This window comes from Lissotriton vulgaris, chromosome 1_1, assembly GCF_964263255.1.
Source record: "Lissotriton vulgaris chromosome 1_1, aLisVul1.2, whole genome shotgun sequence".
Classification (NCBI taxonomy): Eukaryota; Metazoa; Chordata; class Amphibia; order Caudata; family Salamandridae; genus Lissotriton; species Lissotriton vulgaris.
In genome coordinates this window covers 2,051,784,049-2,051,928,227 of record NC_141685.1, presented here as the reverse complement: position 1 = coordinate 2,051,928,227, position 144,179 = coordinate 2,051,784,049, and positions in this window count along the sequence as shown.

The window sequence follows — 144,179 nt, the reverse complement described above, 5'->3', positions numbered from 1 at the left end:
AAAATTGCTTGAATGTGATCTGGTGTCAATGCACGTCCCTCCTTAGATAGAAGATGACCTAAATAGGTCACCTTCGGTCTACAATATTGCAATTTCTTCCATGATACTTTATGGTTGTGTGTAGCAAGGAAAGAAAGTAAAGACAAAGCAAATTTTTCACACTGCTCAGGCGTATCGGCTGCCAACAATATGTCATCGACATGTTGTATGAGAGCTACTCCTACAGACAAAGTAAAGGAATCAAGTTATCGTTTTAATGATTGACTATAAATACTAGGACTCTCAATATAGCTTCGAGGAACTCTACAAAATCTGTACGATCGATTATTCAAAGTGAAACCAAACAAATATCGGCTATCAGGATGAATAGGGATCGAAAAGAAAGCATTCTTCAAGTCTATAACGGAGAATGTAGTTGCTGTTGGAGAAACCAAAGTAAGTAGTGTTGTTATGTCAGAAACCATAGGGTACTGCAGTACTACAATCTCGTTTACTTCTCTCAAATCTATGATAACTCTATAGATCCTAGTGTCAGTATCTTTTTTCAAAATGGGAAGAATCAGACTATTGCAAACATTGTAAGGAACTTCTTCCACAACCCCCACATTAATCAAATCATGAACAATGCATGTAAGTGCTTCTTCTCCTTCTCGAGAAATGTTAAACGGAGGCAGTCTTGGCAATGAAGCACCCTCCTTGACACTGATATGTACTGGCGGAATAACCATTTGTCCTACATCGGTGTCTGAAGTAGCCCACAAAGTACTAGGGAGTGAGGCTAGTGCAATGCCCTCTTTAACAATACAAGATCTCTCAATCACAGGGTAGATGTCATTCAAAATAACTCATACTCCTTCCGGAGAACATCGTATCGTAGCCCTGAAATATTTGAGCATATCAAGGCCCACAATAATGTCTGGTGTGTTTGGAGAAAGCAAAAATGGACATGGAGCAGTAAACGTATCAACATGCAATGCAAGTGGTTGTGACAATGGGCTAAGGGAAGATGTTCCATCGAAACCTATCGAAGTAATGGTTGAGCCAGACAGGGGAGCCCGAGGAATCAAGATTTTAGACAAGACGCTACGAGTAGCTCCTATATCAACCAGAAACTGATCAGTAGAACTCAAAACATGTGATGTAACATAGGGACCCTTCTGATCTACTGGAAATCCAACTGATTCCTTACCCCATCCTAGCCAATCCTATGCATAAGCAGATTCATGCAAATCAGACTGCTCATAGTCGGACATTTGATATTGGTTCCGTTTGTCAAAAGTATTAGGCCCCTCCTGTCCACGTGTATTAGCATTAAACCTAGCCCGATCATTTATGTTTCCTCTAGGCCCTGAATATCCAGAACAATTCCTCATTTATACCCGACCACGTGAACCCTGCTGAGCACGCAAAACTGGACAGTCAGAAATCCAATGTCCAAACTGCCTTCAGTACGCACACTGGTCAATAGACAAATTTGAACGATCAAAAGACGAAGCATAAGAGCCACGTCTACCTCTGTCATTACCTCTGTTATTTTCTCTAAAAGGCGGACCATAGGCCGGAGCCAACATAACCTTTGTTTTTAAATCTTTCGCCTTTTTATCTTCATTACCCTGTGCTTCTAGCTCCTGGCGTTCGTAGCATTGAGCCATAGTCAAAAGAGAAACCGAAGAAGTTGTCCATGAGCTCTCATTGGCATTTAGGCAACTAGCTATTCCTGGCAACAAGTTAGCAACATATTTATCTACGAACAGATGTCTGCCCATGTCATCCGTTAATAACTGGCCACTAGAATCGTGGAATGTTTCCTCAAAGCGCATAAAGAAATCTGACACAGATTTGTCTGCCTTTTGCTTGCACGCAGCTAACATGGTCCAATCTATCTTTTTAGGGGGAATAATCGTCTTTAATTTAACTAATATAGCATCAGGGAGATCTAATATTAATTTACACGGTTTCTGTGCAGGCTCCCGTTCTACATCCATTTGTTCTAACTCTGTCCATAACGCCCCAAAAGTTGCACAATCTTCAACTTTGCGTACAGTTCTCCACAAAGCAGGGGGTAATATCAATCCGAAAAACAAATCAATATCTGGCAAAGTCATAGTACAAGAGCTAAAGGCGCCTTCAACTTCCTCATAAAAAGCTACTGGATTTTTTCGCGGATCAGGCAATGCATTTTTAAGGGCCATGACAGTTGCTCTATTCCAAAAAGTGTAAACCCAATTATAAATAAAGTATCCTTTCGCGTCGATAGAAGTCTTATCATCACTTGTACCTGCTCCTTTAGGAGGAACATATAAAGGCGCAGCTTCCCGCATGGGTTTCACATTAATTACAACATTCTTATCTGTTTCAGGAGTAGAAGTTTGTGCCAAGCTGGCGTGGGATGTTTGTGCAGCTGTGTCTGCTGCCTTTTCTCCTCCCGCAAACAGACTGCTTCATCACGTAGTTTAACCAAGCATCTGATCGTATCAATCACCTGGGAGAAGACAAAAGAACCTTCATATAATTGCTTACAATCAGCTGCTATATCATCTGGCTCTACTTCCACCGAATATTTCCTAAATCGATCAATAACCTCTGCAGCCAATATCTCGGTAAAATGTTTTTGTTCCCTTTCCGACCAATTCTTAATAGTATCTAGAAGTTCAGAAGCAGTGATAGTACCACGTTCGGGTTTCCGCGCCGCAGATCTAATCTCAGAGGAACGTTCGGTTGTTAACATCGAGCGAGTGTCTCGGGCTTTATCCTGATCTGTAGGAGAGTCCTCATCTGACTCAGAAGGAGCAGAAGGGAAAATATACGGAAGTGGAGAACGATCTAATAAGAAGAAATCATCTTGAGGTTTATTAAGGATAGGATAAAGGGGTTGCCTAAAAGCGTATTGGGCAATTACCTGTAAGTGACATTCTTTCTTTGTTCTTTTTCAATCAAGGCCTGCTCACGCTTCATTCGCTCACGCACTTCTTTCTTCCACATTCGCACACAGTCAAACATGCCTTGCCTAGCCTTTCGCTTAAACATTCGTTGCTCTACATACTGAATCTTTCGCAAATCAAATGACCCATGCACAGGCCAACGCAACTCAGGATCTTTACAAATATATTTATTCCATAGCGTGCTGTACATTATGAAAGAAATACCATACTTAATATACATGTCCCTGTTAGGCGTCCCCTCCGGGGGGGCCGGTTGTGTTTCATTGAGTTTAAAACTGGTACCACTACAAAAGCAACACATCCTGCGAAGTGTGGTGTGCTTCCCGGACCTCACTTCCCAGAATGCACAGTCTCATTTGAGCCTCCCATTGGTGGGTGTGTTATATATAAAATGGGGAAGTGGGTCGGCGGTTGCGCACACAGCTTCCGTTAAAGCCCCTGAAGAGAAGCAAATGGAGCTTCGAAACGCGTCGGGCTGATCCCGTACGCAGCGGCGTCTACGAGTGGATCCCCGTCCTCACCTATACATAAACTAAGCTGCTGTTCGTGTGCTACTCAAAGGTGGACACCTTCGAGCATTGATATAAATATATATATATATATATTACCTACTGGCGGTCGCCAGTAGGTAGTTATAGTTAGGATTGTTTCCCATAGGGAATCCGCAACATTCTATTGGGAATAACTTTGGCGCCGGAGAGGAATCTGCCTGAAAATCTCCTGCGCTCTGCTCCTTCCCTGAAAGTGTGGGGGGGATTCGTCAAGCGGGGGCCGAGATAAAAGGGGGGTCCCAAAACGTGTTTTCCCCATGTTAATTTCCATAGGGCGGTTGGACTCACTTTTAGACCGAACGGTTGAATGTATTTCCACCAAACTTGGCAAAATTGTAGGGACTGGTAGCCCGATGTGCCTTTGCTATGACTCAAGATATGTGCTCCAGTGGATTTTGAGTAATTTAGGTTCAAAAAAATATATATATCTATAAGTGCGCCCCGGGTACGCGCACCGGGACGCGCTCAAGCGCGCTACGCGAGTTTGCGAGCGGACAACTGATTGGCTCTCGGGTGTCTGTCAACATTCCAAACAGTCCGGAGCGGCCGCCATCTTGTGTCTCGGTAGGATCGAGACACAAGAGGTGGCAAAAACAAAGGGGGAAATGACCAAAAGTGGCAGGGTAGACCCCCCTGATCCCCTAGGTTTGATATGGGGGCCATAAAAGGGCCCCATGGGACAAAAACATTTTTCGATTTGCGCGGGGGGAGCGCCCGGTACGCACACCGGGGAGCGTACCGGGGAGCGTACCATGGGGAAAAATGAATAACAGATTTTTTTAAAAATGTAACATTTTTTTATAAATTAGAGGTAGTTCTAAAAAGAACTGTTTTTTTTATTCTTTTTGTTGTTTTATTTTTTTTTTTATTTTTTTTTAACATTTTGTACTTTTTTGGCTTTTATGAACAATTTTTTTTTTTTTTGAAATTTTTATGGGGACAAACAAAAAACAGGGAATTGTAAACGGCTCAACTGGAGCAAAAAAAATCAGGAAAAAATTAAGGTTTCTTTGGGCACTTGTGGTTGTCACCAGCACAGTTGATGAGTTTAACACTTTGCTCACCATAGCAAATTGTACGCCCACAAAATACGCAAACTATTTTGAAATTTCCAAACTGGGTTTGGATGTTTGGGACCATCTCCCTTGTCTCTCGTCCCAATGGAGTGGGTTGGGTACTTTGGGAGGTGCTGGGAGAAGATTGGGGAGGGTTTCTGGTCAGTTCTCTGACCTCTGCCGCACTATAGTTGTTAGGGTGCCGGCGTTGCATGTGGCGAATCATGGTGTTGTTGCCAAAAGAATATTTTTTGGCACGGTGCCCACTGGAAAGTAATGTGCCACAGATCAGACAAGTCACCTTTGGCGCATTTACTTTCTTGAGGCCCCTTGGGATTTTTAAAAATTACCACACAATGTGCTCCTTTGGCTTGTAGGGGGTAGTATCCTTTGGCAGGTTGCGCCTCTCCTCCTCCTCCTCCTCCTCTTCTTCATCTTCACCACTGTGGTGTTGTGGTGGTCCTTGTGGTGGTGGTGGTGGTGGCTGAGATGCTCCTGCCGCTGCTGCTACTGTAGCCATTTCTCAGTACAAATGGGTACAAATAGGTCTGGAAACAGGTCTTCAACACTCAAAGTACAAAGTGAGAATTAAGAAAAAAAGTGGGGGCTTTCATCATTAGGAAAACAAAACTGTCCTGAACCAATGAAAATTGTTATTTTCAGGTCACATGACCAGGGCTTTCATCATTTGGAAACCAAAACTGTTCTGAACCAATAAAAAGTGTTATTTTTAGGTCACATGACCCAACGCGCTTACACTACAAGCCCCGGGGCGCTTACGTAGCGCAACCGTATGCGCTCGGTGATGATGTTTTCGTTTGCGGCAATAGCGCTAACGGGACGCTCACCGGTACGCGCATCAGGACGCGCCGCAAGACTGCGCTTACCGGTGCGCTCACCGGTACACGCACCGGGAGCGCTCAAAGGCAAACAAAGTATATATATATATATACATATAAGAAATAGTATTACATAAATATACAATATAGGATTCATTATAAAAAATATTATATTTGATAGCAATAAAAATTTGCTATTAAAAAAACTTTGAAATTCACTGAAAAAACATAGGTTTGAGGCCCTATATATAGTTAGGAATTAGCATTTACAAATCCTATGAAATTCACTGAAAAAACCATAGGTTTCACACCAGTTATACTTAGGAATTAGCATTTAAAAAACCTATTAAATTCACTGCAAAAAACCATAGGTTTGACACCAGTTATAGTTAGCTGGAAATTTTACTGACATAAAAACATTAAAATTCCCACGTTATAGTTAGTTGGACTCACTATAACTTGCGCGCCAGCAATGCACTGCTGATGATGTCACATATTACATCACTCATGACATGGTCAGTGACATCACTCATGACATCACTGATGACACCATCCTTGTGACAGACCTCCTTTCAGTGTAATGTAACCCTTGAAACACATATTCAAAAATAGAAACTAACATTTTCAAAAAAATGGAGATACCCATACCAGTTACAACAACCAATTCAGTAATTCCACCATCTATATACACATCCACTCATTCAGCAACAGTTCTATATAGTCACTCATACATATACTCACTCATCATATGTAGTGATACACATATACATCCTGTTACACACTGACAGTCATCCAAAAGTTACTCACACACATACTCACACATGCAAATAAACTATTGAACATCCATTTATTTGCATATACAGCTATACACACACTAGCACATTACTTCTAAGGAAACTTACACATACTTACTCTCTTAAACAATCACTTATAGAAACACATACTTATTTAAACAGGAACTCTTTCAATCTCTCACTCTCACATATACTCACTTATATACATCAATACTCACATATACTAGATTAAAACATATGTTGTTACTCATAAAGACACTAGTGAGACAGTCATTCACTCACTAACACACACATATAGACACTCATACACCCATACAGTCCTGCACATATGCTGTCTTCAAAACACATACAAACAGTGAGTCAGTCATTGATGCATCTATGTGCTAAGTAATACCCCCACCAAACCATACAGACACATATACTGATACTAAAAAAACATCTAATAACCCATACACACACACATGTAGCTACTCATCAACCCATGCAGCCACTTTTACACAAAGTGAAACACTGATACAAACATTTAAATATTTAAACAATACTCGCTAATATATGTATTCACTAAGATACACTTAATAAGCCCGTTAACCAATCAATTTTTTTTTAAAACATCCATTAAGACACTTATTTAAACATTTATTCTTCCATCGACCTTTACATATACATATATAAAACATATTTATTATTCAGAAAGACACACATTCACTGGATGGTGTCATCAGTGATGTCATGAGTGATGTCACTGACCATGTCATGAGTGATGTAATATGTGACGTCATCAGCAGTGCACTGCAGGCGCAAGTTATAATGAGTCTAACTAACTATAACGTGGGAATTTCAATGGTTTTATGTCAGTAAAATTTCCAGCTAACTATAACTGGTGTCAAACCTATGGTTTTTTCAGTGTATTTAATAGGTTTTTTAAATGCTAATTCCTAACTATAACTGGTGTGAAACCTATGGTTTTTTTCAGTGAATATATATATAATTAGCATTAAAAAACCTTGCAAATTCACTGAAAAAACCTTAGGTTGTACACACATTATAGTTAGGAAGTAGCATTTACAAAACCTTTGAAATTCACTGAAAAAAACGTAGGTTTCACACATGTTATAGTTAGCTGGATATTTCACTCATATAAAACCATTGAAATTCCCCCGTTATAGTTAGTTCAGCTAACTATAACTCGTGCGCCCGCAATGCACTGCTGATGACGTCACATATTACATCACTCAAGACATGGTCAGTGACATCACTCATGACATCACTGATGACATCTCAAATGACATCAGTGATGCTGATTTCGCGCCTGGGCTGACGTTCTGAAGAACGGGCGGGGCAAAGACGGAACCAGATGCGTCAAGTTGTAAATAGCCCGCACCATGGCTCATCTTTTGCACCGCTGCTGCGTCACAAAAGTGATGCAGCGGCGGCGCAAAACAGGTGTAAGGGAAATTACAAATTATGGGAAGTGCAGTATGGAAAAGAAAGTAAAGGAGGAGGAGTGACAGAAGGGGAGTGAGGATGAACATATGGAAGGAGAGTAAGGGACAAAGAGAGATACATAGAGTAGGGTAAGGGGAGTGAAGGTAAAAGAAATGGAAAGATGGTGAGGGAAGGGGATTTTTTTTTATTTTTTGGAAAATCGCGGGGTGAGCGCACCCCGCAATTTCCCCTCCCCCCCTCCCCCCTCCCTTTTTTTTTTTGCCTTGGGGGTCTCTGTGGGACCCCCTGAGCAGGCCTAGGGGGTCAGGGTGCTTCTACCCTGTCCCCTTTTTGAGTTATACACGTTTGTTTTTCTGCTTTCCTGTGCCTCAGTCTACCGAGGCACAAGATGGCTGCCAACAATTTCTGTTTTAGAGTGTTGACAGACAGTGGCAGCCAATCAGCATGAAGCTCGTGCACGGCAAGACATATGATTGATTTCAACTTTAATTTTCTCAGCAACTACTGGAGGGATTTACACCGTTTAAACAAAAGCGTGATCTGCCTACCAGACCCTACAATTTTCCCAAATTTGGTGTAATTCTGTTCAGTGGTTCGGGCTGTAGCTGTGTCTAAACGTTCTATGGAAATTAACATGGGGAAAACACGTTTTGGGACCCCCCTATTCATCAACCGGCGCCAAAGTTATTCCCAATAAAATGTTGCGTATTTCCTATGGTAACTAGGTCCTAACTATAACTACCTACTGGCGAACGCCAGTAGGTAATATATTTATATATATATATATTCACTGAAAAAACCATAGGTTATAGACCATATATAGTTAGGGATTAGCATTTACAAAACCTTATTTTACTCACACAAAACCATTGAAATTCGCATATATAGTTAGTTGCACTAACTATATATCGCGCACCCGCAATCCACTGCTGATGATGTCACATATTACATCATTCATGACATGGTCAGTGACATCACTGATGACATCTCAAATGACATCACTGATGACATCACTGATGACAACATCCAGTGACGGTATGTTTCTGTAAAGTTAAAATATGTCTTACATATTGAAGAATGAGTGGATGTATAAGTGTCTGGATGAAGGATTTAGTAGGTGCATGACTGACTGTATGAGTGAGTGATTAAATGTGTCTCACTGAGTGTATGGGTTAGTGACTAAACTGTCTTAATTTGTGCATCATTATGTCTGTTGTTCTGTAAACTGCTGCATGTGTTGATCAGTAGCTATATGATTAACTGTATGGGTTATTGATTGGTTGCGCAAATATTTGTATGGGAGACTGAGTGTGTGTGTGGGTGGCTTGGAGGTGTATGACTCTGTGCATAGATGTGTGAGCAGTTGATACACTAGATGCATGGGTTCAAAAGTGCATGTGGAAACAGCTGTATGGGCAGTTGACTGTGTGCATGAGTGTATTGGTGAGTGAATGGATATCTCAGTGCTACATGTCAAAGTAGGTACATATGTAAAACACAGTACATGTGAGAGTTGACATATATAAATAACTGTGCATAAGAGCCAGTGAATGTGTGAGTGGCTGTATGGATCACTGTGAACTTGTATCAGGGATTGTATAAGAGAGTAAATATGAGTAAGTATATGTTTGAATAGTAAGGTGTGTATAACTGAATAGTTGAGGAAATGGAGGTGTGATTGATTCTTTGCATGACTGACTAGGTGTGTGAGTAATTCCATGGATGAGTGACAGTCTGTGAGTGTCTGTTTACACTGATTGTATCTAAGGTTATATTAGAGTCTGAAGAGGTTCATTGTATTATCACATAAATGATATCATCAGTGATGTGATCAGTAATGTCAAATGAGATGTCATCAGTGATGTCATCAGTGATGTCATTTCAGATGTCATCAGTGATGTCATCAGTGATGTCATTTGAGATGTCATCAGTGATGTCATCAGTGATGTCACTGACCATGTCATGAATGATGTAATATGTGACATCATCAGCAGTGGATTGCGGGTGCGCGATATATAGTTAGTGCAACTAACTATATATGCAAATTTTGTGTGAGTAAAATAAGGTTTTGTAAATGCTAATCCCTAACTATATATGGTCTATAACCTATGGTTTTTTCAGTGAATTTTCAAGGTTTTGTAAATGCTAATTCCTAACTATATATGGTCTATAACCTATGGTTTTTTCAGTGAATTTCAATGGTTTTTTAATAGCAAATATCAAAAGCTGTAAAATGTATTGTTCTTTTAAAGGAAAAATATATTTTATAGGTTTTTAATATATTTTTTTTATCCATCTGCCAAACCCTGACCTCTTAATAGTACACTGTGGTGGAAATGATTTGGGCACTATGACTGGGGTTGGTCTGGAAATGCTTTTAAAGGACACCTTTCATCAATTGATGACACTTTTTCCCCAAACTGCCTTGATATATTCCAATATATGCCAAAGACAGAAATGGAACTGGTCCAACCAATTTTGTCCACAATTTGAGAAAGCACAGAAACATGTGAATAAATCTGTTTCTGCTTACATGAGAGACTTTAGAATGGGTTCAATATACAACAATAACTTGTGTTACAACATGCAAGACATCTACAGAGGAGATGGTGTGCACTTTTCCGATGAGGGGAATAGAATATTCCTCCTGATTTTAAAACTGTGCATTGGAACCTACTTGTAGGTACCTAAATTAGCCACAAAACCCAATAGCTCTTTTCAGAGCTACCCTACCTCTGATCATTCAAAACGTTTATCTTTTCTTAACTTTTTTTTTTTTCACCAAAGTACGCTCCCCGGTTCGCTTACCAGTGCGCGTACCGGCCGCCCCCTGCATATATCAGCGTCCTAAGCCCCCCTCAGAAAACCTAGAGGGTCACAAAGTGTCTACGGTGCCCCCTTCTGCCCATTCCGAACATTGTTTGTCCTCCATCTTGTGTCTCAATTCTACAGATACACAAAATGGAGGACTCCCGTAATGCTGCCGGTTCGCGTACCCGGGGAGCGCACCGGTGAGCGCTCGAAAAAAAAAGGTGGGAAAGTAATTTACAGAAAAACCACTAGAGACACTTTCATCAAATATAGAATTGGCCCTACTACATAGCAGTCCCTTCCATTTACCCAAATTTGATGGGATTCCATTGAGAAAATTATGCTGTAAGCCTGACTAAATATCCTGAGGTAAATTACCTAACAAAAACACTTATGAAGTGTTAGAATTGACAACCAATTAAAATGCTACTTTCATTATCTTCTATTATTTCATGACATTTGATTGGTTATGTACCTGAATATATATAAAGAAAAAGAGAGAAACACAGCCATTTTGACTACTACTTACTGAAGTACATTTCAAGTGCATTTCAACTGAGAACTTAAACTTCTTTTTCAAAGGTAAGATGTTATTTTAAAAACTGAAGTATGTTGTGCACTTTAAGTTAATTAGGAAAACATTTTCTGATAGTTATATACTATCCCTCTGTAATAGTTATAGAATAAGATAGACTCCTCTGTTTTGGTTATGGGTGGAGTTAGGCTTGTCTTGTATAATTATGAATTTACTTAGGCTTTATCACATACATTTGTTTATATTTCTACTTCCAGTCTGATACCATACACTGCCCAAAGATAAAATCACTGTTAAAAAAACCAAACTACCTGTCTGAACTTAAACCCAACAGTGCCCTATCTCTACTGATATATATTTTTTTAATTCAAATTACAGCACAAAAATGGAAGGAGAACAAAGAAATACCATCGAAATTGTTCTGGAAAGCAACAAAGATACAGATATTGTACCCAATGACTCTGAATTCTTTGATGAATCACGGGACTATGAACTTCTTCAATGTGTAGAATCAGTAGATTTCCTGATTGAAAATTAGGACATTTCTGACAATCAAATATTAGAAGTTCTTTTAAATTTTGAAAATGAATCAGAGAAATAAATTTATATTTAATAATTCAAAAATTGTTTGAGACATTATTAATTTTTATATGTATTTTTTAAACTAGTACCAAATTGATTATAATGTAAAATCAGACTTTAAATATACTGTGCAACCTTTTTGTGTAACATAGTAAGTTTGCTCATAGTTACTTCCTTTCAACCACTATATTATCTCCAATGTGTATTTAACATCGCTTTATCATCTCCTGCTTCCATGGTGTTTCTGCTTTCCTGACAGACTATGCTATGAATTCCATATACCACAATAACTTCTGAAACAACATGCAAGATATCTACAAAGGAAACGGTGTATTTTTATTTTTAGACTCTGCATTGGTACCTACATGTTGGTACTTAATTAAATTTTTTTAAAAAAAATACAACAAAAAGAACAATCAATATACATACATTATTTGAACATTCTTTCATTCTATTTTCCCTATATTACGCTCCCCGGACCGCTTCCCGGTGCGCGTACTGAGCGCTCCCCCGCAAAAAAAAAAGATAATAAAAATAATTTTTTTTTTCCCCGCGGGGCCCTTTTAAAGCCCCCTCATCAAACTTAGGGGGTCAGGGAGTATGTACTCTGCCCCCTTATGCTCATTTCCCCCTTTGTTTTTGCCACATCTTGTGTCTCGATCCTACCGAGACACAAGATGGCGGCCGCTCCGGACTGTTTAGAATGTTCACAGTCACCGGGGAGCCAATCCGCTTCTCCTCGCGAAGTTCCGTTACGCGTCAGGTACGCGAACCGGGGCGCTAACAGGGACGCTGTCACAGATATATCTGTTTTTAAAAACGTTAATTTCTCAAAATCTACTGGAGCACATATTTTAAGACATAGCAAAGGCACGTCGGGCAAACCATATCTACAATTTTGCCAAGTTTCGTGTAAATCCATTCAGCCGTTCGAGCTAAAAGTGATTCCAACCGCCCTATGGAAAAATGAATGGGAAAAACGCGTTTTGGGCCCTCCCTTTTTTCTCGGGCCCCCCCTTCATGAAACCCCCCCAAAGGGGCTGCTCTGAAACACAATGTGCCGTTTTCCTGAAAATTTCAGCCAATTCCGTCCACAAACGCCAAAGTTATTCGACATAGAATTTTCAGAAATCCCATAGGAAAGAAATCCTAACTATATATACCTACTGGCGACCGCCATGTATATATATACATATTTACAAATATATTTTTGTTTTCATTGAAAAAAACATTGGTTTCAGGGACGTTATAGTTAGAAATTAGTACTGACAAAACCTTAGAATTTCACTGAAAAATACACAGATTTCAGGGACATGATAGTTAGTTGGACATTTCACTTGTACAAAACCAGAGAATTTTGGCCATTATAGTTAGTAGAGGTAACTGTAACTCGCACCCCCACAATGCACTGCTGATGACATCACATATTACATCACTCATAACATAGTCAGTGACATCACTGATGACGTCACTGAAGACGTCTCAAATGATATCACTGATCATATCATTGATGACATCATCCAGTGACGGAGTGTTTCTGAAAAGTTTAAGAATGTGTTCTATATATATGCCAAGGTGTATTGAAGAATGATCAGGTGTATGAGAGTCTGTACAGCTGACTTTGTGGGTATGTGACTGAATGTATGAGTGATTAAACGTGTCTTAGTGAAGGCATGGGTAAGTGACTAATCTGTGTGAATATCTGTATCAGTCTGTCAAATGGTGTGTATGTGGCTGCATAGGTTGGTGAGTAGCTACATGAGTGTCTATATAGGTTAATGCTTGGTTGTCTGAGTACCTGGATGGGTGCCTGAGTGTTTGTGTGGATGGGTGGGGGGTGTGTGACTAACTGCATGGATGTGTCAGTGGGTTATTCACAGGGTGTATGGGTTTATGAGGGCATCTGTGAGGGGCTGTATGGGTGGCTGAATGAATGTATGGCTGTGTTGGTGAGTGAATGGATGTCTCAATGGTACATGTATGAGTAACTACATATGTGAATGGCAGAATATGTGAGTGTTGGAGTATATATGTGACTACATGTGAGAGTGGCTGTATGGATTTATGTGTGATTGTGTCTGTGATTGTATAAGAGAGTGTATAAGTGGATAAGTATGTGTTAGTATCTGTATGAATAGGTGAGGTGGTGTGTGTATGACTGTATAATATGTAAATGGCAGTGTAGTTTAATATTTGGCTAACTGACTAGGTGTGTCAGTAACTATGAGTGAGTGGCAGTGTGTGAGTATCTGTATAGGTGTATTAGTACATATATTGGTGGCTGTATTGATCAGGGACTGCGTGTATGAGTGACTGTAGGGGTGAGTGGATGTGTGTGTAGACCTATGAATCAGTAAGTGGGTACGTACTAACTGGTATTAGTGTGTCTATGGTTTCGAGTATGTTAGTGTGTAGTTTTTGAGTAGCTGTATGAAACGTTATATTAGAGTGTGAGAAGGTGCATCAAATAAAAAGTGGATGATATGATCAGTGATGTCATTTTAGATGTCATCAGTGATGTCATGAATGATGATACTGACCATGTCATGAGTGATGTAATATGTGACATCATCAGCAGTGCATAGCAGGGGCTTGAGTTATAGTTAGCTCTACTAACTAGAACAGCCAAATTTCTCTGTCTTTGTATGAGTAAAATGTCTAACTAACTTTACCGTCCATGAAACCTGTGGTTTTTTCAGTGAATTTCTAAGGTTTCTGAAAAAGCTAATTTCTAATTATAACATCCCTGAAACCTATGGTTCTTTCAGTAAACTTCAAAGTTTTTTTTAAATGCTAATTCCTAACTATAATGTCCCTGAAACCTATGGTTTTTTTCGATGAATATACATAATGGTGGGAGCTGATCTTATGGGCATGTTGCAGTTCAAGTGGGGGTTCAAATGATAGATTATTAGATTGGTAAATTCTGGAATGAAGCGGATGAGGAATTGCTCCAGAATTGCAAAAAAACTGAGGTTGTCTCTGCGATTTCTTCTTCTTCTAGCAATACAGTTTTCATTTGTAAGTGCCAGCGAACTAGCTTCCATTAAACAAAGAGCACTGGCTTTGGTTCAACTTGAGTGACCAGGTCTTCTGCCCCTTGTAAGCAGGTGTTAAAGGAAGTTATGTTGGCCTTCATTAAGAGGATCTCTGTGCGATAGTCACTAAAGTATGTGCCTGTTTCAAGGAGATCTGGAGTTATTGCCTGAGAAATTCCAGTGGATGCCGTATGATGAGTTTAGTTACGGGAAGGCTGATTGAGCTAGTATTAATGAGATTTGGCACTGTTCTCTTTATTATTCTAAATAGCAAGCAGAGTTTGGGTTGCCATACATTCCAGCTGCTGGGTGGGTGCTTCCCCTGAGGTAGTCAACCCTCCCTGTGTCCTTGCATTCACGGGGTCATAGGATTTGTACTAGACCTTGCCTTGCATGCCTTTAGTAAATCCCCGCTCCTAGGATTGCCGTGCATTAGGGATTAGGAAGCTTGCTATGGACTGGTAAAAAAGCACCTTACTTGTGGATGCTAACGTGTCAGAATATATTTATGTCTCATAGTGGACAGACTTGTGAACCTGTTGCTGTTGCTATTTGGCTTGAAAGAACAGATTGCATCTTTTTTTAGTCCCCACATTAGCCTTCCATTCCAAGATGAGTAAGTGAGTCCTCTTTCTATGGCGATTCATATTTCCATCTGTGGTATGCCTTGAGGTGCCTTTTGAATGAGATTTTCCTTAAAGTTTAGGCAAAAGTATCTCATTCACTTATGCCACTACATGTATCACTCTCACTGGCCCTTACCTGGGACTGGGCTCTCTTCCACAGTGTAAGTCCAGTTCTCCATGGGCCCTGCATTGTCACGGGACTCCGCTCAGTTCACCGCTGGCATCCATGGTAGGCCTACCACAAATAAGGCTCCCAGCACTGGCAGCCAGCTTTTTCTCCTTTGGTGCGGGTAACTTTCCGGGATCTCTGCGGTGTCCATGCCGTTTTCTGCAGGTTAGGGTCTCACATTAGCATGTGATTCATCGCCCCTCCTGAGATAAACATTCACAGAGCTCCAAAGAAGTGCCACACCCGCCCCCCACCATGGAGTCTTATCTTGCTCTACAGAAGAACCACCATGTACAGTCAAGTACTAGAACAGCCAACAAATACTTTGAAAGGGAAGGAAGGTAAGAGTTAAAGATTACAAGCTAGAGGAGATGATCAGAGCAGATTTTTCAGATCAGAATCAAGTACCTGGGGAAACAGACAATCAAGTGTAGGACTAGGGTGTCAAAGAATTCACTCACGTGCAGTATACATACAATAGTCACTAAGCCCTTCCTGAAAGAATTATGTACTGACTACACTTGAAGAGAAAGATGATTTTCATGAAGTCTCATCTTCCTCAGTCATATTGTACATCGAACAACACCAGCTTGTCCCAGATCACCCAAGGGATAGTGGCCTTTGAAGAAGCATGTGTCCAAGCTGTTTAATGTGTTTCATCCTATTTAACCACCAGAATTCCCTGTTAAGAAGCAACAGCTAGCTTTTTTATTTTAAAAAAAATATATTTTTCAGTTTTTCATAACAAGCAGCAGCTGTAATTGTAGGACTCTATACAATACATGATGAAGCTTGATTAAGTATACAAACAGGTAGCCAATCAGCTCTTGATTGCAACATTTCCAGCACACCCCTTTACCTAATGGCACACCAAGCTCGCACTATTGCGCAGACCACATATAACAAGGAACAGTCCCCTGCCACAGGCCAGTAATACAGCAATGTGTGCATGAACCGGTGGTGCAGTGGGAAATGTGGGCCATGTCCAGTTGGCCATCTCAGTCAATCCTGCATGATGTAAGAAATGGCCTGGTGCCAATGCAAAAGCCTCAAACGCTTGTTCAAATGTTATAAAAAAACTTTCCCCGGCAAGTCTCTCAACAGTGCACAGCCACTGTCCCTCCATTCCCGAAAACACATATTGTCCATCAGCTGCTTCACAGTCAGCAGTATCTAAACCAAAAGTTCTCAGTGAAAGGGGACACACTTTAGGACCACTTCAAGAAAGAGTTGCCATATGTAAGCTGTGTGTTGAGTAATATAGGGAAGAGCCTTAGCACTCCTGCACCCTCCATCAGCACCACTGATAATTGATCTGCTAACACAGTAGGCGCTTTTCTCAGTTATCTCCCTCATCCAACCATCTGGCCACATGTTGCAGGTGTGCAGCATAATAGTACATCTCAAGATTAGGCACTTCCAAACCCCCCTCTTCGTATCGTCGAGTTAAGGTGTTCAGGGCCACTCTGCTGCACAATCTGCCCACAGTAAGAAAATAAGCACAGAATTCAGCTGTTTAAATACCATCCTAGGGATGGGAAATGGCAGGTTTTGCAGTGCATATAGGTATCTTGGTAAAAAAAAACATCTTCGACACGGCCAATCTGCCCATCAGTGACAGGAGCAGTGTGTTCCAAAAAGCCACTGACTTCTGCAGGGCATCCAATACCCTACCCATATTAAGACGACATGGCTGTGCCTCGGAATGGGCCACCCAAATTCCGAAGTACCAGAAACGTTCCCAACACAATCCCAGGGTGAGAAGGCCATCTAACTGAGTATCACCCAAAGAGGCCAGTGAAATAGGCAAGATGTTCAATGATTCAGATGAAGCCCAGACAGACCTCCAAACTCATCCAAGAGTTGCAACAGGATGGGTAGTGCCACCTGTGGGGAAGTAATATAAAACAATTTGTCCACATATAGCGGGATCAGGTGGCAGGATTCCTATAGGCTAATGCCCAATTCAACAGTCTGTGATGTGCCCAAGTTGCCAGGGACTCAATTTCTAATGCGAACAGAATCTGTGAAGGGGGCAACTCTGTTGCATCACCCACTGTGACCCACAAGCACTCTGTCGCTGGGTGAGGTGTATAATAGTTAGACCCAACCCCGAAACTGAGGACCAAACCCCATAACTTGCAGCACTTCAAGTAAATAGCCTTAGTACGCCATGTCGAAAGTCTTTTCTAGGTCAATAGAGACTAATTCCAGGTCCTCCTTCCGGTGTTCCACTTCATGGAGTATTTGGACCAGAAGTCACAGATTCATGCCTGTGTTTCAGCCAGACACGGCTGCCAGATAGCCAGCAAAACTTTTACACAGGATATTCACATCAACATTTATCATGATGAATGGTCGATCAGCAGCTGGGACAGACTCTATACCACGTGGCTTGAGGAACAAACAGATCTCTCCCTCATGGACAGGGGCAGCACACCTCTCTCATGCACCACCAGCAGGGCTTCCAGGAGACCCTACGTGATTGTCGCCGTGAACACCTGATAAAACTCAGGGGGAAGTCATCTCTGCCAGGTGATTTTTCTCATGAAATCAGACTCAGTTCTGAGCAAAGTTCCTCCAGCCCATTGGGGGCTTCCAGGGACTCGACAACCACTTGCACTGGCTTCTGGAAATCTAGTCCTTCTAGGAATGGAACATATTGGCCCGGTGTTATGCTGGGATTCACAGTATATACGCGCCTCATGTGCTGTTGGAAAACACCTAATATTCCTGCCCTGGTGTTAACATGCATGCCATCCGGTGATAACAAATGTGTGGTAATCGAAGGGTTGGTGCTTTCTGCGGAGTATCCATGCCAGCAGCCGACCTGACTTATCCCCTTCCCTATGTAGTCTCTCTAAGCCTATCTTGCTTAAGTGTGTACTTATCTAATCTTTCCCATATAGCCGCAAAGCGCCTATGTACCTCCTGTTGCCGGCCGCAAATCCCCGACTGCGAGCACTCCCTAGCTTGCAAGCTTGCAAAGAGGCCAATACGACCTCTTCTCTACCGAGCTCCTGTTGTAGCTGCCTATACACCCTGCACGTTCATCTCATGCATGTGCTCTTCAATACTACTTTTAGTGCCTTCCATTTCATTGATCTGCTGGCTGTGGTACCCCATTTAATTGTCATATATTATGACAATGCTTTTAAGAGTACCTCCTTACTTACCAGGTCCTCCAGGAAGTCAACCGACATCCTTCAGGTGTGACCCACTAACTTGGAAGACCCCCACCGCAAGACGCACAGGACCAGAAAGTCATCTACCAGGAAGCTCCAAATGTGTCAAATGTGAAGTAGTGTGGCTCACTGGTTAGAGGCGGCAGACCCAAGAGCAGAGGACGGCCCGGGACCAGGGTTTGATTCCCAGCGCGGCAGGTTTCCGGACCAGGGTCAGCGGACTTGATAATTCTCTCGCCTCGGTGCCCACTCTGATCAGCGATCACACTCGGCAACTCTGGGCATTAGCTTGCCTCATCTTCACTAACGGCCCCACCAGACCGCCGGGGATGCTTGGTCTCACCCTGGAGATACCCATTAAGGGACCATCTCTCAGGGAAGCCAGTAAGGGTTTTGCAGCGGTCGAAGCGCCTTGGGACCCTCCGGGTAAGTAGTGTGCTATATAAATGCCTATACATTTACATTTACATAATCCAGATGTGAGAAGCCCGCCTACAGTATTCTATCCAATCTACTATCATGAAATGAAATGAATGAATCTTATATAGCACACAACTTACCCTGGTGCATCTCAGCGCTTGCTTAGGGAACCCGTCCTGGTATTCCCCTGTGAGATAACCCTGGCAGGGCATCCACAAGGTGAAAGCCAGGCATCCCACCGTGAGGGGCCGTTGTGGAGATTAAGCAAGCTATTGCCCAGAGTCGCAGAGTGTGAACCCGTGAGTCGAGAAGGCACTGGAGCGAGAATTAATGAGTCCGTGGAATTTTTGAGCCCAAGACCCGCCGAGGCGGGGAATTGAACCCTGGTCCCGGGTCGAACTCAAGCTCCAGGTCTGCCGCCTCTAACCCCTGAGCCACACTTCTCCATAAGTATCATGCATGGCTGAGTAACAGGTGTGCACCTGCTGAATCAGATGAGTCAATCGCCAAACATCAGTAAAGCCCAGATTCTGCATCACCCCTCACAGCACCTTTATCATTAAAGGTTTTTACCCACCCTGGGGGGTGCCCTGTCTCAGTCTGTGTCCAGTGTACTGTTGAATTCACACAGCCACAGGAGTGGTATTTCAATGTCATGTATTAACAGATCTTGGATATCATAAAAGAATGTGGAGCTGTCATTGTTCGGGGCATATGTGTTCGAGATGGTCAGATCTCTTCCGTCCAGTGTCCCCCTCAACAGAACAAATCGACCGCCCATGTCAGCATCAATATAGGTAAGGGAGAATGAGGTTCCAGCTGTAATCCAGATAAGTGTGCCCCAGTGTTTGTCAAAAATTAGGAGTGGAAACACCCACCCCACCACTTCCTAGAGAGACCAGTGGCAACTAACATGTCCTGCAGACAAGCGGTGGAGAGCTTATGTCACTTTAAAAGGTGAGCACTATACACTTTTTAGCGTAGGTCCACAATCCTCTGATTTTCCACGTTGGAATGTGAATGTAAGCCACTATCATAGTGCGTGGCAGTTAGTAATTGCTCCCTACCTCCCCACCATGTATTTGACCCCTTAGACTGCTGCAAACTCAAGAACATAAACATGCAATACAAAATAAAACCCCTCCCCCACCCACAGACAAACACAGTGCAACCATGCAGCTATGTATGTCCATCCCACCCATGCATGTGCCAGGATGTGTACTGCAGCCAGGCCAAAAGGGACCGGCAAAATTACTACTTCGATCAACAACCTGACCAGCCATATTTAGTCAGGAAATACAATCCTGCATCCAGACAACTCTAAACAGGCTGCACTCGTTAGTGCCTCACCCGGTCTACACCATGCTGCAGGCCATCATGTTCTCCCGATGAGACAATTGCCACCTGCACTGCGGCAGGGCACATGACTGGCACCCTCCTCATCAACAACTCTCTGTCATCCACCCCACCTCCCCTGCTGCACACCAGTCATACCCGTATCCAAGCAAGCAAGGCCACCTTCTAACATCCCATTCAGACTTCACCACTCCACTCCTCCGGGGCAACCAAGGTGGCAGGCACACAGTCCAACACAGGGCTCTCAGTCCCTATTGCAGTCCCATCAGTAGGTGACAGCACACTGCCTCCCTGCACTGTGTCCTGTGTCTCCGCTGTGCTGGGCTGCATGGTGCCATCCTCCAGCACCGTGACCCTCCTGTCCCCCAGTGGGACGGTGTTGGAATCATCGCCGACCAAACTGCAGGAAAAAGGATCCTCCTACTGTTCGTGTGCCCCAATTATGTTTTTGGCTTCATCTAGCATGTGGTGGTATAAACTCACCTCAAATTTCTTGCCGTTCTCTTCTGGGTTTTCATAAAAATGCACCTTCCCTTGTCGTATGACATTCAGGTTTTTCAGATAAAGTAATAGGTACTGAAGCTGTAATGACCTCAATTTCTGCTTAACACCAATGGGCACATGCATCATTCGAAATTGCATTCGCAAACGATTGCGAATCGCTAAATTCAGCCGTTTGCGAATGCAATTTCATCTTGTGGGATGCATCAATCTGAAAGTGAAATTCGCTTTTTTAGGAATGGCAAAAGTTTTTGCAATTTCTTACTTAAAGAAATCGCAAACAGTAAGGAATCGCAATTTCTTGTCAGAAAAGTGCATGCATGAAAAATCGCAATTTGCGATTTTCTTAGAAATCGCAAATTGGAATTCTTATTTTTAGAAGCACTCTGACGAGGTGGTATTTTTTTTTCTCACAGACAATCAGCTGAAAGTTATTTTGAGGGCATATAATGGGTACCACAATGCATCTCACATTCTTTCACAATGGCTGCAGTCATTGTATTGGCACCTAGGTGGAGGTTGAGAGCAGCTGCAAGGAGGAGAAGGATGATCAGTGACAGAATATTCAGAGTGCGCATTACTTTGTTAGGGCAGACAGAGGCAGAAATTTATGACAAGTATAGGCTTAATGGTGACTCTCTTTTAGAGTTGATAGCAGATTTGGACCCAATTTTGCAGAGACAAACACGTAGGACCCAAGCCATTCCCACTCATGTACAAGTACTGTATTCCCTACACCTTCTTGCCTAGGGGTCTTTCCAGGGTGTCATAGCCATTGCTGGTGGGGTGTTGCAGAGTTCCCTTTCTAGATTTTTCAACATTTTTCTAAATGCCATGTTGCAAAGGATTAGGCATTACATTACTTTTCCAAGTACACAGCAGGAATTGCTGCAAACATAGTTAGACTTCTACAACATTTCCCAAAACCATAGGTGATAGTGCATATGCTGTGAGATCATTTATACTCACACCCTATCTCAATCCTACTACCCGCAAAGAACAACAGTACAACCATGCCCATATAGCAACCCGCAATGTCATAGAGAGGACGTTTGGTGTCATGAAATCAAGATTTCGCATACTCCATAAAACTGGAGGAGCATTACAATATCGACCAGATGTTTGCTGTAAGAATGTTGCAACATGTGCCATGCTGCACAACGTAGCCACTAAGAGAGGGCTTGAACTGGATTTTGAGGATGTACTACCTAACATTGACAACCAGCCTTAACAACCCCAAACGAGAATACATGGACCAGCAGCAGAGGGTAGGAGAAGGAGGGCAGAGATCACACAACATTATTTTTAGCAGAGGTTTGACGCTTACAATGTTTGTAGTGTGCTTACATGTAATGTTGAATAACTTCACATTCAAATGTAAGTCATGGAACTCTTGACACTATAATGATTATTCTACAAAGGAAATTGATATGCATTTACTTCTTTCAGTCTGTGAAAATCAGTAATTCTAATGATGTTATTGAAAATACAGGCCATAGCAAACATGTCATGTTTTCCTTCTCGCACCCCTAAAGTCTTACATGTTAGATTAGCAGTGCCCATGGGTATGCAGCTTGCTTTGTCTACTATTCTATTGCTACGGCGTTCACCAATTTGACTTGTATTCCCTTGACCACTCATTTTTGAAGCAACATCACTAACCGCCCCTTCCACTAACATTCCTGTTGCTTTCACAAGTTGCATGTCATTTGCAAAACTTTGGAGTGCAGTCATTCCTCTGGAGAGGTCCCCACAGCACTGTGTCATGTCCTTCTGCATGCCAAGTGTATGTTTGATAAGCTGAGCAGTGCTGCTGCACATCCGATTCATTGTCCTACTACATGCCTGCATACTTAACATTGACCTGTTAAATCTACTGGAATTTGCAAATTGCTGTGCCTGCATTGCTGCACACATTGATTCCATGGCTACTGCCATGCGGTCTAGTTTTTGAGATTACACTATATGTGAAATGAAGAAATGACAGGACCAGGTTGTGTCCAGTATAAGTGTTCAGATCAAACCATTGATCTTGAGCACATGACACTATTATGTCATAGAGGTGAGGATAGGAAGATACAGGGTTAAGAAAGTAAGAACATAGTACCCATCCGCCCACTCATCAGTGGAATTTCGTCATCTGGGTTGGTGAAAAGAAAGGTGTCCTATGGGCTTCTCCTCAGGGAGAGTCTGAGGTAGCCAGATGTTGGACCCTTAAGAACCACATCCAACCAGCAGAGGATAGTGTGTGAGTGGAAGGGGCAAATAAATTTGCAGTGCTCAGAAAAGAAAAAGGAAACTAATCCTAGTGATTAAAAATACCTACTTTGATGACATAAGAAGACTTTTATTCGGTGTGACCATCAAAGTGGTATCGTTAAAAACAGTAAGCTGATAGCATGTAAGGAATTGCTATCTATCACGTGTATTAATCGGTCGACATGTTTCAGCCTATACCGGCTTTCTTCAGGACCTATGATAAGCTACTGCAACATATACTTATCGTGAGTTGGAGCTTGAACATGAACAATCTCCAACAATTGAAGGTGTATCTCCTCCTGTGCATAGAAATGTGGGAAACAAAAAGACACAGTGTTAAATGTATACAAACTATGTAGTGTTTACCTCAACCTCTTGAAATGCAAAGAAAACATAGTCTTCACTCACCCCAATTGTAGGGAGAAAAAAAACCTCCCCTCGCCTGGCAACAGCTCAGGTTGGAAGGAGGCCACGCACTAAAAAGATAAGTGCGAGAAAGGGAATTAGTAATGCAGTAACTAGATAAGTCCTGCATTTTGTTATAGACTTTTACAAACAGTGACACCAGAAGGCATAAGGAGGCGGCTGGATTGAGAAGCTGATGTGAAATTCATCTCTAAAAATTATATCAAACCCCTTAATGTTTCAAGGTTGTACTATCAGTAGAGTTATTCAAGGGTGGCCAAAACCGCCATATCATGTTGTTAGCGTTAAGTTAAATCAAAGGGAGATGGAGTCTTCCTATTCAGAGCCCTCTCAGAAAGAAGCGCAGCATAGAGCGCTAAAGAACTCACCTCTCCGTCGTTACCTCGGGTAGAATCCTGAGCCGAGGGGGAGGTGACTGGCTCACTGAGAATGGCTGTTAATAACAGCCGGTGGCGGACCTGAGAGAGAACTCTCAGTATATGCGTTGTGATAGGTTGTGAGAAATCGACCAATGGTGGCGATGCAAGTCAAGCCTGCAAAGGCGCACACCTCTTGGCGCGTTCTCATTGGTTGAGACTTAAACCAATGACAGCGGATGTAGGCTATTTTGCGGAGCTGTGTAAAGTGCGTACCGCTAGTCTTTTATCAGTCATTTATGGTGATCATAAGTCTGTTTAGGCGAACGACCTCGTCTGAGGACTGCATGTGGAGCATTTAGCATGGAAAACGTATATCGCCCAATGACTCTGAGAATATCAGGGAAATGTCTAAATGGGCTTTGGCACAAGGTGCGTGATTGGTGAGCTTGCAACCAATCACGCACTGTTTAGTAAAAAAGGGGGTTTGTTTTGTTTACTTTACGTAATGCCAGTGTAATATGTTACAGACCAAGTCCGCTTTCAATGAGAGCTCCGCGGTTGCAGAGAAGTGATAGAAAGCAAGGTGATGTTGATCTGCACTCCGTGGTTACATCAGGTGGTATGTAACAAAAGAAGGTATCATATCTAACCGGTCGTATCCGAGTGTGAACAAATGAATAGACAGATCAACCGGTAAATTGCAACCAAGTCGTGTATACCAAAGGGAAGGCAGTATGTCGGAGGCTTGTCCAATATTATGTACAATCCCTAGGTTACGGCTGCGTGTGACAGTAAAGTCGGGCAAGAATAAATTAACATGGTGTCAATACCAAATGGGAAGTCAATTCTATGGACCAAAGAGAGCGGGCCTAGACGCTGACAACCTCCCGTGTGGGACCAATGAGGTGGAGGTGGTGTGCACCCATGTTTGAGATGTTAGCCCCAGGTGCCCAAAAGCCAAGGTGAACTGTAAATCTGATGATGTTTAAGATGGATGCTCACAGTTGCATCCAGGGTATATCATCGTTGAGCCCTTGTGTGTCGCTTCGCAGTTTGTAGACCCACCTTTGCTCTTTTCTTAGAAGGAACAATGAAATGTCTGTGATGTGACTGGGTATGTGTGGTTGTTCCAGGATAAGCCACCTCAGTTCATCAGGATGATGTTTTTTCTCCAGAAAATGTGAGGTAAGGCGGGTAGCCTGTTTTGTGCGTCTGATTGTACTTTTGTGCTCTTGGATGCGCAGTTTGATTTTTCTTGCTGTCATCCCTATGTACCTTAAGCCACAAGGACAGGTGATCTGATAGATGACTTTGTCACTATTACAGTTTGTGTGACGTTTTAGTTTCCAGGGTGTAGTGGTGCCAATATCAACTTCCAGGATTTTGCTGGTTTGGGCACACACTGAGCAGTTGCCACAGGGATAATGGCCCTGCACTGGAGGAAGATTCCATAGGTTAGGAGTGGATTCTGCAATGTCATCACGAGGTCTTGTGTGTACAAGAGCATCTCTAAGATTAGCCCCTCTCTTAAAAGAGAACAGTGGTAGAGAGATGTGTTCACCAGAGCTATTTAAAATGCGCCATTTCTGTCTAATTATTTTCTGTATTTTAGACGAAGAGGTGTTGTATGTGGTGACACACACTATTCTGTCGAGGGGTGGTTTAGCAACTGGTGGTTCAAGTAGGGCCTCACGATGATTGTTGGCAGCACGTTTGAAAGACTTGTGAACCAGAGATTTAGGATATCGTCGCATTGTCAGTTTGCTAGTAAGATCCTTAGCTTTTGCACGGAAGTCTGCAGTGTCAGAGCAGTTCCTCCGGACCCTGAGGAACTGGCCAAAAGGAAGGTTTTCCCTCAGGGAGCGGGGATGATGGCTGTCGAATCTGAGCAATGAGTTCCGTGCCATAGGTTTTCGATATAGAGAACTGGCCAAGTGCCCTTCTTGTGGAAAGATTGTCAAATCAAGAAAGGGTAGTTCGGTTTTACTATGCTCTAAAGTGAACCGAAGGTAAGGATTTTGTCCATTCAACCAGTCTTGAAAAAGCAAAAGGGATTGTGTATCTCCTTGCCAGACCACTATGATGTCATCAATGTACCGTTTCCACATCTTCAAATGATGAAGATGTGGATTGATGTTGTTCAGTACCTGTTGGGTCTCAAAATGATGGACATAAAGATTCGCTAAGCTGGGTGCGAATTTGCTGCCCATAGATGTCCCCGAGATCTGTAAATACAGAGAGTCCTCGAAGGCGAAAAAGTTTTCAGTCATGGCAATCCTTGCCAGTTCCATTATAAAATGGATGGGAGTTCCAATATCTGCCGAATACCTTTTGCTTTTTCAAGACTGGTTGAATGGACAAAATCCTTACCTTCGGTTCACTTTAGAGCATAGTAAAACCGAACTACCCTTTCTTGATTTGACAATCTTTCCACAAGAAGGGCACTTGGCCAGTTCTCTATATCGAAAACCTATGGCACGGAACTCATTGCTCAGATTCGACAGCCATCATCCCCGCTCCCTGAGGGAAAACCTTCCTTTTGGCCAGTTCCTCAGGGTCCGGAGGAACTGCTCTGACACTGCAGACTTCCGTGCAAAAGCTAAGGATCTTACTAGCAAACTGAGAATGCGACGATATCCTAAATCTCTGGTTCACAAGTCTTTCAAACGTGCTGCCAACAATCATCGTGAGGCCCTACTTGAACCACCAGTTGCTAAACCACCCCTCGACAGAATAGTGTGTGTCACCACATACAACACCTCTTCGTCTAAAATACAGAAAATAATTAGACAGAAATGGCGCATTTTAAATAGCTCTGGTGAACACATCTCTCTACCACTGTTCTCTTTTAAGAGAGGGGCTAATCTTAGAGATGCTCTTGTACACACAAGACCTCGTGATGACATTGCAGAATCCACTCCTAACCTATGGAATCTTCCTCCAGTGCAGGGCCATTATCCCTGTGGCAACTGCTCAGTGTGTGCCCAAACCAGCAAAATCCTGGAAGTTGATAATGGCACCACTACACCCTGGAAACTAAAACGTCACACAAACTGTAATAGTGACAAAGTCATCTATCAGATCACCTGTCCTTGTGGCTTAAGGTACATAGGGATGACAGCAAGAAAAATCAAACTGCGCATCCAAGAGCACAAAAGTACAATCAGACGCACAAAACAGGCTACCCGCCTTACCTCACATTTTCTGGAGAAAAAACATCATCCTGATGAACTGAGGTGGCTTATCCTGGAACAACCACACATACCCAGTCACATCACAGACATTTCATTGTTCCTTCTAAGAAAAGAGCAAAGGTGGGTCTACAAACTGCGAAGCGACACACAAGGGCTCAACGATGATATACCCTGGATGCAACTGTGAGCATCCATCTTAAACATCATCAGATTTACAGTTCACCTTGGCTTTTGGGCACCTGGGGCTAACATCTCAAACATGGGTGCACACCACCTCCACCTCATTGGTCCCACACGGGAGGTTGTCAGCGTCTAGGTCCGCTCTCTTTGGTCCATAGAATTGACTTCCCATTTGGTATTGACACCATGTTAATTTATTCTTGCCCGACTTTACTGTCACACGCAGCCGTAACCTAGGGATTGTACATAATATTGGACAAGCCTCCGACATACTGCCTTCCCTTTGGTATACACGACTTGGTTGCAATTTACCGGTTGATCTGTCTATTCATTTGTTCACACTCGGATACGACCGGTTAGATATGATACCTTCTTTTGTTACATACCACCTGATGTAACCACGGAGTGCAGATCAACATCACCTTGCTTTCTATCACTTCTCTGCAACCGCGGAGCTCTCATTGAAAGCGGACTTGGTCTGTAACATATTACACTGGCATTACGTAAAGTAAACAAAACAAACCCCCTTTTTTACTAAACAGTGCGTGATTGGTTGCAAGCTCACCAATCACGCACCTTGTGCCAAAGCCCATTTAGACATTTCCCTGATATTCTCAGAGTCATTGGGCGATATACGTTTTCCATGCTAAATGCTCCACATGCAGTCCTCAGACGAGGTCGTTCGCCTAAACAGACTTATGATCACCATAAATGACTGATAAAAGACTAGCGGTACGCACTTTACACAGCTCCGCAAAATAGCCTACATCCGCTGTCATTGGTTTAAGTCTCAACCAATGAGAACGCGCCAAGAGGTCTGCGCCTTTGCAGGCTTGACTTGCATCGCCACCATTGGTCGATTTCTCACAACCTATCACAACGCATATACTGAGAGTTCTCTCTCAGGTCCGCCACCGGCTGTTATTAACAGCCATTCTCAGTGAGCCAGTCACCTCCCCCTCGGCTCAGGATTCTACCCGAGGTAACGACGGAGAGGTGAGTTCTTTAGCGCTCTATGCTGCGCTTCTTTCTGAGAGGGCTCTGAATAGGAAGACTCCATCTCCCTTTGATTTAACTTAACGCTAATAACATGATATGGCGGTTTTGGCCACCCTTGAATAACTCTACTGATAGTACAACCTTGAAACATTAAGGGGTTTGATATAATTTTTAGAGATGAATTTCACATCAGCTTCTCAATCCAGCCGCCTCCTTATGCCTTCTGGTGTCACTGTTTGTAAAAGTCTATAACAAAATGCAGGACTTATCTAGTTACTGCATTACTAATTCCCTTTCTCGCACTTATCTTTTTAGTGCGTGGCCTCCTTCCAACCTGAGCTGTTGCCAGGCGAGGGGAGGTTTTTTTTTTCTCCCTACAATTGGGGTGAGTGAAGACTATGTTTTCTTTGCATTTCAAGAGGTTGAGGTAAACACTACATAGTTTGTATACATTTAACACTGTGTCTTTTTGTTTCCCACATTTCTATGCACAGGAGGAGATACACCTTCAATTGTTGGAGATTGTTCATGTTCAAGCTCCAACTCACGATAAGTATATGTTGCAGTAGCTTATCATAGGTCCTGAAGAAAGCCGGTATAGGCTGAAACATGTCGACCGATTAATACACGTGATAGATAGCAATTCCTTACATGCTATCAGCTTACTGTTTTTAACGATACCACTTTGATGGTCACACCGAATAAAAGTCTTCTTATGTCATCAAAGTAGGTATTTTTAATCACTAGGATTAGTTTCCTTTTTCTTTTCTGAGCACTGCAAATTTATTTGCCCCTTCCACTCACACACTATCCTCTGCTGGTTGGATGTGGTTCTTAAGGGTCCAACATCTGGCTACCTCAGACTCTCCCTGAGGAGAAGCCCATAGGACACCTTTCTTTTCACCAACCCAGATGACGAAATTCCACTGATGAGTGGGCGGATGGGTACTATGTTCTTACTTTCTTAACCCTGTATCTTCCTATCCTCACCTCTATGACATAATAGTGTCATGTGCTCAAGATCAATGGTTTGATCTGAACACTTATACTGGACACAACCTGGTCCTGTCATTTCTTCATTTCACAGACTCTTAGTACCTCTCTTGTTTTTTGTAGTAGTAGTTGGGGGACAAGGTACTCACATTGTCTATAAACTAACTCCCCTAGGACCCCCCAATACTCTGTTGTATTTCTGTCCATTACACTATATGTGCCTTTTCTATGACCTTTGCCATTTGAGTAAGACTATTGCTAATGGCACTGATGTCAAGACTGATGTGATTTAATTTCCCCTTCATCACCCTTATGTCTTTTTCTTGCAGACGTTGCACTTTCAGCACCTTCAACTCAACAACACTGGCACTGGTGTCATCATCTAAGGTTGATCTGCGCTGTGAAAGACGTGCCCTCCGCCTATAAAATTGCTGGATTCTATGTCGCCTGCCAAGTTGTCTTTGTACAGGTGCTGGTGTTTGAGCAGAGTTTTGGACATCAACATGGACATTTGCATTGTCATCCCTGTCAGACTCTTGAATTTGGCGCACTCTGTGTCGTGGATTTCTTGCCTGTACTGTGGGTGATGATGTCTCAGAATTAATTCCTGCAGAGTTCAGCATTTCCTGAGTGAATGACTCAGCAAACTCAATGAAATGAGTGTCCAGGTCTGCATCTAATGTTTAAAAGAGTGCAAATAGTATGTTACTATTAAAGAAGTGCACTTCATGTGTCATTAAAATAAATACTTTCAATGTGAAAAACCCATGTTTCAGGCCTAGTCACTTACTCTAACTACCTTATTGTATTTTATTTACTTTTGAAAAAAAATTCATGTGTCAGACAATTTACAAATCCAAGAACTACAAGTACCATGATGCATTGCTTCTATCATTACGAAAAGCATTGAGAGTACACCCATCCTGTGATATGTACAACACAAGCAGGGGAATTTAAAAATGACGTATGACACTGCTAGGAGTGTCAAGCAGACACCAACATTGCATGAAATAGTGAAATATGTAGCATTACCTTGAGAGGTTCCACCTTGGTCAGAAGTATCAATATCTATGACTCCAATCACCGCTTCTGTAGCAAGGGTTCCTTCTACCAGGTCCTCGAGGGGGGTATTAGGTCTGTTCATGGGAGTTACACCACCAGTTCTTTTGGCAGACTTGATGGGGTAGCAATCCTTTCTTTGGCACGACTGCGCAGGTCACATCAGCGTTTCTGAAGCTTATTGATGTCTCTGTGTGCAACACCCACTGCATTTACTTTAGCTTGTATTGCCAGCCAAAGTTTTCTTTTCACCCCTTCAGGAACGTTCAGGGACTGCTTTCCAAAAAGCTGTTCCTGCCTCGCAGTGACCTCTTCAATTAATATCTCTAGCTCCTGGTCACTGAATTTCACTTACCTTTTTCTGGCATATTGCTCTTCTGAAATATTTTCTGAAACCATATCTAAAAACACAGCACACAGAAAGCCTCTTCCAGTTGCTCCAAGCTAAGCTCAAACTGCCAAAAGCCACTCCTGCAGTTCAAACAGGGCTTCAGGTGGGTGTAATTGCTCTCTAGCTTCCTGGCTGTAATCAAAATGAGATGCATCATGTGTGTTTTTTCGCACTTTGCGAATTCGCAAAATGCGAATTCGCAATTAAGAATTCACATTTTTTCTGCGATTCGGTAAAATTTACGATTTTTACCGACTCGCAAAAATAAATGCAAAAAAAATTATGCATAACTTTTTGCGATTCCTTATTTGCGATTCCCTATTTCTCGCAAATAACGAATCGCAAAAAGAAACAATGATGCATGTGGCCACAAGAAACGACTTGCGTTGGTCCTGCACCTGCTCAGTGTAATCTAGATAGATGGTGATCTTAATGTTGCCAAAGACGGGGGCCGGCCTTTCATATGCTACTCAAAGTATGCAGCCCCGGTCCCTGTAGTTAAGGATTTTGGTGATTATGAACCTTGGGGGCCCCTGGCTGTGATGGCGGCACCAGCGCCCTGTGCAATCTCTCCACCAAAACTTTATCAACAACTTTTCGCAGCAGGGCTCATATTAGATAAACATCAATTGATACAGTTTCAGTTTTGTGTTCCAGTGCAGTTCTGGAGCCTTGAATCGCAGCCAGTATTTCAGCTTGGAATAGTACCATCCCCTCCTCCTGTGCCCCCCCCCCCCTCATCAGTCAGCCCTTTTTACCACATTAGTATCTGAGTGATGGGCTGTGCAAGGTTTTATTGAGTGATGGTGTTCGCCAGGTTTGACAGGCTGGCTTATTCTTGCCTGTGTTGAGCCGCGGGTTCCGTCCCCGCGTTTCCTGTCCTTCAACAAGTCAGGCACCACCGATCACTAGGTCTGTTGCAAGCACGCGACCAATCTCTCCCCCTGCATTAGCAACAACCCCAGGCAGCTAACAAGCCACTTCCACTCAGGGTATCAGTGCAGGTCTGGCCCACTCCCCTTTGAAGTCCAACAGAAAACCCATCACTCCCGGTTGAATCGGCACCCCCAAACCTTCTAGGCTCCAACAGTAATTGCATCTTCTTGGACCTTCAGGATCCCCCAGGGACAGGACAAGCAGATGCAGTTGCAAAACACAGTGCGCACTGTCAAATTATCAAGGGCGGGATGAAACCCCTGGATTCCCAAACACACTCAGCCATTCATGTTGCAACAGTGTCCAACCATGCTAGTCGTTCCTGGGCTGCGCTGGTTACAAGTGCTGGAGCCAAAGTCCACAACAACACCCGCCTGGTACGCAGTTAGGCAGAACAATCCGTATATGGCACCGGAATGTTGTCACCAGGTCACCAGTGTGTCGACGATGGCCCCTCCTGTAGCAGTTTCCCTCTCTGTAGGCAATAAAGGGGTAGTAAGCCGCGTTAAGTCTGTCACCCCCAAGGGCAATCTAGCACCAAGGCTGGAGCCCTACTCAGCAGCCCATATACTGGTAGGTTCCCCAACACTATCTAGCACCAGGCAGTCAAGTTGCTATGATAACGCAGCCGGTGGTACACAGCCCCCCAACTCCACAATGCAGTCCATTGACACATGAGTTCAATTCAACAATAAATGTTCCAGGTGCCAGATTAAGTAAGCTTCCACAGGACAGTACACATGACAGCTGCCACTCACTGTTTCACATGGATCTGCTATGGCGGGTGCTGCCTGCAGTTAAGCGCCCCCACACTTCAGCGGAGCCCAAGTGTTGATACACTGCACTACCTTCAACCGCTCCCAAGAGCTGCATGCCAGCTCCTACACTTGAGGGACTGCCTCCAGTCCCACAGGGCCTCTCCACTGCCTCTGCTTACTGCATAGTGGGTAACAGGTAAGACAACTTCCCACAGGCCCTCGGGGCAGCCCCAATGTCAGTGGGCTAAAGGAGCTTTCAACTCAACATAAAGCATCACCTGTATTACCGTATGCCTCTGGTCCATGGCTCTAGCACCGCCGGACACTCGCACCTCACGCCAAGCACTGGCTTAGCCTTGGGGAAGTTCCTGCACAGGTAGCTTGTCTCTCAGGCCACTGCCGACATGCTGCGTGGCACAGCACTGGAGACCCCAGTCCACTCTCCACCCCACAGCGCAGACCGCTCACACTTCTCTGGCACAGCCCACCTGAGTGACAGAGGCCAGGCTCTTAAATGACTGGCAATCATCATGCAGGTACAGGATTCAGGTGCCCCACCTTGGTTGACATCTATTTGTTCATTAAGGTCATTATTGTGCAGGATTTATGAGGAATTTTGTGATCAATAGCCCAGAGCTGTAGGACTCACTTCCTGCCAGCCATGCTGCTTAGGTAACTTCAGCCTAATATGTAATTGGAATTAACAGAATTTGCTGTTCAAAATCCTCAGGTTTTCAAATATGTGATTCCTCTGATCGTAGGAGTTCTGAGTCCCATGGGTCCTTGGGACAGTAGGGCAGCTACATCCTCCTACCAGGCAGTTCTGATGAGTGGTGTGGGCTGACAAAGTGCTAGTCTGCTAATTGGCTCTGGCCTTGTGGGTGTGCAGGGCAGTGCTTCCTCTTTCTTGAGTTGATATTTGCATTCATTGGATCAGGAAGATTTAGAACTGATTGGGCGAGAGAGGAGGAGTTTTTATAAGTGGTCGGTGTTTAACTAAGTACTCAGTACAGTGGATTTTAAGTGCAACCTTCAAGCAAAAGAGATGGAGGGAGAACATTAGCAGCTAGAAGTGACACTGAAGGTTTCGGAGGTGGTAAGTCTTGTTGGTGCTGGGACCATTTTGATCAGGGAAGATGTTTAGGATAGGCCTTCGAGGTAGTATGTGAGGCTGCACACTTATGAGAGAGCTTTGGCTGGTGTAGGAAAATGTCCTTTTTTACATGGACACCCCCACTTTTTGCTACATTTTATTACTGGTCTGTGGACTCTGCACACAGTGACACTGCTGTCTGGTACCCAGTTAATGTTCTCTGACCCTTACAATCATGTCAAATTGATATCCTCATAATTGGCATAGTTAACTTACCTCCCACTCCCTAGAATATGATACATCTACACAGGACCTGTAATATAAATGTCACTAGTGGACCGCAGCACATTTTGAGTCACAGCTAAACTGACAATCAAAACATGTCTGCAGCCCTGCCACTATTAACTAGGCTGTATAAGTTTAAACTGGAATTTGAACTACTAAAAAATGGCTTATTTTTACAGGCACAAACCCTTATTTTAAATAATAATGAGTCACCCATAAGTAAGACTTAAGTGCTCATAAGGCATGATGCATGATATTTAAAGGTAGAAGATCTAGAAGTGACAATGCTCTAAAAGCTATTTACACCATAGCAGGGTCAGATGTTCCATATGAAAGCATGGGTATACTTTATTAAAGTTAATAATGTTATATTCCCATAGGAACCAGACAAAAAGTTTATTCTTGGACTTTTTAAAATATTTGTTGGACATCTAGTTAGTTTATTGGCAAAGTCAAATCTGTAACAAATATTTTATAAAGGGTACTATTAAAAAGTTACTTTAAGTTGGCTAAAGCCTCATGAGGCCCATTTTCCTCAGTTTCCAACTGTCACCCAAGTGGTGAATAGCTCCTTGATATGATGTTCATTGTCTTCCTGAGCTGAGAAAGGCTCTGGCTGTGGGAGAGCGGTTGTCCTTCCTCTAGGAGGATGGCCATCTAGGATGTGCCTAGGAATATAATTAACTGCAAAGGATGCCTCCCCTGCATGGGTAGATGTAGCTCACACCTTGCCCTGTCTCCATTTTGTCTTCTTGGCCAGCTAGGCCCCGTTTCCAGTGGGAGAGTAGCTGCCCCAGAACTGGTTTTGAGTGATCACAGAGGAGAGTTTGTACATTTCCTTGGCCATGCCGATAGGGTGAGCACAAAAGATCTGCACAAGCAAAGAAAGGTTCTGTCATCATAATTTTAGGTAAACAGGGTTACTGTGGGATTATTTGCAATAGAGCACACAGGCACTAATACAAAAGTGGGTAGAGTGTGCCTATTGGTCAGGAAGAGGCCAGGAGTCACTCCCACCTGCAGGCTTGTTCCAGGCTTAAATGTGGCATCCCTGGGTACCTTATTCAGAAATCTACCGGACCTATGGAAGACAGATGAAGTACTGCACCTGTTGTTGAGACCTGTGGCGAGAACCCATAGAGACTGGACATGCTCCCACTTGTACCCAGGACAAAGAAGTGTACTACAAGACTCAGTTGGCTGACCGCCTGGTAAGCGCCTGTGGCATAAAAGCTGCAAGAAGCCCACTTTCCTGCTAGCGCTTAGCTGACCAGTTCAAACTGGACTAGCACTGGACACTGCTAGTGGCTTCTGTGGAGTGTGTCCTGACCACCAAGTGCTGTTCCTAAGATCCTGGAACCCATGGCTGGTGTTAGAGAATACACTTCCTGCCTAACCCTGCAACCTGGGACTTTTCAAGGATTTTTGTTTGGAGAACTAACAGAAGACAGGGACAAACCTGCCAAGTCAATCTGACAAAGGTGTGTTGCTGCTGAGCTGAAGATTCAGGTTGCTCCTTCTTGGAGTTATTCCACTGCAGCAAATATGTTTCAATGGGATGCTATGTAAAGTGTCCAGCCTTGGGGAATCCTGTTCAACTACAACTTTTAGCTTTGGCCCGACAGAAATATTCGAACTCCAAAAAAGTGGCTAAATTCAAAGGTTAAAATATTCACTGGGCTAAGGCGCTACAAATATGTGGCTGGCAAGAGACCTTGCCTGGCAACAGACCTTCCTTGGGCCAAATGTTTAATTTCTCTTGCTGAGATCATTCCAACTAAATGTCAACAGCTTCACCGGGACTTCATTCAACAGCTATCCAGCTTTGTGGAAACCGCCTCGGCTATCGCATGCAGCCTTGCCCTGCTGAGGATTTTAGACTTCCATATATGAGACAAAGTCAGAAGGTAAAACTTTTAACTCGGATGAGCCTGGTCTCTGTATCCGACCCGCCTTTTTCACAGTTAGCCTAAACTCATGCCTAGGTACTGATCAAGCGCAAGCACATGAATGTGGTTGGCGCTTATCGCTTTTAGGTGCCATTTATATATTAACATTTTAAATTTCATATCTCTGGTTCTTGTGGTGTCTATATGTTCATTAAAATATTCACCATTTTTATATTTTTTATAAATTAGAGTTGGATTTTTAATGTTTTGTGTTTTTTACTTTTAAACTGTTTTGTTACTTCTAAACGCATCATGCATTTTCTTAAGTTAAGCGTATCTGCTCTGAGCCATAACTACAAGAGGATGATCTTAGGCTTTCATTACTGAACCCTTTACTAGACCTGACAAGAATAGTGATTTTGTTACTTTTGGTATCGCCTGTGTCCATTAAGTCACACCGATTGGTGCCCACACAGGCAGGCAGCACCCATGTGAATGATGATGCAAGTGGAGCTCTGTGGGCTAAAAAAGTAGCAAGAAAGGGAGTTTGGGCTGCTTCGAAAGCACAGTGGTTGACTTTTGGATGTGGAGCATGGAAGACTTTGATGTTCAGTGAGTGACAGCTGATGGAGGGTTAGCCTTTCTTGGAACTAATGGGACTGTGGGATGGAAGAGAGCCATGCATAAGCTAATATCTTCAGGAAGACAGCATTAAGCACATGGGGAGGGAGGACAAATAAACGTCTGTAGAGGAGTGTGCAGTTACAGCTGAGTACCATCAGAGGGCACTGCAGACCCTTTGTGAGACACCTCATAGAGTGGATAGTTGTAGTAAGGAATATGGAGAGGGGTAAGGAGTAAATGGGAAAGGGGATACAGGTAGTGGGTGGCTGTGAGTAGTGAGGAAACGATATGGAAAGTAGGGCAAGTAATAATGCAGGTGCTTAAAAGGCAGAGGCGGATTGGAAAATGGGCTGGAAGGGAAATTGAAATGAAGAAGAAAAGAAAAGTGTGGAAGTTAAAGAGAGGGCTACTTGTGATACAATAAATAGTTGGAAGGAAAGAGAAAAATTGACCAGAGGAAATAAAAGTAGTGATAGTAAATGTAAATGTATAGGCATTTATATAGCGCACTACTTACCCGTAGGGTCCCAAGGCGCTTCGACCGCTGCGAAACCCTTCCTGGCTTCCCTGAGAGATGGTCCCTTAATGGGTATCTCCAGGGTGAGACCAGGCATCCCCGGCAGTCTGGTGGAGCCGTTAGTGAAGATGAGGCAAGCTAATGCCCAGAGTTGCCGAGTGTGATCGCTGATCAGAGTGGGCACCGAGGCGAGAGAATTATCGAGTCTGCTGACCCTGGTCCAGAAACCTGCTGCGCCGGGAATCAAACCCTGGTCCCGGGCCATCCTCTGCTCTCGGGTCTGCCGCCTCTAACCAGTGAGCCACACTACTTCACTACATAGTGATGAAGAAAAGTAATAAAGGCTACAAAAAATGTATGTAGGGTTAACCGTGCACCTGGGCAGAGCAGCTGGTGTCCACAAAGGCAAGATTTTGAAAGAAGAGTTTGGAAGGGTAAAGTGTGCAGGGATGTTCATAAGGAGGGGAGCATGCAATGGTCGGGTAGTCCAAAGCCCCTCACAACTGATAATTGGGCTGTGACAATTAATCTTGGGCGAGCATCTGTTGCAGATATACCCAGGCCCAGAGATGTGCATCACACTTGTTAAACTATGTAGACGTCCTACAAAGGTAGGGAATAATTGTTTGTTTTTCTAGGTTTGTAAATATGAGTATTTCAAATCAAGGATGGGGATAATATTGAGGTGGGTTTTGGCTATTAAGAACTGTGTGAGAAGTGTATGCCAATAAGAACTTTTAGGGGCCCAATCTTTAACAGGGTATGTGGTATGAGTCTTTTCTTTGTTTTTGTTTTTCGGCTCATTTATTCAGAAGATGTTGGAAAGAGACACAATAAAATTGAATAGGGTTTGCTAAACAAGGAGTGCAGAGTCAGTAGAGTTGGGATAAAAGGGGCTCGTGGTTTATCGAAAATGGCAGGGTACTGGGAGCTGTGGTATGGTTTTGAGAACATTTGTCGAGCAGTTTTAGTGGGAGGCCTCGGGGTTTCAGACAGAAGCAATGGGCTCACGATTAAAGTTGCTAGCGGCATGGATGGGCTTGTTATGGCAGATGTGGGGGAAGGAAATGGAAGAGATTAGAGGAGTGGGTCTGTGATGACCTCACTGTGTGACCAATGGGGGTGTTTCCCAAGAAGGCCATTGCGGGAGAGGAGTTTAGAATTATGTGACTGTTTTTGGGTACAGAAGTTCAATGTGGAAAGGACTTCGTAGGAGAAAGGGATGGTTTAGTGTCATATGCTATTGTGAAAGGCGTAGTGTGAGTTGTCAGGAGCTGCAAACTGCGGGGCTGGGGGGACCGAGATGGCAAACTACACCATCAGGTTGGCTATGTGCTTGCATACAGTTTACCCAGAATGCTTTCAATTAATTGGCATGCAGATAAGGGAACGTGATCCAGCGCTCCTGATGAAAAACTGTCTCACAAACGCTACTAATCTCCACAATACTCACCATTAATCATGAATCACTACCAAGGTCCATAAACTAACGAGACAATTTATGAGCAACTGAATCATGTGACCTAATTAATCAAAACTATTCACTAACTATTTACACATTTATTTACAACTGCAGTTTATCATTTCTTACCATTGTTTTAAAAACATATGTCATTTAATTAAGTCACTAAGGCCAATGGATTGAACTAATGGTAACTAGGCCATGAATAAACAAGACCAGCTTGTTGTTTCAAAAATCTAATTTTATTAGCTTTATTTTTCATCATTTTAAAGAAAAGACTTTAGACTAACATTTTAAAGACAAATCAGTTAGCATGAATTAAAACAAAATATAAGTTTCCATTCCCTAAATTCTATCTCCCTGTCTAAGGCTCTCTTCACCTAAAAGAATAATCATTAAAGACTGCTGTCCTTAGGTGCGCCAAAGAGTCCGACAGCACGTCACGCTCTTCAGAAATCGGAAAGCGAGGAGAGAGATTCCCTCCTCCCCGTGAGCCAGGTTTTATACCTTTCTAACTAGCTAAAGTAACTACATGTTGTATTCTTCTCCATAAATCCAAATTTGTCAGTGGCTGAGCCGTGTCAGTCCATCATTATGTCACTACCGTTTCCAAACCGAGAACGGGCTTTTCTTTAGCCCTATTGTCCTTTGCTTTCGTGTCATTTTGCTTCCTTGTAAAAGTATCTTTTACTCGAGCTACAATTCATGACTTCCTTGCCTGGGCAACCTTGCCACTTCCTGTCCTTGGACATTCTTCATGAGCACATTAAGCACAACTTATTCAACAGTATTTTATGACAAAATTGTCGACTTGGTAAAACTTTCCACTGTGCAAGGCTCCTTTCTGGACAGGATTCGAAAACGCCATCTTTTGTAGGCCTAAGGCCTCTCAAGGAAACTAGTATTTAAACAAACACAAAACAGTAATTAGATAGAGAATTGAGACAAATTCAGATACCCACCCCCTTTGCTAATTATTACCCTGCTAATTTATGTTATCTAGCTATGCACACAAAGCCGCATTTTATATTAACCTTCCTCTTTTAGGCCATAAGGATTCTCCACGAGCTTTTTGCCACAGAAAAGACATAACATAACATAAGCACACGAATAGGCACATGCCATTAATTAAACAGCAGTGTTTATTACTGACAAAGACAATAGACAAGGTTAGTTTATTATTTTCCACACACTTGCAATTGCAACATAGAGCATAAAAATTAGTCCCACATGTTGTTCTGAATGAATGAATTTTTAAAAATAAGTTGATTAATTATTTCAACACATGCTTATTAATACAATTACGTTTGTTATGGAAGTTTAACTTTGCAAGTTTGAACAAAATCTCATTCACCAGCTCGCTCCATCAACTCCCTCATCTGGTGATTTCATAATCACCAAACTACAACCAAAAATTTCAGCAAAATTTTAATCTTATGAACATGTTTTGAACATACACTGTATTAGTTTTTCTAAACCTTTGATTCAGCAGTTTGTCTACAACTCTCATATTGGGCTCTACGAAACTCTTCTAGTTCTATTTCCTTTTCTCGTTCTTTTCTGAGCTTATAAAGTCTTTTCTTTTCCTTTACATATTTCTTTCTCTTGTGTATCATGCAACTGGTTTTTAGCAAAAGTGTCACTATGACTATAACTATTGCAGGATAAAGTATTTTACCAATGATTGAACTACCTATCTCTTGAAACCAGTTTTTGATTGCTGCAAATCTTTTACTCAAACGTTCTGAAAAATTATCATCTTCTAAAGGTTCTATCTCAGTATGTAATCCAGTAATATTTTTGATAAACATCTCTATGTTCTGGCTCTTATCTGTAATGTTTGTACAGCAATGCTGGACATGTAATATTCTACAAACTCCTCTTTCCTTTGCAAGCAGAATGTCTAGAGCAAGACGGTTCTGCATAACCATTGACCTCATAGCAATGAGTTCTGTATCAACTAATTGAAATCCACTTGCAGTATCTGTTGACAATCTGTCCACAATTGTAGACACTCTTCTGATTTTATTTGCATTCATGGTTATTCCCACCATAGGTATAATTGCACCAAATAAATCTCCCAATATTTCTGAAAAACTTTCCCTCCTGAACCTATTCAGGTGTTTGCCAATTTCAAATGAGCCTTCTGAATTTCTATCTATATGAAAAATCTTTGGAAAAACTAAACCAATATAACAAGTCCCCTACCAGTGGTCTGGGAGATTGAAGTAAGCTTTGTTCCCACAAACAAAGTAAATTCCAGGAAAAATTGGATCTTTGCCTCCTTTAAATCCCCACCCTCCTAAGATACGATCGGTATCTTCACTTTGACTAGCACTCACGAAATAATTATCAAATTGAGTGTTATCTCTACTTATGCACAGTTTTCCACTAACAGGTTTATCTATGTGTACAGCAACATTTTCATTTCTACCATTAAGCTTTTCATCCTCACTCTGCCAAAACTTAGATTTGGTTTGTTTCAGCATCTCGTTTCTTTTATAAATTGTTCTTCTCTCTTCAACCATGTTTAAGAGAGACTTTTCTTCCGTTCTCAATTTGCATGTTAAATTGTTTCTAAAAGCGTACTCGTATGTGAGTTCATTAGTCACTATAAAAAATTCCCTCATCTGTTTAGCATGTTTCAATTTATTTAGACTATTATCAATCTTTAAATTTGCAAAAATCTCATCATAATTAGAGTAATAATACTCCAAACGTCCAGTTTTATAAAACAAACTAGCTATTACACTACAAGTAATGCCATAAGTAAGAGGAAGCATATTATAGGTAACCCCTTCCGAAACAGAAGCAGGTAGTTTCACACAAATGTAACAATCTTTCACATTCATCACCTTAACATATTCAGATAAATGTCTAGAAAAGGTATTACTAGAAAAATCACCAACAGATCTGTCTTGGTGGATCTCTGGTTTGTGCTCAATGACTCTATTAGTCTTACCTACTACATCATGAATAACTTGTTTAGCCTCAACTTTACTAGTCATATTAGCTTTGTACATTTCTTTGTCAATTCCAAAAGGGAAAATGACAGCTAAAATTAGCCAAACCAAAATTATTAAAATCACTCAAATAGAAGACATTTTGCAACATCTTCTTAAAATAGAGCATCTCGAATTATTGTTAGAATTAGGCATCTTTCACTTGAGACAAGAGCCTTTCAAAAAAAAAAAAAATAACATTTAAAAATCACTAAATATACACCAAATCACTAAATATACACCCCCTTTTTTACTTTTTTTTAAATTAAAGAATCCTCTAACAGCTTTTCTTCAACCTTATGTCTTACTTCCACGTGTTTTTATAAACTAACACAATTTCTTCGACCTTGTGTCACCTAAAACAATTTCTTCGACCTTATGTCACCTACAACTTTAAACCTAAACAAATGTAATCATTGTCACTTGTGTCATCTATATCTTCTTGGCTACTACTGCTCACTTCCACTACTGGTGGAATGATAATGTAGGTCCATTCAGGTGACTTATATTTTTGATTAGGATTTAACACTCTCTTTGCTCTACTGCTAATCACTTCTATTTTCTTTCCTGCTTGATTTTTCTTATCTGAATCACTTTTCTGACTTGAAATTTCATTAATCTGTTCTTTTGATTTGTTCACTAATTTGAATTTCAGGCCCTCATTCTCATTTGGCCAATGATCTCCTTTTCTTGAGAGTTTCTTCTTTGACTCAGTTTGATTGCACTCAACTCTCCAAGCTCTTTTTCTTGATCTTCTTACATTGGATTCATCATCACTTTCATCTGTTTCGCTCTCTGTGATATCAGCTTTAGATTCAGGCACTTCTTTACTCGGCAGCATCACTCTGTTAGGAACATCATCCTTATAGCTGGTACTTGGTAATTCATCTTCTTCTTCTTCTTCAATTATTTCCAATCCACCAGTTTCAGAATTTTCGTTCCTTCTTCCAGAGCTTCCAGTCCGCTTTTCAATACTCTCCTGATCTTGATTCACTTCTTGATCAGACTCTTTTTCTGCTTCTTTGTCTAGCAGATCTTCATTTTCAGAGTCTACTATCACAATTTCTAGATCTTTTTCATGTAATGCCTCATTTGCATTTGAATCTTCCAGATGTAGACTTCCTTGTCAATCTTCAGGATCTGGATTTCTTTCAGGTTCTTCTTCAGAATCTGAATCAGTTGTTGTATCACCTTCTTCGTCAGGATTCTCAGGTGGTGGTACTCGAATGGTATGACTGGCATGTATCCACTTTTTCAGACCTCTACACTTTACTGCATTTGTTGTGACAAGAATAACCTGTCTTGCCTTCTGCCACCTGGGTACCAGACAATTTCTTCTTCGATGAACCTTTGTCCTCACCCAATCTCCTGGCAATAGATCATGAGCCTGTTCTTTTTCCTTTGTAAGTACTTCAGTTCTCACCTGATGGAACACAGAAGTCACCACGTCAGAAAGGTTTTTGCAATAGTCCATAATTGCACTATAATTTATACTTAGTACTTTATCAACTGGAACAAATGCTTGTCTCATTACTCTGCCCATCAATATTTTGTGTGGGCTTAAACCAGTTTTTCTATCTGGAGTACTTCTCAAAGACATCAAAACAAGTGGAAGTGCATCAGTCCACTTCATTCCTGTAGCCAAACACATTTTTGCAAGCCTATTCTTGATTGTACCATTGACTTGCTCAACAACACCTGATGCTTCTGGTCTGTAAGCACAGTGTAGCTTTTGTTTTATACCGAGTGCTTCACAAATCGTTTGTAACAGTCTGTTTTCAAAATGTGTGCCACGATCATTTTCGACCGTCACTGGAAATCCATACCTAGGTATGATTTCTTTCAAAAGCAATTTTGCCACAGTAACTGAATCATTGTGACGAGTTTGGAACGCTTCCACCCATCTTGAAAAAAGACAAATTATCACTAAGACATATCTTAATCTGTTATAGGGAGGCATATCAATGAAATCCATCTGTAACCTGGTAAAAGGATCACCCTCCCGTCCTATGGTTCCCAAGCTTACAACTGTTTTTCTGTTCGGATTGATCTGTTGACAGATCAAGCATCTCTGGCAAAAAGATTCTGCATGTATTCTAAATTTTGGATTGTACAATGCATGCCTAAACAACCTAATCATTGAATCTCTTCCTAAATGTCCTGGACCATGATACATTCGGGCCATGTCAGCAATCATGCAGTTTGGCATTACTGGTCTGTCATCTTTGTAAACCCAAATTTCATCTTCTTCTCGCTGTCTGCAACCTGCTTTTAACCATGTGTCTTTTTCCTCATCATCTGCCTAATCTTGTAAATCTTTTACTCCTTGCCATGTCTCAACTACAGATGTTAGCATAAGTGTTAGAACCGGCTGTCTCTAGTTGGCAGAGGTATACACTTCTGACAAATAGGGACACTCCTTTTCTAGTCAGGGCAAGGGGATCACACCCTTCGATAACCCCTGCTCACCCCCTTGGTAGCTTGGCAGAGCAGAACAGGCTTATCTCAGAGGCTGTGTGTTAAGCAATTATGACCACATACAGTAATAAAGTGAATACACTACAAATGGACACGACACAGTAGTATTGTAAAAATAAGTATTTTTATATAAGGCTTAGCACAAGACCAAAATAACGGCAAACTGTACACAATCGGAATAAATACGTTCGGGAAGGAAAAAGGATAGTTCAAAGGTAGTTTCTTCTTTAGCACAAAGAGTCTTTTAGTATCAAGCAAATCTTCTTCTTGGAAACACAGTTCTTAGCAACAGGGTAACTCACACGGGAGCTACTCAACGCCGGGGCAAAGATAATCCACAGGTTCGGCGTCGACCGCGAGGAGCGCTACGTCGGGCCTGGAGTCACACGGACCCCCAACAACACAGTACCTTAGGAAAATTAAGCACACGATGATCAGCGGCGTCGAGCAATCCGGCGTCGCGTCTTCGGTGTCGATCAGGCCTCAGCAGGCGTTGTCGATGATGCAGTTGCACAGAGTGAGCAGCGCTCACGGCGTCGAAGGGCGCACGGTTGATGCGATCAGCAGCGGGGCAGACACGGGGTCCTCTGGAGTTAGAGCCGTACTCCCACTCACTGGCGTTGCTGCTGGCGTCGGTCGGGCCCAGCGTCCGATCGTCGTGATTGCTGGTTCTTTCCGAGGTGCTGGATTCACACTTCCAGCAAATAGCACTCTTAGCAGATGAAGTCCTTTAGCCCTGTGACTTCAGCAGGAGACTGGCACTCTTCCAGTCCTTGGAGATTTTCTTAGCAAGCGTGAGAGTACACACAAAGTTCCTCTCTCCTGGTTCCTTGGCAAAAATAAAGAAGCACTGCAGGATTCCCCCAACAACAGCACACTGGCAGAAGGGGTAGGCAGTCCTTTAGATCAGCAGGCCTCTTGTCCTTGGTTACAGGGTTCCTTGTCAGAAGTGATCTGATTTCCTAGTTCAGGGGTCCTTCTCTTATACCCCTTTTCGTCTTTGATCCCTTTGTCTATGCCGGGGGTTTCCCAACATCCTGGGTCTGTGGTGGGTGGAGCTAGGCAGTAGCACCTGGCCTATTCATTGAGCTGGGCTGAGTCCTCAGACGCCCCGCAGGAGGTGGAGCCAGCATTGATACTGGCAGGAGCAGAGCTATCGCCCTCCTGGCAGGAGGTGGGGCTAGGATCGTCCAGGGCAGGCACAGAGCCATCAGTCGCTTAGCAGGAGGTGGAGCCAGCATTGTATCAGGCAAGGCAGGCTATCAACAACTACTCTCCCCCTACTCTCAACGTAAATGTCCCACTCATCCCACACTGACTCATCCAGACCTGTGGAGCCACCCAGCTCCTGTCCCACACACGCAAGACCAGCAGAAACCAGATATGGTTAGGCAAGAAAATAGACACTTTCTAAAAGTGCTATTTTCGAACCCAGAGTCCAAAAACCATCCACACCAACGGATGCGTAATTAAACCCTGAGTTCAGGGATACCAAACTCGACATTGCACCATGCTCCCCGAGCCAGCTAGGATTATAGCGTTAATAATCCCGGCGGCCCATTCTATCCAACGGAGAGCAGGCTACCTCGCAATAGTGAAGCACGAAGATGGCGGCACTTCACTATCAGGACATGCCAACTTGGTCAGGCGTGTCCTACCTTACACTTACAATGCACCCTGCCCATGGGCCTACCATAGGGGTGACTAACATGAAGTTAAGGGAAGGTTGGAGGGGCTGGCAAGTAGGGATACCTGCGCAACCGGCGTGACAGTACAGGACTGCACGTGGGTCTCGCAATGACCGACCCGTAGACATTCTTTTCCCAGGCCGCTCCTGTGGGTGGCACAACGCGTGCTGCAAGCCCACGAGCAGCATTTGTATTTACAAGCCCCGGCACTCCTGGTGCACTAGACTGGGGACTGACAGTAAACCAAATAAGCCAAACATGGATACAGCAGATACATCATTTTAACATAGGGAGCACTTGCGCTATGGCACTGATCAGCAGTGACACGGCGCCCAAAGCATATACCAGCAAAACATCGTAAAACAGTAGAGGCAAACAGAGAAAATGGAGGAGAGACTCAAGCCAATGATGTCAGGTCTAACACGTGTCCCCTCCAGCTGAAATGTGGGGAGAACTACCCTTAACCTAGGGAGTCCTCATCACTAAGGCGGAAAAATCTGGACAGACCATCAGCATTGGCGTGATCTGTACCAGGGCGGTGTTCCACCGTAAAGTCCATCCCCTGTAGAGCAATGGACCACCTCAACAGTTTTGGATTCTCACCCCTCATTTGCATCAACCATCTGAGGGGCCTGTGGTCTGTCTGAACCCGGAAGTGAGTCCCAAACAGGTAGGGTCTTAGCTTCTTCAGCGTCCAGACCACAGCAAATGCTTCTCTCTCTATCGCACTCCACCTGGTTTCTCTGGGAAGTAACCTCCTACTGATGAAGGCTACCGGCAAGTCTCGGCCCTCTTCATCCACCTGAGCTAGAACAGCCCCCACGCCATGCTCTGAAGCGTCCGTCTGAACAATGAATTCTTTCGAAAAGTCGAGTGCCTGGAGAATGGGTGCTGTACACATTGCAGTTTTCAGGGTGTCAAAGGCCGTTTGACAGGCATCAGTCCAGATCACGTTTCGTGGCTGCTTCCTGGAAGTCAGCGAAGTCAAGGGGTGCACAATGTTGCCGTAATCCTTGACAAACCTCCTGTAATAACCCGTGAGTCCTAAGAAGGCTCTCACCTGCGTTTGGGTTTTGGGCGGTGCCCAAGCCAGGATGGTATCAATCTTGGGTTGCAGGGGGGCCACCTTACCGCTCCCTACTTGGTGCCCCAAGTACACCACAGAACCCTGCCCAATCTGGCACTTACTGGCTTTGATTGTGAGGCCTGCTCCGCGCAGGGCCAACAACACTTCCTGGAGGTGGCGCAAGTGTTCCTCCCAGCTGGCGCTGAACACTGCGATGTCGTCCAGGTAGGCGGCACTGAATTCCTCCAGTCCAGCCAAGACCTGGTTGACCAACCTCTGGAAGGTGGCAGGGGCATTCTTCATCCCAAAGGGCATCACCCGGAACTGGTATAGCCCATCTGGTGTGGAGAATGCTGACCTCTCTTTTGCCCCATCAGTCAAGGCGATCTGCCAGTACCCAGACGTTAAATCGAACGTACTAAGGTACCGGGCAGCCCCCAACCGATCGATGAGCTCATCAGCTCTGGGGATGGGATGCGCGTCGGTCTTCGTGACCGAATTGAGTCCTCGGTAATCCACGCAGAACCGGAGTTCTGGTGAAGCACCAGGCGCTGCAGCCTTCGGGACCAAGACCACTGGGCTGGCCCAAGGACTGCTAGAGGACTCAATCACCCCTAACGCGAACATTTTGGAGACCTCCTCCTTAATGTACGCTCGGACCTTGTCAGTCACCCTGTAAGCCTTGTGCTTCACAGGAGGGCTGTCTCCGGTGTCAACGTCATGGACACACCAATGCGTGACACCCGGAACCAAGGAAAACAGATCCGGGAATTGTCCCAACAGGTGGCGACAATCCTGTTTCTGCTCAAGGGTCAGTGTGTCAGAGAGGACCACACCATCCACTGACCCGTCTTGCTCTTTAGCATACAGGAGGTCAGGAAGAGGCTCACTCTCCTCCTCCATTCCATCATCTGTAGCTAGGAGCATGCCCACTTCGGACCTTTCTAAGTGGGGCTTCAAACGGTTGACATGCAGGACCCGCAAGGGGTTCCTGGGAGATTTCAAGTCCACCAAGTAGGTGACATCGCTCTTCTTCTCCACAACTTTAAACGGTCCAGTCCACCTGTCCTTGAGCGCACAAGGTTCCACAGGGGACATGACCCACACTTCCTGACCAGGCTGAAGCTCTACCAGAGTGGCATTCCGGTCGTACCATCGCTTCATCTCCTCCTGGCTGGCCTCCAGATTTGCCTGAGCAAGTTCTCTGAAGCGCCGAGTCTGGTTCCGAAAGGCCAGCATGTAGCTGTATACATCCTGGGGAGGTTTCCTGGGAGATTGCTCCCAGCCTTCCTTGACCAGACTCAAAGGTCCTCTTACCGGGTGACCGTATAAGAGCTCAAAGGGGCTGAACCCTAGAACCTTCTGCGGCACCTCACGGTAAGCAAACAACAGGCATGGCAAGAGGACGTCCCATTTCCGCCTCATTGGTTCTTCAAGACCCATAATCATGCCTTTCAGGGTCCGGTTGAATCTCTCAACCAGCCCATTTCCTTGAGGGTGGTAAGGAGTGGTGAACTTGTAGGTTACCCCACACTCCTTCCACAGAGACTTCATGTAGTTTGAAATGAAGTTGGTGCCTCGGTCGGACACCACCTCTCTGGGGAACCCCATCCGGGAGAAAACACCCATCAGTGCTCGTCCCACCACGGGGGCCGTCACTGTTCGGAGAGGGATGGCCTCCGGGTACCTCGTGGCATGGTCCACCAAGACCAGGATGAACCTGTTGCCCAGGGCTGTCTTGGGGTCCAGGGGCCCAACAATGTCAATACCCACCCGGTCAAAGGGGGTGCTGACCACCGGAAAAGGTTGGAGGGGAGCCTTCTGCTTCCTTCCGCTTTTCCCACTTGCCTGGCAAGTGTGACAAGTCTTACAATGGATGTCTACATCCCTACGCATCTGAGGCCAATAAAAATGGGTGACAAGAATGTCATAGGTCTTGTCCTGCCCCAGATGTCCAGCTAACGGTACGTCATGAGCCAAACCCAGTAGGAAGGCTCTGAAGCACTGGGGTACCACCAGCACACGGGCTGACCCAGGCTCAGCAGCCTTAGGCTCACTATACAGGAGGTCGTTCTCCCAGTACACAAAATGTGACCCTGACTGATCACCTGAGGATTGGGCTGAGGCCTGCTGCCTCATGCCCACAAGAGAAGGGCACACCTTCTGTTCCGCACAGAATTCCTCCCTGGAGGGACCACCATCCTGCTGCCAGTGGGTCAGCTCGGGCAGATCTCCCAGTTCGGCAATTTGTTCCCCTGTGGGCTCCAGGGCATCCCCCTCAGGGTCTACCTCCTCCTGGACCACGGGAACAACGGGGGCCGGTTTCCCGCGCCTCCTGCCTCTTCTCTTCACAGCTGGGTCCTGGGCCTTACTTTCAGGCTCCGGGACCCCATCAACACCCTTACTCGCGGTCATGGATCGAGTGGTTGCACACACCCACTCTGGCACACCCAACATTTTCAAGTGCGCCGCTCGCTCCACCTTAGCCCAAGGGGAGTCTTCCAAATCATTGCCCAGGAGACAGTCGACAGGCATGGCGGGCCTCACAGCAACCTGAAGAGTACCTGAAACTCCCCCCCATTCAAAGGAAACCTGAGCCACCTCACACTCTTTCTGGGAGTTATCGGCAGCTATTACGGGGTAGAATGCGTGGGGAACCACCTGCTCTCTGGACACCAAGTGACACTTGACAGCTGTCACACTCGCTCCGGTGTCTCTGAGAGCTTCCACTCTATGGCCTTTAATGGTCACCCACTGCCTATATTTACTAGTGTTACTAGGCAGAGGGGGTGGAGGGACCATTTGCATGTCTCCTAGCGAGACCAGGGACATTTCTGCGGGACCCCTCCCACCATGGACAACCATCTCCTCCCCTCCCAAGGCTACACTTGCCAACTGACGAGGGGGTGCACGCGGCGGTGCATTCGAATCCTTTTTGGGACACTGAGGGTCATAAAACCGGTGTCCCACCTGCCCACAACCGTAGCAGGTTAGGGGGCCCCTATGAACAGGTTTACCCGTCGGGGCCCCTGGCTTCTTCTCAGGGGGAGGCTGGGAACCTTTCCCTTGGTTCCCTTGGGGATTACTTTGGGGCCCTTTCTGAGACTCCTTCTGTTTACCCTTGTCCCCCCCACTCTTCTGCTGGGGACCCTGCCCACCTTTGGCTGAGTCTCCCACTGGACCCTTGTGGACCCTGGTACTGACCCAGCGGTCCGCCTCCTCAGCAAGTTTTCTAGGGTTAGATATCTTGCTATCAATCAGGTGCTGGCGCAGCTCTGGAAAACAGTTATTAGACAAGTGCTCCCACGCAAACAAATCATAAAGAGCTTCATAACTTTCCACTTTGCTGCCCTTTACCCAACCATCCATGGCTCTGCAAAAATAAGACACATATTCAGCCCACGTCGTACCAGGCAACTTCTTACATTCTCTAAAAGCTTGTCTGTACTGCTCGGGGGTTAAACCATATCGCAACATTAAAGCATCTTTCATATGAGCATACGACATCCTATCCGCAACAGGCATGTCTAACAGGGTATCTCTTCCCTCATTCACAAAGCGACCCCACAACCCCGCTCCCCAATTCTTCTCAGGGACCTGGTGGGCCAACAATGCTAACTCATATGCTTTAAACCATTGACCAATATCTTCATTCTTATTGTAATCTTTGATCACATCTTTCGGCAAGTAAAACTTACTTTCTGCAGGCTCGGATGGAGTGCTGCCACCAGAGGGATTCAACTCTAACTTTTAGCTTGGATATCCAGTTCCCTCAACCTGGCTTCACGCTCCAAAGCTAACTTCTCTCGTTCAAACTCCAACTTTTTGATCTCTAAATCAGCTTCCCTTCTACCTCTTGCATTTTCTAACTCCAACTGCCCATTTATTTTTAGCCTTGCCATCTCCATGTTGTAAGCTCGCTCTTTCGCCCTTTCTTCTCTTTCTTCAGGGGAAAGACCTTTGGAGGAAACACTGCTTCCGGGAGAGGGCACAGGTCCATTCACTGGCACCTCCTCATCCCCTTCCTCTGTGGGTACCACCACCACATCAGAGGGATTTCTGGACTCCCACCAGGCCTGCAATGCTTTATAAAAATCATCTTTTCTCGAGAGGCCGGTGGTAGGAACTTCAAACTGGTTGCAAAAGTGTTTCAGCTCATCTTTCTTGTATCTCTTTAGCTTACTCCTCTCGAACTCTTCCACAACAACGATAGCAGGGGCAGTGACTCCGTTGTCACTCATGGTTAAAACTGGCAGTGTTCAGAAAATCAAGTTTCAGAAAAGCGGAGTACAAAAATAGGATCCTTCCGAATTAGATTGTGACTGCGTTATGGTCTGCTTTCACTACGTAGCGCACACTAATCACTGTACATGGGTCATAAATGCAAGGTCCAAATCCTCACCGCTGCATCCAATGTTAGAACCGGCTGTCTCTAGTTGGCAGAGGTATACACTTCTGACAAATAGGGACACTCCTTTTCTAGTCAGGGCAAGGGGATCACACCCTTCGATAACCCCTGCTCACCCCCTTCCCTTGGTAGCTTGGCAGAGCAGAACAGGCTTATCTCAGAGGCTGTGTGTTAAGCAATTATGACCACATACAGTAATAAAGTGAATACACTACAAATGGACACGACACAGTAGTATTATAAAAATAAGTATTTTTATATAAGGCTTAGCACAAGACCAAAATAACGGCAAACTGTACAAAATCGGAATAAATACGTTCGGGAAGGAAAAAGGATAGTTCAAAGGTAGTTTCTTCTTTAGCACAAAGAGTCTTTTAGTATCAAGCAAATCTTCTTCTTGGAAACACAGTTCTTAGCAACAGGGTAACTCACACGGGAGCTACTCAACGCCGGGGCAAAGATAATCCACAGGTTCGGCGTCGACCGCGAGGAGCGCTACGTCGGGCCTGGAGTCACACGGACCCCCAACAACACAGTACCTTAGGAAAATTAAGCACACGATGATCAGCGGCGTCGAGCAATCCGGCGTCGCGTCTTCGGTGTCGATCAGGCCTCAGCAGGCGTTGTCGATGATGCAGTTGCACAGAGTGAGCAGCGCTCACAGCGTCGAAGGGCGCACGGTTGATGCGATCAGCAGCGGGGCAGACACGGGGTCCTCTGGAGTTAGAGCCGTACTCCCACTCACTGGCGTTGCTGCTGGCGTCGGTCGGGCCCAGCGTCCGATCGTCGTGATTGCTGGTTCTTTCCGAGGTGCTGGATTCACACTTCCAGCAAATAGCACTCTTAGCAGATGAAGTCCTTTAGCCCTGTGACTTCAGCAGGAGACTGGCACTCTTCCAGTCCTTGGAGATTTTCTTAGCAAGCGTGAGAGTACACACAAAGTTCCTCTCTCCTGGTTCCTTGGCAAAAATAAAGAAGCACTGCAGGATTCCCCCAACAACAGCACACTGGCAGAAGGGGTAGGCAGTCCTTTAGATCAGCAGGCCTCTTGTCCTTGGTTACAGGGTTCCTTGTCAGAAGTGATCTGATTTCCTAGTTCAGGGGTCCTTCTCTTATATCCCTTTTCGTCTTTGATCCCTTTGTCTATGCTGGGGGTTTCCCAACATCCTGGGTCTGTGGTGGGTGGAGCTAGGCAGTAGCACCTGGCCTATTCATTGAGCCGGGCTGAGTCCTCAGACGCCCCGCAGGAGGTGGAGCCAGCATTGATACTGGCAGGAGCAGAGCTATCGCCCTCCTGGCAGGAGGTGGGGCTAGGATCGTCCAGGGCAGGCACAGAGCCATCAGTCGCTTAGCAGGAGGTGGAGCCAGCATTGTATCAGGCAAGGCAGGCTATCAACAACTACTCTCCCCCTACTCTCAACGTAAATGTCCCACTCATCCCACACTGACTCATCCAGACCTGTGGAGCCACCCAGCTCCTGTCACACACATGCAAGACCAGCAGAAACCAGATATGGTTAGGCAAGAAAATAGACACTTTCTAAAAGTGCTATTTTCGAACCCAGAGTCCAAAAACCATCCACACCAACGGATGCGTAATTAAACCCTGAGTTCAGGGATACCAAACTCGACATTGCACCATGCTCCCCGAGCCAGCTAGGATTATAGCGTTAATAATCCCGGCGGCCCATTCTATCCAACGGAGAGCAGGCTACCTCGCAATAGTGAAGCACGAAGATGGCGGCACTTCACTATCAGGACATGCCAACTTGGTCAGGCGTGTCCTACCTTACACTTACAATGCATCCTGCCCATGGGCCTACCATAGGGGTGACTAACATGAAGTTAAGGGAAGGTTGGAGGGGCTGGCAAGTAGGGATACCTGCGCAACCGGCGTGACAGTACAGGACTGCACGTGGGTCTCGCAATGACCGACCCGTAGACATTCTTTTCCCAGGCCGCTCCTGTGGGTGGCACAACGCGTGCTGCAAGCCCACGAGCAGCATTTGTATTTACAAGCCCCGGCACTCCTGGTGCACTAGACTGGGGACTGACAGTAAACCAAATAAGCCAAACATGGATACAGCAGATACATCATTTTAACATAGGGAGCACTTGCGCTATGGCACTGATCAGCAGTGACACGGCGCCCAAAGCATATACCAGCAAAACATCGTAAAACAGTAGAGGCAAACAGAGAAAATGGAGGAGAGACTCAAGCCAATGATGTCAGGTCTAACAATAAGTGAGTTCAAAACATGTTCATTGTCTTTTTCTCGATTAATGGACATAATATTCTTTGCGCAAAATTTTGCGATTTCATCAGCATATGCATTTCCTTTTGTCATATAATCGTCTCCCTTCCTGTGTGCTGTACATTTTACCACAGCAATTTTCTCTGGTAGCTGAATGCCATCAATCAGCCTTTTAATCAATTTTGCATTTCTGATAGGTGTTCCCGCAGAAGTTAAATAACCTCTTTGAGACCAGAGCCGGCCATAGTCATAGACTACGCCATATCCATACTGACTATCGGTCACTATGGTAATTTTCAACCCTTTTGCTCTTTCACATGCATGAATCAAAGCAATCAATTCGTTGAGCTGAACGAATTCCTTTGAGACAAGAAGCTTCAACCACATCTGCAACTGTACAGACAGAGTATGCTGCACTCAGAATGCCTTCATCTGTTCTCAAGCATGAACCATCAACAAAATAAACAAAATCTGATTCAGTCAACGGAACATCTTTAATGTCCTGCCTAGGTTTGGTGCAATATTCTAAAACATCCAAACATTCATGATCATTGTCATTTTCGTTTCTGATTTCTGTCACAGTACCATCAGGCAACAATGTGGAAGGGTTTAAATTCACACATCTAGCAATAGAAACATTATCTGATCCCAGAATAACTTTTTCGTATTTTGTCAATCTGTTACTTGTCAAATGTTGAGTTTTGCTTCTGGTAAGGAGAATCTCAATGGAATGGATCACATATACTTTTACAGGAAACCCCATTATTATCCCTTCACTTTGTTCCAGACTCACCCTCACCATTGTTGCAGCTACTGCTTTTAAGCAACCTGGTAATGCTTTTGCAACTGGATCAAGAACAGCTGAGAAATAGGCTATAGGCTTTCTCAGTTTCCCATGTCTTTGAATCAAAACTGATAATGCACATCCTTCCCTTTCACTGCAATACAGCTCAAATTCCTTCTCATAGTCTGGCATTCCTAATGCTGGAACTTCACACAAACTTCTTTTTTAACTGGCCAAAAGCCTCTAACTCAGTTTCTGTTAGGGTAATCAGGTCTTTTATGTCTGCTTTTTTCAGTCTCTGTAATGGCTTTGCAATCACTGAAAATCCACTAATTCATTGATGACAATAACCTACCATTCCTAGAAACGTTCTTACCTGTCTCTGTGTTTTTGGAGGTTGCATTGCTGGGATAATTTTTATTCTTTCAACTGTCACTTGTCTAATTCCTTTTTCAATCCTGTGACCAAGAGATTTTACTTCTTGTTTACAAAACTGTAATTTTGCAGGAGACACTTTATGACCCTCATCTGACAAATGATTCAAAAGAGTAATGGTATCTGTAACACAGTTGTCTCATGTTTTTACAGTCACAAGGAGATCATCAATGTATTGCACTAATGTCGATTTTCCAGGCAAATCTAGATCTTCCAAGGATTTCTTTAGCAACTGATTAAAATAGATGGGCTTTCTGTATACCCTTTAGGGATACGACACCATGCTAGAATACGCTCTTGAAATCTGAACACAAACATTTGTTGGCTTTCTGGATGCAATGGAACAGTTAAGAATGCATTACAAAGGTCTATAACTGTATACCATTCTGCATCATGCGGAATCTGATATAAAATTACCGCTGGGTTTGGTACGACTGGGCAACATGGAACAACTATTTGATTAACCTTTCTCAGGTCTTGAACGATCCTGAAAGTTCTGTTTGGCTTTTTGATTCCCATAATTGGTGAATTACATGGACTGCTCTCAATTTCCTTTAAAACACCTTGTTTTATACATTTTTCAATTACAGGTATGACACCTTCAATAACTTCTGCTTTCATTTTATACTGAGGAATGTTTGGATAATTTGCTCCTTGCCTTACTGTTATTTTTAATGGGTCTACATGTTTCATCAAACCAATTTTGTCTCCAGATAAATCCCAAATTTTTATATTGACTGTCTCTTTTAATTCTTGAGGTAAATAATTTTTATCAAAAGCAAGAAATAATTTACTTTCTTTTGCTTCAACCATTAACATTGTTAATTTATGCAGGCCATCTTCTTCTGGAGTTTGCAGCTCGATACATCCGGTGAGCAATATATTTTACAATTCATTTTACAAAGGATGTCCCTTCCTAACAAGTTTACAGGACTGCTATCACAGACTACAAATCTATGTTTTTCTTTAAATTTACCAATTTCAACTTTAACTGGTTCTGTTAAATCTGTTTTAATCTGTTGATTAGCTACGCCAACTACTTGGATGGTGTCCCCAGAGAAAGGTAGGTTTTCTATTTCCACTGATCTAACAGTAGAATGGGTAGCACCTGTGTCCACTAGAAAAGTGATTTCTACATCATTCACTTTACCATTAACAAACAGACCAGATTGATCTAACTCATGAGTGGCTCCAAGCACACACTCTTCCTCCTCTCTCAGGCACCGTCATAGGTAATCTTCAGATTTGCTTCCATCATTTTCTTTCAGCCAATATTGTTGATAAACATTCGACACATTCACTGTTGGCGATCTGTTTACCTGTTCACCTCTGCAGAATCCTGTTTCTGTATTGTATCTCTGCACATTTACACAATTTGGAAGTGGCGGTTGTGGAATCTGACTCTGCTGATTCACTACCTGTGGCTGTAGCTGTTGCTGCTGATTTATCTAATTTAACTGTTGCTGTAGCTGTTGCTGCTGATTTATCTCATTCTGCATCTGTGGAATTAATGATGTATTTTAAAAAATTTCTGGGTGAATTCTTACATTCGCGCTTCCAGTGTCCAATTTTGCCGCTATTAAAACATGGGAGTTTCTGCTTTAATTCTTCAATGTCACCCATCAATTTTGGCTTATTAAAATTACCCTTAAATTTCCCTTGATTCTGGTGAACATTTTTGTTTTCTAAAGTTGCAATTTGTTGTTCAGCCACTTTTACCTGTGCCCACATTGCTTTCTCTTTTAGCTTCTTTTGTTTAGCATCCATCTCATCACTTTTGTATTTTGCTTTTCTCAGAATGTCACCAACTGTGAGTGATTGCCAACCAACTATTCCTGATCTAATCATCTCACCAATTTCAGGTCTCAAGCCATAAACAAATCTGTATATAAAATGGCTCATATCCTTTTCACTCAATTTCTCATAACCACTGTATTGTTTAAATACCAGCAGTAGTCTTTCATAGAATGAATGTACTGATTCTTTTGGTTCCTGATTTGTTCTGTCTATTTTAACCCAATCTACTTCTTTTGGGGGAATCTTGTTTTTCAACTACACAATCACCTTATCATACAGATTTATAACATCAGGGGAAGGTGCACCTGTTACTTTATCTCGAGCAGGTTCTTCTTTGGGCCAATCTATAGAAATGTTACATTCTGTCCAAAGATCTGAAGGAACAACAATGTCAAAGAATCCATCAAGATCAATCCACAGAACTTTTGAAACCTTAATAAATCTCTCTACCTGTCATTACCATTCCACAGGTTTTTCTCTCAGTCGGGGAAAATCATTTGTAAACAGCAAAATGTCCTGTCTTGTCCATGGAACATGAACATACCCTCCGCCAGCTATTTCTCTCATAGGAAACTCAGTTGCTATTTCCCCTCTTTCTCTTTTGTCTTCCTCTCTTTTCTTTGTCCATTTCACTCTCCATTTGCTTAATTCACCTAATCTTTTTAGAAACACTATTAATTCTTTTATATGAATTATCCTACCTGTGGTGTTCATGTTTTCAATATATTTTTCGGAGACATCCACTTTAATGTTTCTGCAAATTTTTCTGTCAACTCAAATCTATTTCTAATTCAGAAGCCATTTCCTCTAAATGATCATACTTGGTTTTCGTTTTCCATTGAACACTTTTGCAAATAATCAATAATTCATCATCCTGATATAGCTTTAAACTGTCAGGTCCAATTGTGCCAATAATAAATTCCTCTAAATCCGCTTGCAATTTTGCAACATCAAGGAATTTAAATTCAGGGGGCTGTGGAGTCTATGTTAAATCTATTTTATTTATGCTCTTTTCTGAAGTTCCAGAATCGGATCCTGCAGCAGATGGAGTTTGACCACTTGAAAAACTTTGATTAAAAGTCTGGCATCTTTTTCTCTCAGCGAATTTCTGGTAAATCTGAATAAAATTTTTCAGCCACTTTCTGAATTTCTGCGTTTAATGGAACAGTCAGAGCTGAATGTCTAATTTCCTTTTGATCAAAAACTGGAAGAACAGGTCCAATTGTTACTGGTACCGTTACCGCTTCCATGCCTTTAGTTAACTGCTGTATTATTCTTCTTTTGATTGAATGTATTCTGCATTTGGTATATCCCCACATCCTTCTGTTCTCATTACATTTCTTGGGATTCTATTTCCCTGAACTGGAGTTTCAGCATAATTTCTACTTTCTCCAGATTTACTAGAATTAGTTCTTGTTTCTACTCTCTCAGGAAATTTTGCATTATTCTGCTTTATTCTAAGTGGAGACTCATCATTAATTTCTCTAGGAGGAGCACTTGGAAAAGTTCCTGGTGGAATTCTCGAGGTAGACCATGAACAAACTGGTTGATAAGGTGGCGGTTTCGATTTTGTGATGTAAATCTCTTCTAAAACCGAATCTTCTAATTCACTATCTTCACCAATATTATTTTTCTTTGCAGAACTCTTTTGACCTGTTTCCTCACTAAATCTTGCTGGGTACAAACCATTACACATTTCTGCTCGTCTCCAACAACGCATTCTATCTTCATGAGTTTCTATATTAATGTCTAACCTAGTGCCTCTTGTTACACCTCTGTTTTCAAGTTCTAATTCAAACATCTCATCCTCCTATTCAGCTAAAGCCTCAAATTGTGTAGGTCTAGGTTTTGCACAAGAGTCATCATTTTTTCTCTCAAGTTTTTCAAAACCTTAATGTTAAATGACCCATCTTCCGGCCATGCCAGTACACCATCATTTGCGGTATATTCCATCCAGTTCTCCATCCAAAGGCAAGTATGATAACCATATTCACCTGACATGTAAGCTGCGGGCGTTTTGTACTTATGAAGTAATCTTCCACCTCGCGTTTCAATTTTCTTGTCATTTTTGAAAATATTTTTCAATTTCTGAAACCATGAAGGCTTCTTTTCCTCTTTCATGTAATAATAATCCATGTTTTTAAACAAATCCGTTTTCTACGGAAAAAGGTTGTAAATATTTTCTTGTGTTCCGCTACTCTAACCAATCCGTGCGCGAAACTCACCAACAAGCCAATCAGGTTAAGTCACGTCACTACTCTGTTCAGCCAATAAAATTACTATATTTCAGAATGAACCAATCAGGTACAAGCCTGCCTTGTCACATGAGCCAATCAGTGCACGAATACTGTGACGTATGCTAGCCGATCACAGCGCGAACCCTGTGATGTATGCTGCCGCTGCAGCTTTGCTGTCCTCGCTCTGCTCTGACACTGACACCTCTTTTGCAAAATATTTTCACAGCGCCATTTTTTACAGAACTGTAGCGATCGCTACCGTCGACACAGCCAAATGCAAAAGATTCCGTATTGACTGTCCCTTACGGAAATACTACAAGACCCAGAAGGCCATCCGGCGCTGGGGGTTGAATCAATGGGAGGACCTTATATAAACTCCACCTCCGGAACACAACGGGGCTTGTCAATCTTGTTCCGTATTCTCTCGTAGCAGTCTTGGGTGTTCTCTCTCTCTCGGATTTGATTTTCCGTGAACTACGCTGATGAAAAGCCTGCGTGGTCATAATTCTGATCTGCACGACGCCGACGAAGAGCCAGCGTGGTCAGTTCTCGTTGGAGCAATCAACGCCGACGAAGAGCCAGCGTGGTCAGTCCTCGTTGGAGCAATCAACGCCGACGAAGAGCCAGCGTGGTCAGGACTCCAGTGGAATCCTTGTTGCAAGCCGTATTCTGTCGTGCAAGTAAACCTGAGGAGTGCGGGCTCGCCTCCTGTTCTTTCGTTTATTGCTATTGTTTAGTTTGGTACAAGCGCATCTGCCTTTATTGTTTATATACTGGGGATTCCCGTTTTTCTCTGCCCGGGTTTTACTGACACTACCTGCTACTTGGGCTACCCCGTTCCACAAGGTGTATTGTGGTTCTTACAAAGCGTGGCTTTTAACGCTTAGTACAATTAGCCCTCCTGATATACTTTTGTTACCTATACAGTGTTGTAGGTCAAGAAGTGAAGCTAACTTCTCCGTACTTCTGGCAATCTTTTTGCTAGTGCGCAGTGCGTATTCTTGGATTCCTTCTCGGATACATGGGGTTGAGAAACTGGTGAGTGTTAAATCAAAAGGGGGGAACCAAAGTTCATACAGTTACCGTTGTGGCATTAATCTCTTGCTCTCTGTCCCCTCCTCTACCTGCAGTGTCCCTGTACCAGTACCAGTAACCTCGTGGTGTAACGACCAGACGATACCAGAAGTACCATTCCCCCGATGCCAATCCACCTCCCGGCCCCTTTCAGTACAGGCTCGAATAATGGGTATATTCCATTGTTGGGGCTTGTGCGGTGCGGAGTTGGAAATACTATCGTCTATCGTCTCTGCTGGCCATCAGTGTGAGGTTAGTGGCGCTTTCGTAATCTTGCGCGCTGCTTTCAATCCCGACAGATTGACAAGCCCACGGGTACAGCCCAGCCTAGACGATGGATACTAATACTATTCTCACTTCCTTGTTGGAGAGCTTTACAGAACTTCAACAAGAGGTTCAAACCTCCCGTGCAGAGAACCAGGCTTTATATAAAGAGGTCTCTGATTTACGCTAAGACATGTCCGACCTAGCACATAAAGAGCCGGTGGTGAAACCATTGATTAGGCCGGCTACCTTGCAGCCGCCTTCTTCCTTCCAAACAGGGGGTTCATTTGCAGCCCCATCCACTTCTACCGAGACCACTCCCACGGTCCATATAATCCAAAATCATGGAATACCTCTAGCTCCCCCCGAAAGGTTTTATGGAGACCCGCGAAAATTTGAGACGTTCCTGAATCAATGCCGTCTACATTTCCTATGTAAGCCTATGGTTTTTCAGGATGAGGCTTCCAAAACAGCCTTCATGATGTCCTACATGGGAGGGAATGCGTCCAGTTGGACCATTCCTTTACTGGAAAGGAATGACCCTGTTTTGCATCATTTTTCTGATTTCTGGCTAGAACTCCGTAAATTATTTGACAGAAAGTCCCATATGTTGTCCCTAGATCACGAATTAATGACCTTAAGACAAGGATCCCAGGATCTGTTGTCCTACATCACCACATTTATTCGCCTAATTGTAGAAACGGATTGGCCGGCTCAGAAGCAGATTTCCTTGTTCTATCAAGGGCTCCGGGGAGAATTGAAGGACGTGTTAGCACAGGTGGTGCAATTGCCTTCTACCTGTGAGGAATTAATAGATTTGACCGTCCAACTAGATCACTGGTTGCTGGAACGAAAAGGGGATAGAAACAGGTTAGACAATAGATACTCATACCCTATGGTTAAACCCCGGCAGGGGGGTGAAGAAAAAGTAAAAACAACAGAGGGACCGGAACCCATGCAAATTGGGGGAATACGTGGTCCTCTCACCAGGGAAGAAAAGGACAGGAGACGGAGGCTCAAACTTTGCCTATATTGTGGCAAAGGTGGGCACTTCATCAATGGATGTAGGGCCAGGAATTACGTTCCAGGGAAAAATCCCCTACCTCGAGTGCAGGCCGCTCTTAGCTCAAGTGAGCCGGCGGAAAACTGAAGGTCTCGGATCAGATAGAGACCTCTGATTTGAGACGACCACCTGATAAGGTCTCCCCTTATGTCGCAAATACCCTACACCCTGCAGTCGCCCATATGAACGTGAGTGTATCTTTATGGGTAGCTCATCAGGATCCTTTAAGACTCGATGCCTTGTTAGACTCGGGGGCTACAGGGAACTATATCGACCAAGACTATGCATTCCGCATGGGTATCTCCTGTGAAAAGAAACATATACCTGAAACCGTTAAAACAGTGGATGGTACTGTACTGACTTCTGGACCTGTCACGTACCATACGCTTGCCTTGTTAATGAGATTCGGAGAAGATCATTGTGAGTACATCCAGTTCGACCTTGTTGATGCCCCACAGTTCCGTCTCATTCTAGGTATTCCCTGGTTGACGCTGCATAATCCTTTGGTAAGCTGGGCGTCTCGTACAGTCTGTATGACTTCCGAGTATTGTAAGGAACATTGTAAGGACGGAATAAACCATGACTTTCCACCTGATCCATCACCCGCTACTTTCTTAGCAAGTGCATGTTCAGTTGATTCCTTTTGCTGTGCCACAGCATTACCCAATGAGTATAGTGATTTTCACGCCTTGTTCGACAAGCAAAAAGCCACCCAATTGCCTCCCCATCGCACCTACGATTGTAGGATCGACCTCATTCCGGGTGCGGATATCCCTTGCAGCAGGGTGTACGCCCTGACAGAAAAGGAGACGCTATATCTAAAAACCTATATAGAGGACAATCTGGCATCTGGGTTCATAAGACACTCCACCTCTCCTGCCTCGTCGGCCATGTTCTTTATACCCAAGAAGGACTGCGAGGAGTTGAGACCTTGTATTGACTATCGAGCCATCAACAAAGTAACAATCAAGAACCGTTATCCTCTGCCCCTAATTCCTGTGTTGATGGATCAGTTGAAGGGAGCTCGCTACTTCACCAAACTCGATCTCCGCGGGGCTTACCATCTCGTACGCGTAATGAAGGGGGACAAGTGGAAGACTGTGTTTAGAACTAAGTTTGGTCTCTATGAATATCGGGTGATGCCTTTTGGCCTATGCAACGCCGCAGCCGCCTTCCAGTTCTTTATGGACGAGGTGTTAGGGGGTGTTTGGAGTCATTTTGTGTGGTTTACATTGATGATATTTTAATCTATTCTGCATCTCTGTTAGACCACATCACTCATGTAAGAACTGTGTTGGAACGGCTACAACAAAACTCACTGTATGCCAAGCTGGAAAAATGCTTTTTTCATGTTCAACAAGTTGCCTTCTTAGGTTATGTTATCGATGCTCAAGGGTTTCGAATGGACATGAGTAAGGTTAAGGCCATCCTAACGTGGAAAATGCCACAAAACGTCAAGTCAGTGCAGAGCTTTCTTGGTTTTGCCAACTATTATCAGCGTTTCATTCAAGATTTTTCTAAGGTCATCCATCCCATCACTGCCCTCTTGAGGAAAAACGTCCCTTTTAGATGGGGAGAGGAAGCCGAGAACTCATTTCAACTTCTGAAAGAGAAGTTTACGCAAGCACCCATTCTTCGACATCCAGACCCCAAGATGCCATTTGTGTTGGAAACTGACGCATCACAGTATGCTCTTGGGGGAGTCCTGTCCCAACGCCACCCTACCACAGGTCAGCTTCTCCCTGTGGCATATTACTCGAAGAAGCTAACCCCGTGTGAAGTGAATTATACCATCACTGACAAAGAGCTCTTAGCCATCAAAAGAGCGTGTGAAGAATGGAGACACTACCTCCTAGGGGCATTACATACTGTCGAAATCATTACAGATCATCGTAACCTGTTGTTCTTGAAAACAGCAAAGGCTTTGACTCCTCGTCAACTGAGGTGGACCCTCTTCTTCTCAGACTTTGATTTTGTGATCAAATATAGACCTGGGACCCGTAACGGAAAAGCAGATGCACTCTCCAGGTTGGAAGATGAAGAAGCAGTAGTTCCTACGGAACCCCCTTTCATTCTTAATGGGATCGAGTGTTCAGAACTGTCCATTGCCTTAATCACTTCCGAAGATTTTCTAGAAGACGTTAGAGTCGCTCTAACTGACCCGGACATAGCAGCTTGGGTGCAAGAAGAGCCTGGCAATCGATGCGAAAAGGATCAGTTGGCCTATCATTTCCATGCCTTATATATACCTTTAACTGCGTTGCATCGCAAAGTCTTGGAATGGGCACATGATTCTGCTTTAGGGGGACACATGGGCATTCACAAAACCACCGCTATTGTGGAGCGATCCTTTTGGTGGCCTGGTGTCAGAGCTGATTCTAAGGAATATGTAAAGAACTGTGCGATCTGTGCACAGGGAAAAGCCAGTCATATCAAACCACCAGGACTGTTGCAGCCATTACCGATTCCACCCAAGCCATGGCATACCCTGTCCATGGACTTTATTGTGGAAATGCCCCCTTGTGAGAAACAAACGGTCGTTCTGGTGGTAGTTGACCATCTTACAAAAATGGGACATTTTATCTCTTTACCTGGTCTGCCTTCCTCCAGTGAATTAGCCAAAGTCTTCCTGCAACACATCGTCCGACCACACGGATTGCCGAGTGTGTTAATTACTGATCGGGGAACACAATTCACCTCTCGTTTTTGGAAGGCTCTATGTACCATTCTGCAGATAGATGCTCGTCTCTCTTCCAGCTGCCACCCGCAAACGGATGGTAAAACGGAACGTCTGAATCAGACGCTTGAACAATACCTGCGATGTTTTACGTCACAGAATACCACTGATTGGACCATCCTTTTGTGGTTGGCGGAATTCGCCTATAATAACGCTGTACATACCACCGTGGGCTGTTCTCCGTTCTTTTGCCTTTATGGATTCCATCCGAACATGCTTCCATTTGAATGGCCGGCTGAATCCTTGGTTCCTGCCATCCATGAACATCATGCTCATCTTCGGGCGATTCTGATCGAGGCTCGGAACAATTTGGAAAAAGCCCAAACAGCCCAGAAGCATTTTGCTGATAAGAGACGAACCCCTGAACCTGAGTATAAGATTGGTGACAAAGTTTGGCTTTCTACGCGCAACCTGCATATAAAGGGACTTACGAAGTTGAAGCCTAAATATGTTGGTCCCTATGGCATTTGTGAGGTAATAAATGCGGTAGCCATGAAACTCTCTTTGCCAGTATCGTGTACGATTCATCCTGTGTTTCATGTGTCGCTCCTATGTCCCTGTCTTCCAAGCGTGCGGCTGCCTGTACGTCCTCGTCCTGTGGAAGTTGAAGGACATGAGGAATATGAGGTGCTGTCCATTCTGGACTCTCGTATGGTTCGTGGCAGGATTCAGTACCTGGTCGATTAGAAGGGATTTGGCCCCGAAGACAGAACCTGGGAGCCTGTGGACCATCTACATTGTCCCGATTTGGTTGACCAATTCCATGAGCAGTATCCCGGGAAGCCAGGACGTCCGCCGGGATGGCGGTCCATGAGAGGGGGTTCTGTAGCGATCGCTACCGTCGACACAGCCAAATGCAAAAGATTCCGTATTGACTGTCCCTTACTGAAATACTACAAGACCCAGAAGGCCATCTGGCGCTGGGGGTTGAATCAATGGAAGGACCTTATATAAACTCCACCTCCGGAACACAACGGGGCTTGTCAATCTTGTTCCGTATTCTCTCGTAGCAGTCTTGGGTGTTCTCTCTCTCTCGGAGTTGATTTTCCGTGAACTACGCTGATGAAAAGCCTGCGTGGTCATAATTCTGATCTGCACGACGCCGACGAAGAACCAGCGTGGTCAGTTCTCGTTGGAGCAATCAACGCCGACGAAGAGCCAGCGTGGTCAGTCCTCGTTGGAGCAATCAACGCCGACGAAGAGCCAGCGTGGTCAGGACTCTAGTGGAATCCTTGTTGCAAGCCGTATTCTGTCATGCAAGTATACCTGAGGAGTGCGGGCTCGCTTCCTGTTCTTTCGTTTATTGCTATTGTTTAGTTTGGTACAAGCGCATCTGCCTTTATTGTTTATATACTGGGGATTCCCATTTTTCTCTGCCCGGGTTTTACTGACACTACCTGCTACTTGGGCTACCCCGTTCCACAAGGTGTATTGTGGTTCTTACAAAGCGTGGCTTTTAACCCTTAGTACAATTAGCCCTCCTGATATACGTTTGTTACCTATACAGTGTTGTAGGTCGAGAAGTGAAGCTAACTTCTCCGTACTTCTGGCAATCTTTTTGCTAGTGCGCAGTGCGTATTCTTGGATTCCTTCTCGGATACATGGGGTTGAGAAACTGGTGAGTGTTAAATCAAAAGGGGGGAACCAAAGTTCATACAGTTACCGTTGTGGCATTAATCTCTTGCTCTCTGTCCCCTCCTCTACCTGCATTGTCCCTGTACCAGTACCAGTAACCTTGTGGTGTAACGACCAGACGATACCAGAAGTACCATTCCCCCGATGCCAATCCACCTCCCGGCCCCTTTCAGTAGAGGCTCGAATAGTGGGTATATTCCATTGTTGGGGCTTGTGCGGTGCGGAGTTGGGAGGACTATCGTCTATCGTCTCTGCTGGCCATCAGTGTGAGGTTAGTGGCGCTTTCGTATTCTTGCGCGCTGCTTTCAATCCGACGAGAACTCTCAATGAAATTCAGTTAGTAACTTCACAAAAACAAACCATTTGTCTGTTTCGCTAAAATAAAGCGATAGCTTTTTCAATCATTCAAGTTTTCTTTTGCATGAAATAGACGACGCTATTTTCACAGAATATTTAAATTTGTTGATAAAACAAGTAGCCTTGTTCTACCCTTCTAACACATGCAATCATACAGAAAGAATCCCTAACCATTTATACATGAAATTTTTAATAGGACTTTAACCCGCCAATAAAAAATCCTCACTTGCCAGTAAGAATAGACAACGCTTCCTTACCCCTCACTCAAGCTTGGATAAATTCTATCACTCTTTTCACAGCGAGTTTAAAAACAGGACAGGTGTCCCTATACTCAAAAGCTACAATTTCATAGACAATCTTCACTATACATTCTACCTAACACACCTAAGATCCCTAAGCTTGTGCTGTATGTCCACAACACTAGTGATATATGACAATACCACTATTTTGAAACAGAACAAATGCTCTGTGTAACTTCACTTGTCACACTACTCATGCCGGCACAGCTAGGAATTTTCACACTGCTGGAAAAAACCTTTCGACTACATGTAACAACTGAACAAACTTAACAAGTTTTAGACATGTATCCTATGTAATTATCATGTAATATGTCAGTTACCATAGTAACCGTAACTCTGCTACCAAGTAATTGATCCAGCTCTCCTAATGAAAAACTGTCTCACAAACGCTACTCATCTCCAAAATACTCACCATTAATCATGAATCACTACCAAGGCCCATAAACTAACGAGACAATTTTTGAGCAACTGAATCATGTGACCTAATTAATCATAACTATTCACTAACTATTTACACATTTATTTACAACTGCAGTTTATCATTTCTTACCATGGTTTTAAAAACATAGGTCATTTAATTAAGTCACTAAGACAAATAAATTGAACTAATGGTAAGTAGACCATGAATAAACGAGACCAGCTTGTTGTTTCAAAAATCTAATTTTATTAGCTTTATTTTTCAAAGAAAGAGCATTTTTAATCAAGAATCTTTATTTTATTAGCAAAGTGAAAGCATCATTTTAAAGAAAAGACTTTAGACTGACATTTTAAAGACAAATCAGTTAGCATGAATTAAAACAAAATATAACTTTCAATTCCCTAAATTATATCTCCCTGTCTAAGACTTTCTTCACCTAAAAGAATAATCATTAAAGACTGCTGTCCTTACGTGCACCAAAAAGTCCAACAGCACGTCACGCTCTTCAGAAATCGGAAAGCGAGGAGAGAGATTCCCTCCTCCCCGTGAGCCAGGTTTTATACCTTTCTAACTAGCTAAAGTAACTAAATTTTGCATTCTTTTCCATAAATCCAAACTTGTCATTGGCTGAGCCGTGTCAGTCCATCATTATGTCCCTACCATTTCCAAACCGAGAACGGGCTTTTTCTTTAGCCCTATTGTCCTTTGCTTTCGTGTCATTTCGCTTCCTTGTAAAAGTATCTTTTACTCAAGCTACAGTTCATGACTTCTTTGCCTTGGCAATCTTGCCGCTTCCTGTCCATGGACATTCTCCATGAGCACATTAAGCACAACTTATTCAACAGTATTTTCTGATAAAATTGTCGACGTGGTAAAACTTTCCACTGTGCAAGGCTCCTTTCTGGACAGGATTCGAAAACGCCATCTTGTGTAGGCGTAAGGCCTCTCACGGAAACTAGTATTTAAACAAACACAAAACAGTAATTAATTAGAGAATTGAGTTCCATTCTGTTACCCACCCCCTTTGCTAATTATTACCCCATTAATTTATGTTACCTAGCTGTGCACACAAAGCAGCATTTATATTAACCTTCTTCTTTTAGGCCATAAGGATTCTCAACGAGCTTTTTGCCACAGAAAAGACATAACATAACATAAGCACACGAATAGGCACATGCCATTAATTAAACAGCTGCGTTTAATACTGACAAAGACTATAGACAAGGTTAGTTTATTATTTTCCACACACTTGCAATTGCAACATAGAGCATAAAAATTTGTCCCACATGTTTTTCTGAATGAATGCATTTTTAAAACTAACGGCCATATTCATCAACATGAATTGCGCTCCCAAATGGCCAGATTCTGAGAATCTGGCCGTTTGCGAGTGCGATTTTTGCATTTGGGATTCATCATCCCAAATGCAAAAATCGCTATTATCAAAATCGCATATTTGCGAGGAATTGGATTTAAGGAATCTCTAATAGAGATTCCTTAAATCCAATTCATCAACCAATTGTAAATTGCGAATTCGCAATATTTGGTCGCAATTTACCACCAAGTCTGACTTGGTGGTAAATTGCGAAAAAAGAGTAAAAAGCACTTTAGTGCATTTTTTTCTTTTGCATGTTACACACACACATGTCCTCCGGACATGTGTGTGCGCAACACCTGTTCAATGTGCATTTGAGGGGTGCTACAGGGTGTCCTTTGGACACCCCTGTCACCCTTGAAATCGCAATCTTATTTGCGATTAGCAAATTGCTAAACGCAAATAAGGAATACTCCCCATTCATTCCTATGGGCCTTTTGGCCCATAGGAATGAATGGGGAGTTTTTCCTTATTTGCGATTAGCAATTTGCTAATCGCAAATAAGGAATCAGTAGGAATCGCAATAAATTTTGCTAATCCTACATGAATCCCGTTTTGCGAGTCCTTAATAGCGATTCGCTATAATTCGCTATTAGGGCCTCGCAAAACGGGAGATTGATGAATCAGGCTGTATGTTGTTACTTATTTCAACACATGCTTATTAATACAATTACGTTTGTTATGGAAGTTTAACTTTGCGAGTTTGAACAAAATCTCATTCAACAGCTCGCTCCCTCAAACGCATTCATGTGGGTGCACTATGACCCATGGAATGTTCAGATCATGTGCCCAGTTTGAGTCCTTCAGCACTTTTTTTCAATGAGCATTTTCTTTCGGACTAAGTGACATTACCATTAGGTGTTCAGGATGTCGATCAAGTAATATTTTGTAGTGTCAGTGAGGACAAAATTAAAATCTGGGGATGCTGTATTCCCATATGAAATGGTAATTTGGTGCAGGTATGATTCACTACTACCCCCTTTTACACATCTAAGGTAGCACATGCCACGTTTGGCAGTTTCACCAAGCGCTGTTCTCAAGGTAATTTTGGATTTGTTATGGGCGAAAGCTAGAAACAACTTCAGGGTAAAAAAAAAGACAAGGCATTAGCGTCACCCAAGCTGGGAACACATGGCGGGCATTAGGGAGTTGCTGCCAGTACAGCCGCACCTGGCCTGATCTCAGGGGTATGTGTTTAGAACTACCTTATAGGTTTAAAAACACTTGCTGAAGAGTTTCTTGTGTGTCCAGCACTTTTCAGGCAACAGTACAAATGTCAAGATAGCTAGTGATTAATGTTCCTGCTGGAAAGAGACTGGAGTTTGTCTTGTGGCAGCCTGACGACTCCTGCTCCTGCTGCAAAGAACACATATGTGCATAGCTCAGACGGTTACTGCTTTGTCACAGAGATCCTTTTGTTACTTTTAGTTAATAGGTTACAACCCTACTGTATCAGAGTAATTAATGAACTGTAATCAAAGGGCTGCATGCAAACTCTTTCATTATTGTAATGTTGCTAAAAAGGTTTTTTTTGGGGGTAGGAATACATTCTCATTGGTAAAGCCCATCCAACCACTGCAGGAAGTTGGTACATTTTAAATCATGACTGTGTGCGTGACTACACCAAACGCTCTTAAAATACTCAACAAATTAGAATGGATGACATGATTCCTTACTTTATAATCTCATTGTTTTATACAAAATTTCATGTAGCCTGATTTATGCAGGTATGCTTCATTGACTCTACTAAATGTGTGTGTGTGATGTAAATTGGCCTGACACCCTATACTGGGGTGAGTAGCGCTATAAAACAAATATAACGCATGTGAGAGAGGGGCTATGGAGAGATGAGTATCATTTTTGGAGGATGGTAACGAGGAAATCCATGGAGGAGGTGGTTACTGGGGGCATGGAAAAAAGATTGTCGCTCAGGCCACCACCGGCGCTACAGCCGGCTACGCGGGAACTTCTCTAACTCGAGGGTCAAAATGAAAGAGTACTCAACTCATTCACTTTCCAAGTTTATGCAAGAACCATAAGGAACAACACTATTCCATAGTGGAATTTTGAATTTTGACATTTTAGTTTGTAAAAATTCAGGCACAAACTGAGGCAAGTGTTCGGCCATTTTGTTTCCATTACCTTAAATCATGATGCAAAAGTATTTACCTTTATTGAACTAACAACGAAGATCGTAATTCAGTCTACGTGTTGTTTCTTGCAGCAAGTGGCAGGTGTAGGTGTTATGTGTTTTTAAACCAGATCATTAAATAAAGGTGGCGTGTTACTAAGACTCGCATTAACAATTTTAAGATTCAGGAGAATAATGAGCGGATGACTAAATGAAAAAAAGTCCATTTCCATAGAAAGATCGCATTTTGTAAAACGTCAATTATTTTTAGCAGCACTATCGTAAATTGATACCTGTCAAGTCAGACGTTCACTTTCTGCAAGAGAAGGCAAATAACAAAAGCGACCTAAGGCAAACCCTCCTATGTTACGAAGATTAAGTTAGACAACAAGATTACTTACCCCTATTAACGTCAACCAAATGATGCTGACTGTAAATGTCAAGCCATTTTAGATGGATCAACAGATGAATTTCAATCCAACAATACACGCTTGTTTGAAGAATACAACTACACAAAAGTAATTTACTGTTTTTTCTAGCTGTTTCTTCAGATGCAAATATGTGTACTCTGTAGCATCTATTACATAATGTTTTGTTTGCAACTTTGAATTTAAACGACATGATCAAAAAACATTTTTGACATTAATTATTTCATGTCCTTTGTTGTAAGTTTTATGCAGCGGTTGGTGCAAACATATTGTGTTCATTATTATAAAAGCTGTGTTAATCAAGCAGATTTTTGGAGGGGCCAAGAATATTAGTGCATATTTGTTGAGCGCCATTTTGCTGTGGTGGTGTTTTCAGTTGTTTTTTTCCGTTTGTACTTTCGTGCTGCTTTATTGCAATGTTGCGTTCTGTTTTGAGTCTTTTGTTGCGTTGTGCTCGGTTTGTGTTACTATTTTTCTTTGTGTATGTTACTGTGTTAAGTGCTATTTACTTTAGATATCTCAATAAATGCTGCTACATTTCAAGGAGAAGCTTTAAAGTTCCTGTGACAATCGACCATATGCCACAGTCTTAGGTAGCAAAATACCACTGCTCCAGCTTTTTCAGTTTTTAAAATGGCAGTAAGTCTAAAATCAGTGGTGGCTTGCACAGGTAACAGTGGTAGGCTGGTAGAGGGGGCAGGGCAGGGTAGGCGGTGGTAGAAGCCAACAGACAAAGGGCTAAGTAATATAAAATACATAAATACATGAATAAATAAAACCATTTACCTTGCGCTCGCTGACGGGGCGATGCAGCGAGAGCAACATAAGTGGTTTTATTTATTTATTTATTTTATATTACTTATCCCCTCGTCTGACGAATTCCACCACCTCCCACCCCACCCCTCCCTCGACCCACCCACCGCTCTTACCTGTGCAAACTGCTACTGCCTAAAACTGCGGTGGAGACCGTGTCTTAAATTAGCACAGGCAGTGCTCACTATTTGAGAAACGGTCTAAATATTGTCTAATAGCTCTGTTTCTTTTTTTTGCACCATTTCGTGGTGGTTGCTCGCAAGCATATTGAGGCTCGAAATTAATAATTATAAAAATATTTCATGTAATGCTTCATTTCGGACATCTTCCATTTCTAACTTCTTTGATTAACTGGTATTGTTATTACTCATTGTATGATAGTTCAAAGTCAAAACAATGAAAGGCGGACTGGGTCTGTTTTACAGGTATTTCAGCTCAGGGGTGCAGCTCATGAAAAATCTTTGGCTGGCACTATTATGAGTCCTTGATGGTCAGTTAAGGCAGTGTTAGGGTAAACACCTTCTATCACTGTATTATCAAAACATATTTCTGGAGGTGGTAATGTGTCACAAGATTGTTGTGCCTATTTGTTGTGTTGCATTTTGATGATCTTGTGATGGGTTCTATTGTTTGTGCCATTGTGTTTTTGTGCTGCATTATGGCATTGTGTTGTTGGGATTTCGTGTGGTAGTTCTATTGCATTCTGATTGGACTGTCTTTTGTGCTGTGTCCTTTATGTGTTTGTTGTGCTATATTGTTCCTTTGTTCGCTGGTATTATGTTATGTTCTGTTGTTTACTTTAGAAATGTCACAAATTCAGCATATTTCTTAATGTTTCCAATGACAAGCAACCTCTTACGACTCTCTAAGGTGGTCAAATAACAATCCATGACATTTTCAACAAGTTAAGACTTCTGCAAGCCAAAAACGATGGAAGAGGCCTGTTTTAAATTAGTACGTGGACAATTTTAGTTACTGAGAACTGCTCTCAAAACTGCATCACTTTTCTGTGTAGTCAGGAGATAGGAAAAAAACAAGTTGTATAGCAAGCAAGACAACATACACTAATGAAAAAGGTAACATTTTGAAATAAAGACGTTTAAATAACATATCTCCACATAGTGGAGTGCAACATTGCTGGGGATCATTTCTTAGTCAAGGATGACGCCAAGACTCCTGGACCTGGTGTTCGGTTGATTTGATTGCCCAGTACTGAACATGACAGCAAAGGATTGATAGAACACAGGTGCATTAAAAGATAATGCAGAACAGTGGAGCTGGGCAGACTCTGACTGGTAAAGCTAGGTAGACCAGTCTAAATTGTTGCACGAATGATTTAAAGATAGCTGGAGCGACAATTTGGCTGGAGGGTGCCCTGAGAGATTATAGTCAGATTTGCGGTGTGCTGGGGAAGTGCAACGTATGTATCCCATGCAGTTAGTGATAGACTAACCCTATACCTATGGGGCAGGTTGTCAAATCCACCATTAATGTCCACCGTGCCTGATGTGCTTCCTTGGTGTCCCCACTGCACATGCAGAATGTATATCTAAGGAAGCTGCTCAGGTAAATTGGCTCGGACTGCCTATTAAGGTGATTTCCCGTTTGCAAAAAACAAGGCCCGTTATGGTGGGAAAGAATAAAAATAAAGAAAGCTTTTCGCCCCCTACGCTGCTTTATAGACAGGTGCCCGAAAGAAGTCAGTATTGGAACCAGGAAAGAATTAGCATTTAACCAGGGGTGAATAGCCATACTGCACTCCATAAATACTGCACTCCATAAATGCCCTCCACAGTGATAACATTTCTACGGTGGCCGCAGAATCAAAAGAGTGGAGGGGAAATTGGAAAATCTAGCAAGTAGAGTCCTTTCTCCAAAGCATTCTCTGGAGACAACAGAAGGAAAACATGTTGGAGGGGCAATCAGAAGAGTCTGAGCAGGATTTAAATGAGCTTTAGTCCATCAGAGCAAATACAGTGAATTTATGATGAAGCTTGATGCAAATATGGAGATGTTTGACAATATGTGGCGAGGGAAGTTTCAACAAATTATTGAAGCCCCTGCTGAAGTTTCATCAGAGTCCTTTCAATCTTCACTCTCTGCAGTTGTGGTTGAGGTAGTGTCCCATCACTTAGCAGTAATCTTCATTACTCCGGGTCCCGTTGTCCTTGCCCCCTTCATACTGAACAAGTGAGATAATCTATCTCACGACAGAAAATGAAAAGAAGGAATGCTGGTACATCCATCCCCCCTTATGGGAGTACATAGTCGTACTCTACCCAGTATTCCTCCTGAACCACCAAGCCCCAGAAGAGGGCCGGAAAGCCCAAGAGGGAGGGAGGGATGCTATGAAGGGGACAAGGACAACGGGATCCGCAGTATTAAATATTACCGGTAAGTAATAGGACATTACCCCCTGGTCCCTCCTGCCCTCCTCCCCTTCATACTGTATAAGTTAGAATACCCAAGCAGCAACTGACCATCATGACACAACAAACCAGCAGGACACCCAGCCATAGCAAACCCAGCAATTTATTGAAAACAGTACAAGAGAAAAGAAAAAGGGGAATCAGGAGCACACAGCCCGAAGCACCCCCCAAACCAAAGTTAGCTTCATCCCCAGAACATTCTGAATCCGCTAATGCCTCAGAAAGGTATTAGCAGAAGTCCAAGTAGCTGCCCTACAAATCTCAGAAAGGGACACACCACGAACCTCCGCCGTACACACCTGAACCCCAGCTGTAGGAGAGGAGCCTAAAAGGGAATAGGCCAACATGATGACGTGCTTCAGCCAATGACCAATGGAGGAAATGGAAGCCCTGCAAACCCTGTAGGCCACCCCAAAGGAAACAAACAGGGAGTCAGACCACTGAATGGAACGAGTACGGTCCACATAGACCCGTAACACACTGCAAATATCAAAGACCAGAGAAGGTCCCTCCTCATCAACCTGAACCGAACACAGAGCAGGCTAGACTTGCTCCTGGGAGCGATGGAATTGGGATGAAACGTTTGGAACAAAGGAGGAATGCAAACGAAGATCAACACCATCAACAGAAATTGAAAGTAAAGGCTTCCGAGCCATCAAAACTCCCAAATCCCCAAGGCGTCTAGCTGAAGTATTAGCCACCAAAAATAACAACCTTGAAAGTGACAAACTTCAAATTAACTTCCTCCAAAGGCTCAAAAGTGGCAGCCACCAAAGCCCTCCAAACAAAGTGAGGTCCCAAAGAGGAAAGGAAGGCCAAACCACAGGACACGAAATGGAAAAACTGCACAACAAACAAGAAACCAGGTCATCCATATTTGGCAGATTTCCCCAAGGGGAACGGAAAGCTTGAATAGCCGCCCACTGGGCCTGCAAAGTGGAGACAGACAAACCTTTCTCAAACCCACCCATCCCAGAGAAACTGAAGAACAGCAGGCAAAGGACAAACATAAGGAAACAACTCCAGACCAAGACACCAATGCTCGAAGTTCCCCCAGTGACGACCGTAGGACCGGAGAGTAGACGGGTTCCAGGCCTGCTGAATCGCCAAAGCTAAATGCTTGGGGATACCCCAATTCCTCCACCCCTGCCTTTCAACCTCCAAACCGACAGACGAAGCAGTCAGACGGATAACATTGGAGTGGATCGCAAGGGAGACAGAGGGAAGGGGAAGAACAAAGGACCCTGAACAGCCAACAATTTTAGAGTGGAAACTACGACCGGCGGGGCCAGAAGGGCACCACCACCTCCCGATCCTCGATCACCAGCCGAGACAGAAACCAGAGAATTCAGAGTAAGGGGAGGAAAGGCATACAGCAGGCGAGAAGGCCAAGGAAGGCTGAGAGCCTCCAAGACCCCTTCTGAGAGACCGGGGAGTAAAAGCGGGAAGCAGAGCATTGAGCCGGGAAGCACAGAGATCGAGATAAGGGCGACCAAACCTCACGCACACCAGATGAAAAGCCACTGGAGTCAATGCCAACTCCAGGGAGGCAGGAAAGAAGCAACTAAGGACATCCGCCACCCCATTGTCCACCCACCGGATATGAACAGCCGCCAGAGACAAGAAATGGCCCTCCGCCCAGCAAAACAACGAGGACACCATTGCGTTCAGGGACTGGTACTGGATACCCCCCTGGTGATTTAAGTAGGCCACTGTCACAGTGTTGTCTGACCAAACCAGCACATGGTGGTGCAGCAGCAGATTCCGAAACCCCAAGACTGCTCGGGACACAGCAGACAACTCCCACCAATTCGAAGACCGCCAACTCTCCAGCAGCGACCAACAACTCTGAAGGAAGTCCGACTCCAAAGTTGCCCCTCACCCCAACATACTGGCGTCTGTCGTGACGACAACCAGAGGAGCGGACTGCAGAGGCAAACCCCTGGCAAGGTTGTCTGACAACGTTCACCAGCGCAGAGCAGAAAGGATCGATAGAAACACCGCTAACAAGAGAGATAAATCCCGAAACAAAGGATCCTACCGAGCCAACAGGAAGGACCAAAGAGGCCAAAGATGGAAATGCGCCCAAGGCACAGTGAACACTGTAGCCGCCATCAGACCCAGAAGGCGTAACCAAAGACGGACCGAAAAGGAATGACCCTCCAGAAAATGCCGAGCCAGGGAGCACAAGGTCACTGCACGAGTCACCGGCAGGAAGACCCGACTCAGATCGGTGCGGAAACTAGCCCCTATGAACATCAAGTCCTGGGAAGGCACCGGCTGACACTTGGGGAGATTCAACAGGAACCCATGGGCCCCCAAGGCTGAACACACCAACTCCTGATCCCTCAACAACTGAACCCTAGAGGGAGCATGAAGGAGCCAATCGTCCAGATAAGGGTAAACTTCACAGGATCCTGCACCACCACATCCTCAGTCAAAGACGTGCGTCCCAAGAAACTGGCCACAAAAGAATCAATGGGAACGGAGTCCGGCAAGTCCTTGGCCAAATCCTGAAGAGGATACATTTTCACTGTGAAACGAGTAAGCATAATGCGATCCGGATCCTTCCATTCCCGGTCAAGCACCTCCCTGATACTCGGATAAACCAGCATATCCACATCAGCACAGCACTGGAACTGGTGAAGCAAGGAACTCCCAGAAGTGCTTGGGGCATCATCGGCAGGAAACTCCATATTCACCTTCACATGCTTCAACAAGTCTGGCAGCATGTCCTTGTCGACATATTTGCCTTTCAGTACATCACTCCCCATCCACTCATCCTCAGAAGCAGAAGAAGAAGAAGATGGCGGGGCCCGACCAGAGGATTTAGACCAAGGACCACCACCCATCTCCAACAAGGCCTCCTTAATGAGGTGCTTAATCTGGGCATTGCCACCCCGCTTACACCACCTATCACAAACAGGAGAATGTGAAGAAGATGTCGAGGAAGAGGAGGAGGAGGAGGAAACATCAACATGCCTACTCTTCTTGGCATGTTTACCCATGGCGAACAGGGGCTGGACCGCAGCAGGAAGCACAGAAAGTCAGCAAGAAGACTGGCGTAATATGGCCACAGCTGAACCATCCCACCAGAAGGACACCGTGCTGGAACTCCCAGGACACCAACAGCAGGCAACCCAACAGCAACAGGAGGACGGACAGATGTGAACCTGTAGTGTAGTTCCTATATTCCCAATAGGCTCTGCACATTCGAATAATGTATCCTATAGATATGACGTAGGACTTAGGTTAGTAGGTCTCTATCAAATATACTAAATTGTGAGTGCCAGCTAGGTCAGAGGTCACTAGAAACTTTCTTGAATTCACAAGAAGGGATTAGTTTCTGTCAACAGCATAAACATGACAACTTTGTTTCCCTAGGACTGTTACAACTATCTTCAGAGTTGTGGAAACAATAGATAAGTATTTCACTCAGTCAATCATGCATGCTTTGTTTCTACAGAGTTTGCAGAGAAATAGTGAGCCGGGCGTTTTCAATAAAAGGTTTATTGAACAGTCTTCTTTCTCATGCAAGAGAAGTGAACTGCTATAAACATTAGACAGAATGCAAAAAATAATGCGTACAGCGAGAATAGTATTATAAAATAATACTGTAATTGCATGGTATGGTTTCTAAGCCATATAAAAATACATACATAAATAACATAGGCTAAAAAATTCAACTGGTGCTTCTAAAATACGCCTACCCCAATGTACCTAACCTAGGTCTAGTACGAGGGAAGAAGTAAGTATGGTCTTTATCATATGTTTAGTTTTTGCCAAGAATCTACCAAAAGTTTCTCTAGGTTCTAATCAGCTCCATACCTTAGAATAAAGGAGGTCTGGTATCTCTGTCTCGGGACTCGATTTCCCAACACCCCGCAAGGGGAGTCAGAAACACTGGAGCTGGATTCTCGGCACAGGAGGACATCTCCTTGTCAGTGCATCAGCTGGAGAGTCGGCTTCCTTCGGAACTTGCTGTAGCGAGCTGCGTCGGGAAAGTAGGTCTTCGAACTGCTCCGAACCCCAGGCTTTGCTATAGCAAGTGAAAGTATAGTTATACCTTGAAGGTGTTGAGGAATGCCATGTTTGACGTAAAGTTGGGCATATGAACTTTATGAATGAACCCCTAAGGAATAGATGTTCATCGTAAAACTAACTGAGTTCTTGGAGAAATCAATTTTCAAGCAAGGGGAAGTCCCTAACGGCTTAAGCTGGTTTTCCAAGAAATCATCGTGATGTTTGGTGGACGGATGGAAGTAGCCATGCCTGTATTTGGGTTGCATGAGCTATGCCTATATAAGGGCTTGATCTCTATGCCTATATAAGGACAACATGAATTGTACCTATATAAAGGCATTAATCGGGAAAATCCATTCAGAATTTCAAATGCCATACAACAAACCAACCCAAAGCAGGCACCACTAAACAGCCCACCACATTGCCAAAATGTCTCAACAGCGGACTTAGCTGCAGAAAACAGCACACACCCCACAGGAAGAAGCGTGCTAAATTAAATAGACAAAAAAACACTATGCGGTACTTACATGAGGGCCGGCAAACATCAGAGCACTGCCGCCAGCCGCCATAGTAAAAACGCAGGCTTCCTGCTCCAAACCAAGGAAGTCAGGCAAGTCCCGAAGGAAGGGCCCCAGCAACACGGGGGCTGCCGCACTCCACTGAGACCAACTCAAGAATCAATGCGCCCGATGTGCCCAGCAACCCTGGAGACGAAGCCAAACTGAAGCCAAACAGCGGGAAGATCATCTGACATTCACGGGAACCGCCAGAGGCGTCAGCAGTTCTCCCCCCAAGCCTGGCAGAGAGGGACACCAGGAATCCAGCGGCAACCCAAAGCCCGGCAACAGGTAAACCCCAGGAGCCTCCCGGCACTGGGTCCACTTCATACTGTCGGAAGACAGAAAAAAGAACAGGAGGAATGCTGGGTAGAGTATTGTTATGTACTCCCAGTAGCGGAGGGAGGGGTGTACCAGCATTCCTTCTTTTCTTTTTTCTGTCGTGAGATAGATTATCTCGCTTGTTCAGTATGAAGGGGATGAGGACAAGAGTAGGCAATGTAGTAAGTAGAGCCTTTCATCTTGCCTCCATAGGAGTCAACTCCGTCACCCCCTCATGCTTCCATACCATGAAGATGATGAGGAAGTATTTCAATTGCCACCTGGAAAACTGTTATGCATGCCCCAATCGCAAACAAGCTGGATTAAGGCAACACTCTCTAGGTCAGGATCAACACAAAACTCATCAGGATCAACCCAAAACTCATCAGAAGGCTACAGACCATTCAGAACTCAATCGCCAGAATCACTCTCTATCTACCCAGCTTCATTCACATCACACCACACCTGAAGGCGCTCCACTGGCTCCCCATACACAAACGAACATAATTGAAACTCCTTACCCACACTTTCAAAACACTACATTATACTGGCCCAGCATCTGCTTTCACAAACCTTTCAGACACCTCCACTTATCTGGATTTCTCCTACCACATATCCCATGCATTTGAAAAACAAGATCCAATGGTTGACCCTCCTATAATGCTCCTAAGATTCTCCTCCTCAGTTCTTGAATTCCACAAGAAGCTGAAGACCTGGCCTTTTGAGTAGCCCCACTAGGCAATAGGTTTGACCAAACTCACACCTGCTCAGCACCAAAATACCCCAGGTGATAGTCCAGCTGTCAAATCAGCATAATTTTTAGACCTGCCATATTTGGCATGTTTTTTCCTAGTCTTTTTGCTTCTGACCTCCTGTTTTTGGGTGTGTACTGCATTTCATTTTTGGATGGTTTTCGAACTTTGGGAAGTTTACCACTGCTGATCAGTGCTGAAGTGCAAGTGCTCTTTGTCTAAATTATATTCATGATTTGGTTATCTATGGTTGGGATATTTGATTTACTGATAAGACCCTAGTAAAGTGCACTGTTTGTGCCCAGGGCCTGTAAATCAAATGCTACTAGTAGACCTGACGCACTGATTGTGCCACCCACATAAATAGCATGCCTGAGAATTTTTAGAAAGTGGGCATTTTCTTGCTTTACCATTATGTGCCTCTGCCTGCCTGTGGAATCTACGTCTGAGGGAAGGTGACAGTTTTGCTGTTTATTCATTCACTCTAGACAGCCATACAAAGGGAGCTGAGGTGTGCCCTGCAAATCCTGATGGCCCATCACCACGGTGAAGGTTCTTCCTGAGCCAGAATGGTGGGAGGAGTTGTTACAGGCACGTAAATAGGTCTGTGCCTGCCCTCACACAAAGCTGTCTCCACTGCCCTGTAGTGTGTCTGGAGCCAGGTCAGAGAAAGGCTGGGTCTTGTGCACTACAAAGACTTTCCTATGTTGTTGGCCTACTTCAAGGCAGAAACTGGTATAAGCACTGGAGCTGTAATCCCAGATGTTAAAACACTTCTGGACTAAGAGGACATTCTGCCAAGGAGAAGCTGTAAAGAGGAACTACCATTTTGCTGTGTGCTTTGTGGCGTTGGCCTGCTGCTTCTGTCTTGGGCAGTGTAAGGACTGAACTTTGCTTTCTACATTCTGCTTGCCATGGTTCTCCAAGAGATTGTGTGTCCTTACCGACTGTTAAGAAGTCTCATGACCATCAAAGACTTTATCTGCAGCCCCTGAACTTCTCTGATGGGAGTTCTGACCTGCAAAAAGTTGTCAATTTCAGTGCTGGGCCCTTGGAGGTGGTTTTCCTGCAACAGATACCAATCAAATCCACTAATCGACTCCCAGCGCCTGTTTTTCCCGACGCAGCATCGCCATGCGGTTGATAAACTAATGCAGTGCTGCTGTGCGACCAAAGAATTGACTCAGTGCCTGCCATGTTACTGAAATCCCAAACACAGTGTCACTGACGTTTGTGGCACCCACTCCAACTCAGACGCAGGTCTTGCTGTGCAGCTCAAGAAATCAACCTATCGCTTGCTTCACGGCTGGGAAATCTATGCAGCGCCTGTTCCACTGTGCTGCATCAACTCAGTGCATCTGAATTGTTGATGCATGTTCCCTGTGCGTCAAATTCTTTTCCTCGACGTTGCCCAGCAGTAAGGAACTGAGGCTGGGTGTTCGGAGATCGACGCATCACCTGCCCTTCCAATCACATCCCAGGAGCTTTGTGATAAAAGTGACACATCCATAGTTTCCTATGGACTTAACTATTCTGAACCTTTTAAAGGTAATATCTTGTATGTTGGATTTTTGTCGTTTTGGTCTGGTTTGATTCAGATAAATATTGGTTATTTTTCTAACTTGATGTGGTGTCCTTTTTAGTGTTTTCACTGTGCTAATCTGCATATTGGTATAAATTCTTCCCACATTGCCTCTGAGATAAGCCTGACTGCCCGTGCCAAGCTACCAACAGGGTAATCAAGGGTTGTTTTAGCTCTGCAATCCCCTAACCTTGACTAGAATAAGAGTCCATACTTGGACAAGGGGCATGCCACTCTCAACTAGAGACCCGCATTTCTAACAATAACATCCATAAGATGATAAAATACATGACAAAGGCATTCATGGTAGAGGCATCTGCGTTGTGACACCATATATTATACCTGTATATCATGCGTCTGCTGTCTGCTAGTATGTTTACATTGCATGCCTGTGCCAATGACCATACTCCCACTTTCCCTAATAAGGCGTTCACCGGCCTCACTCCACCTGGTGAACGCCTTATTACTGTAAATTGTTATTTTATATTTTTATTTGTGCAGCAATCTGCCATCTTGCTGTATGGAAGCGCTTTATTAAGACATATGTAAATACATAGCAATGGGTTTAAAGTTAAATACCCTTCACAGAGTAAAATCCTCTAATTGACCCGTCACTGTTAATGAACTATCGCTTTTAATTCTCAACGCTAACAATGTGCATTAAACTTAAGGCACGCAAAAGAAAACTAGAACTCTAACCATTTTCGAGAAATGTACACAAAATATATTCACATTCCACAGCTTCATTTTATGTGTTTGGGTCATAACTCGAAATAGTTATCAGTAAAGATATTAGGGGGATTGTCTTGCACAGTAAATAGGTTTATTGCCATAAATAAGGTGCATTAAATACAAGCCACGCATTAAAAAAACCTGGAGATCCTCATCTTTAACTTTCTGTAATACATTAATTAACATCCACTGGCAAAGCCAATATGTCTGTCCTGGACACGTTGGTGAGGTGGGTAAATTAAAAATATGTATATATTGCAGGCATATGCCATAAAAAATGTAGAAAAAAAGAGAAAACGTGCAGCCACCTAAATGTTAGAGCCATATCCTTACAATTAAAATCTGAATTTAAAAAAATGAACCATTTCATATAATTTTAATAGAACAGTATGAGTACTTCCTGGCAGGCAGGTATATGGAAAGGTACTGGTAACTTTGTATTGCTGAAGGCTGAAGACATTGTTTAAATAAACAATGATGACTAAAAAAAAGATTTGAAAGAAAAAAGCATTGGCGAATAAATGTTGACCCATCAGCATTTCTCTATAACGCACTTTTTGTTAGATGGATGTACATACGTGATCAAGAAATAAATTACATCACTCACAGTGCAAGCAGCCAATGGCTAGAGTGGCTGATCCAATTCCCCATGGTACATGCTTTGGTGGGTGGAAGCAAAATGCAATGACAAGTGAACACACCAATAGATGATGAAAGCGGACTTATTACCCCTTTCTGTATGTATCTGTATATGTAAGTATTTTTTATTTATTAATTGTTTTGATTACTTGAGGCTGGCACTATAGCCAAAGCTTACTCTATGCCAGACACACAAAATACTTGTCTTTTTCAACTTAAATTACTTTGGTGAGTTTTTTTTTAGTTTCACTGATATATTTTCTCTAGCCAAGCTATTTTCGAAATTACCTGGCATGTTTTTTACCATCAAGTACATATTCAATGTGTACTACATTACTAAAATTAATTACGATTGAATAATATTTTCACTAAGTATACCTCCATTAAAAAACACACAAGTAGACAATTTAACGTGTAGGATTAGACCTCAATTTAAACAAAATTAAAATTCTAAACTATCGGTACAAAAGCTGCCCATCTCGCACCTGTATCCTAAACTGACATTGTGGTGAATGCATCTTGACATTCTAAGTAGGACAACTATCTCCCTTCTACAACAACAAAAAATGCAAATGTACGCCCACAAAATAAAAAAAAAACAACTGCGTGTGAAGCCATCCTAATTGACATGTTGAGGAATCTCAAACAAGGCTCATGTTCCTGGCGTAGGGCCTTCTCAAATACATAAGACATTTTCACTTTTTGAAACTCAGAAGCAGTAACAAGAACAGTTCTCATTTTTAGGTCTCCCTACATACAGCTATAGCTGTTTGAACGACTCCATGTTTGCCTATAAGTAGTAGTACAGAGAGAGTGGTCGATGGGTTAAACCCTTTGAGCCATTGGCTCGCATATGTTTTTCATGATTTGGCATTGCTTGGGTGAGTTGTCCATCTGGTTTCTAGCATTTCATAGGAGGTTAATATGCGGAAGTAGTTCTCAAGGCACTCCTCATTCCATCATGAGTATTCTCTTCCTCCATTTCCTCTCCCTCTGTTCTGCTCCTCTTTGACTCCCTGTCCTTCATCACTCACAGTCCTCCCTCTTTTGTTTCTGCTCGATTCCAATGCTTTCCCATTGTCTATGCCCACCTCCCTCGAGCCTGCCATTTCCTTGTCTTGTACCCTTTCTCCCTCACTGTTTACATAGCTGTTGCACTTCTTCTCCATACAACGATTTAAATGGAAATGTGAAGTGTGGGTACTAAGCATGGGCGAATTTTGCGGATCTCGCGTTCGCGAATTTTGCGGATTTGCGGATTCGCAATCCGCAAAATCCGCGAATTCCCGCGAATTTGCGTTTTTTTTTTTTTTTGTGTTCGCCCGTGTTTCTGCCAGTTCGCGAGGGTTTTTACAATTTCGCAATTTGCGAACTTACCTGTCGGGTCGCAAGTTTTGCGAACTTGTTGTTTCTACATGTCCAGCCTGTTTGGGACACTCTTCTTCATCACTGCCACTCTCTGTCACCACTGCCACTCTCTGACTACTCATGCCACCCTCTGGCCCACCCATGCCACCCTCTGTTTCATCACCACACCCTCTGGTTGTCCAGTGTACATTATTTTCGGCAAAGCAAAGCACACCTTCCCTGCCTCAAGTGACCTGAATTAATTTGGGGCTGATTAATGTGTCACAGAATATTTTTTTAGCTGGCACCTGCTTCCTTAGTGCGCCCTGATTAGTGATCTTTTGCACCTGCTAAGTGCTTTCATTGTTGCAAAATTAGTTACAACACCTGCCCTGCCCCAACTGACAATAATGAATTAGGGGCTAATTAATGTGTCACTGAAAGAATTTAAAGTTCCAGCCTGGCACCTGCTTGTCTGCTCCTTTAGCTGTAAATCAGGACCTTTGTGGCATACAGTTAAGGTCAGAGCAGGGTCACACAAAATAGTTGCAAGCAGGCAACCGAATTCTGGAGGGCCCCCTCAGGAAGCACTACAAAGAATCGTTACAAATCATGAGGTTGACCTTTTGCACCTGCTCATTGCTTTTGCTTTTGCTGAAATCGTTTTTCGGTTTTTTTCGCGCTATTCGCGGGGCGCGGCGTCGTGCGAAACCGACCGCGGAAGCCGCCAATTCGTGCGAATGAGCATTTTATTTTTTTTGCGGCTTGTTGTTTCGCGAGTTTTTTTGCAGTATTCGCGAGCCGCTTGCAGCGCAACACGCGAATTTACCCCAAGGTCGAGTACGGGCGCGGCCATTTTGTTTCCGTGACGTATTTCCGTTTCCGCCCGCTATGTATAATCTCGCGCAGTAAGCGCATTGCGAGTAGAGGTTCGCACGAGATCGCGCGGGAAATCTACAGGTTCGCACGAGATCGCGCGGAAAATCTCGCGCGAACTTTCTTTCGCGCTCGTGAACGGGCGCCGGCCATCTTGTTTTTCATTCATTTCCTGTGTCTGGGCATGGTGTTTAATCCTCTTGGTATCTTTGCCATCCTTTGCTTGTTTTCAGTTTTTTTTTTACGATTTTGCTTCTTATCTATCCCTCTCTTTTCCTAGCTGTATATTTTTGTCTTTTCTGCTATTTTTCTTTACTTTTAAACTACTTTTTTAAACTCTTTTCTTTTCTTCTTCCCTATCCTATTCTTTCTTAATTTTCTACTTCTTCCTACCTTACCTGCCCAGACCATGGTCAAGCCAGGCGCCGTGAAGCTGCCCAGGCACTTGAGGGCCGCAGCGGCGGCGGGGAGTAGTGCTGGACCCAGTGGCAGGACAGCATGCGGGAGATTGAGGGGGGAGCAGGTGACGCGACGGGAGATATTCAGCCCGGAGGAAGTGGGCGCGCTGGTCTACTTCGTCCAGCGCCGCCTGCCCAGGACCATCGCGGGAGGCGGCAGGATCGCGGCCGGCGGCTACAACATGCGGGAGCGCCGGAAGCGGTGGGAGAAGGTGTGCTGGGCCATATCCCACCTCTACGGGGTCCAGCGCACCTACAGCCAGGTCACCCATCGCTGGACGGACCTCCTGGACCGCGAGCGCGACCTGCTGGACCAGCTCGGCTTGGAGATCCCCGGGCTTGGTGAGTAGTAGTAGCCATTTAATCACTCACTACTATGATGTTTTCTCCTGCTCTGTGTTGTTGTATTGCAAATATTTGTTTTTTACATGGAGCAAGCCAATAATGCCGCTGATGACGATTACATTGTTGTTAAATTATATTTCAAAATCTTCTGTGCATTTCAGGTGCACTGCTCTCCTTCTCAGTGGCGTTGCTACTATGCTTATTTGTTTTCTATTTCGTGGTCTCATTGGCCTGAGTAACTATTATGTATGAGTGTACTTTACAGAACTGCGTAATGCTAGACACTAGGGGGCAGATTACATTTACAAGCCCCTTGCGCCACGTTTACGTTGCCTTGCGTGACGCAACAGCGGCGTAAACGTGCCGCATCCCTGAGAGTCATTTACAGCATGACGCATCTAGGGAGATGCGTCACGTTATAAAGCCATGGGCCTGCACCACAATGGGTGCGTTCCTAGTACGCAGGGTGGGCGGTCCAGCGGCTGTGCGCCTCGCAAAATTGCCTGCGTGAAATGTACAAGATTTAACGCAGGCACTTCTGCGACGCTGCTACGTCAATTCAATTCCTTATGTCTGCTTGAAGCAGGCGAAAGGACTGACACAGCATGTTAAGTATTGGGTGGCCCTGAGCATTACTGGAGTTGCATTGCGTTGGCGACGTGACTCCAGCGATGCGCCGCTCTTACGTGACGAGATGCGTCACGCAAGTGCCTACCCTTGCGCCAGGGCGCGCCGCATTGTAAATGAGGCACATCTGCCGTGTCGCAAGGGTAGTTTTGCGTGACGCATTTGATCTGGCGCATCTCTGGAGATGCGCCAGAACGCGTAAGTAAGTATGCCCCTAAGGGGCAGAATTGCAATTACCGTCGCATCCCTGCAAAGTAGCAGGGATGCGCCATTAATTGTGCGGCCCGCTACCACCACCAAACATGGTGCGCCGTATTTGCAATGCGGCGCACCATGGGCCCAAAACGTCACCGAAGCTTTACTGCTGGAGTTGCGTCGCAACGATGGCGCAGCTCCATCAATGCTCTGGGGTACCCTATCTCCCCAATGCTGGGTCAAGCCGTACGTCTGCTTCAAGCAGGTGCAGGGTTTGTGTGACGCATCATTGTCCTAAAGGTGACTGATTGATATTTTGTAGATTTCCCTCAGCCACTATTAGGATGTGTTCCAGCGCAGGAATGCCCTCCCTTGCGCCGGAACGCCCCCTGATGGCGCAGGGCTTTATAACGGGATGCATCTCCCAAATGCGTCACGTTGTTATAATATTATACGCCGCACCATGGCGCCCTTTTTTGTTTAGCTGCTGCGTCACAAAAGTCACGCAAGAACGGCGCAAAAGAGCCGCAAGGGTTTAAATCTGCCCCTTCCTTTGTAACCCTGACAATAAGAAAAATAGTGGCGGTGGATTGATAGTTTGACTATTTAAATGACTGGTAATGTAGCAGGCAACTGTTAGTGTTGTCACTGATCTGACTGAAATCACAATGGAGTTTGTCTGTCACTTTGCGTCTTGCCTGCGGACTGCTGCCTGCCAGTCCTAGGTGAACGTTTCAGTACTTTGTTTAGTGAGTTACGTGACTTTCGAAGTCACAGGTCCGCAAATAAATGAAAAGTAACCATAATCAATATAATTTCGCGGAAATATTTTGTTATTGTTCTTTTGAAATGTTTGATTTGGTTGACATTGACAAGCAACAATCATCCATGTTTTCTGTTCTTTCTTTCATGTTGTACGTCAGCTCCCCCCAGGGGCGAGAGGAGGACACAGGAGCAGCAGGCGGCGGATGCTGTTCAACAGGGCCAGGATCGGGCAGGCGAGGGCTCCTCTGCTGGCCCCAGTAAGTTTTCATTTTAGACTAGTACCTATTTTTCCTAGCGTTCCTCATTTGACTTTTTTCAAAATTGTCTTTGCTCTTCTTGTAGACTGTATCTAAATTCTTATCCTGCCTCTACTATGACTCCCTGTGGTATTACTAGATTATTCTTATTAGTCTGTCTGTGTAGCTAACTAAGATTGCACGGTTGGCGAAACTCCCATGATTCTAGTCAGCAATAGCTCTATCAACTTAGTGCAGTCCTCTGGGATTGTCCATAATGTCTTTTGAAGTGTTCTATCTGGACTCATGCTTGCAAAAATTGCAAAACCTTTCGCTCAGTCACTCTAGTCTGGACCAAAAAACACAGATTGTATTTAAGTTTAAAAGCTTTATTAAAAGTAAACACATTTATTAAAATCAAGTCATAATAAAACTAAACGTTTAACTGATAATGGAAAAGTGGTTAGTGCTGACGATTAATTGAAGACATTTCTTGTGGTCGAGCCGAGCTCTCACCTGGTTTCAACTTGATCTTGTTGTTAGAAGTCCATCTTCTGTCTGTGTGGAGAAAAATGGTGCGTGTTAAAAAAACAGCCTTCATCAGTTGTGCCAAAAAGTGCAGCAAGACAACCTTCCCTGGAAAAAGGGACATTTTTTTTTTTAACTTTAACGTAGACAGTCACAAATTACATTGTTTTCACATGTCTTCATTCCTAGACCAAATACTAGTGACTAGTGAGTGCTTTATTCTAACATTCTTAAATGTACTTTGTAGGTGGAACATCTGGTGGCGGGGCCAGTGTGGAGGTGGTGGTGCTCGACACGGAGGCGGAGGGCGATTCTTCAGGGGAGGAGGCGGCGGCTGTGAGAGTTGAGACGGTGGTGGTGGCGGCCAGAGGTAAGCTCTTATATATTCCTTACTTATTGAGATTGAAGACTAGCTGGGAAGGCAAGAATATGAGATGCATGGCTGGGTGAATGATGAAGCAATGATGGGTGGAAGGACAACAGCCTGGGTGGGTGACACAGAAACTGTATGTGTCCATATACCTGGATCATGCTACTATCTGACTCTTAGATAGCATATGTGTATCTAGAGCAGGGGTACTCCTAGTACGGCCCGCGGGCCGGTGGTGGCCCGGCAAGCCTTCCTTGGCGGTGCGCAGACCTTGCAGACAATCACTGCTCCCCCGGCCCCCACAGAGCAGAGGCTTTTTTGTATTTCACCTGTTAGCGCCCCTGCATCTCCACTCTGACAATCACTGCTCCCCCGGCCCCCACAGAGCAGAGTGGAGATGCAAGGCCACAAAGAGGTGAAATAGAACAAAGCCTCTGCTCTGTGGGGCCGGGCAAGCAGTCATTGTCAGGGTGGAGAAGCAGGGGCGCTAAAACAAACAAAGCCTCAATAATATGTTAATGGTCTTTTAAAGACCTGTTAAGTACTTTGGTGTTGTTGTCTGTGTGTGCGCGTTGAGGAAGCGGTCTCAACCCGGGCTGAAGGCTGACACAGATAGACACACACACAGTGAGATGACAGAGGGGGAGGGAGAGGGAGGGCAGGAGGGAGAGAGAGATGGAGGGAGGGCAGGAGGGAGAGCAGGAGGGAGAGAGATGTATGTAAATGCTGGGTCTGGTGGCTCAGTGGATGAGGGCATCTGCTGCAGGGACCTGTGTGCAACCTCATGGTCACAAGTTATCGTTTTGCTTTAGCCCCGCCCCCTCTGACTCCGCCCCCACCAGTGCGGCCCTCGGCCCCAAACTACACTGTAAATGTAGCCCCTGAGAGAAAGTTTGTGAGTACCCATGATCTAGAGAGAGTAGACGGTCAGTGTATGAACTAAGTGTAACTTTGAAGAGCATGTAACACTGCACCCGCACGTCCGTTCCAGTGTAGGAAAGGCAAGGAAAAGAACTTTTAATTTTGTCCAAATACTACCATAAATAGTAGCAGTAGTTTGTATTGCAAGCACTGCATAGATCCGGTTATTATGGTGGCCACTCCCTACCTCTCTTAATAAGTTTAGTAGTACTCAGTCATTCATGTGTGGATGTATCACTGGTCACTCAATAAAAAGCAAAGCACCTAAAGTCATCCCATATATAAGCAAAAACATCCCATGTGAAGTGATAGATAATCAGATTATTTATCTTCTTCAATTTTCCATTTCTAGTACTCATTTCCACTGTAGGGTGAAAGTTAAATTAATTAAGCAGTAGCCCTTGAGTTGTAACAGAGTATTCTCAGTGCCACCCGTAATAGAAAAGTAAGAGCTTCACCACCTGCATGTACTGGACGGGTACAGTAACGCAACGGCAACGCAAGTCTAGGTCACTCCTCATGGCGTGCGTCTCTTTTTCTCGGGTGCAAGTTTACTGCGCTGGCATTATGCCGGCTTGCAGAAAATAACGTACCAATTTTCCAAAACAAGAGATAAGAAGAAGAATAAGACTGGTGTACTTTCATAGTCGACTCCAATGGAAGTCCACAGTGCTCGTAGAATTTGTTCCTTAAACTCCCACTAATGTTAGAGCAAGGATGAAGAAGTGTGAGGTTAGATAGATACTGGCCTCAATAGTTATGTAATGCGCTTGCAAGTTGCTAGTTGTACTGCAACACAAATTTCTGCTGAATGATTGAGTTAATCTTAAAGAGCATTGGTTACAGACTATGTCTTTCTTTCTTCATATAGGTTCTCCTTCCAAACGAACAAGGAGGAAGGAGCTGGCTAGAGCGGCCCGGCAACGGAGGATCGAGGCCACTGTTGCGGAATATCGGCGGCTGGTGGCCCTGGAGGACGTGGAAAGTGTGCAGTCGACAACTACAACAACGTCGTCTGCATCGGCCTCCGTGGCCCCACGGGCTGCCACCCAGCACAGTGGTCCACCCAGACTGAGCCGGGCTGCCAAAGGCAAACGCCACCGCCGAGCAGCAAGGCCAACAGCTGCCTCTCACAGGCATTGCACCTGCAAGGCAGTGAAGGCACGCCTGCGCCGCACTACCCTGATGGTGTCCCGCCTTCAGCAGGAGCTCGCCTTGCTCCGCGAGGAGCATGATGCCCTGGCCCAAAAAGTTAACAGCATCCACCCATAGTGTCCCTTGCCCCTTTTTTAGAGACTTTTGGGGGGTGGGAATTGGGAGTTGGGTTTTTGGGGACTTTTGAAGGACAATCGTTGGGGTTAGGGAGGGTCTTGCGGGAGATTATTTTGTTAGGGATATAAATATACTTTTTCAAACTTTATCTGAGCATACCTGTTTTTTACTGCTTGCCTGGTGGGTGGGGGTTTAACGTTGACTGTTTTCCTGAAAGTTTAGTTCCATTTTCTTCCTTTAAGTGTAAATGCCCAAATGTTTTCAACACTAAGTGCCTCTCACAGACTAAGTGAAGTGAATCCAAGAGTCCTAGGACTTTAGTAGTACTACCTTCAGTCTCTCGTCTCTCGTACTAATACTCCATTATACCCCCAAACCACCAAACGCTTATCTTACCTGTAATTTGTGTTTGAAAGTAGGGCTAGACCCAGGGCTGGCTCCACGGGAAACACCGAATAACGTTGGCAATCTTGGTCGGATCAAATTTCCTCATAGCGGTGGTACTAGTGGTGTGACACAGTGGCAGTTGCATGCCTATGAAAAAAAAGAAAATGAAATCTGGTTTGTCCTCCTGAGCAATTCAACGGTACAACTGAGAATATAGCAGGTGACAGAAGTACAGTAGAGCAGTGCCACATTGTAGCCTAACAAATGGTAAAGTATAACTACTAATTCGGTTGAAGTTCTTTCACATTAGCAATGGTTCTTTGTCAAGCAGAGTAAGAATATATCCTCGGATTTCTTCACCAGCCTGTTGCTATCACCTTATCCTCCCCACCCAGCAAGTGTGTGGATTTATTGCTGTAATAATAATTTAGTCACACATCAATCAAAACCACACAGCCCGGGGGAAGAGGGTTAGGGTTTGAAAAATGGATGGGTACGGGGGTTTTTGGGAAAGGTTTTGGGAGACAAGAAAAAATAGCACAGCATAGACAAACTATTGTGAACATAAACAAATCTTTGGGTACAAACCTATCCATCAATCTTTGAAAGTGCATGCACTACTGCATGCATGTCAGTGAAAAGTAAGTAGTACATTCGACAACTGTGGAAAGAAAGAATGCGACAGTACAGGGCCTGTGTGGAATTATTGATAACGATATTCAACATAAGGTCTCTGTAGCCAGATACCCGAGAGCCTTGCTGGTCACTATAAATCCATTCACAACAACACTCAATGGGGTTGGTCTGGAAGGTGTCAGGTTTACTCCCCGTGATCCAGTCGATGCAAATATGGTTCCACCTCCAAATGTCACCAACACCCAGAAGTGTAAACACAGGGTGTTCGAGCCATTAGGCGGGGGAGAAAAATAACAAACTAAAATAAAAAATGTGGGATGGGTAAAGGTAGGGTCAGCAGGGAAAGGATACCTGTAACAGAAGACAAGACAGGCATCAGTGAAGTGCTGTCCTAACATACAAGGGTACTCTCATATAGTCTCACTAAATAACCAAGGAAGTAGACAAGTACCTGAGCACCAAGAAAACATGACCTTGGATAGGAAATACTATAGCCCTTCTGCCACAATCTGTGAGGAAGGCCTAAGAAACACATAAACATATAGTTAACGAACACACTCCTGTCGCACCAAACACACTCGCGTTATACTAAGACATCAAACCCACTACTCACAACATACCACAAACATGGTAGAGGACTCAATGTACAAAGGGGGTTCCAAATAGTCAAAGCAAAGATGTATGGTCCAACAAAAAGGAAGAGGGAAACGGTAGTGTGTAGGAAGCAAGAACTACAACACTGCGCTCTCTAAGTAATGACCCAGTAGAGAATCTTTGGTGAAGGTCAAACAGAAAAACGTAGTTGCTGTTGCGACCACCACTGAATTCTGCCAACAACACACCCCACGGTGCACTACACAAAGAGAACTGGGGTAGCCTGTAGTTACCTCACTACATGCCCAGTTATGGAGGTCCTTTGAAATACACAGTTATACAACGGAGACGCGTAGTTGTCCTTACTACCGCGCTCCGTTTTAATAGTACAAAAACGATCCCCGATGTGAACGCTAACACGTGGTATAGACCGCCACTGTGCTCCGCCACACACAATTCAACCAAACAGGAATTCATCAAAGCTAGAATTCTGTTAGAAAACAGTCACAGAACCTCCCTTAACAATCCGTTCAGGCAGTAATCAGCTGACCGCACGGGCGGCCGAAGAGTTTAGAGCGGCTTTACCTGAAGACGCGTGAAGTCCGTCTACCGCCAAGGACAGAACACGGAAGCGCTCCCCACTGAGCCTCAGGGGGGGGGGGGGAAGGTGATAGTCCACAGGAGACACGATAGAAAAGCATGCAGAGCGTCCGCTCTCATGCCGGTGCAGAACAGAAACCAGAATAACGCGCAACAGGAAGCGCGTCTGTTCCCCAGATAAACTTCCTGCAAGTCTCCCGCCTACTCATGGGAAATGTAGTTTCATAGTACGGTAGGCGCTTAGGGGCTGCGTAACCTGACAGAAGGTATAGTAGATAGAAAAGGAGAAATTGCTTTATTTCTAGGTGTCCCCTCACTCACCAGGGTTGCCCCTTGGTGACATGCTTCATCATTGGGGCCATCCCAGTCCTCTACGGCCTGGGGCGTGCTGCGACTTGCGAATTACGTAGGAGCACTTACAAATGACTATGTGTGGTGCAGATGTGATAGTGGAGTGGACTAAGTGATGTGTTAAGGGATCAATTTAGAAGCCTAGAGAGAGCCAAGAAATGCAGTCACAGTCAGAGAAAAAGGCAAGGGATACTGTATGTATGTGGTTGTAGTGGTCCTGTTGGAAGTGGTAAGTAAGTTGCCTGCAGAAAAAAAATCCTCCTATTAGCGGCACTCCTCCATTGCAGCCGACGCTTTGTCCATCGATGTTGGTCACCAGAAGACACCCTGTAAAAAAAAGCACAGCATAGACAAACAATTGAACATAAACAATTCTTTGGGTACAAACCTATCCATCAATCTTTGAAAGTGCATGCACTACTGCATGCATGTCAGTGAAAAGTAAGTAGTACATTCGACAACTGTGGAAGAAAGAATGCAACAGTAAAGGGCCTATGTGTAAATTATTGATAACGATATTCAACATAAGGTCTCTGTAGCCAGATACCCGAGAGCCTTGCTGGTCACTATAAATCCATTCACAACAACACTCAGTGGGGTTGGTCTGGAAGGTATAGTAGATAGAAAAGGAGAAATTGCTTTTTTTCTAGGTGTCCCCTCACTCACCAGGGTTGCCCCTTGGTGACATGCTTCATCATTGGGGCCATCCCAGTCCTCTACGGCCTGGGGCGTGCTGCGACTTGCGAATTACGTAGGAGCACTAACAAATGACTATGTGTGGTGCAGATGTGATAGTGGAGTGGACTAAGTGATGTGTTAAGGGATCAATGTAGAAGCCGAGAGAGAGCCAAGAAATGCAGTCACAGTCAGAGAAAAAGGCAAGGGATACTGTATCTATGTGGTTGTAGTGGTCCTGTTGGAAGTGGTAAGTAAGTTGCCTGCAGAAAAAAAATCCTCCTATTAGCGGCACTCCTCCATTGCAGCCGACGCCTCGTCCATCGATGTTGGTCACCAGAAGACACCCTGTCCACTGCCTGCCTGATGCTGAATTGTGGCTCGCTACTGTGAAGCCTGACTCCATCCTTTTTTCCCCATTGCAGAGACTGAAACCCGGCCTGTAATTATTCAACGAAAAACAGGAAGTGATATAATATTACAACACCACTGATAAATAAATATAAGGTATGTAGGCTGTGGAGTGCAAAAAGTCACAATTTGATTTTCCTAGTAGACAGTACAATATTTTTGAAAGTGCGTACTCTGAGTCACCTTTTGAAGGATAAATAAGTATGGGCAAATTAATGTAGCGGATCTTGCCCCTCAAGCTAGGTGTACTGTAAACTGTGTTTTAGAACAAAATTAGATCTTCCTAGCAGTGCTCCCACCCAGACCCTTACTAAAGCCAGTCGCAAAAATGTAGAAGACCCCCAATCAAATCTCAAAAAACAAGGCCTAGCAGAAAACTGGTGACAAAACTTACTTTGAAAGTAAAAGTAGGCCGAAGTACCCCCTTCCTAATTACCCATTACCCACCGTGGATTGCATTCAAACCACTTGCAAGCAACCAAGCAAAAGTAGCCATAGCCAGCATCGCTCCAAGACTCGAAATCCCCCCCACTCAAACACATGCAATAGAAATACTGCTAACCCTAACGAACCCTAAGTTAAGAATAGTGGCAAAGGCTTTCTTTAACTATGCCAAATCCCCCCTTTCCCACCATGGATTTTCTTCAAATGACTTGCAACCAAAATTACACATTCTCACGAGTGCTCTAAGACCCCAGAACTCAGTTGGAAAAATCTAGAACACCCCGAAACACATGCAATCCTGCTGCTAGGGCTAACCCTAACGAACCCTAAGTTACAAAAAGTGCCAAAACTAAAGGCTTTTCCGCGCGGATTTTGTCCCAACCACTTCTATCCGGTATTAGACCTTCCCAGGAATGCCCCAAGACCCGGCAACCCACCCGCCAAGAAGCATAACACCCCCAAACAGGCCAAAAGCAAAATCTCATACTTGCAATATTTCTGGGCCTTCGGTCCAAACGCGCTGCGTAGCTAGGCCATAAGTCGGGGTTGGCACGACGGATTTCCTGAAAAGCAAATGCAATCAAGATTAGAGTGTCCCAGCAGTGCTCCCAGACCACGAAACTCACCCACAAACACCAGGAAGCCCCCCAAACAGGCCCCCGAAAACGCTACATAGAGCAAAATGTCAGAAATAGCCAAAAAAAAAATCGGCCTGGATTTTGTCCCAACCACTTCTACCCGGTATTAGACCTTCCCAGGAATGCCCCAAGACCCGGCAACCCACCCGCCAAGAAGCATAACACCCCCAAACAGGCCAAAAGCAAAATCTCATACTTGCAATATTTCTGGGCCTTCGGTCCAAACGCGCTGCGTAGCTAGGCCATAAGTCGGGGTTGGCACGACGGATTTCCTGAAAAGCAAATGCAATCAAGATTAGAGTGTCCCAGCAATGCTCCCAGACCACGAAACTCACCCACAAACAGACGGAACCCCCCCTAAGAGCACCTCAAAGGCAAGCAAGTCATCAAAAACACAAAAAAAATTCCGCCTGGGATTTGGTCCAAAACACTTTTATCCGGTATTAGAGCTTCCCAGCAATGGCCCCAGAGCCGTCAACCCAGGAGAAAACGAGTAGAAGACCCCCAAACAGCCAAAGAGCAAAAGTACAAAAATGGGGACTTAGTCAATTTTTCACAAATTTCCCAAATCACTCCGCGCGCGCTCTGCAGCTAGGCCCTAAGTCCCCTCTGCCACCATGGATTTGCTTCAAACCTCTTGCAAAGTAAAGTATATATAGCCAGCAGTGCTCCCAGACCACGAAACTCACCCACAAACACCAGGAAGCCCCCCAAACAGGCCCCCGAAAACGCTACATAGAGCAAAATGTCAGAAATAGCCCAAAAAAAAATCGGCCTGGATTTTGTCCCAACCACTTCTACCCGGTATTAGACCTTCCCAGGAATGCCCCAAGACCCGGCAACCCACCCGCCAAGAAGCATAACACCCCCAAACAGGCCAAAAGCAAAATCTCATACTTGCAATATTTCAGGGCCTTCGGTCCAAACGCGCTGCGTAGCTAGGCCATAAGTCGGGGTTGGCACGACGGATTTCCTGAAAAGCAAATGCAATCAAGATTAGAGTGTCCCAGCAGTGCTCCCAGACCACGAAACTCACCCACAAACACCAGGAAGCCCCCCAAACAGGCCCCCGAAAACGCTACATAGAGCAAAATGTCAGAAATAGCCCAAAAAAAAATCGGCCTGGATTTTGTCCCAACCACTTCTACCCGGTATTAGACCTTCCCAGGAATGCCCCAAGACCCGGCAACCCACCCGCCAAGAAGCATAACACCCCCAAACAGGCCAAAAGCAAAATCTCATACTTGCAATATTTCAGGGCCTTCGGTCCAAACGCGCTGCGTAGCTAGGCCATAAGTCGGGGTTGGCACGACGGATTTCCTGAAAAGCAAATGCAATCAAGATTAGAGTGTCCCAGCAGTGCTCCCAGACCACGAAACTCACCCACAAACACCAGGAAGCCCCCCAAACAGGCCCCCGAAAACGCTACATAGAGCAAAATGTCAGAAATAGCCCAAAAAAAAATCGGCCTGGATTTTGTCCCAACCACTTCTACCCGGTATTAGACCTTCCCAGGAATGCCCCAAGACCTGGCAACCCACCCGCCAAGAAGCATAACACCCCCAAACAGGCCAAAAGCAAAATCTCATACTTGCAATATTTCAGGGCCTTCGGTCCAAACGCGCTGCGTAGCTAGGCCATAAGTCGGGGTTGGCACGACGGATTTCCTGAAAAGCAAATGCAATCAAGATTAGAGTGTCCCAGCAGTGCTCCCAGACCACGAAACCCACCCACAAACACCAGGAAGCCCCCCAAACAGGCCCCCGAAAACGCTACATAGAGCAAAATGTCAGAAATAGCCCAAAAAAAAATCGGCCTGGATTTTGTCCCAACCACTTCTACCCGGTATTAGACCTTCCCAGGAATGCCCCAAGACCTGGCAACCCACCCGCCAAGAAGCATAACACCCCCAAACAGGCCAAAAGCAAAATCTCATACTTGCAATATTTCAGGGCCTTCGGTCCAAACGCGCTGCGTAGCTAGGCCATAAGTCGGGGTTGGCACGACGGATTTCCTGAAAAGCAAATGCAATCAAGATTAGAGTGTCCCAGCAATGCTCCCAGACCACGAAACTCACCCACAAACAGACGGAACCCCCCCTAAGAGCACCTCAAAGGCAAGCAAGTCATCAAAAACACAAAAAAATTTCCGCCTCGGATTTGGTCCAAACCACTTTTAGTGCTTCCCAGCAATGGCCCCAGACCCGTCAACTCACCTGCAAAGAGGTAGAACAACACCCCCACAAGTGCTGAGTCTTTCTTCATTGGGCGTAAACCAGCCCTCTGCTTTGATGGAAATAGGAGTCTGGAGGAGGAGGATAGAGGAGCATGTTCTTCTGAACTTGTGAACCTGAGGAATGCAGACTGCGGCACCTTCAAATAAATTAGCAAACAAGTGAAGACAGTTCTGCTGATGGGCTTGTTTTTGTGATTATCTGATTAAAGTTTGAATTATATTAACTGTGCACAACAAAGAAAGACAGACACACAGGAATAAAAGTGAATAAGGATGAAAAAGAAAGTTATTGATTCGTTGTCTCATTTTCAGGGCTCGAAGTCGGAATCACGGTCCAGGAATAAGAATAAGGCTTCGTCATCATACTCTGCGAATTCAGGCAGGGTGAGGTCAGTGTCACCTGACAGAGTAGAAATTCCCTCATCTATGTTGCTGGCCACCTCCTCTTCATCCGGCACGCTCTCTCGTACTCTGAAATCTGGTGGTATGAGGTGCTGATTCATCTTGATCATTGTTAACCTCTCCACATTTTTGGGCGAGAGGCGGCTCCGTTTGGGAGTTACAATCCCACCAGCCGCACTGAAAACCCGTTCAGAAGACACACTTGCGAGTGGGCAAGACAAGTAGTTTAAAGCCAGGTTGGTGAGCTGTGGCCACAATTCTTTTTTCCCATGCCAATACGCCAATGGGTCAGAATTAACATAGACCTCTGTTGAGTCATTCAGATAGTCCTTCACCATCGACTCAAGGTCCTCATCCAAGGTTCCTCCACTTTGCTTAGCTCTTGCTGTGCCTCTGACCTTTTGAGAACCAAACCCACGCAGAGCTAGCCAATCCTCTTCAGCCTCCAATGTTTCTGTTGTCTTTCGTGCAGATGATCCGGTTGCCGGTGTCTTTAACGGCTGAGAGGTCACTTGTGCCACAGCCACAGGTGCAGAAGTGGATTGTTTTGACTGGGGATGGCCTGCTGATGTACTGCCATTTCCTTCAATTTCCAGCCGTTCTGTTTCAAACTTCTTGGCTGACAAGGCTAGCCAACGTTTGTACTTTGGAACATGTTCATCATTAAAAGGAAAGAATGCTTGGCCTGCCAGCGCCTTTTTGTAGCGTGGATCCAGAATAGTAGCACAAATGTAATGCTGTTCTGAGTGGATCTTTTTAAGACGTTCATCACCTTGTAGGAGCTCTAATAATTGCTCAGCCAGAAGCAAAGAGTCTTGCTTTTTGTCATCTTTTCCAAACACAGAACACACCTCCTTCAGTTGGTCCTCCAGCATGTACAACAATGGGATAGCTTTTCCCAAATTAGAGTCCTCCTTGCTGACTGCACGCGTGAAGACCTCAAAAGGACGAAGCATGCGTGTCAGGCTTTCAACTATGTTCCATTGCGGCCCACCCATCCTCAGCTCCTCTATACCCTCTTTCAAGAAATATTGATCGAGTTCCGTATACTGCTCATACAGACGCTCAAGCATGTAGAAGGTTGAGTTCCAACGTGTTACCACCTCCTGGATGAGTGCTTTCACTGGCATTTGACATTGATATAGCATGCTCCTCAGCTGCTTCCGGGCCTTAAAAGAATGCCTGAAATGCTTGCAAATTTTTCGGCAGGTCTCCAATACACCGTACGCTGTACTGCGTTTATTACCCAAGAATTTTTGGACAACCAGGTTTATACAGTGCGCCAAACACGGCACTCTGAAATAGTAACCGTCCCTCATGGCCTTAACTATATTGGCGCCATTGTCCGTGGAAACATAACCAACCTTGCGTTTTAGTGGGGACAGACAGTTAAGGACCTTTGTGTTAAAGACATCCAAAATGTTTTCTGCTGTGTGACGTTTCTCCAAACCAAACATGGCTAGTGTTGCATGTTTCCGAGCACCTTTAAAAACAATGTTAGTGTCAACACCTGAGTTTAGCTTTGCTTTAGCCCCTGAAAAAGAGACCCAGTGTGCAGTGATGCACATGTAATCAGCGCCTGCGCCACTGGTCCACATGTCTGTTGTCAGATGTATAGTGTGAACAGCACTCTTCTGCAAAGCTGCCCCAATCACCTTCAGAACATCTTCATGTAGTGCTGGAACCGCAACTCGGGCAAAATAGAACCGGCTAGGAACCTTCCATTTAGGGCAGAGCGCTGTCACTAATTCTAGAAAACCAACCCCTTCTACAAAAGAAAAAGGGAGAAGGTCCAGAGCTAGCATTTTAGCCAGCTTAGTGTTATACAGACGGGTCATTGGGTGGTTGCGTTCATATTGCGCTTCTGTAAACAACATCTTTTTAATGTTGCCCTGGACCAATGATTTACGGGATGATGATGATCTCTTCGACCCAGTTACGCTCGCTGATGAACTTTTCCGCATTGATGTCTCACTCTCTCCCACACTCTTAGTGTGGCTCCCATGGGGTGTGCTGCTGACATGGGAACTGGGTGTAAGTGAAGTGTTTGAATCGTCTTCTTCTACCTCCTCGTCATCAGCAGATGAAAAATCAACGTTTTCATTACGTGCAATTCCGGCTTTCTTGACCGCCTCTAGGTGCGGAAACCATTGGACAGCGTGCCTTCTCTCAAGATGACCTCTCTGGCCTCCGGTACCATAGTTAGAACCAAGCTTACCACGACCAACTCGAAGCTTACAAAGGCTACAAATGGCTACGTTTTCCTTTTTTGGGCAAACACTAAAGAAGTCCCAAACTGGAGACTTGAAATGTCTTTGGGGGCCGGAGGAGGCGGCGATACTGGTGGTGGTGGTCCTGCTGCTAATGCCAGATGAAGTGGAGGATGTGGATTGCCGAACTTCAGTACGTTTTGCACTTTCACCACCACGAATTGAGGTCGAGGACGAGGTGGGTACCTTCTTGCGAAGAAATATGGAAGCGGTAGGTTTTGGTGTACTACTTAACTCCAAATCTAATGATTCCATTTCCATTGCCTCCTCGCCGACATCATCATCACGCTCAGCAGCTTCTCGGGATAGGGTCAAAATGTCTCTTTGCTGCATGCCCGGTGGGGCTGCAGTGACCTTTGTGATGACTGGCTCGTCGTCATCGTGAGAGGCTTCATCACCAGCAGTATCTGTCACTTCTTGTTGAGCCTCATCACACTCCATAGGTTTGAGTTTTTGGACGACCTTCCTTTTACGCTTAGGTACCGGTGTCAGATCATGGTGTGCCTCACTGTCAGACCGCAGTTGTGGTTCCCAAGACAGATCACTTGCATCAGAAGGAGGTGGGCTTGAAGAAGATGTAGACACCCCCCTTGATCTTTTCCTTGCTAGGGATGTGGAAGACAATGAATGATCATCAGGAGGAGTGGCTTCCAATGATACCTCGGCTTCATTGTCGATTTCCTGATGTGCCCCTACTTCGGGAGGAACAACTATTGTGGGCACTTGTGAACCTCCATGCACCTTTGCTTGCGCATCTCCTTTTGCTGCCTCTCCTTCCACATGTACTTGGGCGTGTACTTGCACATGGTGTTGTTGTTGCGGCTGTGTTGATTCAGGGACATTGCTGCTACTTTCTTGCGATGAGCCAACATCACTGGTCGATGGTGATTGGAGAAGTACACTGACTGCCTCTGAAGCACTCAAGGGCTTTGACTTAAGTTGGCGTGGTGGTGGAGGCACTGAACCCAATGGAGCAGGGGTGCTGCTCCCAGCTTGGTCCCCAGCAGAACCTGCTGCAGCAGGCGTACTTTTTTTTTTGCTCCCAAAAAACGTGGCGGGTGGCACACCAGCCTCCTTGGTAACTTGCTTCTTCTGCTCCTTACTAGCAACTTTCTTGCTAGAGGAGCTACGGAGAACTTTCTTTGGGGGCGGGGCCGTCTTCTTCAGAGCAGGTCAGACAGCAGGCCGCAGTTGCACGAATTGTAGAGTTGTCTGAGGCCAGACGTGACGTCGCGTGACGTTATGCTGCACACACACACCGCTGCAGGACTTCTTCCTGGCACTGGTGGTTCTCTTGAGTCTTGTGCACCTAAAAAAAATGGAAGACAGAGGAACATCAGTTCAGTTATAGAGCACAAAAAAAATCGAAAAACACTGCAAAATCAGCACAATCCCAATCCATCCATGCCCTCCATAATGTTTAAATTCAAGACAACCCACAGAAAGACTAGGCCCATGCAAGACTCACTAGTACCCCTGGGCATAAATAAAGGTTGAAAAGTAGGCAAAATGGTTGGAGGCCTAACAACAAAGCCTGCATTCAAAATGGCCACTTGCCTCCTAGCACATGGCCAGGGCCTGCCTGTACCAGCACTCAAAATGGCCCCCACCCACATGGCCTGTCCCCATGAACACCCCCAAAAATCGAAAAACACTGCAAAATCAGCACAATCCCATTCCATCCATGCCCTCCATGATGTTTAAATTCAAGACACCCCACAGAAAGACTAGGCCCATGCACCACTCACTACCCCTGGTCAAGGCCCCAACAACAGGTCAAAAATCGAAAAACACAGAAAAATCAGCACAATCCCATTCAATCCATGCCCTCCATGATGTTTAAGTTGAAGACAGCCCACAGAAAGACTAGGCCCATGCTAGACTCAAATACCCCTGGTGAAAAGGCCACAAGTACAGGCCCAAAAAACGAAAATCACTGAAAAATCTGCACAATCCCATTCCATCCATGGCCTCCATGATGTTTAAATTCAAGACAACCCACAGAAAGACTAGGCCCATGCAAGACTCACTACCCCTGGGCATAAATAAAGGTTGAAAAGTAGGCAAAATGGTTGGAGGCCTAACAACAAAGCCTGCATTCAAAATGGCCACTTGCCTCCTAGCACATGGCCAGGGCCTGCCTGTACCAGCACTCAAAATGGCCCCCACCCACATGGCCTGTCCCCATGAACACCCCCAAAAATCGAAAAACACTGCAAAATCAGCACAATCCCATTCCATCCATGTCCTATATGATGTTTAAATTCAAGACACCCCACAGAAAGACTAGGCCCATGCACCACTCACTACCCCTGGTCAAGGCCCCAACAACAGGTCAAAAGTCGAAAAACACAGAAAAATCAGCACAATCCCATTACATCCATGGCCTCCATGATGTTTAAATTCAAGACAACCCACAGAAAGACTAGGCCCATGCAAGACTCACTACCCCTGGGCATAAATAAAGGTTGAAAAGTAGGCAAAATGGTTGGAGGCCTAACAACAAAGCCTGCATTCAAAATGGCCACTTGCCTGCCAGCACATGGCCAGTGCCTGTAGCTGCACTCAAAATGGCCACCAGCCACATGGCATGTCCCTCCCCATGAACACCCCCAAAAATCGAAAAACACTGCAAAATCAGCACAATCCCATTCCATCCATGGCCTCCATGATGTTTAAATTCAAGACAACCCACAGAAAGACTAGGCCCATGCAAGACTCACTACCCCTGGGCATAAATAAACGTTGAAAAGTAGGCAAAATGGTTGGAGGCCTAACAACAAAGCCTGCATTCAAAATGGCCACTTGCCTGCCAGCACATGGCCAGTGCCTGTAGCTGCACTCAAAATGGCCACCAGCCACATGGCATGTCCCTCCCCATGAACACCCCCAAAAATCGAAAAACACTGCAAAATCAGCACAATCCCATTCCATCCATGCCCTCCATGATGTTTAATTTCAAGACACCCCACAGAAAGACTAGGCCCATGCACCACTCACTACCCCTGGTCAAGGCCCCAACAACAGGTCAAAAATCGAAAAACACAGAAAAATCAGCACAATCCCATTCAATCCATGCCCTCCATGATGTTTAAGTTGAAGACAGCCCACAGAAAGACTAGGCCCATGCTAGACTCAAATACCCCTGGTGAAAAGGCCACAAGTACAGGCCCAAAAAACGAAAATCACTGAAAAATCTGCACAATCCCATTCCATCCATGGCCTCCATGATGTTTAAATTCAAGACAACCCACAGAAAGACTAGGCCCATGCAAGACTCACTACCCCTGGGCATAAATAAAGGTTGAAAAGTAGGCAAAATGGTTGGAGGCCTAACAACAAAGCCTGCATTCAAAATGGCCACTTGCCTGCCAGCACATGGCCAGTGCCTGTAGCTGCACTCAAAATGGCCACCAGCCACATGGCATGTCCCTCCCCATGAACACCCCCAAAAATCGAAAAACACTGCAAAATCAGCACAATCCCATTCCATCCATGGCCTACATGATGTTTAAATTCAAGACAGCCCACAGAAAGACTAGGCCCATGCACCACTCACTACCCCTGGTCAAGGCCCCAACAACAGGTCAAATATCGAAAAACACAGAAAAATCAGCACAATCCCATTCCATCCATGCCCTCCATGATGTTTAAATTCAAGACACCCCACAGAAAGACTAGGCCCATGCAACACTCACTACCCCTGGTGAAAAGGCCACAAGTACAGCCCAAAAAAACGAAAATCACTGAAAAATAAGCACAATCCCAAGCCATCCAGCCCCTCCATGATGTTTAAATTCAAGACACCCCACAGAAAGACTCAGTCCACCCATCACTGAGTACCCCTGGGCAAAAGGCCCCAAAACAGCCCAAAAATCGAAAATTCCAAAATTTTAATTGCAGCAACTGTATTGCCCCAAACAAACTTACTTGTAAAATTTCTAATCCAACAGTGATCCAAAGAAAGTCAAAAAGGCCTCAAATCCAAAGATCCAGCAGCATCCACAAAAAGTAATCCTTCCAGCTGCACATCCAAATGAAAAGTGACCAGGAGATGGACAAAGCACTGGGAGGAGCCTGCTGAACAGGAACAGGAAGTTGAAGACTATGGGGCACTTCCTTCCTCCCACCCCCCTGCCCCCCTCCCCAAAATGGACTCCTCGCTAAAAAAGTGCAGGCAAATGTCAAACTAAGGAGTTATTCACATAAAAATCATCATTTCTAGAAGGTTTATGCTGCTTGCTGGTGGATTTCTTGTGCAGAATTGCAAATTTATATTTTCGCTCGCCGCATCTCAAATCTCGCAATTGCGAAGTACCGCGAGACGAGATCTCGCCGTACTCGCGTTGACAAACTATCGCTGGCAAGCCGCGATGACGTAATCGCGCTCGCCAATTCCCGCGGGATCACACAGCAAGATCCAAAATGGCTCAGCACTCGCAAACTATCGAAAAAAACAACTCGGCAAACGATGATAAACGCCGCGCGCCGCAAAAATTGTATCACCAACGCCGCGCGCCGCCAAAAAAATCCGCTGCGTGCAAATTTGCGGATTTTGCGGGAAATCCGCAAATCTCGCGGATTGCGGATTTCCCGAAAATCCGCAAAATCCGCGAGCGTAACGGATTTTCCGCCCATGCTTAGTGGGTACTCACTACGCAGAGGACGTGTTTGTATCTGAAAAGTGCTGGTATTCTCCCATTAAATGTATTGCTTCAGTGTGGAGAAGTGCAGGTACTCTTTCTTTCTTTCAAACTAAGGTGCAGGTACACAGTACCCAACAGCCCTGACAATTTAATGCACTGACAATATCTAAGCTAATCTTAGCAAAGAGCAAGGTTTATCACAATAATAATTTCTAAATTAGGAATATTCTCATTTATTATACAATACATCGGCAGCCCCTGCTCTGCCTTCTAAACACTTGCAGTGGCTGGTGCTTTACCCTGGAGCCTGCTTCCAGTAAGACACTACACACAGAGCTTTACAACTGCCCCAACCCTACTCTTCAAATGTAGGGTGAAATGCCTAAGCCTCACTGACACCATGTGATGTGTTGGGATATGATAAGTCAGTGCCACAATTAAGCAAGGCTCTTTAGTCTTTATAGGTCTCTCCTTTCCCTTTCTGTCACATGATTGCACTGCGACATTGTTCATTTTCGCACTTTTCAGTGAGTCTGAGCAGAAAATATATGTGGCACCAGAAGACATTTGTTGCCAGTTTGAGTCTCGCATGCAGCACACTCGCCTTATAATATATATCTTTCCTCTAATGTGACAAAATGTGCAGCGCTTTAACTTGCATGCGTTACTCCGCAGTGCCAATACCCCACAGTTTTTGCATCGCAAAATCTTTTAGAACGCAGGGCTTTACAATGCAAACTATTACAATGCCTTCCCCATTACAACACCACAGTGGAGTTAGAATAGTAAATTGTGTTGTAATGGGAAGTGTCCATACAAAATTATATATATATATATTCACTGAAAAAACCATAGGTTTCACACCAGTTATAGTTAGCTGAACATTTTACTCATACAAAACCATTGAAATTCCCACGTTATAGTTAGTTGGACTCACTATAACTAGCACGCCCGCAAACCACTGCTGATGATGTCACATATGGCATCATTCATTGACCATCTCAAATGAAATCACTGATGACTTCTCAAATGACATCAATGATGACATCACTGATGACATCATCCAGTGTCTGTGTGTTTCTGTAAAGTTTAAATATGTTTTACATATTGAAGAAAGAGTGGATGTATAAGTTTCTGGATGAAGGATTTAGAAGGTGCGTGACTGACTGTATGAGTGAGTGATTAAATGTGTCTTACTGAATGCATGGGTTAGTGACTAAACTGTCTGAATGTGTGCATCATTATGTCTGTTGTTGTGTAAGCTGCTGCATGTGTTGATCAGTAGCTATATGAGTGGCTATATGGGTTATTGATTGGTTGACCAAGTATGTGTATGTGAGGCTGAGTGTGTGTGTGGGTGCCTGGGAGGTGTGTGACTCTGTGCATAGATGTGTGAGCAGTTGATTCACTTGGTGTATGAGTTCAAGAGTGCATGTGGAAACAGCTGTATGGGCGGTTGACTGTGTGCATGGTTGTGTTGGTGAGTGAATGGATATCTCAGTGTTACATGTCCAAGTATGTACATATGTAAAACATAGTACTTGGGAGAGTTGGCATATGTAAATGACTATACATGGGAGCCTGTGATTGCGTAAGTGGCTGTATGGATCAATGTGTACTTGTATCAGTGATTGTAAAAGAGAGTAAGTATGTGTTAGTGTTTCTTTGAATAAGTAAGGTGTTGTGTGTATAACTGTATAGACGAGAAAATGGAAGTGTGATTGATTCTTTATATGACTGACTAGGTGTGTGAGTAACTCCATGGATGAGTGGCAGTGTGTGAGTGTCTGTATAGGTGTATGAGTGCATATGATAGTGTTGTATTGATGAGTGACTGTATGTATGAGTGATTTTATGGGTGAATGAGTGGATGTGTGTGCAGACCTAGGAATCAGTGAGTGCGTATGTAGTAACTGGTATTGGTGTGTCAATGGTTTCAAGAATAGTAGTTTGTATTTAACACTAGGTGTATCAAAGGTTAGATTAGAGTGTGGGGAGGTGCATTGTATTATCACATGGATGATGTCATCAGTGATGTCATTTGAGATGTCATCAGTGATGTTATTTGGGGGCGTGGCTAGAGTGCCGATGGTGGAGGTCGCCTGAGAGCTCGGCTCCGCGATCGAGCCGCCAATAATCCTGGTAAATTCAGCGATTGCGGTTCCCCAACCCACAAGACAGTGAGTGGGAAGGGACGCTTATCTGGAGACCTGCAACAAAAGCTCCCGGCGGAGCCTGTGGACGACGAGAAGGGCTGGGCGAGATCCGACGGATCGGACGGCGCCGCGGTCAAAATGGCGCCCACACAGAGATAACTCCTCTTGAGCGGCCGGCGGACTCGCAAAGTCGGGGGCTTGTGCTGGATTCCCACCCACGCTGATACGGGGCGCGCCAACTGCCCAGACCGCTGGTGACGCTCGCTGGCTGCCACTCGTTGGCTGCTGCTGCCGGAGGCTGCAGATCGGACTGGAGTCCAGGGAGGAGAGAGCTGGTGGGACGTGGAGGGCTGGTGGAGCCGACCTGTGCCCCGGCGGACCCCCGGTGAATGCGACCCCCTCCTGGCTGAGGTTTGGATGGGACGATCTGCCCTTCCGGGCTCTGAGGGTGAAACAAGTGCCTGGGGATTCGACTTGTGGTCCCCCAGGGGGACGACCATCATGGCGGCCGGAACACAGGGCCGCCATTGAGAGGACCGAGAGCAGGGCATGGCGATTCCGGCCTGCGGGCATCTGGTGTCGGCCCTCTCCTGTGGCGGGGCCCGGCGGAGTGCGCGAGAGCTGGAGTGGATGCACTGCCTACCCCTGGAGCCTGTACTGTGGGCCGGCGGCGGGCCGAAGCGAAGAAGGCGGATGATCTGCGCCTTGAGCCCTATTGAGGCCCGCGAGACCGACGGAGTGCACTGGGGACACTGTGCGAGGTGGAGAAGTGGCGACGGCCCCGGAGGTACATTGAGGGGCAGTGTTTAGCGTTGCTGGAGGCTTGGGGTGGGCCCCCCCAGTGACTACAGTACGAGGGGCTGGGGCCGACCTGCGCCTGGACTGCTGGCGGCGCTGCCCGATGCAGGGACGGACTGTTTGGAGCCTGGGGCGTGGGGTGGACCGCTGAGGTGATTGTTACGGGCGTTACCGCTGACTGGAACGTCGTCCCCAGTGGGGGTCCTGTTAGCCCGGAGTACGAGCCGCTGTAGTCATCTGGTGCTGGGAGCCGGAGAGACCTTGGTTAATATTGCTCTGATCTGGCGTTCCTGCTTCATGGGATGGTTGGCCTGACGGTAGGTCCCCCATAGCCCTCCATTTGAGCTCGAGCGGAGAGCGGCCGAGGGAGATTCCTCTCGGGGAGCGGAGGCCAGGGAACCGAGGTGGGACTTGTTAAGACACGGCTGCCGTGAGGCGGTTTGCCCTCTGCTTGCCCCGATCAGTGTTGGACGATACGATTAATATGGGGAAACCGAAGGGAGCCAAGAGCAACACACAAGCTGCATCAGACGCGGAGATGCTGGACAGGGGAGAACAGCCGGACCCAGAGACGCCACGAGACCCGCATCTCTAACACCAAATGGACAAGATCCTGACGGCGATAACGGACACACGAGCGGCGCTTCAACAAGACATAGCACAGGTTGCAACGGGCCTCGGATTGCTCAGGGCTGATCATGGTAAGCTCTCGGATAGGGTCAAGGAGGTGGAAAGCTCGGTAGGCACCCTGGAGCCGGCGCAAAAGTCACTCTCTGCCACCATGACGGATGTCTTGGCCCGAATTGATGCACTGGAGAAAAGGACAGAGGACGCTGAAGGGCGCAATAGACGGAACAACATCCGGATAGTAGGGCCGCCGGAAAAAATTGAAGGGGGAGACATGGTTTGTTACCTGGTAGAATGGCTCCGGACGGCGGAGGCGCCTGAGGGGTTGTCCACATTCTACACTCTGGAACGAGCGCATAGTGCTCCATCTAGGCCGCTGCAGCAGGGCCGCCCCCCGCGGCCAGTGGTTGCGCGGTTGCTGCACTACCAGGACAGGGATCTGCTACTTGACAATTCCCGGTTGAACGGTCCCTTCCAGGTGGAGAACAGTAAGGTCAAGATCTTCCCGGATTATTCTTATGACACTCAGGGCAAAGGAGCCTCTTTCCTAGCAATTAAACGAGAGCTGAGAAGCGAGAGTATACAGTACTCCTTACTGTTTCCGGCCAGACTCCGAATAATAGTGGATGGTACTACCAAATTTTTCGATACTCCTGACGACGCGTGTGGCTGGCTGGAACTGTACAGAGACGGCAAGGATGGCCCTGGTTCACTTTTTCCAGCGGTACCTGAGGAGAAGCCACGGCGGAAGTCCAGGAGGATTCACAATGGCCGAAGTAGACTTGGGCGACCTTCATTACTGGAGACGACGGCGGAGCGGCGAGGGGTTTTGGAGGTGGTGTCCAGCATGTCGGGGTCACAAGAGACGCCCGTGACGGAGGGCACAGAGTCTGGCAGAGGGGAAGACCACTCGGACAAAGAGGACTCCAAAACTGACAGTGTGCCCCTGCCCACGATCACTCCGGAGATGGCTGAAGGAATGTTGGATGGACAATGATAACTCTTGGTGAGCTGTTCCGAAAATGGAACGAACTTTGGTGAAATGCTTACTATGTTCAACGAGAGGGGATTACTAGCCTGCTAATAGCTGGGTTGGGGGTGAAGCCCTAAGCTGACCATAAGTCAATAGAGCTCAATCACATACAGGAGGTTCGGGCAGAGAGCGACTTCCCGCCGGTACTCAGCCCCCCACTTTGCCCTTAAGGTAAGCCTGTGGTGACTACGTCAGGATTCTTTGACTGTTCTTTTGGGGAGAGTTTGGATTGTGGTCTTTGGGTCCTTTTCTGGGGGGATGGGGGAGGCGGAGGGGTTTGGGAATGTTATTCTGTTGGGGGGTGGGCACGCCATCGGTGCAGGGGATTTGCTATGTTTGAACCAAGTGGCAATTGGGTGGAGGAGAGAGTTTAGGACATTGTGGGACAGTGGGTGAATTATCTAACTTGAAGTGCATAACCTGGAATGTACGGGGGCTACATACTATGACGAGACGACACAAAGTACATGCTTACCTGGTGCGCAGAGGGGTCCAAATAGCATTACTGCAGGAAACACATCTGATAAAGACAGAAGGGATAGCATTGCAACGCAGATGGAGAGGGCAGGTATACAACATTACATATTCAGCTTATGCTAGGGGCGCGCTGAGTTGGATAAGGGCCGGAATCCCTTTCCAGATGACCAAACACATGGTAGATGCTGAAGGGCGGTTTGTGGCCATAGCGGGTAAACTGGGAGGTAAGGACATAAACATTTGCAGCATTTACGCACCTAATGTGGACCAGTTAACCTACCTCGCGACAATTTCGGGCTCCCTGGCCCACTTCTTACTGGGACCACTATTGATGGGAGGCGACTTCAATTCGGTGGTAGTTGTGGCCCTTGATAGATTGCACCCCCCGCTGGCAGACTCCCCAACACGCCGAATAGCCAAGGGTAGATTGTAGTCGCAAACAAAGTGGGGTTTGACCGACATTTGGCGAGCCCAGCATCCACACACCCGAGATTACTCCTATTTTTCAGAAATGCACGAGCTACATGTGAGGCTGAATGCGCTCTTGTGTTCCATAACGCTGGTACGCACAATCACTAAAATTGAATATTTGGCGAGGACGATCTCAGATCACAATCCTCTGCTAGCTGACGTGAGGTGGTTTCCGGGCACCTCCTGAGTTCCTACCTGGGGATTACGCCCTGAAATTCTAGAAGACCCACTTTTCCACAAGGAATTGGGAGAGAAGATCACTAACTACTTTGCGGAAAATTAAGGTACGACTATGGAGAGAGCGACGGAATAAGATGCCTTCAAGGTAGTTGTAATAGGCTATTGTATAGCTAAAAAGGTGGGAATGCGTAGGGTGCTCTTAGATGACCTCGATAAAGTGGATCGGAAACTCCGAGAAATAGAGCTCCTGCGGCGCGGACTCCCTGAGCTACAACAACAGAGTGCAGCGGCGAAAGAAGCGGTGGCAGTCGAAGTGGAAAGGCTGTGAAGCTTCGACCACAAGACTTACATAACCAGATCCCTCGCAGAGGGAGACAAATCGGGAGCATTGCTGGCCTGGCTGGCCTGGCTGGCCAACCCCATGAGACATAGCTCCCCCACAGTCGCTATGCGTACTACTGAGGGCGTGGAAGTATATACTCAGCCTGAAATTCTCCACAGTTTTTCATGTTACTATGAAACTCTATATCAGAGTAGATTGTTAGCGGGTACTTCGGCCATAGATGACTTTTTTGGAGGACTACCCTTTCCGAAGCTAGAACCTGAGCAGGCGCAGGACTTGGGCAAAGACATTGAAATAGGGGAAATCCGTTGCGCCATAAAACGAATGGCACGCAATAAAACCCCGGGGCTGGACGGACTGCCCATCGAATTTTACGCTACTTACATTGACCTGTTAGCTCCACGACTATTAGTAGTGTATAAAGAGGCAAAAAAACTAGGGTGTCTGCCACACACTACGACACAGCGTCCTACAGACCGTTGTCGAAGCTCACAACGGATTACAAAATCTTAAGTAGCATCCTAGCGTCCAGACTGCTGGAGCACATGGACACTCTAGTTCATGTGGATCAAGCGGGTTTCATACGCAAGCGCAACACCACCATGAACATACGCCGCCTGGTTCGTCTGTTAGAGGAGGACCATGAGGAGGCCCCTCACCCCATGATATTATCGGTCAACTTGGAAAAGGCGTTTGATAGCTTGGAATGGAAGTACCTCCACAGGGCGCTCAGCTGTTACGGGGTAGGAGAGGGATATCTACAATGGTCTTCCGTGCTATATGCTTCAGCATTGGCGAGAGTGAAGTCGGGCGCGCTGATCTCCCCACAATATCTGGTGGAAAGAGGTACGAGGCAGGGGTGTTCGCTGTCTCCATTGCTATTTACGTTGGCATTAGAACCCCTCGCAATGTCGATCCGTACGGGGCCCATTATAGGGGACTGCGGACCTTATCGGGGCAACAGTTCATCCCCCTATTCGCCGACGACCTTTTGCTCTTCCTTGAGGATGCCGACGGAGCCCTGTCTGGAGCTGATGCTGTATTGACCACCTTTGGTGAAATATCAGGCCTCAGAGTGAATTGGTCCAAGACATGCCTATTCCCAGTACGCAGAGGAGAAACCCAGCCCACCACGCCCAGGGCAATTAGATGGGAACCTAATTTTCTGAAATATTTAGGGGTCTATATCTATCACACCCCAGCTGATGTATTGGAAGGTAATATCTCCCGCAGTGTTAGAGCGCTGAAGGGCAGTATGTCCTTTTGGGCCTACCCTCCCGCTGTCGGTAGCGGGACGAATAGCACGGCTCAAGATGGTAGCGCTCCCTAGACTCCTACATTATTTTAGGACGCTCCCGATTTGGATTCCTCCCGCTGTATTACAAAGCCTGAAATCGTTGATCGTGTCCTTCCTCTGGGGAACGGGCCGACGCAGAGTGGCGCTTGCAACTTTGATGAGACCCAAAGCGGAGGGGGGGTTGGCTGTACCCGACTTCGAAGTGTATTACTTAGCAGCCCAATTACAGATCTACACCCAGGAAATAGCACGTGACTTTCGGGGACCTGAGGATACACAAGGCCTAGGAATACCTTGACACATACTTTCCTACATAGCAATGCAACAGAGGCTAGCCCTTAGAGATCTTACGCAAGAAGAACGTACACTCAGGCTATGCTGGAACCGAACACAGCGTAGAGCGGGAGTAAACCACCCCTACGCCCCTGAAATTCGGCTGGGAATGCTCACTGCATTGCCGCATGGTGGAGATTGGTCGCAACTGCAGAACTGTGAGGGGGCGGGGATCCAGGTACTGGGTGATCTTTATTAGGACGGGACGTTATTACCGTTTCCGGCGCTTTTAGATCGCTTCGACATACCTAGAGTGGACTTTCTGTTACATGCGGCGATTACGAGAGCAATACAGGCACACTGGAAGGGGGGTCAACGAATGTCCTAACAACAATGCACTGATGGCGGGGACTGGGAGGGGGGACGTTAAACTTAATATATCCTTCTTTAAATGCCACAGCCACAGTGGATTGACTAGGACGGCCTTTGCGGGGGGGCACCCTGCCGGTCGGATCGCATTGGAGACCAGTGCCTAGCTTTCAGTGACACAGACTCAGCTTGTTAAGGTGAGGGGGAGGTGGGAATTATTCCAATTGCTGTATGCTAGTGGCAAAATCTAATAGAAATTTGTTATAAATTTACCCCAGAAATGTGCCACGAGTTCTTCTTGGCACAAGCGGGAGGAGCTGAATGGAATGACAAGGTAAATAATTCAGAGGTAGTCCCCAGGGGGTAGTTCTGGTTTGTCTGTTGGGGTATTGGGAGTAAAAGAAAAGCGGATGCAAGAATCCTTTGATGACCGGACATGGTTATGGTAATATATAGTACGCACGCACATCACTATTTTGATTTTTGCTGCCCCACCTTCGGGTTGTGGGCTAAATGGCTGTGTAATCTGAATTTCGTTGGCTCGTCGATAACAAACGATGATTATACAGTTGTTGACCGGTGTATATGTGTAAAAGAACATCTGCAATAAAAATATATTTACATTACAAAAAATCAGTGATGTCATTTGAGATGTCATCAGTGATGTCACTGACCATGTCATGAATGATGTAATATGTGACATCATCAGCAGTGGATTGCGGGCGCGCGAGTTATAGTGAGTCCAACTAACTATAACGTGGGAATTTCAATGGTTTTGTATGAGTAAAATGTTCAGCTAACTATAACTGGTGTGAAACCTATGGTTTTTTCTGTGAATTTCAAAGGTTTTTTAAATGCTAATTACTAACTATAACAAGTGTGAAACCTTTGGTTTTTTCAAAGAATTTCAAAGGTTTTTTAAAAGCCAATTCCTTACTATAATGTGTTTGTAACCTACGATATTTAAAGTGAATTATTAAGTTTTTTAAAAAGCTGTTTTTTATAACTATTAATGATTATATTTTATATAATTTTTTTATATAATGTATATTTTTCTAAAATTAGTTTTTCAATGTATTTTTCCTGTGTTTTTTTTTTTTTATCATTTTACCTCAGGGTTCGCGCAACCGTAAACGCACCCGTACACGTAGCGAGAGCGCTATTTCCGCGTGCGAAAAAAATATAAGTATGTATTTAAAGTAAATAATAATGCAAGACATTTAGTAGCATACTTATAAAAGTAGTATTTTTGATTTTAAATAACAGTATTTTAACTTTAAACGCATTTCCGAAAATCTAGCAATACGTCATTCAGACGCGCCGCGTAAGCGCCCCCTGAAGCGCCTACGTACGTGCCGCGTAAGCGTCCCTGGGAAGTGCTCCGGAGCGTGTAGCGTAAGCACGTCAAGTCATGTGACCTTAAAATAACACTTTTCATTGGTTGTTAACAGTTTTTTTACAACTAATGAAAACCCCACCCATTTCCTTCGCTACCTCTTTCACTTTGGAGAGAGCAAGACCTGTTCCCTATTTTTCCTCTTCAATTATTTGAAAAGAATGGCTGGACGAGCACCAAGCAGCAGTGACTCTGATGAGTTTCTACTTGAGGACCCTCCTCAGCCAAAAATTAAGGAGCACTTCATCTGGAAGTTTTTCACCATTCCAGAAGGTGAGAAGAAAGTCAATGCACCAAAGGTGGAATGCAAAATATGTCACACAATTCTATCACGTGGTGACCCAAGAAAGAAATACAGTTTTGGCAACTCCACTATGATTCGACATGTACAAAGAAGGCACCCCCAGAACTATGCCTGGGAGAGTGTCAGGGACCTGGCACGGAATCCCCCAACAGATGGCGGCAGTACCTCAACTGGAGGTCCAACACCTTCTGGAAGTCAAGGTGCAAGATTAATACCTATTGTGCTGCCGGACTTTGCAGACCTGAAATTCGTGTGCAAGAACTGTGATGAATTGCTTAGTTGTGGCAAGCAAAGCATAGAATTAATTATTAGGAAGAAAAAGGATCACCGCTGCGCCCATCATCCCTAATTTTTCCCTTTTTTTTGCTCCTGTTGAGCAATTTTGCATTCCCTAGTTTTGTTTTTGTTCTGGTAAAAAAACAAAAAAATATATAAAAACGTTCAGAAAATGTACAAAAAAAATTCAAAACTAAAAAAGAAGAAAAAAATTGTTCTTTTCACAACTACCTCCAATTCTCCAAAAAGACCTATATTCCTTACATATTGTGTTGTTCTTTTTTTCAATGAATGTGTACTGCATAATTGTTTGGATGAAATGACTAAATGAAGAGGAGAAATTGAGTCATGGAACAAATGATAGAAGGGGAGTGAGTAAAGGTGAGTTGATGACAGTGAGGAATGCAAGGTGAGTGAGGGTGAGTGAAGGGGGAGTGACAGAGTGAGGGGATGGAGAGAGTGAGGGGAAGACAGAGGGAGTGAAGGAAGGGGAGTGAGGAAGTGAAAGGACAGAGAGAGTGAGAGAAGACGTGAGTGAAGTGGAGTAAGGTGAGTAAGGGAAGGGGAATTACTGAGGGAGCAAAAGATAGAAAGAAAGGGAAGGGGACTGCACTTGTAGGTACAAAAAACACCCACATAACACAACAGCTCTTTTCAGAGCTACCCTACCACTAAGCACTCAAAATTATTTTTTTACTCTAATTTTTTGCACTGTTTTTCCCCGCGGTGCGCTCAGGGTACGCTTACCGGGAAGCGTACATGGTAACGCACCCAGCGCTTACCCCGCGAAAATTAAAAAAAAAAAAAAAATTTTTTTTGATCTTCAGGGTCCTTTTAGGCCCCCCTCAGAAAACCTAGGGGGTCAGGGAGGGTCTACCCTGCCCCCTTACAATCATGTCCCCCTTTTTATTTTCACCTCTTGTGTCTCGATTCTACTGAGACACATGATGGTGGACTCTCCGTACTGTTTAGAATGTTGACAAATACCCGAGAGCCAATCAGCTTTCGGCTCACGCACTTCCGTGTCGTGCCGGGGGCGCTCCCCGGTACACGTACCGGTAAGTGCTGGAAGCGCGCATATAGATATATATGTGTTTTTGAACCTTATAGAGGTAAAAACCACTGAAGCAATTTTCACAAAATACAGAAATGGCACTTCTGCGTACCAGTCCCTACAATTTTGCAAAGTTTGTTGTAATTCCGTTCAGCGGTTTGGGCTGTAGCCTTGTCTATTCGTCCTATGGAAATTAACATGGGGAAAACACGTTTTGGGACCCCCCTTTTTCTCGGCCCCCGCTTGACGAATCCCCCCGAAACTTCCAAGGAAGAAGCAGAGCGAAGCTGGCCTAAATTCTGAAAAATTACACACAAATTCCTCCAATGGCACCAAAGTTATTCCCAATAGAATGTTGCAGATTTCCTATGGTAGCTAGGTCCTAACTATAACTATCTTCCTACCTATATATATATATTCACTAAAAAAAACATAGGTTTCACGGTCGTTATGGTTAGTTGGACATTTGACTCATGTAAAACCAGAGAAATTTGCCAGTTATAGTTAGTTGAGCTAACTATAACTTGCGCGCCCATAATGCACTGCTGATGACATCACATATTACACCACTCATGACATGGTCAGTGACATCACTCATGACATCACTGATGACATCTCAAATGACATCACTGATGACATGATCCAGGAATTGTGTGTTTCTGTTAAGTTTAAATATTTTGCAAATATATCTATGCCAAGGTATATTGAAGAATGAGTGGATTTACAAGTGCCTGAAGGGATTATTTAGTAGGTACGTGACTGACTGTATAAGAGAGTGATTGAACGTGTCTTACTGAATGCACGGGTTAGTGACTAAACTGTGTGAAAGTCTTTATTAGTTTCTCAGTTGGTGTGTAAGCGGCTGCATGGGTTGGGGAGTAGCTACATGAGTGTCTCTATGGGTTATTGATTTGTTGTCTTAGGATCTGTATTGGTGCCTGAATGTCTGTGTGGGTGGGTGGGAGGTGTGACTTTGTGCATAGATGTGTGAGTAATTCACTAGGTGTATGGGTTCAAGAGTGCATCTGTGAAGGGCTGTATGGGTGTGTGAGTGTGTGTTGGTGAGTGAATTATTGTTTCAGGGGTATATGTGTGAGTAATTACATATGTTTTAAGGCAGTATATGTGAGTGTTGGAGTGTATAAATGACTATACATGAGAGTAAGTTATTTGAAGAGTGGGTGTATAAAGGAGTGTCTGCTTGTATCAGTGATTGTATAAGACAGTAAATATGTGTTAGTATCTACAATAATAAGTGATTTGGTGTGTGTATAAATAACTCAGTAGGTGTGTATAACTGTATACATGAGTAAAAGAGTATGTAATTCATTTTTTGCATGACTGACAAGGTCTGTGAGTAACTCTATGGATGAGTGATAGAGTTGGGTGTATGTATAGGTGTCTTAGTACATATTAGAGCACTGTATTGATGAATAACTGTATGTATAAGTCACTGGATGTGTGTATAGACCTAGGAAATAGTTGGTGGTATGTAGTATCTGCATTGTTGTGTGTTTGGTTTCAAAAATAGTAGTCTGTATTTTGGAGTGGGGGTATCGAAGTTTATATTAGAGCAGTATGTGCATCAGATTATCACATGGATGATGTCATCAGTGATGGCATTAGTGATGTCATTTGAGATGTCATCAGTGACAACTAACTGCAACTGGCGAATTTCTCTGGGTTTATTTAAGTCAAATGTCCATCTAACTATAACGTCCCTGAAACCTATTGTTTTTTTAGTGAATTTCTAAGGTTTTTTAAATGCTAATTCCTAACTATAACGTGCTTGAAACCTATGGTTTTTTAAAGTGAATTTCTAAGGTTTTTTAAATGTTAATTTCATATTTTAATGTTTATAAAGCCTATATTTTTCAAATATTTTTTTTATATTTTGGAACTCTATTATACTTTTTTTTAAACTTTAAAAATGATGTAATGTTTTATATCTTCCCAAAAAAATGTATATTTTTTTGGGGGGGGAGAAAACTGCACTCCCATACCCGTAGCGTACCAAGCTCCATCACCACATGAATCCTATCCGCCATATTGCTAAACTCGTAAATGATGTGCATTTCGTATCCGTCAAATTCGTGTCACTGCGTCACGCGTAACATCATATATGCATGAAGTCCCCCCAGGTGCTCCTTTGATATCCGACGGGTATGCCGCACCAAGCCACGCTTTACGTCATGTACGTATGGGGTCGCGCCCGCTGCGCTTTGCGTATGCAACGAGTACACGCTGCCAGGCCCTGTGTTACGTCACAGACATATAGTATCGATGGGTACGCCATTCCCTTTTCTTTTTTTTGTCGCAAAAGGATATCTAAATAACAGTACATGAGAGCAAACGATAATCTAAAATATTTTAAACATTTATATATTTCTAACCGTAATAAACGTATATTATAATAAATATATTTTGTTAAAATCACGTCCGGTGCGACCTCCTTGCACGCTCGGTGCGCCATTGCCACGTGACCTTAAAAAAAAAACATTTGTTTGGGTCATAACATTTCCCATTGTAACAGTTGGATGACCCCACCCATTTTACTCATTCTCTCTACAGCGTTTGATGAGAGACACCTCTTCCGCTTAGAAAGCTTTTTTGAAAAGTGTTTTCCTGTATACACATCTTATACTGCACACAACATGCAACGATCATCATGATCAATATTCATGCTCTGAACATTAGCCTTCCACGTGTGATTGCCATGCATCTCAAATCTTCCATCAAAACACAAATATGTGTTACACGATGCCCCTGGTGTGTGTGCACATTATTGTGCTCCCTTTCGGCCTGGGTATTCGTGCCTCTAAGAAGTAATAGGAGCCACAAGCAGAGTGCACATACTAGATCACATGTGACAAACAGTAAACAGCAATGTGTAGATTTCTTTTGCTGTATGCTCTGTTTTCAGGCTTTACCAATATAGTAGTGTGTTATATGTGAGACTTTCAGATTCGCATTTGACATGCATTACTTCAATGTAATGAGTGTTATCACTGTATGATGTAGCCTCACTGCTGATCCTCCCTCCATCCAAGCACATTCACATGTGTACGCTTTGCGATAGCAACACTTTCAATAATACTGCACACCATTGACATGCGTGTCTGCGCATATCCATAACCTTGACAACGACATGTAATGTTCACCATTCAATATTTTCAAACACCATCTCATTAACGATAGGTTCCGCTCTCCCAGCACATGCTACACTAATCTAAATTGCACAATCTGCGGGGTCAAAACTACAAAAGAAACACACATAAGTACACTTCCTGACCAGACAGGAACTGATCAACACCCAGGTCCCCAGAATATTTATTCACACCCCAAAGCTGGCCTGGCGTACGCAAGCCCAGTCCTCTTTGCGAACATATAAATAGGATAACGGCGACGCCACATGTCCCACTTCTTCCACACTGCCTCAGGTGATATGGCCACAAATCACAATGTGCTATAAAAAAACAATGGATCCATGAGGTGTACACCATCCTGGCAATCAACACGGGCTCTAAATCGTGAGCCCTACTGCCCGTTGTCTTTGAAAGGGATCCATGAGGTGTACAATATCCTGCAATAAACACTCCATCTGAATTGTGAGCACTGCTGCCCATAGTGTTTGCTCACACAACAATGACAGAAGGTAAGCAGAGCAGCCTAGGTGCACAAGGCCTCCAATTGAGCGCAGTGAGGTGGGACGGGTGGGGTGCATCACCCTGGCTACGCAGGTGCGAACAAACAATTTTGCTGTGAGTAATGATGTGATCCCTGACCTCATTCAGTCTTGTCTCTATCTCTGTCTCATTTTAAAGAGCTGCTAGACCATACTGTAGTCCTGAGCCAGTGGGCAGCGCTGCCCTACAGACACCTCTTGAGCGTGGTGCTGCGGGAGGGTTGGGATGCATCAGCCAGAGTGCGCACATGCGAATAAGCTATGTTGTGTGTGTAATGATGTGATCTCTGACCTCATTCAGTCACATATCTGTCTCATTTTAAACACCTGCTGTACCATACTGTAGGCCGCGCTTCCCTAGAGACACCTGTTGAGCACGATGCTGCAGGAGGGGTGTGGTGCACCACCCTGAGTGCGCACGTGCGAAAAAGCGATGTTGCTGTGCATAATGATGTAATCTCTCACCTCATTCAGTCACATCTGTCTCATTTTAAGGACCTGCTAGACCGTACTGAAGGCCTGAGCCAGCGGGCAGCGCTGCCCTACAGACATGTGGCGTTTGCTTTTAGAACACTGTAGTGAGCTCCTTACTAAGTGTGCATGCACACAGGCTTCCACCACTGCATTACACGGGCACATTATACTTGTAGCATGTGCTCTATTCCTTTCTTCATAAACATTTGTATAACGTATAATTATTTAATTTTGTGAATTCTCGAGCACTCTCTCTCCTATTTGAACCACGATTACCACTAACAGTTGGTAGATCGTACTTCAAAAACAAAGGATGCGCTCAACTCCTATTTTCTATCAAGCTTGAAATTAACCTTCATTTACCTCCAGACGTTTCCACCATTAAATTATTTCTCACTTTTCAGACATTCTATTGATTGCCTTAAGAAGGGAGGAGCGGGAGCTGACCCAGCAATGAGGTCCTGGGCATTCTGACACCTTGTAGTATCAAGACACCCTCCCCGACTGGAGACCTGGTCTACCGTACAAACTTACCCCGGACTCTGGGCTTGCACCAACACGTCATGGGACACACCGGTGGTGGCAGGTGAGCAGTGAAGCCTCGGTGTGCAAGACCTACAATTGAGCACAGTTTGGGGGAAGTGGCTGGGGTACAGCACCCTGGGTGCACAGGCACATGCAAGCGATTTTCCCGTAGCTAATAATGTAGGACTATATTATCAAAGAACGGCAATAACATTATCACCACTGTAGCCGCAGGAAAGTGCCACTAAAGCTGCTATAATGGGCTTGATAATATGCCTTTGTGAAATTCCATAGAAACCCAGGTTCACATCACACTAGAACCTGGGCTTCTATGGGAATTCACAAGGGGATATTATCGGCCCCTTATCGCCGCTTTAGGGTCAGTTTCCTGCCACTAACGCTGCGATAATATTATCGCCGTTCCTTGATAATATGGCCCATAATCTCTGGCCTCATGTGTTTCATTTTAAGGACTTGCTGAACTACACTCTTTCTCCTGATTCCAGCGTCCTACACAAACGAAATACGGGAGGGTAAACACCAAGGGCTGGGTGCAGTAGGCTGACACTCTGTCTCCTCCTCCTTCTCTTCTTTTTACACTCTCTCCCCTTCTCCCTTCCACCCACTCCCCCTCCCCTCCATTCTCACTATCGTCCTTTCATTCGGACTTCCTTTCTTTACCTCTTCCACATAGCACACATACTTATGTTTCATTTTTGTCTTGCAGGTTTCCTACACTGCTTCCACTGGAGTCAAACCCACATTTTTTATTATACTGTTTCTTGTATTAAAGTTACGTTTCTATTTATTTGTCTTTTAATAAACGTTACTTTTTTTTCAAATAAATAACTGAGTGTATAGATCTTTTTTTCTGGCAACACTTGTCTATTATTTATTGTGAAAATCATCTGTTTATAAGAGATTTTAAGGATACAGTTATCTAATATTAGAGTGCACCTACCAAACATAATCTAGCTGACTATTAGACAAATGAAGCCTAGGTAATTGTACCACTGTAAGAGTTCTATGAGTGTATCACTTTGTACCACCATAAGTACTGCCCGTGTGATTACCGAAATAATAAGGCACTACATAGGACCACCAAGGCTTCAGGGACTGCCGAAGCCCACCCTGCATATTTAAATAAAGCCCTGGAGTGTGGCAATCCTCGGACTTCAGTTGGTCTCTGTGCCCTTCTGCGCCGAATCTACATGTGACATTAAGATCCCCAGTCCTACAGAGACCCCGCAATATAATAATTGGATTGGCCATGGAACATTACCCACCAAGGGTCTCATTTAAAAGAGCGGGTGGGATCCTGCTTTTTTTTTGTTTCTTTTGTCTCTCCATTTTTACCATCCGCATCCCCTCCATTAAAGCGATACGAGGTTTTCCTCCTCTCGCTTCCAGTAGTCAAACAAGTATTTGCTATCACAGAGTGCAAGCCATGCACCAGCCCTCTAATAGCAAACACAAATGTCCCGCGAATGCACACCCCGGGACATTGAATGATCTGCGCCTGAAATGTTGCCGTCCCTAGGACCATGATCCATTTGTTACTATATACGCATACTAACAATACTTACACACGTATAGTACAGTGACCAGAATGTAGTGAAGAAGCTGAGCAAGCGCAATGTATAAATCATACCAGAAGTCTAATGACAGTTCAATGAGCCGACGACCCTGGCATGTGTAGAAACAGCTACACGAAGAAAAAGGGTCTTCAGCTCAACGCAACCAATTTTGAAATATTGGTGAGTGGTGCTTTCTTTTTACCTTCTCTCGCTTGTCGCCAAATTTATGTAGTGAAGAGGCAGACAGCAGTGGATCCAACAAGTAGATTTATTACAAGAAAACAAGACAACTGAAAAAAACACCAACAGGAGCAGACAGCATGGCAACCATCTTCTCCAGCACCGTGTATAAACTCCCAAGGTTCCCCTCATGACAGCCCTACATTCTGACATTACATACTTAGATTCCAGTAGAATTAGATACTAACATTCTACTGTGACTTACATTGGAATACTACACATTGCACATGACTTTACAGCAACAAGCTCATGGTTTCATCCACGAGTCTTTAGACCAGTAGGGGTAAGTATTTCTCTTCCCACTCCCTATATTGTATAAACGTAAATTAACACTTCTTCTACAGGTATGCTACAGCGCCCAGAGCATATCACTTTACAGCAATGCACTCACAATTTAGGCTCACGGTTGAATCCCTGAGTCTTCACACCAGTAGGGATGAGTAGTTTGCTTCCCACTCGCTATATATTATAAACACATACTAACACTACTTACACACTTATACTACAGTGGCTAGTATCCTACAGCGCCCAGAGACCATCACTTTACAACAATCAGCTGGGTTTGATCCCCGAGTTTTCACACCGGTAGGCGTGAGTACTTCGGTTTCCTCTTCCGGTATAGTATAAAAGCACGGTACCGGTCAGTAGTTCGCTTCCCACTCCCTGTATTGCATAAACGCCTACTAACAGTACTTCCACACGTACACTAAAGCGCCCTGAGCCCATCCTTTTACAGCAATCTCGATTTCATCCCCAAGTCTTCACACCGGTATGCGTAACTACTTCTCTTCCCGCTTCCGGTATACTATCAACACACAGTAGCAGTCAGTAGTTCGGTTCCCTCTCACTGTATGGTATAAACGCCTAATAACACTACTTGCACAAGTATGCTACAAACACCAGACGAATTCTTAGAAACGGACCCTTAAGCTTTTGGGATTTTCCCTAGCACAGGATTATTGATTTCTTCAAGAACTCATTAAATATGCATGAACCACTATTCCCTAAGGGTTCATTCCTGACGTCTTCCTCTGACCGGCTTTACGTCAATAACAAAAATCCAAGGCAACTATCAGGTATAAATATACCTCCCTTTGCCCAAGCAAACCAGAGAGGGACAGAGTCTTCCATGCCGACACTCTGACCTGAGACGCTGCAACCTGCGTCATGCCACAGCTCCAGCTGGCAGAGGTCCATCCACCCATCCTGGGGTGTTCAGCTAAAGATCAGGATGAAGTCCCACTAAGGTAATGGGGTAAGACTAAATCCTAGGGGGATTTGTGGCTCTCTAAGACCTACACACATGCTAGGTACACTTAGGTACATCTAGTTAGGCATCATAGGGGTATGGGCTTTATCTTAATGCATTCTGTATTTCAGATATGTGTTCATTACTATTGCAAAATGGTGGAACTATACAATGCCTTTTTATTTAACTGCACTGCTGGCCATATTTCTCTGCTACTGTCCAACAGTTGTCGCAGCACATATAACCCGTACTAGAATAACAACTGTGCAATAAATTTTATTGTAAACACACCCAACTGTTTCTTCTATGTACTTCTCTGAGATGAGTGACTGAATGAAAGGTAGTATATTGTTTCCACGATCCTGAGGGATCAAGGTTTTATGTTATCTGCTTGCCAGAAGCTATTCCCTTCTTGTTGTCAAGAAGATTCTAGTGGCCTCTGAGCTAGCCGGTGCACAGTAATTAAGTTTAATATACGCGATAGGAGCATACTGACCTCAGCCCTATGCCAAGCCTATAGTGTATGCTATTCCAATGCGCAGAACCTATCAGGGAAATAGGAACTACACTACAATACTGGCAAAAAGAGAGATCACAAGACATTGGAAGGCACCAATGCAGATAGATAGCAGAGAGAGTTTATACAATAGGCAGAGTATGAGGGGGCAGTAAGGATAAGAGTGGCCAGAAGAAATGGGAGTGAGAAATCTCTACAATCAGCCAGAACGAGGGAAGCACTGGTGGCACTACTTAAGCACCCAGAAACTGACCAAGAAGAGAAACCTTAGGGGGTGTCAGAGGAGTTGGGGACCGAGAATCAACTGCTTGCAGATTACTATGGGCAGTGGCCTAGGGACATTTGGTCTGTAAATGTTGCCCAGACAACATAACTCAGGAGCAAGAACATGGAATAGAACCACTTGAGTTAACCTGTACTCAATGCCATATAGGTGATAACAGGTGACCACTAGACTACGACATGTCTGGCAGGGGGGTGGGGGGAGTTGATGACCTTTTGCAAGAAGCACTCAAGATCATGCTGTAACCCATAGCTCGCTACCTTTAGAAGGTCGAAGATAGCGGTCAGGTTAGTACACAGCAATTGATAATAACAAAGGCAAACTTTTACACTGCTTGAGACTACCTGATAAGGATCTTTTTAGGAGGAAAGGATCCTGAGACATTAACGTACTCAAACAATATTTTTGTAATCAATGTACTTGTGCTGCCGATTGTGAGATGCCATGAGTAATTGTTTAATAAAATCAGTTTATTAAAAAAAACTGTATTCTGCTATTCATTATTCCCACACTCCTTCGGATAAAAGGGTATCCCACTTGTTTAGCTAGGCTTAGCGTCCACAATTAGAAAAGCGTTAAAACACAACATCGAGACATCAAACATTTTGGATTTCAAATAGATTTTGGCTCTGTGGTTAGCTGTGGCATTTGCGTCTGGGCTCTGCATCGCCCAGGCAAAGTTGCTAAATCAAGATATTTCTGAACAATAGACAACCTGAAGAGTCCAAGGTGGTGTGACTTCCATGGATCCCTCTATATTTTCTTACACACTATGCCCTGCACTCTTGAGTTCCAATCACACATTTTTCTCACATTTCTGTGAGGGAAAACTTAGGAATCTACGGGAAACCACCAGATGAAACAGTGTCCCACTTGTGTAGCTGAATCTAGTTCTTGCAAATGTACCTAGGCTGTAAAACACAACATAGAGACATTAACATTTTTACTTTGAAAATTTACTCATGTTGGCAATGTGGGTAACTGAGCTATTTGGGTCCAGGCTTGACCACCATCAAGGGAAATCTATGAAACACAGGCATTTCTGAAAAGTAGAGCGAAGTCCAGGATGGTGTTATTTCCATGGATCTTACTCTATTTTCTTCCACAGAGTGCCCGGAAAACTTCAAATTTTGGCTAAAAATCACACATTTTCCTCATGCGTCTGAGAAGAAGAATTCAGGAATATTTGGTAATCCACAAATTTCCTACCACCTAGCACTCTCAGACTTCTCCCAGTAAAAGCAATACACCACTTGTGTGTCTGAGTATTACCTTAGAACAGAAGGAATTAATCCATGGACATTCAAAGACCACATTATTAACTACAGATGAACCATTATTTGAGAGGCATCTACCGTGTTTCTGGTGCAACCCTAATATTTTCTCCAAGAAATTATCATTGTTATAGAGGGTTTTGTTTTGCATCTTTTGTAGTGGTACTTGAACTACATCAATCAAGCTATCATTTGGAATTGAATTTTGCTGCCAATGCTCATGGTGATGAGAAACTTCTGAAGCCCTGGCTGGCCAATCAAGTGAGCTGGTACCTTACTTGCATGATTGCTGCTTTAGGAATTGCCAGTCGGACTGTTCCCCTAAAAGTCACTGAGGGCAGGACGTGAGGTGCAACTGCCCTTCGAGGTCTCCAACACCACACCACCACAAATTAGCAACGTTAGCAGCATGTACAAAAATAAACATGCAATTGATTTTAGCCAAATATTGATTGCCTTGCTCTAGCAGCTGAGAAGCATTTGAAGGCCTTGCTGGTCCACCACATTCAAGTGAGTGAGGCCATCCCTCCCACAGCCACCTCTCTTTTCACTACCTATTTCTTCAGTTTCGACCATACGTGCAGCACAAACTTGGGTACAGCTGCCTGATAGGGCCCAAACAGGCGAATGCTGATCATACGATGTTTCAAAGCACTGGCCTGTCAATAAAAATCAAGAGGTGAGGCTGTTCAATGCCTCCTGTGCTATGAACAGCAGTCCCTCTTGTTCCCATAAAAGATAAATGTGGTTCAGTTAAATGTCAGCATATTTTTATAAAATAAAGATATTTCAGTTGACGGTAAAGTTAGCAAATTAGAGAAATATGAAAAACATATTTTTGTTCCTTTTTTTCAATAAACTGTTTTTCATTTTCCTACATCTTCTTTGACCAGATAAAATATAGGGTTCTCTTTCCCACATTTACAAACAAAAGAACACCTTAGAACCACCTTTAAATCACTCTAAAGAATTCAGGGATTAATTGTGCAAACCTTGGATTTCCCTGGGTGAGCTGTGTGACGACTCAAATCGTTAGGTTTTATGAAGAGATCTAAAGGGTACTGTAGTAATCTGTTTCTTATGTAATGCATCTCCCTGGCCCTGGTTCTCTGCCTGATGCTCTAGCTATATGATGTCATTTGAAATGTTATGGATATTTGTACTTGAAGGGGGAGCAGTTGGAGAAGATGAGCTGAGCAGCCAGGAGGCTGCTCCTGGTGGGGTTTATATTAACGCTTACATTGGAACTTACTAAGCTGTAACCTAATGAATAAAATACCATCTACAAGAGCTGTCTACGAGACTTCATTGATTTCTACAGGTTCCTGTGAGAATTTGGGTTGTTGAAAGGGTATGAGTCCTTCTCCAGCAATAGCCGCTATCTTTGTCAGTATGAATCATAAACAGTCATTAAATTATTCCGTATTTAATCCTCTAGTATCTAGGCCCAAAAGTAGGCTGTCTTAATTTAGAGGCAATGTGCAAAATACTTTATGCAACACACAAACTGCAATACAGTGAAAATACAACACAAGAAAAACTCCACATCAATTTAGAAAAATAGAGTACGTTTATACATTATTGGACACCAAAATGACAAAAGTTCAATAAGTAGAACTGGAGATATGCAATTTGAAAGTTTTATAAAGAATTAGTGTCAAGAACCACCAACTGAGGTTATCTGGTCACACCGGAAAGGTGTAAATTTGACCCTCTGCAGGGTCACTCCGAGACGTTTTGCCTTCACCCTCCTGTTTTCAGAACACATTTTGTTTAGCCTTTAGGACTCTGCACACTTTACCACTGATAACCATGCATAAAGTGCTTGTGATCTCTCTTTTAAACATGGTAAAATTGACTTATATCCAATTGGCATTGTTAATTTACTTGTAAGTCACTGGTAAAGTGGCATTACATGTATCCAGGGCCTGTAAATTAATTTCTTCTAGTGGGCAAGATGCACTTATTGTGCAGCACATTTTAGTAGCCCTTAAAACATGTCTCAGGCTTGCCATTGCAGCCTGCATGTACAGTTTTAAACTGCCAATTCGACCTGGCAAAATAAACCCTTTGCCAGACCCAAACCTTCCTTTTGAATACATTTATGTCGCCATTAGTGTAGGCCCTGAACAGCCCAGAGGGCAGGGTGCCATGTATTTAAAAAGTAGTACATGTGCTTATAGGTTTTACATGTTCTTTTAATGAAAAACTCTTACATTTGTTTTTCACTACTGCAAGGCCTACCTCTCCCACAGGATACCATTGGAGTTGCCCTTATTATATTTAATAGGTGTAACTTTCAATTGGGAGCTGATATACAGATTGAGTTTGCTGTCTGACAAATTGTAATTAAAATCCCTTTTAATGGTAAAATCATTTTTTTTTGCTATCATTCTGAAAATGCTACTTTTAGAAAGTTGGCATTTTTTTGTCCAAAGCATTTTAACCAGATGGTCTTTAGATTACCAGGACTATTCCCTCTTCTGACACCAGATCTTGCGTTATAATGACACCTTACTCCACTGCCTCTACTGTGTATTTATGACATGGAACTGACTACTGTTCACCGTATTTCAACAGAAGCAATCTTACAATGAAAATGTTTTACTGGGGCGGAACTAGGAAGTGACCAAGATGGCTGCACACTGCTGAAACTCTGTCACAGAGCTGGTGCTTACCGACACCTTCGATTTGAATGGGGCAGTCTGAGAAAGCAGACCCAGCAGCATCCTGAGAGCCCCATATCTGGTGGGTAGATGCAGCACAAGAGAAGAAAAAGCACAGCAACACATACCCCAATTAGCTCTGTAGGCCAAGCTAAATTCTTTGCATGCAAATATCCTGGTTATTTTCCCATCTTCCATCCCCATCAGCACAGAAAATGACCTCATGGCTCCATAGACTCTATTATATGGCCCCTAGGGTCATTCTCAACATTGCTAAGTTAGCATGAGCTCTGCTGCCATGATACTGCTTTTGGGCATGCTATTACATGACTTTATTTTGCAAGACTCTGTGTCTTTCACATGCAAATGGTCTGCATTCTGCGTTCTCTGCTGTTCCCGGAGTTTAGTCTGAAGACGATGTACAAGGTCGAAAAACATGCCTCTTGTTATTCTGTTCTGGTCAGTCCTTACTACCTAGACAAAACATGCTACATGCAGCTGCAATGGTAGAGGACTCGTGCTTTGATATAATGGAGTTGCATGCTGTTCATAAACACTTGGAGGGAAACCTTTCCTTGGAGAAGAGCTATGCTGTCCTATGAAGTAAAGCTACCATCTAAGCTCTAAGGTATGGGGTATGCTGACAAAGCCCAGAGATCTTCCTTTATATAATAAATCCCAACTTACCAAGGGGAGGGTGGCTACGCCTTATAGTCCTTTTTTCCACTGTCTATATATAATGACTTCCCCCTTTATACTCTATGGTGTTGTAACAATGCTACCTGTGCTAGGTTTATGCATTTTGCTGCTGGTAGTGGCTCGTATACTGCATTATAGAGCACTATTGTAGTGTAGTTCCTATATTCCCAATAGGCTCTGTGCATTGGAATAACATAAACAGCAGTGTAGACGTAGGACTGAGGTCATCTAGGTCTCTACTGACTATGTTAGACTTAATTAGTTTTGCCAGCTAGCTCAGAGGTCACTAGAAACTTTCTCGAATGAATAGGGAGGGGTTATCTTCCCTGATTTAGACAAGAAGGGATTAGCTTCTGACAACCATATAACATAACAACTTTGCTCCCCCAGAATAAGGAGTATATCTCCAGAGTTGTGTGAAAACAATAGTCAGCTATTTCACTCAGTCAATCATGCATGCTTAATTTCACCAGAAAGCAGAGAAATAGAGAGACAGGCGTTTTCAATAAAAGGTGTTATTTTATTGAGCAGTCTTCTTTCTCATGCAAGAGAAATGAATTGCCACAATTGCAATACTTATTATGAAGTAAAGTGCGTACAGTAAAAGGAGTATTATGAAATAATACTGTAAAAGCATTGATATTGTTTCTTAGCCATATGATACTTAAAACTGATAAAATATTTACATACAAAAAAACATTTGACTAACAAACTCAACTGGTGCTTCTAAGATACGCCTACCCCGGTGTACCTGACCTAAGCCTAATACGTGGGAAGGAGTAAGTTGCAGTTTTAAGTTAAGTTAGATTTTTGCCAAGAATCTGAATCAAGAATTCTCTCTAAGGTTTGAATCAGCTCCGTACCTTGGTTATAGAATGAAGGAGGTCTTGTATCTCGTTTCTTAGGACTCGATCTCCCAGTAACCCGCAAGAGTGACTGGAAACACCGGAGCTGGATTTCTCGGCGAGAGAAAAGGCAGCTTCTTTCCCGGTGTGTCAAAGGGGAGGGACAGCTTCCTTCGGCTCTCGCATCAGCTGGGCTTCGGATAAGTAGATAGCCGCTCTGCTCCACACCACCGTGTGTTGCTTAAGGCAAGTGTTGGCATATTTATACCTGGAAGGTGCCGTGTTTGACGTAAGGTTGGACATAAGACTTCAATAAAAGATGTCACTAAGGACTGGCTGCTCCTTTAGTGCTTGCAGGAGTTCTATGACAAATCAAAACAAAGACATGGGGAATTCCCAGGTTGCTGGAGGTTTGGTGTGTCGAAAGAACTTGTTGTGCTCTCTAGGAATCTAAGGAAGTAGCCTTGCCGTATTTGGGCTGCGTGGGCTTTGACTAAATATGGGTATGATTCTTATGCCTTCATAAGGACATGATTTATCATAACCACATAAGGGCATGAATCAGGGATATTTAATTAGGGTCCTAGATACATTCACAGCACTATAGTCAAAATAAACATTTTGATCTATACAGGACCCCTGACTATCCTTATTGTGGACAAGTACGAGTGAGTGAGTGAAAGGGTATGTCTTGCTACCGCGATTCCTGAGAGGGTCGGGAGTGTTGTGTTCTATGTTGTCTAATCATTTGTAGCTTCTTGACACTATAGCTATTTGGTTCTGGGATTTTGGGCTCTAAGGTGGTAGGAAGGCACAACCCCTATACACTGAGGTCCTGTTTTCCTGTGCTTAGTTCTGAGTATGTGCAGAATCCCCGCAACATGGTGCGCCAATGTTTGGGCTGGTTCTTATCGGTGAGACTCCCGAGTAGAGCTTGTGCTTGTCCACAATTCCTTTACTTCTGTTTCCTGAGACAGCTGTGACGGTGTAGCCTCCTGTAATATAGGTTTTCAAGCTTGAATTTTAAAAGTTTTTATCTTTCTTTTAACCTTTGTTTCGCTGCCATGCATTGGATGTTCTTCTTCAATATGACGGTTGCTACTACACCTACAAACCGCGCACTGCTCAGGGCTTTTTTACAACAATTTGGAGTACCTGATGTAGGGGTTCGCTTATATTTGTTGTAGAGACAGAGCCAGCCTTCCGCTTTGAGGTCTTTTATTTTTGGGTCACCTTTTCGGCAGTCGATGGAAAAGACAATTTGTTTCACAAGTTTACTGCCACCGCGATTCCGTGGGAATGTAGACCATATAGTACTCTTGAAGCTCCACTCACAGCTTGGCAACACCAAATATGGTATAATGGCGACCTTCCACACCCAATAACTCTGGTCCGTTTCGGCCCTTTATCGACAGAAGAGGCCACAAGGCCATTCTTGGCAGGGTATACCCCACGCTATCTCAGAACTGACACATTTATCGGACTCCGTATATTACATCCTTCCTTGATACTTACGCATATGGCAGTTATTCTGTTTATGTCAGACAACTACCTAGTGGGGCCACCTGGGGATGCTGCGCAACCACCAGCACCTTGTGGTGTGACCATAACACCTTTGATGGTTAATTCTGTGTTGGGCAAGCGTCCCCAGAATAAGGATGAGCATCCTTATTGCCTTGCTGAGAAATTTGGGCAACTCAAAGCTGTTTTTCCAAATACTACACCTGTGGAAAAGCACAGGATTTTGACAATAAGTATCGAAAAATCTGGTTCCCGAATTAGCTGATCGTAACACTTGGGGTAAAGTGTTTGCACTGGTATATTCAATGTGTTTCATTACCCCCTCAATGAACGTTCTCCCATCCGTTATCAAGCGTGTTCAGTTAGAATATGGGTGTGAAGCAGCCCTGGAGTTGGGAATGAGACTGGTGGGGGTGTTCGACATTGTTTGCGATGTGATATTTGCTAATGTCAAGGGTGATGCTGTATGCTTATAAGTGACAAAAATGCTTGGAGGCTGTGGGAGACGCAGACAAGCAACGCAAATTGCCAAATCTTGTTGCTAAAGCTTATAAATCCATAGCAAAAGTATGGGAATCAAGCCTTTTACTCAACCACAAAATCGAACTCAAACTGAACAAAAGGCCCAGGCTGATAAAGATGGGCGTCTTTTGGTTCCTAAAAGGAACTGGAGAAATAAAAAACAAGGGCAGAAACAGCAGAAGCAGGGTTCGCGCGCGGGGTCGCCGACACCAGAGTTTTCTGAACATACTTTTGACTTGCACGATCGTGCAAAAATCAAGTCCCTCATCAGCGCTCTCTTCATTGTTTACAGGACACATCGGGCTCCCAGGTCGGTGGAGGAGAACGCCAGGATCATGGCAAAAATCAACCTGCACTAAAGGGACGAGTCAAACAAGAGGATCTGCCTTGTTTTAGACCACCTTATCAGAAGAAGAAAGTAGCAGCTTTAACTGCCTCAGACTGTGAGAACACGTCTTTTAGACTGGAGGCAAGAGCAACTGACACTTCCATTACAGTAGAGACAGAAGATACACAAGTTGCGCCCCCGGATAGACTCTATGAAATAGTCTTCTAAATTCAAGGTGATATAGAGAGTACCATCACTTCGGTTTTTTGGGAGAATCTAACCTCTTCATATGACATATTGTTAGCAGAGGCAGACTGGCCACCACCTTCTTGATATTTCTGCAAAGGCTTTTGCAGCTGAGTGGGATTTGGCCCTTGCCCTGAGGAGTGTACCCTAATCAGGTGGTCTGGGATAGAGATTTACCAGCACATGAATTCCCATTACGGTCTATGGCACAGCCACAGCCGCAATATCCAATCAAACGAGAAGCTAAGACTCCTGTTTGTGATATTCTGACTCAGTTGGAGTATCAGGGTGTGATTGAATCTTGTGTATCACCGATGAATAATCCTCTTTTTCCAGTATCAAAACCTGACAGATTGTATTGCATTGTCCTAGATGATTGAATTGTGAATAGTAGTTGTCCTACATTTGCGGTACAAAACCCACACAGCTCTGCGTTAGGGATTATGCTAATCCGTAAACAATATAAAACTACACTGGATAAATTCAATGGTTTCTATAGTCACAACTTGGCTCCTGAGAGAAGTGACTGGACAGCCTTTACCGCAGTCGGATATCAGGAAAAAAATTACACGTTTGCCTATGGGGTATAAGAATTGCCCTGGGGCTTTTGTTGCACATGTTGTGTCTTTGCTACACAGCATAGACCCTGATGCGTTCTCGTACATTGATGATATTTACTTGACGGACGATTGTAAAGGGGCGACCACTCGGTCCCCCCGAACGTATGGTGGAGTACCCCGATCCCCCCGGGAAGCCATCTTGGGCGGGAGGCGAGTCTCGGCTGGTATGCCCAAAGCGGCGTAGCCGGGGCACGCTTTTTCCCGCCCAAGAGTGGGTTGTCCTAGACACTGAAGCCGCCAGCCACGCCCCCGGAGGCGGGCGGAGGCGGGTTTAAAAAGGATAAAAGGAGCGACAAGCCATGGAAGCATCCTCTTGTTCCTGTGCTCTGAAGCTGCACCTCCCCGCTGCACGTGAGCTCGAGACGGAACGAAGAGCCAATTTTGAGCGTTTTAATTCTTGTCTTTGTTCTTCCAGGAAATCAGCGTTGGAGAATGCCGGGCAAGAAGGCCGGAAAGCGGGTCGGAACCGATCAGATGCTCCGCATGCTCGTAAAAGACATGGTCGAGATGAAGAAACAGATGGCGGCAATGAACGGTGTAGGGGGCCCTAAGCGAGTCGTCGGACCAGCATTGCCGGGAGTAGTCCCTAACGGGAGAAGTAGAAGGGCCAAGAAGGGAGCAACTGGGGAAGAGGCCCCGGTTCCCGAGGCGCCGCCGGCGCACCCTGATACACCGACTGAGGCGCCGATCCCGGTCCCGAAGGAGGGGCAACCAATTCCCGTTGTAGTCACCCCTGTGAACGGGGAGGATATGCCTCCCGAGTTGGCTGCACAGCTGGCAGCGTGGTTGGGGAAAGGGAGTGAGGGGGCTACGGCAGATGACGCCAGGGCAGTAATGAGGCAGTTGCGGCAATCAAGAGAGGCTGCAAAGGCTCCATGTCCTTTTGTTCCCCAACAGGCTCCAGTGGGTCAACCCGCAGCGGGCGTGAGTTCGGCAGCGACTACGGTTACAGCTTCTGGTGCAGGTAAGCAGCTACTGCCGATTGCGGGGGAGGGGTCAGTACCCTCGAGAAGGGAGAAAGTGGCTCAGCATATTCCGATGTAAATCAAGGAGAGGATATGGGCTGAAAAATATGTAAACATTTTTTCTTTACTAACTGATCATTACGAGATTGAGCACGTGAAAGTTCAAAAAGAGTTTATGCACCCGAGTGTTTGGCGCACCAAGATGGCCGCTTTTAGAGTCGATGAGGCGATAGGTAATTGGGGCAGAGCATTTGGCATATTCACTTCAATTATGGGGGAACGGAGGCCTGAACTGTTGGCCGAGTTACCCGTGTACCAGACACGTATTATGGAGTTTTCTCAGACATATGAGGGCAATCAGTGGTTTTGTTATGATAATATTTTTCGTAAGGCCAAGGAGTTCGACACATCTCTGACGTGGGATTGTTACGACTCCATTTCCTGGCAAAAAATGGAGAAATCAGGCATGACAAAGGCGCCATTGTTGGGGGGAAACGGGGGCGAGTTTTCCCGCCATTCATCTGGGGCGCCCTTTCGGGCGGGTCCAAGTAACGAGCATCACTCAAGGTCGAATGGCAATACAGGTAAAAAAGGGGTCTGCTGGAACTTTAACAGGGGAAAGTGTACAAGGCCCCAGGGGTCATGCAAGTTTAGGCACGACTGTGGGGGGTGTGGACAGTCCTCGCATCCCGAGACCATGTGCAGAGCCAAAACGGGTGATAACGGAAGTAGGGGAAGCGCCAAACAGGTCTGAAACAGTCCGAGGGGCGCCTTTACCTACCCCGGTTGATACCATGGCAATGATTCCTTGGCTCAACGAACACCCGGATCATGTCTCCGCTGGGGTGTTGCGAGACGGTTTTTCGTATGGTTTCCGCATCCCAGTGGGGAATTTTCAGGGTAAAGCACATTGTAGGAACCAACTGTCGGTCCTGCAGAATACGGCGGTGGGACAAGCGAAGATTGGGAAAGAGGTGACCCGGGGTCGGGTTGCCGGACCATTCGACATGCCACCAGTTGCTAATTTTGTTTGTTCACCCTTGGGAGTGGTCCCCAAGAAGGACCCGGGTGAGTTTAGATTGATACATAACTTGTCAGCCCCGAGAGGTCTTTCGGTGAACGGTGCGATAGACCCGGAGGTGTGTTCGGTGCGGTATGCATCTTTCGATGATGCCGTCGCCATGTTGAATCGCCTGGGGCCCGGAGCGCTGATGGCCAAATCAGACATCGAGTCAGCGTTCCGGTTGCTCCCGGTACACCCAGACGATCAGCGTCTCCTTGGTTTTATGTTTCAGGGGCGCTATTACATGGATAAATGTATGCCAATGGGATGCTCCATATCTTGTGCTTATTTTGAGAAATTCAGTTGTTTTTTGCAATGGGCATTCACAAGAATGACGGGGTTTCAGCATGTTATGCATTATCTTGACGATTTTCTGTTCCGGGGGGCAGCCGGGGACCCAGAATGTGCACAGGCTTTAAAAGAATTTTGTGGTCTGATGAGTCACTTTGGTGTGCCATTGGCGCCAGGTAAGACTGTGGGGCCATCAACTTCGCTCGAGTTTCTTGGAATAGAGCTCGATTCCGAAGAGGGTTGCTTCCGGTTGCCCAAAGAAAAGGTGAGGAGATTCAGGGCCTCGCTTGAATCATGTATGAGGGAGACTAAGGTGAATTTGCATCAATTGCAGCAGACTGTGGGTCAGTTGAATTTTGCCCTTAGAGTAATGCCAATGGCCCGCCCTTTTTCCCGCTCGATTGCACAAGCCATGGTCGGTCTTAAAAAGGGGCACCACCGCACGAGGCTCTCGGCAGAGATTCGCCAGGACATGCGCATTTTGGTTGGCATTCCTGGCGGATTTCAATGGTCGGGTTGTCTGGAACAAGCCGGCGGTGTCCTCCGAGGAGTTGGGGCTGTGGACAGATTCGGCGGGGAGTATAGGCTTTGGCGCCATATTTGGTAATCACTGGTCGGCTCAAACGTGGCCGTCATGGTGGCACGAGTGTGGGCTTACAAGTAACATTGATTTTCTTGAACTGTTCCCTATTCTGGTGGCCTTGAAAACATGGCCTGAGGGGTTTCGGGATCACTCTGTGGTGTTCTGGTCTGATAACATGACCGTGGTTGAGTGTATCAATAGTCAGGCAGCACGATGCAAATGGATTCTGAGATTGCTCAAGGAAATTGTTTTACTATGTATGCAATTGAACGTGCTCTTTAGGGCGAGACATGTGCCAGGGGTGCTGAATCAGGCTGCTGATGCGCTTTCTCGTTTCCGTATGCAGGCCTTCTGGGGTTTTCTGCCCACAGAGGACCCGGTGGCGGCACCATTTCCCGAAGCTCTCTGGTCTCTCGGTGCCCCGAACTACAAAACCTCATGGGAGAGAGTTTAGCACCCAGAACAAGGAAGGCATATGAAGGGGCGTTCCGTTCCTATTGGTCCTTTTTGGGTTCTGCTAGGGGGGAGCTTTGGGGCCAGGAAGAGTTTGTCGTGAAGTTTTTGCTGTCATTACATCAGGCAGGCAAATCGGTAGCCACGGCCCAGAGGCATCGGGCCGCCATTTCCTTCATGGCACGGGCTCATGGTATCCAGGACCCTACAGCGTCTTTCGTAGTACAGAAAGCGCTGCGTGGGTGGCAACGCCTTGAGGGTCGCAGAGTAGATGAAAGGCACCCGATAGGTCTGGAAAGGTTGGCCCTGTTACTGTCCGTACTCCCTGCGACATGTTCATCCCAGTCAGAAACAGTGTTATTCCGGGCCGCTTTTGCATTAGCATTCCATGGGGCTATGGGGGTAAGCGAACTAGTGGCAAAGAACAAGCAGGATACGGGGGGACTGTGCCGAGAGCACATTCAAGTTAAGGGGGAGACGATGATTGTCTCGTTTGCCAGGTCCAAGACCGATCAGGGTGCGATCGGGGACAGTGTAGTAGTCCATCGGATTCCCGGATCTCCCATGTGCCCCGTCGTATGCGTTGAGGAATATTTGGCGCAGAGGGCGGCATCGTGGGGGGGGACCTTGTTGAGACACGCTGATGCCACCCCACTGACGAGGTTTCAGTTCCAGCGGGTGCTTGCAATGGCAATTTCGGCCGCGGGCTTGAACCCGGGCGAGTTTGGGACCCATTCCTTCCGGATAGGGGCTGCTACAGAGGCTACAGCCAGGGGTCTGAGTGTGGAAAAGGTGAAACAGTTGGGGCGTTGGTCCTCGAATTGTTACAAAAGGTATGTGCGGTTGCACATGTTGTGAAGCTGATATCATGTACTCACGCTTCTTGTTTTTGTTTGGTTTACAGTTTCGCAAGCTTACGAGGCGGGGTGGACTGTGCAGTCGACCCGACACCTGGGAACCAGCGGTCAAAGATCACCGGCTGAGGAAAAAGTGGTGTGGGTCGTGGGCCACTCATACGTGAGACGTGCCGCGGACGTATTCAAGGCAGGTGACATGATTCACATGGCTGGGGAATACGGGTACAGGGTGACCTTCTACGGAAGGGGCGGGCTCTGTATTGACCAGTTTCAACCTTTTTTCGAGGGTTTGTTAGGGCGGACAAGGTCACCGCCATCTATAATCATAGTGCATCTTGGGGGCAATGATTTGGTGACCACTGGTAGACGACTACTTCTCGAGGCGATACTATCCACAGTAAGTTGGTTGGCGAGAAGGGTTCCAGGGTGCACGATTGCATGGTCCCATATGATTCCACGAAAGCTGTGGCGGGGGGCTAAGTCAGTGTCTGCTATAAATCATTCTGTGAAAAAGGTGAATAACAAGCTTGGTAGACTGTTCCGTACAAGTACATTGCATTCGATTCCTCATGGGTGTATCAGGGGGGACCTTATGTATCTAGAGGATGGGGTCCATTTGTCCCGTGTGGGGAATTCTTTACTCATAGGAGACCTCGTAGCTTTATTTATTTTTTTTTTTTTTATTTGCTTATAGAGCGCTTGACTAGACCCCCGAAGGGGTATCTCCGCGCTATAACTGCAGATGGAGGTAAGAGTAACAATGTATTCAGGAATAGAGTAACGTTAGTAGCTGGAAAACAAATAGGTTTTTAGATTTTTTCTGAACATCAAATGGTTGGTAATTGACCTTAATTCAAGCGGAAGTGAGTTCCATAATATGGGTCCAGTGTGGGCCAGGGCACGGCCACCTTGTCTGGTTTTCTTGATTCTTGGTGTTTTAAGAAGTTGCTGGCTGCTGGAACGCAAAGAGCGTCCTGGAATGTAAGGCTGAAAGATGTCAGTGAAATACTTAGGGCCTATCCCCATTAGGCTCTTGTGTATGGTACAAAGAGTCTTGAACTGAACTCGTTTCTTCACTGGGAGCCAGTATAGCTGAGACAGTAGGGGGCAAGATGGTGTCCTAGGAGGAGCATTCACGACAATCCTTGCGGCAGTATTTTGAATGACCTGCAATTTCTTGAGTTGCTCCTCGTTGGCTCCTTGGAGCAATCCATTGCAGTAGTCAACCCTACTGATAACCAGCGCCTGCACCAGCGTTTTTCTGTGGTGATCCGGGAGATAGGGAAAGACACGTCTTAGCATCCCTATAGCCCGGAAACAGGTGCCGGCTACTTGATTAACGTGGTCCTTGAAGGTAAGTTGTTGGTCAAATAATACTCCCAAGTTTCTGATCTTACTCTTGGGGGTAGGGACAGGACCCAGTTCTTGAGGCCACCAGTCTGATGACCAGTGTGTCATTGCCTGACCGAACAACATCACTTCGGTTTTCCCGACGTTACACTGCAGACAGTTAGATGACATCCAGTCTGCAATGGCTCTCATGCCATCTGCAAATGATCTTTTAACTGCAGGTGTAAGATTTTTAAAGGGAAAAAGGAGTTGGGTGTCGTCAGCGTACGACACAGGGGTGAACCCGAAAGATCTCGCTAGGTTGGCAAGGGGGGCCACATATATGTTGAAAAGTGTGGGGCTCAGACATGAGCCCTGTGGCACCCCCTTATTGAGCTCCCTGTAGGTGGATGTATGGGCGCCCAGCCTAACCTCTTGAGAACGCCCGGACAGAAAGCTCTCCAACCAAGTCAAAGCCCCTCCCCCTATTCCCACCTCCTTTAGGCGATGGAGAAGCACCTTGTGTGACACCGTATCGAAAGCGGCGGAAAGGTCCAACAGCACCAGAATCATAGAGCAGCCATCATCCAGTGCCATTTTGATGTTGTTGGTCACTGTTTGAAGTGCTGATTCTGTGCTGTGGTTCGGCCTGAACCCCGATTGAGAGTGGTCCAGGCCTTCCGTCGCTTCCAGATGTTGGGAGAGGTAGGTATTCACGTGCTTCTCCGTGATCTTGCCTAGGTAGGGTAGGAGAGAGATGGGACGTAGGTTGGATAGGTCTGTCCAGGGAGATGATGCCTTTTTTCTTATCGGGTTCACCACTGCCTTTTTCCAATCTGCCGGGACCTGGCCTGTCCTAAGGGAGATGTTGACCATTTCAAGTATGTGGGGACCTAAAAGAGGAAACAGTGGACCTACCATTTTGGCTGGGACAAGGTCATTGGGGGATCCCGTTTTAATATTGTTACAGAGAGTAAGAAGCTCTGTATACGTAACGGGAGGGAAGGACGTCAGAGAGGGTTTATTGTCTGTAGTGGTAATCGTAGTGGGACCTAGATTAGTATTATTTTTATTGATATTGTTGGCAGCTACTATTTTTTCATATATGATGTTGATTTTATTCTCAAAGAACAGTGAGACTTTGTCGCACAGGTCCTGCGAAAAGTCGTCTGAGCTTTCACAGGCCGTGGGCTTAATAAAGTTTTGGAGAATGTTAAAAAGCTCCTTAGGGCTATTGCCTGCCTCTGCTATTTGCTGTGTTAATTGTTGTTTTCTTGCCAGCTTTATATTTTTATAGTATTCTGATTGAGCTTTTATAAAGATCAAACGGCAGTCTTCATTTTTAGTTTTTCTCCAAACTTTCTCCATACGTCTGCATTTTTGTTTTTCTGCCCTCAGTTCCTTTGTATACCATTTTTCTTGTTTTGACACTGTGTGTTGTTTGTGTTTTTTTAGGGGAGCAATAATTTCAATTGCTTTTTTAATGGATTCATTCAGCTTAGCTAGGGCTAGATCCGCTGTATCAGATTCTAAAAAGTTCGGATCTGTCCATGCTTCTTGAGCTATATTAGCATTAACTTTATGCCATTGACGTCTCCATGAGGGGGGGGGAGGAGCGTTCTTAATAGCTCTCACAGGAGTTAGTAGCATAAATTCCAATAAAGAGTGATCGGTCCATGATATACTTGTGGCCAGGGAACAGTTTATTTTGGCGGAATTAGAGAAGATAAGATCAAGCATGTGTCCTCCTATGTGAGTAGGTCCTTGATTTTTTAATTCCAAGCCCAGATTTGATAGATCTGTAAGTAGAGCCGTGGATTCGGTTAGCATTGACTGATCTACGTGTGTGTTAAAATCACCTAGAAGTAAGAAGTCTTCTTTGGATTTTATATGTGGGGCTAAAATTTCCTGAAGGGTGAGTGCAAAATTCGGATCTGCTCCCGGAGGACGGTAGACCAGAGCACCCTTCCAGGTAAAATGATTAGTTAGGTGAATTTTAAAAAGCAAAATTTCTAATTGTGAGTTAGAGTGTTGTTCAATGATTGTGCATTGTATATTATCCTTATATATAATTGCCACACCACCTCCAATTTTGATATCTCTGTCTAGATGTTTGATTTTGTACCCAGAGGGAATCCCCATTGCAATGGCTGTAACTGTATGGGGTTTCAGCCAGGTTTCCACAAGGAAACATATATCTGGTTGGATAGAATGTATTAGGTCCCAAACCTGATGTTGGTGTTTAGGTAGGGAACGCACGTTTAGGAGAAAGCTTTCCAAACCTTTGACAGAAGCATTGGAATCTGGGGGGGGGCAATTTGTTGTTCAGTAGGTGTCGACACAGAGGACAAGAGTAAACCTCCTCAATGCGATACCAGGGTATGACTGTACTACAGCATGTAGGTGGTCTAAGGCTACGTAAAGTGTGGGCTGAGTAAAAGAGGGGTTGGGAATCCTTACCAGTAACTGTTTGGGGGAAGAGACCAGGGTCCATCGCCCCTCGCCCCGTCCTGTCGCGGACGGGCGCAGACGGGCTTTTCTTCGGCGCTTCTTAGGCGCGCTCGAAGGCGCCCCCTGCGCGCAACCGCTGCGCGCTTGTAGGAAGGGCGTGGCTAAATAGCCCGGAGTGAGGTAGCCACTAGAGCGCTAACCTCAGCTCCGGCTAACCGGAAGTGCAGCCTGGCTCTTGCCTGTCCGCCCTCCGCACAACGGCACTGCTTGCCGAGTCAGACCAGGGCGGGCAGACTGCAATATTGAGCCCAGGCGAGCGACAAAAGCGGGAGAGAATGCAGGGATCAAAAGAATGACCTGAATAGTCTATCAAGTGAGTTTTAAAAGCGCAAAAGATAAAAATGATTTCTTTCTTGTAAAATGCTTCTCGCAGCCCAGATAATATCGCTAATTAACACTCAGATGTTGAAAGTACTCACAGGCAGCAGCGGGTCCGGGAGACACTGCCACCGTCTCCCTACCGCGCTTGGTTAAAGAGTTTACAGCATGACCTTTAGGTAGGAGTTTTGTGGGGGGTCCGGATAGCCGGTCAACTATCCGGCCTGTGGCGGTAAGGTCATGATCGGTGAGCAGTAATTGGAAGATCCCTAGGGGGGGGCGTCACCCATTACGGATGGGAGCGCCCGGGGGGAGGTGGCCATTGGCCCCTCACAGGGAGGCGGTCCCTTCTAAGGATGGGACACCGAAAGGAAAGGGAAGGCGGTCAAGGCCCCTCCCTGGATAGGAGGGGCTACGGGCCCCTCCTGGGAATTTCCCGGGGCCAGGACATCTGCGACGGCAGATGTGGTAAGTTGTGTGGGGTGGGGAGGGGGGTCTACGCTACCTTCTAGACACCTCACACGAGTCCTCGGACGACCAATAAGATGGCGTCGAGTTAATTGGGGCCCCCGTCAAGAAAAGGGAAATTGGTATGTGCACATGAGGTGCAGTCCTCTGTGCGGCCGCCCCTCACAAGTGAGGGGGGAGTTCTGGTTTAGGGATCTGACACCGGTTACGACCTTGCCGTTGGCCCTTAACGTTAGGATGTACAATTTCAATTTGAAAATGCATTTGTAGGATGTTAGTATCGGCTAGGAGAACCTTTGTATTAGAAATGTGTTAAGGTCAGCCAAAACATCGTAATGTGGAAATGAAATTGTACATGATATGAAACTGTTATTTTAATGTTTTATTTTTGTTTCATATTTTAATAAATACGGCCGGGAGGGTAACTCCCTCCCGCCTTCCAAAAGTTCAGAAATGTTTCCGTATTCCCATTCTTGGGGATTGTGTTGAGAGGGGGTGGCGGGTATCTCAGCCATATGGAAAGGGGCGACCACTCGGTCCCCCCGAACGTATGGTGGAGTACCCCGATCCCCCCGGGAAGCCATCTTGGGCGGGAGGCGAGTCTCGGCTGGTATGCCCAAAGCGGCGTAGCCGGGGCGCGCTTTTTCCCGCCCAAGAGTGGGTTGTCCTAGACACTGAAGCCGCCAGCCACGCCCCCGGAGGCGGGCGGAGGCGGGTTTACGCCCGCCCGAAGAAGGATAAAAGGAGCGACAAGCCATGGAAGCATCCTCTTGTTCCTGTGCTCTGAAGCTGCACCTCCCCGCTGCACGTGAGCTCGAGACGGAACGAAGAGCCAATTTTGACCCACCCACCAGCCCCTGAAGACAGCAAGTTGTTTTTTGAAATAAAGTTATTTGACGTGGTAATTCACTTTTTCTTACAGGTTGTTCTGAATAAAGTTGTGATTCAGTATGCAATAAAGTGGATAATTCTTTACAGTATGTTTTATCGAATAAAAGTATTTGCACCAGAGTTGATCAGTGATGTTTAGACAGTTCATACTTTGAATATCTTTTTGTCTTTTCCTCTTTAGTAATTAGTCTCTCTAGTTTAGTTTGTCGTATTTATTATTTGGTCGGGCGGTAAGGTCATGATCGGTGAGCAGTAATTGGAAGATCCCTAGGGGGGGGGCGTCACCCATTACGGATGGGAGCGCCCGGGGGGAGGTGGCCATTGGCCCCTCAACGGGGAGGCGGTCCCTTCTAAGGATGGGACGCCGAAAGGAAAGGGAAGGCGGTCAAGGCCCCTCCCTGGATAGGAGGGGCTACGGGCCCCTCCTGGGAATTTCCCGGGGCCAGGACATTTGCGACGGCAGATGTGGTAAGTTGTGTGGGGTGGGGAGGGGGGTCTACGCTACCTTCTAGACACCTCACACGAGTCCTCGGACGACCAATAAGATGGCGTCGAGTTAATTGGGGCCCCCGTCAAGAAAAGGGAAATTGGTATGTGCACATGAGGTGCAGTCCTCTGTGCGGCCGCCCCTCACAAGTGAGGGGGGAGTTCTGGTTTAGGGATCTGACACCGGTTACGACCTTGCCGTTGGCCCTTAACGTTAGGATGTACAATTTCAATTTGAAAATGCATTTGTAGGATGTTAGTATCGGCTAGGAGAACCTTTGTATTAGAAATGTGTTAAGGTCAGCCAAAACATCGTAATGTGGAAATGAAATTGTACATGATATGAAACTGTTATTTTAATGTTTTATTTTTGTTTCATATTTTAATAAATACGGCCGGGAGGGTAACTCCCTCCCGCCTTCCAAAAGTTCAGAAATGTTTCCGTATTCCCATTCTTGGGGATTGTGTTGAGAGGGGGTGGCGGGTATCTCAGCCATAGAACTGATGCTACATCTTGTCCGAGTCGACCACATGATTTTGACGTTTGCCGACTATTGATACAAGTTTAATTTAGTAAAATCACACATCGCACATTTTGCTGTGCTTATTTTAGGCTATCAGCTCAACAATGAAGGTAGGGGGTTAGTCTCCCACTTTCTTGAGAAATGTGCACAATTGCGACCTTCTTCTACACTGAAAAAACTTCAGTCTCTGCTGCGATTTTTGAATTTTGGGATGACATACATCACCAATTATGCCCAGTGTATCAAATCCCTATATGTGTTGATACAATCTAAATTTTCTTCGGCCAGCTGGCTTCCGGAACATACCTAAATTCTACAATCCTTGCAACCAGAGATGCTTGCTACTAACTACTTGTTGATGTGTGACAATGCCACAAACCTGGTGATACGCATCATACCCGAGACGGTTGGTTTCACTTACTTGACGTTCAATGAGGGAGACACAGTACCTCTTGCTTACAAATCACATTTATATACCTCGGCTGAAATGCAATTTTCCAATACTGAAAATGTTTTGACAGCGGTGCAGATGGCAATCCTGAGTGAATGCTCTCTGGCACAAGGTAAGCACATTCTTATGGTCACCCCTCTCCCTGGATTAGAAGCAGTGACTAAGGTGAATGTATCAAACTCTAAGGCTTTACATCCCCGTGGGATACAAAGGACTGCATCTTTGACATCAGCTGATGTCACGTTTATTTTTGATCCTTTTCTTCAGACACAAGAGTTCTTACAGTATGAAGCCATTCTCCTCCTCTGTTGTTGCTACTTTTGGATAAATACAAATGTATCATCTATACCGATGGATCGGCTCAACAGCCTATCGGCTCTAAACA